The following is a 144,179-nucleotide window of genomic DNA, read 5'->3' as shown; positions in this document are numbered from 1 at the left end:
ACTTGTAATCAATCAACATCGGGTTAATTGTGTTTAGATGACAAGCAGATTAAGCCAAACATAGAGTAAAGATTTTTGATATTCAAGAAATCAACCATTGGAGCGAAAAAATAAAGGCCATATCTAACCAGTACTTATTGTTCGAACATAAACCATTGTAATATTTGGCATCACAGGCTAATAGTGCCCGAAGTGTTATCATTTGACCACAGTGTGGTCCTAAAACATGCATACAACCGATCATAATGCATTATGATTTTGCATTAAGGACGAATTGCTGAAACTCATGTTTTGTTACTGTTGAATGTCTGAAACATGATGGATCATATGTATTTCAAATTCCATTGTCAAGCTTTTTACTTTTCTGCATTCAAATTTTCATGAAACATAGCTTGATGAGATCAAGAGTGTGCCAGACAGACAGGGTTCTTTCTGCATGTGATACCAAGGCAATCAAGGTGACAACAAACAAGAAATTAGGACACAGTTGCACATTTCTTTCGAGCATCAACACCATTAAATGTACTTGAGAGGACTAAGATTCTATTGTGATTTGACAAATAAAACAGTGCTACAGCTAAAGATGGGAGATCATGTATTGAACAATTTCTTGTACTGAATCTAAATTGGATACCTGTCTTTGGCACTATTCTCACTCATTTGGCCTCACAGGAAAAGTGAGTCTATACCTCTGCAACACATTTATGCATTGTCTTGAACTTGATACTTATCACTAAATTGTAGAAATTAGACGTGCAGACAGATTAATCGTGGCCACTATGACCATATGTTGGACTCACTTTTTTAAATAATACCTGGATTGCATTGACCATCAGTTGCAATTATGTAAATATTTTGTATTATCTACTGTTCATCATTGCAGCTCTTTAGAGAAATCACTTTGGAAAAACTTGACAAATGTGCAGTTCATTCACGGATGTACAGTGATATAGGATCAACCGTATTTTTTAAATATAAATATAATTTATTTCTGTAAATTATTTGTGCAATGTGTACTTGAGTATTTCAATGTGTATTTTTGATACTGAGTAGATACTGAGTTGTATTAATCGAGTAAAGAATAATGAAGTTCTCTTGTCAATTATTCAAAAGGACAAATATCAGCGATAAATGTCATGTCACTGCATACATCATTTCTGACTGAACTGATAACATCAAACACTTAACAAAAAGCAGGCTAAGACATCCTCAGTATGTATGGTCTGAAAGAAATGTGAATTATTTGTAAAACCTCGTTGGTTCCTTTTTTCATTACAAAAAGCAATATCTAGCCATGTTCTTCTTTTCTTTTTTGCCATGCTTATGGTAACAGCAAACTGATGGATTAAATGTTTAAGGTGCTGAAATACAGTGACTACAATATGTTTTCATTTAAATTCTACACTCCTTTTTGCACATAACATTTAAAAAATATACATAACCCCCTATTGCCATAAGGGAAAATATTAGCAGGAAAACATACATTATTTTATCATGCACTAACGCACAGTAACAGTAATTCAATAATAATTAACATTAATATATTTACAGATTGTAAAAAAATCTTACCATTGAAGAATGTCTAGTGTTCTTGTGTATGATGTCCTTTCACCATCACCATTACTGTATCTCCAAAGCTTTGGATTTTTTCTTATTGCATCTTTACACGGAATGAACCGTGGTCTGGTCCCACCCTGATACTATATATCTGGCACAGGAAGTAAGGAATGAGCCCAGGAATAAAGTGAAACTGGAGCCAACACTTCCTGCTGATAGAACTGTATCACTCACAGAGCAAAGTAGAGAGCAGTCTCTCCACTATAACACTCATAGTGCTATTAGAGAGTATATTCTGTCCAATGCACAAGCTACAAGCTTTTAGTCGAATTCATCTCTAATCATATTCATTCATGCATATTTTTAGTAGATTCTTAAATTGCATTGTTATATTATAGGCAAATTGATGGTATAGCAGTGGTGTTTATAAACATAAAGATGTAGACTTACATACATATAGTGAAATCCAAAATAAATCAATATGGTGACCATCCTTTGGCTTTCAATTCTTACTTTTGCGCCATTTGTACACTTTCACAAATCAAAGATGTTTTAGGATCAGGGTTAAGTGTATGATTAAGCAATATTACCAAGCAATTGCTAATGATCATCAATCATTTACTGCAATAGACTACAAGACTACACAATCATCTTGTTCAATTTGGGATAATGAGAAATACAGTGTCTGATATTTATTCACTGAATAAGCATGATTTTGATATGGTGGGATTATTGGGATTTAAGCTTCATTTAAACTTTATTTAAACTCCCTTCCACACCATTTGGTTATACAAAATAATGATAAAAAATATGTTCTGACAAATCTAACATGGATGGAAGGCAGGGGTCTCCAACATTTTGTACACCTAGCTGATGGTACTGGTGGGGTGTGTGGAGGGTTATACATAAATACATTTAACATTTGGCACATGCCCTTATCTAGAGCACCTTACAACTGAGCAGTTGAGGGCTAAGGGCCTTGCACAAGAACCCAGCTGGTGGTTCTGGGATTTATACTTGTGACCTTCTAATCCAGAGTCCAAGGTGTCAGGGATCACCCTGCTTCTTCTTCTGTGCGCGCCCCGCCCGCCCGGAGCGCTTCGCCATCATACTGATTCCACACACCTGTTCCTCATCACCCTCACTACTATTTAAACGCCTCACTCACACCACTCCGTTGTCCGTTATTGTTTGTGTTTGGACTCTGAATGTGTTCTGTGTTTCCAGCGTTTGCTTTTGTTTTGTGTGCATTAAAGTCTGTTTGCTGTGCCTCGGCTTCCGCCTCGCTCACTTACGCCTGACAGAATAACGGACCGAAAGAAAGAAAGAGAGAAAAGGAAGGAAAACCTCGAGATCTTTGCCACGCGCTTACCTCGCGATGGAGGACCGAGGCTTCGGCGATACAAGATCTCATCGCCGCGCTCCAAGCCGCCTTCCCGGAGGTGACTCTACAAGTGGGGCTATTCCATCGAGAGGTGATCCGGTTCCTGGTCTTGGAAAGATCCACAGTCAGTGTGATCCTGGGGAGGCCCTGGCTGCAGAAACACTGGCCTAGATGCGCTTGGGACCCCTGTGACATCCTGGAGTGGAGTCCCCGCTGTAAGGCACACTGCCTCTCACATCTCCCCACGCGAACCCCTGGAGCCGTGATCGGAGCCACTCGTGTGGAGGAAGCCACAACCACAACCCCTGTGGAGATCCCGAGAGAGTATAGGTCGTATGGTGATGTGTTCAGCGCGCAGGCCGCCACCCGTCTCCCTCCTCACCGACCCTGGGACTGCTGTATCGACCTGCTGCCCGGGGCAAAGCTACCCAAGGGTCGTGTGTATCCCCTGTCTGTTCCTGAGCGCCAAGCCATGGAGGAGTACATGCAACAGGCGCTTCGTCAGGGGTTCATCACGCACTCTTCCTCCCCTGCTGCGTCGAGCTTTTTCTTCGTGGGTAAGAAGGATGGAGGTCTGCGGCCCTGCATTGACTACCGCCAGCTAAACTCGCAGATCGCACCTCTTCCCTACCCCCTCCCACTCGTGCCCGCAGCTCTGGAGGACTTGAGGGAGACGCGGGTGTTCTCCAAGCTTGACCTCCGGAACGCCTACAACCTGGTGCGCATCAGGAAGGGGGATGAGTGGAAAACAGCCTTCATCACCCCCTCGGGGCCACTATGAGTACCGGGTCATGCCATACGGCCTCTCCATCTCTCCCGCCGTCTTCCAGGGGTTCATGAACGAGGTACTCCGGCCTTTCCTCCAGAGATTCGTCATGGTCTACATCGACGATATACTGATTTATTCCCGGGATCTGGAGGAACACCGGCGGCACGTGCGAGCGGTGCTGAAAGTACTTCGTTCACAGCATCTCTACCTGAACCTCTCGAAGTGCGAGTTCCACCGCCCTACCATCCACTTCTCGGGCTACATCATCAGTGCGGAGGGTATCCAGAGGAGCTCCAGCGCTTTCTAGGGTTCGCCAACTTCTATCGCCGGTTCATCCAGGGCTACAGCAGGATCACTGTCCCACTCACCTCGCTCCTCAGGGGAAAAGCCCGCACCTTGAGGTGGAACCACGAGGCTCAGGAGGCCTTCGACGAGCTTCGCCGCCGTTTCTGTTGCGCCCCGGTCCTGCGTCACCCCGATCCCCGGAAGCCTTTCGTGGTCGAAGTGGATGCCTCCTCGACCGGGGTAGGGGCCACCCTGTCACAAAGATCCGGATCTCCCCCCCAGCTCCACCCGTGCGCTTTCTTTTCGCACAAGCTATCCACCACGGAGCAGAACTATGATATCGGGAACCGCGAGCTCCTGGGCATCAAGTTGGCCCTAGAGGAATGGAGACACTGGCTTGAGGGAGCCGAACACCCGTTCACGGTGGTTACTGACCACAAGAACCTCCAATACCTACTGAAGGCTCGGAGGCTAAACCCCCGACAGGCACGCTGGGCGCTGTTCTTCACACGGTTCCGCTTCCAGATCACCTATCGAGCCGGGACCCTGAACGGCAAGGCCGACGCCCTCTCCCGGATATACAGGCCGGACGAGCCTGGCGAGCCTGAGCCCATCCTCCCCCCCGCACTCATCCTGGGGCCAATCGTCTGGGAGGTCGACCAAGAGATCACCTCCGCTGCTCGCCGGGCGGCTGTTCCGGCCGGGTGCCCAGCTGGGCGCACCTTCGTTCCTGCCTCGTGCCGGCACCGTCTCTTTAGATCTGTCCACGAGGGACCAGGCACCGGCCATCCAGGGGAGAAGCGGACCATCCAGATCCTCCAGACTAAGTACTGGTGGCCCGGCCTGACCCGTGAAGTAAGGCGCCTCGTGGAGGAATGTCCGACCTGCGCAATGTCCACGGTCCCACGCCACCTGCCGGTGGGAAAGCTGATGCCGCTCCCCGTCCCTCAGCGTCCCTGGTCGCACCTGGGGATTGACTTCGTGACAGATCTCCCCCGGTCAGAGGGCCACACCTGCATTCTGGTGGTGGTAGATCGCTTCTCTAAGGCCTGCCGATTCATCCCCATGAAGGGGCTCCCCACTGCACTCGAGACGCGAAGGCTTTGTTCCATCACGTCTTCCGGAACTTCGGTCTCCCGAAAGAAGGTCGTGTCGGACCGGGGCCCACAGTTCGCGTCTCGGGTCTGGAGGGCTTTCTTCCGACTCCTGGGCGTCTCGGTGAACCTCACGTCAGGATACCACCCACAATCCAACGGCCTGGCGAAGCGAAAGATCCAGGAGTTGAGTCGCTACCTGAGAACCTATTGCGGCCAGGATCAAGAGGACTCGAGTAGGTTCCTGCCCTGGGCCGAATACGCCCAGAACTCGCTACGTCAGGACTCCACGGGGCTCACCCCGTTCCAGTGCGTGCTGGGGTTTCAGCAACCCCTGTTCCCTTGGTCGGATGAGCCCAGCAGCGTACCATCCGTCGACTACTGGTTCCGGGAGAGCAGTCGAGTCTGGGAGTCAGCGCACACCCAGCTGCATCGAGCCCTCCGCAACACCCGCCGACACGCTGACGCACGGCGGCTGGACGCCCCCGCTACCATCCTGGGGACCTGGTGTGGCTGTCCACCAAGGACCTGAAACTCAAGCTGCCCTGTCGCAAACTGAGCCCCCGGTTCATAGGGCCCTTTCGGATCACCGACCAGATCAGCGCAGTGTCCTACCGGCTCGCACTGCCGCCGAGGTATCGTATCCATCCCACATTCCACGTGTCTCTGTTGAAACCGTGTGCCTCTTCTGTCTCTCGCCCTCCAGGTGGCCCCGTAGCGCCCGACCAGCCGGGGGTCTACGTGGTCAGAGAGATCCTGGAGTCCAGACGGCGCCGGGGTTGCCTCGAGTATCTGGTGGACTGGGAGGGGTTTGGCCCGGAGGAACGGTCTTGGGTGGCCCGGCAGGACATTCTGGACCCGGCGTTGCTGGCGGAGTTCCACGCGGCTCGCAGGCCGCGCCGCCGGTTCAGGGCGTCTGGTGCCGCCCCTGGGGGAGGAGGTGGTGTCAGGGATCACCCTGCTTCTTCTCCTGTGCGCGCTCCGCCCGCCCGGAGCGCTTCGCCATCATACTGATTCCACACACCTGTTCCTCATCACCCTCACTACTATTTAAACGCCTCACTCACACCACTCCGTTGTCTGTTATTGTTTGTGTTTGGACTCTGAATGTGTTCTGTGTTTCCAGCGTTTGCTTTTGTTTTGTGTGCATTAAAGTCTGTTTGCTGTGCCTCGGCTTCCGCCTCACTCACTTACGCCTGACACAATGCCTTAACCATTAAGCAACCATCTATGTACACTTTCTTGTATTTAGAATGCTTTAGATAGATAGATAGATAGATAGATAGATAGATAGATAGATAGATAGATAGATAGATAGATAGATAGATAGATAGATAGTAATCCCCCGTTTATCGTGGTGGTTACGTTCCAAAACCCCCTGCGATAAACGAATAACCGCAATAAACAGACGCCACCCAAAAATGGTATTTTATGTATACAGTACTGTACTGTATAAACATTTTACTTTATTTTATAATTAATAATTATAGTTTTTATAATACATTTCATTATTTCTACATTAAACTCCTCAAAAGCACTTCCCTATAAGTTTTTTGGTCTATCGTGCTTCTGCGAGATACCAGGAAAATCAGCAAAACAAATTGGCAAGGTGCAATTCCGTGATTCGAACAGTGTTAAAGCGGGGGAATAACTGTATATACACGTGTGTGTTACTGGGTTATTTGGCTAATTTTTGCACACATTGTACACTTGCACAGTGTCAGGAATTTTGTACCATCAGTGTCAGTTGGCTGATTAACCAATTATACCAAGCAGGTGCTGATGATCAATTTCATCACACTGGGTAATGAACAGCCAAACTCTGCTACTAAGTTGAGGTAGTGAAAGACACAAGGTAATTCTATTGCAACAGCAAGGTCTCTTCCAGGCAAAGATTTCAATGCAGACTGGAATTTCATGTTGTGCTGTTCAATCTATTTTGAAGGCGCACAAAGAACTGGGCGATGTTGAGAAGCAGTGGTCGGCCAATGAAACTTAATGCAGCGGATGAAAGAAATGCTTACTTCCGTTCGACATCGGAAGATGTTCTGCAAAACAATCAGCAAAGACGTGGAGGAAACCAGTGGGGTCGCTAAGCGACTCAACTATGCACAAAAACAGAGGAACTGGGGGCAGAAAAATGGCAACAGGTGCTCTGGACTGATGGTTCAAAATTTGAAATATTTGGCTGTAGCAAAAAAACAAGTTGTTTGCACAAGCACTAGTGAGTGTGCTAAAATAATGAGTGTCTGCAGGCAACAGTGAAGCATGGCAAACATTTCCTGCAAGTTGTAGGCTGCATTTCTGCAAATGGATTTGGAGATTTAGTCTCCAAAATTAATGGTGTCCTTAATGCTGAGATCTATTAACACACAAACGTTTCTATATACACACTTACATATATTAACACAGTATTTTTTTTTTCTTGACAATCCATCAGGAAGTGGGCAAAAAGGCTAGTTTTAGGGTAGCTTGTTAGAGATAGAAATGTCATTACTAGAAGATGTAAAAATGTTTTGCTATAAATTTGATATAGAGTAATAAATTACCAATACAAATAAAAACATAAAAGAATCTTATCCTAGAATTCACAACAGCACAAATTTACAACAACCCGTGGCTACTGGATAGGTGAAATATTTCATTAAAAATTTTTTATTTAATTGGCCACATTGACTATACAATGTTTTTTTTTTTTTTTTACTGTCCTTGCCATAAACTGGATAATTATATAATGTTTGAAAGGAAAGGTCTAAACAGTCATATCAGCATATATGCAAAGGTGGAGATGTAGCCCTTTTGAATTTTCCCAAACCTGTCTCCAAATTCCTCAATTTTAAACCAATCCACACTGATTCCAAAACCAGTGTTAGTGTTAGGATAGTGTTACATTTTTATCTAAGAGGTTTTCCATATGATCAACAATGTCTGTGATGTCTTTTCTGATCTGGGAAAATCACACAGCACACAGAATGGCACATATGTTCTTCAGTTTATTGCGGATAAAAAACAATTATATATACACACTGGAAAAACCTGAGCTAAAACTGTTCCTGATTGGGTAAGAAGACATTATAACCAAAGATGTGTGAGCCCACACAAAGACTTTCTGTATACCTGTATACGGCTGTATACATACTCACATCGTAAAGATCCTATAGACACTGAACAGACAACATAGGAATGTCTTTAGAGTACCAGTGTGTGGCCCATCTTAATACTAACCGATAGTAAGGAAGATCTGCCTTTATGGAATCCTCAAAACTCTTGCAAATTGTAAAGGACCTCCCTGACAACCACCTGGCACATCATCAGCCTTTTTTTAAATCACACAGAGTGACAGCAGGTGTTCTAGAGTCTGGTCTAACCAGCAGGTACGTCAGCTGCAACCCTGGTAGTCGTGCCCCACATCATGCTCTCAAAGATATACAATACTGAGCTCTTCTAACATGCTGTAGCCAGATTCACAATGGGTGGCCTACGTGCCACTAACAGGGAAAACAGCAGCTTCCAGTTGCATACATGCTGAAGTACCTGGACATAAAGCAGGCTATTTTACAACAGTTTGGCTCTTGCTCATTAATGCTCAGCAAGCTGATCTGCCCATTCATATTTACTTCAGCAACAAAAATGGCTGCTGGAAGGAGAGTCATAGAAATCACTGTGCTGAAGCATTTAGCTATCAAACTATGGGAGGGGATGGCAGAATGGCTCTAATGCCACCATGCAGAGTTGCTAAAAGAACCAGTCCATCTAGCAGAGGACTATTAGTGGCAAGCCCCTGCCTTCTTCTTCTGCTCTCTCATGCCTAATGAAAACAAGGGCCAATTCCCCCAAAACCAGTTCTCAAAACGACTCCCTCTTTTCTTTGTCTGTTGCTTCTCCACATAAATTTGGTGATTTTGGCATTAGAAGTGTGGCAATAAACCTGGCCCAGTGTGCTGGCATTGATAAGAACCCAGGCACCCAATGCCACTCAAAAGAGCTGGATGCAATAATCCAGCAACGTGTTTGATTGTACACTACATTGTTGGTGTTTGCGGATTACAATAAGCAATTAACGAGTTGCAAGTACAGTACAGATCCTGATATCAATCAAGGCATCAGTGACACCACAATGAGCCATTCTGAGACATTCAATTCATTTACTATCATAAGATGGATGGTCAGGTTAAAACTTTTACCAACAGATACATGGAAAGTAGTACATGAGGACGCTTGAAATTTGGTTGCTCAAACTCCAAGTATATACTGAATGATACTCATCTAGGTGAGTTTTTACAAAAGAGTAATTATTGCTTGCGCATTTATCCACATCAATCTTCAAATTACTCAATTAGCTTCAAGGATTCTTCAAGGTCTCATGCCATGAAAAAAGGAGGTCTCTGTGACTTTAGCAACGGTTGTTCCAGGAAAGGACCATACAATATCCACTCCCTTGTGAAAACCACCTCTCAAAATCCCAAATCACAGAGATTACCAAATTGCAGTTGGAATTTTCAGGGTGTGTTTTTGCCTCTCCCTGTCACACTAAGCTCATAAAACTTCACACTGAGTGGATGTTGCCATGCCAACAAGCTTTTATTTAAGTAAAAGCTGCACACACTGATGGGCCACACTTTTTCCTGACATCTCTCTCCTTTGACACAGGGAACAGAGGACTGGGGAGCTGTGTTGTTCCAGTGAAGAGGGATGCTGTATATCACCTACAAGCTCTCGGGGAGGAAAAGGTAGGCCAGTTGAAGCATCTGTTTGTAAATAAAGGGATGAGCTGCAATGAGCAAGTTTTAAAGATCTACATCTATGAGACCATGATATGCACTTTATGTTTCAGTGAACGGCAGCTTAAATAAGGTAGTGAGAGCCGAGTACGGTGACAGAGAGCGCTGAGCAGCACAGAACCAAATGTGTGTGTGCACGCAGATGGAAGGAAACTGCTGAAACGTGAAATAAGTAGGAATGAAAAATAAAAAGCCTCTTTTGAGTTTCCCAAGCCTGCCTCCCACCTCCTCGTTTCCGTCCCACTCAAAACTGTCAAAATGTCAAGCAGGGACAAAAGGCATCAGCAAAGAGGAAGAGAGCTCACGCCAAAACCAATGATTGACAGATGGAAACTTTTGAGCGTAGTTTCTAAATTTCCCAATTAAATAAATCAATCACCTCTATGACCTAGTCTAAGCTAAAAAAAATTGATCATGGACTTTATCAAGCTGAAATTTGTGACCAGCCTGCAATAGGAAATCTTTTTTTATTGAAGACCAGTGCTCAAACTTTCACAATTTTCTGTAAAGAAAACAAAACCTGACTCCTGAGTGACTGAAAAAAAAAAGCATAGACCACAGTAGATATACAAAAATCAGTTACAGCACATAGGGATTTATTAGGCAACAAGTGAACTGCGAATTCTTGTTTTAAGAGCCAGTTTAATATTTTAATCATTTGTAGATCTATTCTACACTCACACACACACACACACACACACACACACACAAATGTGTGTGTGTGTGTGTGTGTGTGTGTATATATACAGTGAGGAAAAGAAGTATTTGAACACCCTGCTATTTTGCAAGTTCTCCCACTTAGAAATCATGGAGGGGTCTGAAATTGTCATCGTAGGTGCATGTCCACTGTGAGAGACATAATCTAAAAAAAAAAATCCATAAATCACAATGTATGATTTTTAAACTATTTATTTGTATGATACAGCAGCAAATAAGTATTTGAACACCTGAGAAAGTCAATGTTAATATTTGGTACAGTAGCCTTTGTTTGCAATTACAGAGGTCAAACGTTTCCTGTAGTTTTTCACCAGGTTTGCACACACTGCAGGAGGGATTTTGGCCCACTCCTCCACACAGATCTTCTCTAGATCAGTCAGGGTTCTGGCCTGTCGCTGAGAAACACGGAGTTTAAGCTCCCTCCAAAGATTCTCTATTGGGTTTAGGTCTGGAGACTGGCTAGGCCATGCCAGAACCTTGATATGCTTTTTACAGAGCCACACCTTGGTTATCCTGGCTGTGTGCTTCAGGTCATTGTCATGTTGGAAGACCCAGCCTCGACCCATCTTCAATGCTCTAACTGAGGGAAGGAGGTTGTTCCTCTAAATCTCGCAATACATGGCCCCGGTCATCCTCTCCTTAATACAGTGCAGTCGCCCTGTCCCATGTGCAGAAAAACACCCCCAAAGCATGATGCTACCACCCCCATGCTTCACAGTAGGGATGGTGTTCTTGGGATGGTACTCATCATTCTTCTTCCTCCAAACACGTTTAATGGAATTATGACCCAAAAGTTCTATTTTAGTCTCATCTGACCACATGACTTTCTCCCATGACTCCTCTGGATCATCCAAATGGTCATTGGCAAACTTAAGATGTGCCTGGACATGTGCTGGTTTAAGCAGGGGAACCTTCCGTGCCGTGCATGATTTCAAACCATGACGTCTTAGTGTATTACCAACAGTAACCATGGAAATGGTGGTCCCAGCTCTTTTCAGGTCATTGACCAGCTCCTCCCGTGTAGTTCTGAGCTGATTTCTCACCTTCCTTAGGATCATTGAGACCCCACGAGGTGAGATCTTGCATGGAGCCCCAGTCTGAGGGAGATTGACAGTCATGTTAAGCTTCTTCCATTTTCTAATAATTGCTCCAACAGTGGACCTTTTTTTCACCAAGCTGCTTGGCAATTACCCCGTTGCCCTTTCCAGCCTTGTGGAGGTGTACAATTTTGTCTCTAGTGTCTTTGGACAGCTCTTTGGTCTTGGTCATGTTAGTAGTTGGATTCTTACTGATTGTATGGGGTAGACAGGTGTCTTTATGCAGCTAACGACCTCAAACAGGTGCATCTAATTCAGGATAATAAATGTAGTGAAGGTGGACATTTTAAAGGCAGACTAACAGGTCTTTGAGGGTCAGAATTCTAGCTGATAGACAGGTGTTCAAATACTTATTTGCAGCTGTATCATACAAATAAATAGTTAAAAAATCATACATTGTGTTTACTTTATTGTGTTTTTTTAGATTATGTCTCTCACAGTGGACATGCACCTACGATGACAATTTCAGACCCCTCCATGATTTCTAAGTGGGAGAACTTGCAAAATAGCAAGTATATATATATATATATATATATATATATATATATATATATATATATATATATATATATATATATATATATATATATATAAATAATATATATAAAAATAATATATATATAAGTATTATGTATAAAGTAAAGTATAAATATATATAAGGAAATTGAAGGTTTTATTTTGTACTCAATCATGCAGTGTTTTTTTAGTTCATGCATATTTCTCTATTATTCCTTATTGTTATCTGACATTATTGATTCCTGTTCTGTTTCTCTATTAGCCACTACTTATTTGATGATTGGGCCTGTTTTGACGTGTTCAGGCAGGAGAGGGAAAAACGATGTTCTTACTGTCATTAGCCTTTTAAAATAAAACTTCTCTTTAAGACGTTTAAGAAAAAACACAAGAAGAGAGTACATCGGTGTTTGAATATGACATTTGAAAGGATTCTCTGTATTTAGTTTTGCATTTGTGATTGAGGCAGAAATCATTTCACAGATTCAATATTGGCTTTTTGTGACGATGTAAGAACCTATTCTCCTGCATTATAGTTTCAAGGAAAGGTAATCCAGGACCTTGTTTCTATACTTGTTGAAGTAAAAAAAAAGGGAGAAAAAGTAAGAATGTGAGGTCTAAATTGTAATGTCTCTGTGTATGGGTCAGACAATCTCTATAACAGCAGGTCTTGTTGGGTTTCCTTGTATCCAGTAGTATGTACCTATAAAGTGGTCCAGCCACAGTCAAGTTGTAGATAGCTAAGGCTCATTCATGTGCATAAAGAGTGAAGGCCAGCCAGTCTGGTCCATGAAGCTGAATGTGGTCGGGTCTGTTGAATCATGTTTAATTTCATATAATGTGGACGGCCTTGTATGCATTATGAGATGTATAATGCTCTGGGCCATGTTCTGCTAGGAAAGCTGATGGTTCTGGCATTCATGTGGATGTAACTTAGATACATACCACCTACCTGAACAAAGCAAGTTTAATTTAAACCTACAGCAACAGTATTCCTAAGAGGCAATGACCTCTTTCAGCAGGAAGAATCCATTTTTATCTTTTAAGAAAGAAGTCAACGAATGCCTTTAATCCACAATCCCTACAGCTCTCTGTTCAGTAGCAGCAGTCTTGTAGAAATGATCATGATTTCCTTACATAGTTAATAACATCATGAGACAGACCAGATTAACTTTATGGCGCTAACACACTTTTCTGATGAACTCATTCCCAGATGATCTTGCATTAAACACCTTGTTAGAGCGAAGCAATGTTCATGATCTCTCTAATTATCAAATGTAATCATTCTGGGATGTTCTGCATAGACTGTGGAAATATCTACCTCCTTCAGCAATCAATAACATGGTACGATTTATTTCTGTAGAATGGCTCAACACCCTAACACAAACCATTGGATGACACCATTCCAAATGGTTTCATATTGGTCATGTTATCCACCCCTGTGTCTTTTGGTCCTCTCAAAAGCACTTTCAAGTGTTTTGCTCACTTTGCACACTGTTTTTGCTCTTTGGAATTTTTGTGCCTTTATTTTTGCCTCCTTTATATACAGTAAACTGTGAAACCATATGATTCCCTCTCAGAGTTTTCAGCCCAGTGTTTGGAGCATTTCTAAAATAGTAGGCATTAAGTCAGTGATATGGCTTCAAGACTTTGGAGCCTGGTTTCTATTCAAATATCTGTGAATCTGACCCTGCTTTCTTTATGCAGCTATTTTAAAAGTGACCAATTGTGCAATTGTTTACATCAGTTGCTGTGAGATGAGAATAAGTGTTATATGTAAGAATGTGGTCAAAATAAAAAGAGTAGCCTTGTAATACTATTGAAAATATCACAGTTTTCTCGAGTTGACAGACACTGTATTTAAACAAACACAAATGCATTATGTGTTGGAACTTTATATAAATCTTAGGTGCAAAAAGTTTTCTTTCCAGAGCTGGATAAAGAAATGACCCATTGCATTATGAGTTATCTGCACTCGATGGCCAAAAGTATGTGGGCACCCGACCATCACACCCATAATGTAGTTCTTCCCCAAACTCAAATCGCCTGCAATGAATTCTGACTTTGGATTGACTGAAATTCTTGCTGTGTACCAGGCCTCCTCTGCCAACATCATTGCCCTGCACTGACTAATCATCATGTGGCCAAAAGCCTTCACAGAACTGTGGATAAAAGGAATAACGGAAAAAATAAAGAAAGCCCTAATTTTGGAAAGCGATGTTCAAAAAAACATCTGGATGTGATGGACAGATTTTCACATACAATTTGCCAAAAATATCTTTAGTGCACATTAGTTCTTGGTTTGTTCACCAAAATAATTCTCCAGGATGCCTTCAACTTCCTCTTCTTCATAATCTTGTACCTGGAAGACAGATTGGCCAAACTTGCCCTCAGCTCCTCGTATCATAGCAGACAGCACTAAAGAACAATCACAAACAATAAAATGAAGCAGAAAATATACGTTTTCACCCCATAAAATACAACACTGAAGTTGGTGAGATGTTAATAAGCTGTGAATAATGCTGACGTGTTCTGTACAACAGGGGGACAAAAATGGCATTAATGCATCTACTGAGCAAATATTAATGTGGCAAATTGTATCTTAATAAGTAATCAGATTACCTTTTCCTGATGAGGGTCGAAAAAGACAGAGAATCCTTTTTTTCATGGCCATGGCTTGACCAATTTCATAACCCACACCAAAAGATGGTTGAGTTACTTCAGCAACCACAACTGAGAAAGTGAACAAAATTGTTAAGCAGGATCAAAAATTGCAGCCATTCCTTATTGATGTGTGTGAAAATGTGCTTGAATATCTTTACTGACTTAGATGATTTAATGGAATGATTTGTGGAAATGGGTTGTCCTGTTTTCTGTGGATTGTCAGTTGACACTGTGAATGACAGACTTTTGACTGTGCAATTAAAATATGATAAATAGCTCCTGGTTGGGGTATGAGTAAAAAAATATTGTCTTAGTCTTAAATGAGCATTATACAGCAATCAGGCATAACATTATGACCACCTAATATTGTGTTGGCCCCCCTTTTGCTGCCAATACAGTTCTGACCCCTTGAGCATTAACAGCATCAGACCACACGGACCAGCCATCACTCCCCACGTGCATCAACATCACCTTGTTGCCAGTTCACCACTGTTCCTTCCTTGGACCACTTTTGATAGATTCTGACCACTGCAGACCAGCAACATCCCACAAAAGCTGCCGTTTTGGAGATGCTCTGACCCAGTCATCTAGCCATCACTATTTGTCAAACTCGCTCTTATCCTTATGCTTGCCCATTTTTCCTGCTTCTAACACATCAACTTTAAGGACAAAATGTTCACTCGCTGCCTAATAAATCCCACCCTCTAACAGGTGCCATGATGAAGAGATAATCAGAGTCATAATGCTATAATGTCATGATGCTATGCCTGATCGGTGTATTTCTTAACATGTATCCAAACCATCTCACCATCAGACTGAGCCAGCCACGCCATATCACGATCATAGATGGCCTCGTCTCCTCCAGGAACAGCAACCTCACCTGAGTCAGGAGCAAATCAAGTTTCATTCATTAAAGACAAAGTTCAGTCATGTTTTGCAATGGAGCTCAAAGTTACATGCTGTTAAGCATCAATGGGAACCTACAGCTACTATGTGAACATCATGCAGACCACTATTAATGAACAAGCTCTGGTTTACTCCTATATCCAGGGACGCTGTGGATATTATTCGAAAAATCGGAATTCTGCAGTTTTCTAAGGTGATACAGGGAAACCTAGTGTCTTGCAATGCAAAGCAATTGTTCTGGTAGGTTCTGTAGGTTCGCTATTATTATTATTTCCATATAATGCGTAATAATGCATTCTTGAGGTCGGTGTGGAGTGATTTAGGAATGCAGGTTGCACAATACTATGCTGATAAACTCTTTATAACTGCTATGCAAAAGTAATGGCACCTGCATCGCTTGGTTTATCATCTACATGTGGTGTTGGGGGAAATTGTCCAGGTTGCTGCTTTGAATAACGTGAACGAGACTGCTGATGGATTTGTGTCTGCTTCGATGACACATGATTATAAATACTGTATTATGCATTGCATAAAGCTGCAAATGATATGATTAAGCCTGCAGGTCCTTGCACTGTAACAGTTATCCATTAGGAAGCTTTATTTACCTTTCTCAGATATATCATCGTGGCTCACGTGCTCTGTCAAAACCTTTCCATAGTCCTGCAGCTTCTTCACAATCTTTTGATAAATCTTCACATCCTGCCTTCCCCCTCTGATGCTGCCACAAAAGTAAATATACATCGCGTGGGATTGAAACTAAAAATAGCAGGAAATGTGAACAGCTTTAAGGGTAAAGAAGCCACTTTTCCGACTCCAGTCTATCAGGATGGCTAATGAGCGCCCCCTGGCGGCAGCTCAGTTCCATCACACTGCATTACAGAGTATAAACAATTGTTTACTGAAATTCTATTATTACAAAATACGACTAAAAATAACGATATTTATTTATTAAACTGCATGGCTATCATTAAAATCGACAAAAGGAGAGTTTTTTTATTTATTATATTTTAGTTGGCGGGACGAAGAGACGTCACGTGAAGGTAATTTATCCGCGTTTCCGCTTCCGTGCGGAAGAAACTGATGCATTTTATACTTAAATAACTGTTTCTCTCTTCTAGAGGATTTTTAATGTTTATGAGGAATATAATAACAATTCTAACAGGAAAACGAATACTTATGAATAGGTTAAGGACAGACAGTTAGCGAGTAAATTTATACTTTTATATTTACAGTATATGTATGTATGTATGTATGTATGTATGTATGTATGTATGTATATAAGTTAGAATGAACTAGGATATGGGTCTCCAACCGGGGGCCCGCGACCCCTAGGGGATCCGCGGCGGTACTGCAGGAGGTCCGCTAGTTAAAGTTGAATTTTTACATTAAAGTTCTTTCGAACTTATAGCTCATGTTCATGCGATTGTATAATTGTCTACCTGACAGTAAAATTCAATATTAAGTTCTATTAAAGTTAAAGCTGAAGTTCATGTAAATGTATAATAGTCCACCTGATAGTAAAAGGAAAATGTATGAAACTGCAAATCTATTAAAATGAAAGAGAACTGTGAACAACTTACTAATTGTGATTATAATTGCAAAATATGTTTATGATGCATAAATCTTTTTTAAAAGATTTGAAAATATAGACAATATTCAAGTACAACAACATAGTCCTAATAGTCTTAAAATAATAACTAGTATCATATGATTGGTTCCTATTAATATCAGTGGCTATATTTAATACATTTTGCATTAGGGGTCCCTATCCCATGTTTCAATTGCCAGGGGTCCATGACCTGAAAAATGTTGAAGACCCCTGAACTAGTATTAAAAATATTGTGTAGTCTGTTTGAACTTATGACACAAAGATGGCATTATGTACAGAACCTGGCCATCTTGCTTTCACATTGATGTTGAGGCGAAATGCATCACATATCACTAAAGAGAGAGTAGTAATGAATGACCTTTTATTTCTCTCATTCCTGTTACTTACATATTAATGCTATGGAATGAGATAGAAGTTATAAAAAAAATGTGGGTTCCATCAATGCAGTCACTGACATCTGGGAATCCTAAAACTGAACGTTAGATTAGACAGATTTTAGTCATTGTGTCTGTGTACATATGCATGGATAGATAAAATTATTTCTTAAAATGTAATAAAACAGATTAACTCACCACTCTGTGAAATACTTCAAATAGTTTCACAAGTTTATAGCCAAGGAATTGCCTATATGTTTACTATATAAACAGGTATTCACACAGTAGATCTACATACTGTACAGCCTTTCCCGCATGTTCTGCATCACCCACATGAAACAGAAAACTCGCTGGGGCAAAAAGCAAAGGGCAAAGCAACAACGTTTAATCCCTGATCCACGATTTGTCATGTCGGAGATGGAAGGTTTCGAAAGGTTTTAAAATAAATAAAAATAAGTGGGAATGCCCCTAAAAATGTCACATCAGCTGTGCTTCCACATCCACTTGACATGCAGTTCATGAAACTTTATGACATGGTGCATTATAATGGTGCAAGCAGCCATCAAAGCATTTGGAATTTGTCACCATGAAAAGCTGTGGCCATGGCATTCAAGTGATTGATTGATTGATTGATTGATTGGTATTAACAGGCCCACAGATACTTTACACTGTTACATGACCTACACCATGGATTCATGCTGTTGGCACCAAATTCTGACCCCATCATACGTGTGGCTCAACAAGAGTTTTTGTGTGCTTGTGTCCACTGAGGCATTAACTTTCTGTTCTTGGATGACATAATAGAAATCTGACACGGTCTTCTGCTGTTATAGCTTATCTGCTTCATACTTTGACATAATGTGCATACTGAGATGCCTTTCTCTTTACCACAATTGTATAAATGGTTATCTGAGTTGTTTTAGCCTTTGTGTCAGCTTGAAATATTCTGGTCATTCTCCTTTGACGTGTCTGATCAAGAAGCCATTTCTAACTAGATAATTGCATAAATGAATAGGTGCACATGTGTGCCTAATAAAGATCATAGATACTGTAGAGTAGGTTGTGGCAGCAAGATCAAATGCCAGCTGTTGAAAGGAGAGAAAAGGGATGAAAACACAGATAACGTGTGATAATTCTCATCTCATATTCTTATTATTGCCAGTCTATTTAGAGAAACAGAGGGAGAGAGAGAGAGAGAGAGAGAGAGAGAGAGAGAGAGAGAGAGAGAGAGAGAGAGAGAGAGAGAGAGAGAGAGAGAGAGAGCGCTCAGGAAACACACACAGGAACACGTCCATACATGCTGTGGAGCTTGAATTGGAAATCGATGGAGCAAAGACTGCAGAGTTGGGAACGGACCCGGTATCTTTTATTAAAATTATAATAATAAAAATTGTGCTGAAAAGTAAAGTCAGAGTTCAAACATTACCAAGTCCCTTGCCTCCGCTCCTCCAAACCAAACACCAAGTGTGCAATGAGCAGCACTCCAGGAAGATGAACCAGTGGGCACCCCAAAAGTTGCGGTAGTCCAGTACATCTTCAGCTGTGTCCACTGCCACTGTGCCACATGTGATGCTCATTAAGATCTTCTTATCTTCTTCTCCTCTTTATGCCCTTCATCAATAGGGCGACTGCTCTAGGTTCAGGCATTCAGATTCTCCTCTCCTCCTTTCATATCTCTTGGCTTTGTCAACAAGCTCCTTTTTCCTCTCCTGTCTTTCTATCATTTCCCTATATTCTGCCTTTCTTTCTATAGTGGGAGCATCCCATGGCCAGAGATCTGGGGTAATGTGAAGGCAGATATGTTGGAAATATGGGAGATCTCTAAAGCATATCAGTACAGGAGGTCTGTAATCAGACTTCAGTCCTCCAATGCTCGATTCAGAGCAATGCTTTGATGTGTGCACATTTGGTGAAGATGAGTTGTGTACACAGGGATCTTCACAAATCTTTCTGCCTAATGTTGCACTACTCACACAGCTGCCCATACGCAAAACAGTTACCTGAACAAAAGAAATGACTGTAATCTAAATAAGCAGTTGCATGTGCACTGTGCAGACGGAGTATATGTTCATAAAACATTGAAAAAATGCTGGGGCTCCATACAACCCACATTCAAGGATTAAACAAATAAATAAGAAGAGTCAGATTTATATCCAGTTTACCTGGAGCCCAACATCTTTACAAATATCTACGAATCAGACTCTATTCCAGTTTTATTTTACCATCTATGTGCAAATAAATGACTCCTGGTCAGTGTTGTCACACCCCTATAGCTCCTCCCTCTTTCTTCAAGATTACAAATTTTGCTGAAATAATTGATAACAGATGCTGCAAGATTAAAAGAATGAGGGAGAAAAAAAAATTAATGGTAACACTTTAATATGAAATATCACAACATTTATATGCTTTAAATCTTTCAATTTGAGAGACAACCATATTTAAATAAATGGCAAATGCATCATGTTTCAGTCATTTATAGAAAAGTACCTCAGGACTATTTAACAAAAAATATATAAATATAAAACAGTGTTCTATACAGAGCTGCATAAAGAAATTATATATTACATCATGAGTGCACTATATGGTCAAAAATAAATGGACACCTGACCATCACACCCATAATGTGTGTAGTGTTCCTAACCAAACTGGTACCAAAAAGCACACAGTTGTACAGGATCTCTTTGTTTGCTGTAGAAATTCTTATTTAATAAAACTAAGGGGCCAAGCAGATTCCAATGACAATGCCTGTGTACAGAAAGTGAGCTGGAAGAAGACGATTTGCCTGGACCTGCACCAAATCTTCTGACCTGGGATGAACTGAAATGCTGACTGAGTATCAGACCTCATCACCCCACTAGCAGTGCCCGACCTCACTAATGCAACCGTGGCTAAAAGAACAAATCCTTATGGCCACATTCCAAAGAAAGATTTCCCATAAGAGTAATTACCCAGAGAACTTCTGGGTGTGATCGTGTAGTGTGCACATTGATTTGGCCATATATATTAATAAAATGCACATTAGTTCTTGGTGAATTCACCAAAATAATTCTCGAGGACAACTTCAACTTCCTCTTCCTCATAATCCAGTACCTGGAAGATAGAGCTTCCCAACTTCCCCTTAGCGCGCTGTATCATAGCAGACAGCACTAAAGAATGAAGAAAAAACACAAAGACATGACCAGATTTCTTTTATTAATAGAAATAATCTGTGGAAAAAGCTGAATTGATGTGTACAGTTGCATGAGGCATTAATACATCTACTGAGCAAATGTGTTGACATTTAAAGAGTAATCAGTTTACCTTTGCCTGATGAGGGACGGAAAAGGCAGAGAATCCTCTTTTTCAAAGCCATGGCTTGACCGATTTCATAACCCACACCAAAAGATGGTTGGGTTACTTCAGCAACTACGACTGGGAAAGTAAACAATATAGTTATTTAGTTCAATCAAATTTAAATATATATACGTGATGTGATGCAATGTGATACATTGATTTTGAGTGTGCTTCGGATACAAATTGACATTTGTTTTGCAATGCATCGATTTTTTACATATTTGCATTACTTTCATTATTCAGCAAGTGACCAATAATCTGTAAACAATATTTGATATGCAGATTTTTTTCCCTCTCGCAAAACTGTTTCTCATACGCGTTCTCTCAGCACCGCTGCTGCTAAGTGAATATGACGTATCACAACACTACAGGGACCGAGACGTGTCCTGAGAGTCACTTACATTACAGATTAACATGGCAGAGGTAGAGCTGCATCTTCCTGGAGACAGAACAGGAAAAATACATCTGGTTTTATTTCATCTTTTTGTCTGTACTACAAAGGCCTGTTTGTCAAAGGGCCATGTGTTAGAAGTCAGAAGGCACTTAAGTAAATTCAGAAGTAAATATATGTTTGCTGTCTGTATGAACCAAAGAAATAAAAGAACGATTTGTACCATATGGAATTGCAGAGCATCTTGTGGCATGTGTATGCAATCTTGTACCATCAAAAACCTTTTATTTGTACAGTCTGTTTGTATTGCCAATTTTCCAATATTATTGTGAAGAGGCGTGAATTGTTTGCTAAACAAAGAGTCACCATATTCCACACACAGAAACTCTACACACAAAACAACAGTGTACTACACAAATACTCTACACACAAATCAACAGTGTACTACACATATACTCTACACACAAAACAACAGTGTACTATACACACATACTCTACACACAAAACAACAGTGTACTATACACATATACTCTACACACAAAACAACAGTGTACTACACATATACTCTACACACAAAACAACAGTGTACTACACACATACTCTACACACAAAACAACAGTGTACTACACACATACTCTACACATATACTCTACACACAAAACAACAGTGTACTCTACACACATACTCAACACACAAAACAACAGTGTGCTCTATACATACTCTACACACAAAACAACAGTGTACTATACACATACTCTACACACAAAACAACAGTGTACTACACACATACTCAACACACAAAACAACAGTGTACTATACACATACTCTACACACAAAACAACAGTGTACTCTACACACATACTCAACACACAAAACAACAGTGTGCTCTATACATACTCTACACACAAAACAACAGTGTACTATACACATACTCTACACACAAAACAACAGTGTACTACACACATACTCAACACACAAAACAACAGTGTACTATACACATACTCTACACACAAAACAACAGTGTACTACACACATACTCTACACATATACTCTACACATATACTCTACACACAAAACAACAGTGTACTCTACACACATACTCAACACACAAAACAACAGTGTGCTCTATACATACTCTACACACAAAACAACAGTGTACTACACACATACTCTACACACAAAACAACAGTGTGCTCTATACATACTCTACACACAAAACAACAGTGTACTACACACATACTCTACACACAAAACAACAGTGTGCTCTATACATACTCTACACACAAAACAACAGTGTACTATACACACAAACTCTACACACAAAACAACAGTGACTCTACACACAAACTCTACACACAAAACAACAGTGAACTACACACATACTCTACACACAAAACAACAGTGAACTACACAGATACTCTACACACAAAACAACAGTGAACTACACAGATACTCTACACACAAAACAACAGTGTACTACACACATACTCTACACACAAAACAACAGTGTACTACACACATAATCTACACACAAAACAACAGTGTACTCTACACATACTTAACACACAAAACAACAGTGTACTCTACACACATACTTTACACACAAAACAACAGTGTACTCTATACATACTGTACACACAAAACAACAGTGTACTCTATACATACTGTACACACAAAACAACAGTGTACTCTATACATACTGTACACACAAAACAACAGTGTACTCTATACATACTGTACACACAAATCAACAGTGTACTACACACATACTCTACACACAAAACAACAGTGTACTCTATACATACTCTACACACAAAACAACAGTGTACTCTATACATACTGTACACACAAATCAACAGTGTACTACACACATACTCTACACACAAAACAACAGTGTACTCTATACATACTCTACACACAAAACAACAGTGTACTCTATACATACTATAAACACAAAACAACAGTGTACTACACACATACTCTACACACAAAACAACAGTGTACTCTATACATACTGTACACACAAAACAACAGTGTACTACACACATACTCTACACACAAAACAACAGTGTACTCTATACATACTGTACACACAAAACAACAGTGTACTACACACATACTCTACACACAAAACAACAGTGTACTCTATACATACTCTACACACAAAACAACAGTGTACTCTATACATACTATAAACACAAAACAACAGTGTACTCTATACATACTGTACACACAAAACAACAGTGTACTACACACATACTCTACACACAAAACAACAGTGTACTATACACACATACTCTACACACAAAACAACAGTGTACTATACACACATACTCTACACACAAAACAACAGTGTACTATACACACATACTCTACACACAAAACAACAGTGTACTATACACACATACTCTACACACAAAACAACAGTGTACTATACACACACTCTACACACAAAACAACAGTGTACTACACACATACTTAACACACAAAACAACAGTGTACTACACACATACTTAACACACAAAACAACAGTGTACTACACACATACTCTACACACAAAACAACAGTGTACTATACACACATACTCTACACACAAAACAACAGTGTACTATACACACATACTCTACACACAAAACAACAGTGTACTATACACATATACTCTACACACAAAACAACAGTGTACTACACATATACTCTACACACAAAACAACAGTGTACTATACACACATACTCTACACACAAAACAACAGTCTACTACACAAATACTCTACACACAAAACAACAGTGTACTATACACACATACTTAACACACAAAACAACAGTGTACTCTATACATACTGTACATACAAAACAACAGTCTACTACACACATACTCTACACACAAAACAACAGTGTACTCTATACATACTGTACACACAAAACAACAATGTACTACACACACTCTACACACAAAACAACAGTGTACTCTATACATACTCTACACACAAAACAACAGTGTACTTTATACATACTGTACACACAAATCAACAGTGTACTACACACATACTCTACACACAAAACAACAGTGTACTCTATACATACTCTACACACAAAACAACAGTGTACTCTATACATACTATAAACACAAAACAACAGTGTACTCTATACATACTGTACACACAAAACAACAGTGTACTACACACATACTCTACACACAAAACAACAGTGTACTATACACACATACTCTACACACAAAACAACAGTGTACTATACACACATACTCTACACACAAAACAACAGTGTACTATACACACATACTCTACACACAAAACAACAGTGTACTATACACACACTCTACACACAAAACAACAGTGTACTACACACATACTTAACACACAAAACAACAGTGTACTACACACATACTTAACACACAAAACAACAGTGTACTACACACATACTCTACACACAAAACAACAGTGTACTATACACACATACTCTACACACAAAACAACAGTGTACTATACACATATACTCTACACACAAAACAACAGTGTACTACACATATACTCTACACACAAAACAACAGTGTACTATACACACATACTCTACACACAAAACAACAGTCTACTACACAAATACTCTACACACAAAACAACAGTGTACTATACACACATACTTAACACACAAAACAACAGTGTACTCTATACATACTGTACATACAAAACAACAGTCTACTACACACATACTCTACACACAAAACAACAGTGTACTCTATACATACTGTACACACAAAACAACAATGTACTACACACACTCTACACACAAAACAACAGTGTACTCTATACATACTGTACACACAAAACAACAGTGTACTACACACATACTCTACACACAAAACAACAGTGTACTCTATACATACTGTACATACAAAACAACAGTGTACTCTATACATACTATAAACACAAAACAACAGTGTACTCTATACATACTGTACACACAAAACAACAGTGTACTACACACATACTCTACACACAAAACAACAGTGTACTATACACACATACTCTACACACAAAACAACAGTGTACTATACACACATACTCTACACACAAAACAACAGTGTACTATACACACATACTCTACACACAAAACAACAGTGTACTATACACACATACTCTACACACAAAACAACAGTGTACTATACACACACTCTACACACAAAACAACAGTGTACTACACACATACTTAACACACAAAACAACAGTGTACTACACACATACTTAACACACAAAACAACAGTGTACTACACACATACTCTACACACAAAACAACAGTGTACTATACACACATACTCTACACACAAAACAACAGTGTACTATACACATATACTCTACACACAAAACAACAGTGTACTACACATATACTCTACACACAAAACAACAGTGTACTATACACACATACTCTACACACAAAACAACAGTCTACTACACAAATACTCTACACACAAAACAACAGTGTACTATACACACATACTTAACACACAAAACAACAGTGTACTCTATACATACTGTACATACAAAACAACAGTCTACAACACACATACTCTACACACAAAACAACAGTGTACTCTATACATACTGTACACACAAAACAACAATGTACTACACACACTCTACACACAAAACAACAGTGTACTCTATACATACTGTACACACAAAACAACAGTGTACTACACACATACTCTACACACAAAACAACAGTGTACTATACACACATACTCTACACACAAAACAACAGTGTACTACACATACTTAACACACAAAGCAACAGTGTACTCTATACATACTCTACACACAAAACAACAGTGTACTATACACACATACTCTACACACAAAACAACAGTGTACTACACACATACTTAACACACAAAACAACAGTGTACTACACACATACTCTACACACAAAACAACAGTGTACTACACACATACTCTACACACAAAACAACAGTGTACTACACACATACTCTACACACAAAACAACAGTGAACTACACACATACTCTACACACAAAACATGAGCCTCACAGTCCCTTATCCAAACATGTCTCACCATCAGACTGAGCCAGCCACTCCATTTCACGGTCATAAACAGCCTCGTCTCCTGCTGGTACAGCCTCCACACCTGGGTCAGACGCAAATCAAATGTATTCATTAAAACAATCGTTTAGCCAAGTTCTGCACTGGAGCAAGTATTATGTTAGTAAAATGATTAATTGTATATAAAATCCTTCATTCATTTTCATTAATTGCTTTATCCTGGTTGGGATCAGTTTTGATCCATGTCCCAACATGGGACACACACTGCATGTAAAAAGCGTCCGTCAACTCAGGTGATGTGTTTTTGCCCGAAAGCACTCACACACACCAAATTAGACACAAGAACACAATTTATTTCTAGACTGATTTTCTTTTTCTTTTTTATGTTACATTCATACTACAAAGGTTTAGCCTTAGAGGTTATGTTCTGTTTAGCAGGTCTACAGCTTTACCCATCACAACCAACACAGTCTGCCTTATCGTCTTGGTGCATAAACAGGATGTAAAAAAAAACAGAAAACATGCTGGATCAATCCCACAATGCAATGCACAACCACTTATGGGTTTATTCTTTTATTTAATAGAGTGACTCTAGTGATTTAAGCATGCAGTAAGCACAACACTAAACTGATCGACTTTTTATAACCTGTTATTTTTGGGGAGGGGTTTCTCAGTGGTTAAGACTAAAGAATTGGACTTTGAAGCTCTGAAGGTCATAAGTTAAAACCCGAGCACCACCAAGCTACCACTGCTGGGCCCTTGAGCAAGGCCCTTAGCCATTAACTGCTCAATTGTTAGTCACCCTAGATAAGGACGTCTATAAATGCCATAAATGTAATCTGAATTACACATCTTAATTACGTCTTTCAAAAAGTAATGGCACCCACATGGCTTAGGGGGAAACATAAGTAAATTGTCCAGGTTGCTGCTTTGAATGAAGTGAACGAGACTGCTGATGGATTTGTGTCTGCTTTGATGACACATGATTATAAATACTGTATTATGCATCACATAAAGCTGCAAATGATATGATTAAGCCTGCAGGTCCTTGCACTGTAACAGTTATCCATTAGGAAGCTTTATTTACCTTTCTCAGATATATCATCGTGGCTCAAAACCTGCCCATAATTCTGCAGCTTCTTCGCAATCTTTTGATAAACCTCCATATCCTGCCTTCCCCCTCTGATGCTGCCACAAAAGTAAATATTCATCGCGTGGAATTGAAACTGAAAATAGCAGGAAATGTGAAAATCTTTATGGGTAAAGATGCCACTCTTCCGACTACAGACTCTATCAGGGTGGTTAATGAGCGCCCCCTGGTGGCAGGTCAGCTCCATCACACCGCATTACAGAATATAAACAAGTGTATATTGAAAATGTTATGTTTACAAAATATGACTAAAAATAAATATAGTGATTTATTAAACTGCATGTCGATCATTAAAATCGATAAACCGAGCGTTTTTTCTTTTATTATTATTATTACATTTTGTTTGCATGACGAAAAGACATCACGTGATTGTGATCCATACGCATTTCCGCTTCCATGAGGAAGTAAATGATGCATTTGAAGGTTTAGTTGGTTCTTACTGTTTATAGCGTTGAAGCAAAATATCTGCGAAAAGTGAATAGTTCAGGCAAGAGTCGACTGTGGAAAACATTCATTTAGGTATAAAGTCATATAAAACTGTCTTGTGTTTTGATGCAACGGAGGTGTTTTCTTGCTGTTGGCCACAGTGTAAGTGGTTTTTTTTGTGATCTGTTTCTCCATCAAACTGCTCTGTCCGTGTGTTTACCTGATGCAGGAGCAGCAGGAACCCGTGGATGGAAGTGGAGAGGACACGGGTCATGGGTCCAGAAAGAGTGTTGCCGAGCTCGGAGGAGGATTTGGGGCAGGAGCGAGTGTCCGAGCCCGTTGCCGATGAGTGGAGCGGTGAGGACGTTGAGGAGGAGGATGGAGCCCCGGGAGAGGAGGAAGAAGAGGAGGAGGGAGACAGCGCCAGTTATTATTATCAACCCCTGAACCAGGAACCTGATGGAGGTCCTAACACACAGCTGGATCAGAACGACGAGGCGACACACGCCGAACAACTGCAGGAGGTGCAGGAGAGAATAGAGGTAACATACAGCCAAGTGTGTCTCACACGTTTCTCAACTCTCTACTTCTTTATATTTACACGACTCCTGCTGAACGCTGTCTAGATTTGGCCTTTAAAATGGTTTAGAAATACTCTTAATGATGTATCAATATATTTAATCTTGCTTATATGATATTGACATTTCTGTTCACCCAGGCCATGGGTTTGTTCCTGCCTCAGCCACCAGCACCAGACAGTGATGAGGAGGAAGATCCAGAAGGAGCAGCTGCACACAGTAGCGCTTCGATTCCTATGGACCCTGGTAACATCCACACGCATCAACTGAACTAAAAAAAAATAATAATCCAGCGCTGATCAAACAGTGTGTTCTAATATCAGTTTACACACCGTTCACAGATCACGTTGAGCTGGTGAAAAGGACCATGGCAGCAGTCAACTTGCCGTCTCTGGGGATCCCTGCTTGGGCTCAAGAGATTTCAGATGATCAGTGGAAGGACATGGTGCAGAAGACTCTCCAGTCTCGGCAGTGCTCAGCAGGTCTCTTACTGCAACGCAAATGAAATGACCTTTATCACGTTCTCCATGCAGCTCGTGTTTCCATCCCTCATAAAGCATCAAGAGAGCCTCATGTGATTGTGGTTAAAAAGGTGAATTGTTTATATATTATATTTGAAAAATACTCTAAATATTTTGCAGAGTTTGAAGTATTTCAGAATAGTTAAGTGTGGGCTCTAAACATTCCCTCCAGCAAACCTGTTTTAACATTTTGGAGTATTTAACCTACCTAGTACATTTTTTATCATGTCACATTCTGTTTTCTTTATTTTCATACATGTGGGTGTCTCACATGTTGGGTGACAACATTAATATGCTTAAATTGACTTTAAAACTTCTACAGATTCATGATGCATGTGTCTTGCACATTCAGAAAGCTAATGTTGTCTTATTTTTCACTTTATTTTTGTTCTGTACATACATTGACATCTGTACAAAATATGACTTTCATAGTATGTAATGCTCTGCCTAATTAAAGTACAACATATGTACATATGACCCGGAAAGCAGCTCAAGATTAGTGTTAGACTTGGAAAAGGGGGCTGGGGGAAGAAAAAGAGTGGGGGTAAAGGTGGAGAGACCAGTTCTTTTCTTGTTTTCTTCTGTAGCCGGATTTTATGCTGCCAGACAACAACCACGTAGCCAGTTTATAACTAATGCAGCTTGGTTTCAGGATTTTTAATGTAAAATTTAACTGAATACCTATTGTCAATTATATATATATATATATATATTATATATATATATATAGAATGGCTTTTTCCATTAAAGCAGATAACTTTATTTCACGTAAACCTTGTAGCCAGGCATCAACATGTTTTTCATTGTCTGGCAGCCTATTCAAAGAGTGAATTTTCCTTGGAATGATCAGCATGAGCTATAATTCACTCTGGAATACACAAGTTAGTACTGTAGTACTGTTCAACAGGTGAAAACAAATGAAGAGAAAAAAAAACATGATCTCAGTGAGAGGCGGAAGGGGATGTAGGTGACAAAAAGCTGCAAACCGAAGCAATCTACAGTATACAATTATTTGGAGTAATAACTGCAGCTAGTTACCCATACACACACTGATGGGAAAGTTAAACCAGCATCTCTTTTCTGCTTTGTAGCTGTTACAGGACCTGACCAGCATTCAACCTGACCTTTTTTAAGTGCAAAGGAATTTTTTTTTCTTCTTCCCCCCCCCTCCTGTGTTCTTTGCAACAAATATTGCTTAAGCTCTTAAAAGATGTAGAACATACTAATGTAAAGATGTTTATACGCTAATAATGGATTAACTTCCACCACTTGACCAGGCAGTTGAAATATGGGATTATTTTAACATCAAACTACACCAAATAAGGTGTTAAGAAGGTTAGGCTGTAAGATAAAAAAAAAAGAGCTGTTTAAAGGGAATGATTAGGATCTCTTCTTAATTGTTAATATTATTTAAAAAAAAACAAACATTACAAATATATCAGCACACAAAAGATAACCATGTGTAATGATGGGCAACTTGTGGATACATTTTTTGAGGTACAGAGATTGAGATACAGCATCCTTGTGTAGAATGATAAAATATGGAATGGTCTGCTGGTATTTTAAGAGGTCAGCACTTTCATTCAGCACCTTACAGTGTTGTGTTGTCAGTCCACCAGTAAGGCAGGAAACAGACTAAACAATAAATTATGTGATGAGTCAGCAAACATGTGACTAGAGGCATAAATGAAATCTTAGCGATTCTGCCATTTTGCTACTGCACAGCAATGCTATCAGTTTCAACACCTGCCACTCGTATGCAACTGAACCGAGAAACCTGGCTAACTGTTGCTGTCAGTTGTTCATCTGATGACAAAAGCTTCAGATTATGACATCTAAAAAGGAAGCATGATGCCTTGTCTTGAGGTATTTTTTTTTTCCATGTACATTTACTTTAAACTTATTGCATGAGGACACAAAGTATTATCAACAATTAGGCTACCCAGGAAACGAACCACTATCGATCCTGTAGACTTGTGGTATATTTTGATAGCAAGTTTACATTCATATGAATCACACTGTCCCACAAGAGCAAGGCAACATGATCCAGAAATAAAGACCGACTCTTCCTTGTCCCTACACCTGCCTCAACAAATGCACAGTCATCGACACTAATCGGTTGCTTATTGTCTTTTGACAACACAGTCAGTTCATAACTTCATACCTGAATATGGATAGACCGGGCCAGAGAGGGGAAACGAAAAGACAGGCAATTAAAAGGGGAACAATTGCAGAAATTAGAGTTTAAAAAAAAAAAAAAAAAAAAAAATTTATAAAGTTTTGTTTTCTAAAAAACAAACATAGTACAATTCGAATACTGTTTTGCATGATTGTTTTTTTGATTTGGAAATGAGGTGGAAAGAGGGAAAGGAGAGAGAAAGAAAAAGAAAAAGCGGTACTTTAAGGAGAGAAATTGGGAGCTGTTCACAATCGTGTGCTGGCCAGGATTTTGCAGAAAGGCCTCTCCAAGAGGAAGTGTAGAAGGAAAGAGGCAGAGACAAAAGGAGGAAAGGAGGGGGGGGGGGGAGTACACAGCAGGCGACATTTCTGGACAAATACGAGTGGGACAGTCTAGGCGTGGGGCAGGTGACTGGTTGTGGTGCTCCTAAGTCAGAGGGCTTCCTGATTAGCGGTCAGGTACTCTTCTGCCCGCTTGTGGGACTCCAAAGCCTTTATAGTGTACACATCTTGTGGCAGCTCTGACTTCCGTCGCATCAGCACCTTGTCCTTTTTTATATCCTTCATTCCCTAAAAGGAATTAAGACATTTGGTGAAACTTTTGCACAAAATATAGCTTTCACCTCCATGTATGCATTTCTGTCCCACCTCCACTCTGCCTGCACTCACTGTCTGCAACAACTACTCACCCTTGACCACCCCACCTCACCACCTCCACACACTATCTCTGCTCCACATGAACATAATCAGTTTGGCTGATTGTAGATGTGTCTGTATTGTAATAATTCATGGCATGCATGTGCTTTGATAAAAAATTTAACCCGTTCAGCTTGTATGCACATAAACTGCCAGCACATCACTTAAATTTACTGTGCACACAAGTCCTCTAAAGGCTTATTATTTATTTATTTTTATTTATTTAAAGTTTAAAAGCAAGGGCCTCGGAGACCAGCTAGTTAACATGTCTGACATACCGAATAAATGAGGAATAGTATCGGATATGGTTGAGAGAACTTAATCAATACTGGGGTAGCAGCCTTTCATTTCCCTCTTATCATGTGACTCAGAAAATGAAAAACAAAATCCCCTCTCCAAGAGACTCTCCTATGTCGGGAAACTGATTTTTTACAAAGCGCAAAATTCTCCCAAAAAGCCATGCCACATCAAAGATTATACATAGAAAAATGATTAGCATTAGATTATGTGGCACATCTGCCATACAATTCCCTGCATATTAGCTATTACTATGGAAACAAGAACATTAATATATTCATTCTCCAAATGTAATGTTTTTAGCCAGAATTATTGTCAGAAACTACATATGGAAGCCCCAAAAAATTGGTCTCTTTATATTTACCCATTAAGCACTTTACTATAAACATTATACTAATACAAAACGGCTCTAATTCTTCATGGCACTGACTCCAATGCAATCCACTGGTGTAATACATCTGATAGGTGTTCTATTGGATTTAGATGTGGTGACTGAAACTATCATCTCATTGTAATTTGGTAAATTATGGACATGAAAGGGTGTGCATAGTGGCCAACGTTCAAATAGGATGTCGCATTTACCGTATTTTTCGGACTATAAGCTGCTACTTTTTTCCCACCCCGCGGCTTAAACAACGAAGCGGCTTATTTATGAATTTCTTCTGAGTTTTTCCCGGTTTCACAAACTTCAAGCCAAAAAACTGAACCCCATAACATTAGACCAATGAAATTTCCAAACGAAAACGAGAAAAAAAAAAAGTCTGGGTAAAGGGAGAGCGCGCTAACTCCAGTTGCAACAGAAATCATATAAGCACAGACAGGTTTCCAAAACTCGTGCTTTTTTCTTGGCAACAGCGTTACGGGTTAGTCAAAGAAACTTAGAAATGAGCATCAGAACATAATAAGGACATAATCCTCGTCTTGCACACATGCAGAAATAGCGGAAAAATAGCGGCATTCCCAAAATAGCGCTATGCTCCTAAAGGAAGCGCAACATATTTCACCTGTTACACCGTGTAACAGACACTGTCTTTTGTTAAAGCCTGTGTAAAGTTCATTAGTTTCAGTGTAGACACTTATAGACAGGTGCGGCTTATTTATGTTTAAAATAAAAATCTTTGTCAAATTCAGTGGGTGCGGCTTATATTTGGGTGCGCTTTATAGTCCGGAAATTACGGTAAGTAATTCATTGGCTCAAACTGTGCAAAGAAAACATACCCCAATCCATTGAATTACCCCACAAACCTGGACATAAAGCATGGTTAGATCTATGAATTCATGCTTTTAGCACCAAATACTGGCCCTACAATCTATGTGCCTCAGGAGATATCAGGATTCATCAAACCAGCTACATTCTTTATATATTCAACTATTGGGTTTTAGTGAGCCTGAGCCCAGTGTGACCTGAGCTTTCTGTTCTTCGCTAATGGTCATGCAACACAACATGGTCGTCTGCTGTTGTAGCCCATGCATCTTCAAGGTTTGTTGGGTTTGGCTCAAACCATCCTGCCCTTCTCCATTGATCTGTGTTTTTCCATCTGCAGAACTGCCACTCACTGAATTGCACTTTTCTGAGTAAACTCTAGTTTGTGCTGTTGTGCACAAAAATCCCAGGTGATCAGCAGTTTTAGAAACAATCAAACCAGCCTGTCTGGCACTAATAATCATGCCACGGTCAAAATCATATTGTTCTCCATTCTGATCAAAGCTGCTGGCATGTTTCTGCATCATTGTATGCAACTGCACTACTGCCACATGACGGGCTCATTAGATAACCATGAATATGCAAGTGTACAGGTGTTTCTAATAAAGTGCAATAATGTATTTATGATGAATTTCAGTATTTTCAGTTTAACAAATCACTAAAAGAAAATAAAGCTTCTGTTAGACAATAAGATGGCTGATAAAATAAATAATGCAGCCATACCTGTGAGGCCTCAGATTCCACGGTCTTTTTCAGCAGCTGGATGTCCTCAGCAGTGGGAGTCTCGGTCTCCATGGAATAGTGTGGTATCCCTTGGTTTTCATTATATATTATATACTGTTTATGTACAGACAGGGGAGGAAAAAAAAACAAGTATGCCTAACATGAGCTTACTTGCAACAACTGAACTAAAGAAAACAGAGGCCAAAATTCCCTTTTGATTGTGGGCTGTGGGTAAACTGTATCATATTAAAATGAACATTGCCACGGTTCTCATCATTTATAATTTCATTAATTTTTAGAATAAATAAATAGAAAAAATTACTCTGATTTGCTTAAGAAATGCAATTTTACTTTTATTTAAAAGTTTGCCAGTTAAAGTAAACTTAAAATCAGAAATTTTATTCTAAGAAAAAGTTTGATAGTTAGGGTAAACCTATAAATAGTACAATATAAGCCTAGCAACAATTCCATTTATACTACAATAGAGTTCAATACCTAATACAGCGATTTCTTCTCTGCTTTTTTCTTTCATTACATTTCACTACTATTCCTTACTTTTCATTTCAATTTACATTTTTGCTGCTTAAAAATCACATTTCTATTAAATACTATATTATAAATGAAGATCTGTATGAATGTTTTTTCCTCTTCTCATATGGCCTGCGGGCCCTCGTTCAGGCATCACAGAACAGAACAAAACTTTACTGAAAGAAGAAAAGACTAACCGCATCCTGAGGCAGACCAGGTCGGAGACTAGGATGGATCTTCACAATCTGACAAAATAAAAAAGGTTATGGCATTTTCAATTTAAACACACACAAACTAAACTTTAACACACCCTAATTAAACTATATGATCCTTTTTTAAGTCTGTCATCAGAATGAGGCCGAGACACTAGAGAAGCCCTGTAATAATTAGATTTGCCCTGGAAAACTGAGCTGAGCATTAATTCAAGTGGAAAAGCCCCTGATATTCCAAAATAATGCAAAAATAAAAGACAATAAGACCTCTCTCACCCCACTACACACTGGATTTAGTTAATTGTCAAAACGGTTATTGCAGATTTATCTACAGAGCCTGCCTAATGTGTGGAGACCCCTAGACTTTTATAATTTTTTGAGAGACATATTTTGCATGTTCCCATTTTATTTAAATGCCCTGTTCTTCCAGTTGGAGATTTCTTTCTGACTTTGATTTCTTGGAAATCCTGTTAACTTCAGAGCCGTTCAATAGGTTTTAAGTCAGATGACTTGCCAGGCCAATCCATGGTAGAGAACACTCCAGAATACTGTTTGCTCTCTAAATAATGCTCACAGCTTTTAAATGTATGCTTCAGGTTGTTGTCTTGTTATATGTTGAAATTAGTTCCAATTAGCTGCAGTTCAGATGGAATTGCATGGTGTTGAAGTATGGAATGGGAGCCATCTCGGTTCAGTATTCTTTCAACCTAGAAGTCTCCAACCTTCCCTGCTCTAGAACAACCCCAAACCATTAAGCTTTCACACTCCATGTTTGATTGTGGGGGTGAGGCAGGCTAACAACTTCTCTCCCCTGTTCTCAGTCTTACATAAGTTCTGTTAAAGCCAAAAATGTTGAATTTGGACTCATCTGTCCACAGAAAATTCTTCCTAAACTTAAGGAACGTGAATGTGTCTCAAAAGCAATATAAAAGCATAGAATTTAGCAATAGAAACTATTTCAATTTTAGCTAAGCAGAAGCTACACCTGATTCTACCTATTCTAATCAATTTGCCTTTAATTGCCAATTAGGTGTGGCTCTTGACATGAAGCCTGTAGCCACTCTGACCCTTTGCAGAAATTATTAGACCCTGGTGATTTACAGAAATAAAAACCAGAACGAAGATGATAGAGATCCAAAGCCTCATTGAATGCAATAAAATAAACGATTACACAAATCAGTGAAACCACATCTATACATTATTTATTTTATCCGTCATATTCTTTATTATTCTGCATCAGCAAAGCTCACAATCTCTACCTGAGGATTTTGTTTAGCAAGGTGTTCAATCTTGTGCCAGATCTCTTCCCGCTCCTTAACTTTATACTTCTCCCTTCATAAGGGGAAAACAGAACAGTTAACTGTGCCAGAAAGAGATCACAACTGCATAAACATAGGCCTCTTTTGGCTTTGATAAAACACTTAAATTACAAAAAAAAAAAAAAAAAAAAAACAACAGTACATAAACAATGAGCAATGGTTAAAAAAAAAAAAAAAAGAGGAAAAAATATTTTTTGCTTAACATCTGTATAGCCATTACACACAAACTTAATTTTTCTCTTTGCCTCTTTTCATTCTAGTACATGTTTTCCTTTTTTCTAGCTCGCCTCACTCCTTACTTTTGCTTCTCGGCTTTGTACTGCTGAGTGCAATCATCAAACAGCTTCTGGTTCATCTCCATAAAGAGCTTTAGAGCATTGTAAATAAGCCCATGGATTGTCCTGAATCAAAAAGATGACCACTTTTACTATAGAACCATAACAACCAACACTGGCAAATATTGGAAAAGCAATCAATAGAAATCAGCATGCTTTTTTTTTTACTGCACACATAAAGAGATGATGAAGTTCATGAGCAGTAAAAGAGCAAGCCATGTGGGTTCCTTACTTGTTCCAGTGACTTTTGGAGTTCTTATAAAGAGCAGGAAACATGATGGGGAGGATTTTGGCTGCATTGTCACTGATCAGACTCATGATATACTCGTTGTTCCAGTAATACAATGCCCTCTCTGCAACCTGAAATATCAAGGGTCGCATAAGAAGTATAAAAATAACAAAACAAAAAAACCCAGGAAGCAGCACGATCAGAAACATCATGCATGATTCAAGGCTTTCCTTCTATAAATGATGATCTACACCAAAGGCTGGAAATGAAAGAAAAAAAAAAAAAGCTTTTAGACTGGGCAGAAACTAGAATATGGAATTCAACTAGAAAACTGGTATATTCTCATACAATGTGCAAGAAAACAAAAAAAAACAAAAAAACAAAACAAAAAAAAAATTACAGAGTATATACAATTGGCCACCATATTACCCACAAAAATTCACCCTTGCTTGTTGTGTACCTGAAAGTGAGGACTTGAAACACACTTGGCTAGCTGTCTAAACAGAGGCTCCATAACTTTTACAAACTCTGAAGGCTCAATGACATCCAGGATTTCTTCCAACTCGTTCAGGAACATCACCTCTTTAGGACTATGTGTCTTGGGCCAGAACTTCAAGAGACCCATTATAACCTGGAAGAGAAAAAACAGAGTGGGGGAAAAAAAAAAAAAAAAGAGACACATACATTTACATTCAAATTAATGGCCACTGAAATGTATTAAAGCTATAAAGACCATAACACTTACTGGTTCAGTGAGACTGCTGTCTTTTTCTAGAAACTGAACAACACAGTATGCCAGCTGCAAGAAAAGGAATAAGATCTCTTAATCTCATCACACTAAATGAAGCCAACACCAGTGAAGCTAAATTAAGGCCCTGAGCATGTAAAAGTAAATTCAGCATTTCTGTTTCAAAGATTATCTGATAAAAAATAAACTTTATTCAGGTAATCATTCAATAAATCAGGGTTACAGGAAAAATAAAAACAAACTATATACAGAACTCTAGTCTTTAAGATGCTGTGAATTATATTCACTTTGCAGTAGGCCAGTAAATACCTGAGGGTGATAGACACTGAGTGACTTGACCTTGTGTAATGGCAGGAGCACTCGGATCAAGAACATTTTGTGCTCCTCTTTTAATGGCAGAGCAAAACCATTAATTATACTAAGAGAGAAAAAAAAGAACACATGTTGCACATCTGTGACATACCAGGTCCATTCAACACGGTGAAAAACAACCCTTAAGTCTGATTTGGCACTGGAACATGTTTAATGCATGCGCTCACCTTCCTAGAATTTCCAAGAGTTCTGCAATTCCATTGTGATGCTCTGTTTCATATATAAACCTGCAATGAGATCACAACACATTTAAAAAAGGAAAAAAATTTTACACACTACAATCTATGCAACAATTAACATTTATTACAATTAAAACACTTTTATTAAAAACACTTTAAATCACTTAAAATCAACCAAAATACACAAATCCCCACTACAACAAAAGAGTTTGTGATATTTATATATGCATTAAATATGCAGAGAAGTTACCTATAGAAAATGTTGTTGATCTGTCGCCGGATGTACGCTCTGAGTCCCAGAAACTTGCCATAAATTCTGTGTAGAATTGTTTTCAAAAAGTCCCTCTCTCTGGGGTCTTCACTGTCAAACAGCTCCAGGAGCTGCACAAGGCATTTTCATGCTTGTTATGGATCAATTTAAAGCAGTACGACAAAAATGTGAGCATAAAGCAAAATTAAACTATAACTAGTACATGAATCTCCAAAAATGTCAGAATTCGACTTTGATTTATAAAGCTTTTATTCTCATTTTAACCATATATAGCTGACGCAGCACACAGTGAAATAAAACATTTTATTTGATCATCAGATGCACGAATGGATTACTTACAGACAATACAAACTTTTGGTCGATGTATTTTTTGGCAATATTAGGCTGGAAATCAGCAGACTCCAAGAACCGTAAGAAGAATTCATACACCAGCTAAATGAGGAAAGGACCAGGAAAAGACAAAAACTGTGAGATTTATAGCCAAATCTGTTTTTCCTGTTTACATGGGATCACTGTAATACACAGGACTTGCAAGAGAGACCCTCGTTTTATCTTGCTTGTCCCACATCACACTTTACTGGCTAACTGCTTGTTTCATTTCACCTACATGAACAAGTTTTTTCAGCTACTGGGGGAGGAAAAAAATAATAATAAATCATCACCCCAGTGTAGCCGGCACATTTTTTATTTTATTTATTTATTTATATTTTTTTTAAGCGCAACCACAAATACTGTGGTGTGTTATTTACAAAACAATCAAATATTTCAATTATTTACAGTGGATTAGTATTAAGGTGGTACAGAGAGCCACACTTGCCTGCAGGTGAGGCCAAGCTGCCTCCAGTGTAGGTTCATCCTCCTCAGGATCAAATTCTGCTCCAGTAGGATTGGAAGAAGGAGGCAGGGTCCTAAATAGGTTCATCGAAAACTACAGCGGAAAAAAAAGAAAAAGAAAAAAAAAAAAAAAAAAAAAGGCCAAACTGTCTATTATTAAGTTAGGGAGTTATGATTTACAGATATGAGCAAAATTATATATATATTTTTTATTGCACATGGCTAAAAGCACCCCATAGGTTTGGACACTAAAGCGCCAGTCTTATATATATATATATATATATATATATATATATATATTCACCTTAATAGAAGATTGCATGATACTGTTTTCACATCTTTATATATCTGGCTTTTATTGTATAGATTCTATTAAAAGGGTAGTCATTTTGATGGGCAGTTAATTAGTGTACCTCTTTAATATTCCAAAAAACTAAAAATAAATTAATAAATAAAATCACGTCATGCTCTGATACAGAAATTTCAAAAGATACAAGATGGTCGAAGATGATTTCCAAGTCGTTCCTGGTGACTAGTAATGCCTAAAGAGGAATGTTTAGCTATCCACCTTATTTATTATAAAGTTTCAAAGTTTTAAAATGTATGGAAAAGAGGAAATAATGAGGTTGCTCAGGTTATTCAACTGGTTTGTATAATTTTTAATCCTTAAAATGCGTTCATGTAGGGATTTAAATGGTTTAAAGCAAAACAGATTAATGTTCTGAAAACCCTATTTTTAAACTGCTCTTTCAAAACCCTAAAAAGCACATTACCCAAGATGACTCATCTATGCTTCTCAGTGACGTCCTCCCCGTATAAGAATCATATAAGGGATGAGACATTCAACATTACTTGTGAAGCAGGCAATACCTTATAGGACTACAGATCCTAGAAAAGAGATTCATGTTGCCATGGAAACAGAATTTTCAGGCAAAACGTCAATGTGTACACCACATCCTGGTATAATTGCACAACAATCCACATTCCATGTCAGACAAAACAAACAAAGCTCAAGATGTTATTTTACAATATAAAAACGTCTGTCTAAGGATTCCTTTTTGTCTCATAATCCAGTTTGATTGGCCAGTAAGTCAAATGTCTTTGTGTGGACATGTATTTAAATAGAGAGACAAGTGTAGAAATTGTCTTTAGACGTAATATATAGGCAAGATTATTGCACATACAGCAATAGTCATTCTTCCAAGCAAAATTAAACTCCACCACCAAAATGAGGACCTGCACCACTTTTACTGAATCATATCAAATGTTGCTCCGTAATTGCACTTATAGATGTTGTAAATATGATTTTATATAAAGCTAAAGCTATTATGATACAAAATAAACTAATGTCTTGTGATGCTGGAAATCACCCTGTAGTCCTATAACAGCATCTCCCACTGAGATTATCTCCCACACTCATTATTATTTTGCCATATAACACTGTGCATGGAACAAGTTTAAAATAATGTTTAAAATAAAATTGCAAAAACTTTGTAATGTAGATGACAAGACATTAAAAGATTCGAAGAATCTGGAGAAATCTGCATTAAAATGGCAAAGTGGAAAACTGTTCTGTGGTCAGACAAATCAAAATTTGAATTTATTTTTTGGAAACTATTTATGCTGTGACCTCTGGACTGAAGAGGAGATGGACCATCTGGCTTATCAGCATTCAGTTCCAAAGACTGCATCTCTGATGATATGTGGTTCATTAGTGCCTGTGGAATGGGCAGCTTGAACATCTTTATAGGCACCATTAATGCTTAAAGGCCTTTACAGGTTTACACATAACATATGCTTCTATACAGACATATTTTTTTTAGGGAAGGTATTGCATATTTCAGCATGACAATGCAAAACTGCACAGTGCATCCATTACATCAGAATGGCTTTGTAGTCGAAGATTCTGTGTGCTCAACTGGCCTGTGTGCAAAAAGTCTTTCTAATTAAAAGAATATATGGTGCATCATGAAACGAAAAACACAACAAAGAAGTCCAAGGACTGTTGAGAAGTTAGAATACTGTATCATACACAAATGGGACAACATTCATCTCTCAAAACTCTACCAATTTTATTTTTTATTATTACCTTATTTTTTCCTTAAAATTTCCTCTTATTTTATTAGAAATAAAATATATATAAAATGTCTTATTAAATATAAAAAAAAAAAGGGCTCTGGATTTGATATCAAATATCAAACACAACACCCAACAAACTGTATAACAAAGCAGACCATTTATCATAAATGCCACTTATATTAGGTGAGGTGTACAATACTTCCAAAACTTAATTAAGACCATACTCCCTGTCAAAATGTAGCGTCAGAGTCAACAGAAATATAAACACACACACACACACACACACACACACACACACACACACACACACACACACACACACTTCTCCTAAGCCATTATGCAAACAGCATCTATAAAAATAAATAAATAAATAATAATAGTAATAAAAAAAAAGCAGCAACAGCTAGTTAGAATCCCCTCAAGATGTGATGTATGGAAGCACTTTGGTTTACATCCCTGATGAGTTGTGAGCTATTGACTGAAATGTTGATGCTTCCCGAACCCACCTAATGCTGCAGATATCCAAAAACTCCCCTCTGTGTTAGATAAAAAAACAAGACAAAAACACACAGCCATACACATGCATGTATGCAGACACTCTTTTCCTGCATGATTTAGTCCAGGCCAAAGAGTTTGCAGAGACTGGGAAGTTCATAGCTACACATACGAGGCTTCTTGATGTACAGAAGTACATAGGATTTAAAGGCAGGACTAGCATAAGAGTAAGTGGCTTGGCTGTGATAACTGGTAAACTGACAACATGAGAAATAAATAATAAACAAAAAACCCCAAAATATTTCAGACATGATTCCTGGAGTTTCACACCATTTTAGCCATAGATAAGATTTAAGTAACCCTTTTCTCTCTTTTTTTTTTTTTTTTTTTTTTTTTTTTTTTACATTCTAACATGCAGATAATTTTTTTTTATATGCACTGGGGAGACAGTTTGCAAAAACCTCTGAGTGGCACAAAACAACTTTTCTCTGCGGACTTGTGGCACAGAATCTTAATAGTATGGTGTGAAATTTCCAGTGTCCCAAACATGTCAGAATGTGCACATAGGTGTAGGTGTGTGTGTCTGTGTGTGTGTGTGTGTGTGTGTGTGTACTCTCACCATAAGTACAGCCTCAGGATAGATGCATTCAGTAACTACATCACGATTGTGTGTGATGTACTCCACCATCTCATTCAGTCCAGCACGTTTCACCTCCTTGTATTTGAGATCACTGAGAGGATCAGTCACAAAGTCAAAAAGTACACAGCACTGGCGCAGCTTCTGTACAAACAGCTCCTCTCTGTCGATAGTTGGGGCATCTAAAAGACAAAAGGATCATGAGAAAGTTTGAGTTTTTAGCTATTATATAAAAACTGCTTGGTGACACCACGGGATCTGAATTCTGTTTAAATTTTGATGGTATTATTATTATTATTATTTTTTTAAATGCTGTTAATCGTGTGCATTTTTAGTGCATGTGCAACATCAGAAAAATAACCTGTACTGCACCCAAGTACTCATGCTAAAGTTTGTGCCTCATTTGTTACACATAACAAACAAAGGAAACCATTTTATAAATAAAGTCGTACAATAGTGAACTCACTGACTGGCAAAATGCAATCGGCACTGAATCATCACTCATGAGACACTCAAGTCACTGGCGTTTTAAAAACCAACATTATCGAGTTAAAGGTGTTTTTCTTCTGTATTTCACAGCCCTCTTTTGTAGAATTATAGTGAGAAGAGTATCTTTCTTATTTTCTTTATCATTTTCTGGCAACTTTAGGAAGCAACATTACAAATTTATGTTTGTATGATCCAGTATTCTTACAAGTATTTCTTCCAATTCAGTGTGGGCTTTCGATATGTTCCTCCATATTTTGGTTTGTTTGTGTGTTTATTGGCCCTATTAATGCCATGAGAGCATCAACGGCTACTTTCCTGGCAGTATCAAGATAGATAAGATGGGACATTACATCAACAGAGGCGTACAATGTTTTGACTGCAGCAGAAATCAGTAGTTATGAGGTCCTGTAAGAATTCCAGTATATTCCTTAGAGATTTTTTTTTTCTTCTTTTTTTTTTACACATATATGTGAAAATGCTGTCTTGTATTGTTAAGAGTACTGCAATCCATTAATATATATTTGATCGTGTTTGTTTTGCACTGGTCACGTGTTGGGGGATCTTCTCCATTAGCAGGAAAAGTGTGTGAGTCTGGAGTGTTGTTTAGAATAGGTTTGATTTGCAAATTTTTTTTTTAAGCTTATTTTTGGTTTGAGGTCTGTTAGTTGGATTTTACAGTCTGTGAATACCATTTTAAGGGCTTCATTAACAGTCATATGGTCTGTGCCATACAGTCCCAATATGGCTTGGTTTCCAGCAAAATAAAAGAATGTTATTTTTTTGTCTCTGTAAGGAGTACACATTGAATAGGATGCTGGCAATTATGAGATGATTCCACATCATATTCTGACGTACTGCAATGCTCAATTTAAAAGCTATATTACGACTTCAATAAATACTCCTTTACACACTTACAGCACTGTATACCAGGTTTTGTGGAATTGTGGAAAAATAACAACAGTGCCCAGTATTAGTTAAGTAGTTAAATAAAAAAAAATAGTAATAGGCAAAAAAAAAAAAAGGGGGGGGGGAAGAAAAAAAAAGTGACCAGAGCTAAACAAACAATTAGACTGTGATCTTTGGTAGCAAAGTAAAACACACAGCTGTAAAATATGTAAAATACACCTTTAAAATTATTATGCATTGTAGTTGACTAGTGTCCAGCAAATGGTTTCAACAATAAAGCCAACTAAATCACCTCTCATGATTACAGAACTAGCCACCTACAACAAATTAGTTTGATTTAGGCAGTTACATAATATTTGAGTTACACAGAATCTCTCTTTTTAAGAGCTTATTGGACAGCTAATACCCTAATCAATGTAAAATGTGCAATGCAGCTTGGTTCTGATTACTAATGCAGCTTGTGTTAGAATTCCAACTGCATTTTGGATTGTGCAGAAGTAGAGAGTGAAAGTACTGAGGTGTAAAAAGACAAGAAGTTCTAAAGTTAAATTAGTCCAAAAATACATGGGATTTCAAGAACAGATAATAGTTTCACCGAAACTATAAAAAGAGGAAAATAAAAAGAGGAAAAAACAACAACAACAAAAAAAACTAAAGCTGGGACTAAACTCTCAGAAGGCCATCCTGAATAGAAGGTAATTATTTAAAAAGAATTTAAATGAAATTAATATTTATTATTAACAAAATGAATACAATTATTGATAGATGTTCATAATTTGAGTAAAGAATTATTTATTATTAATTTTGTGGTAATTACTGAAGCCCTTGGAGGAAACAGTAAGTCAGCATGACTTAAAAGACAAACGTTAAGCAATGTTACATTAAAACACTGATGAGAATTCGAAGACTTATTTTATTGAAAATGTTTCTTTTTGTAAAACTAAATCACAGTATTTTCTGGCAGAAAAATTAACAGGACATTTTGAAATAAGGACCTCAGTCCTGACCCTGTTTACTGCTGAACATCAGTCAGTTGGTCATGAGAACAAACTTTTAAACCTCAAGGGCCAAATGAACTCCCACAACCCAAAAAGTGACAGCACAGAGTCTCCTCTTTCAATCAGCACCACTAATACTCTGTACAAGCATATAACGCTGACAAAAACAGCTACAAAAAAGTACATTTCTCTTTCACACACACTCACACACACTCTCACACACTCTCACACACTCTCACACACTCTCACACACTCTCACACACTCTCACACACACTCTCACACACTCTCACACACTCTCACACACTCTCACACACTCTCACACACTCTCACACACTCTCACACACTCTCACACACTCTCTCACACTCTCTCACACTCTCTCACACACACACACACACACACACACACACACACACACACACACACACACACACACACACACACACACACACACACACACACACACACACACACACACACACAAAAGCAGGAAAGACAGACCTCAATGCTTTCCTGTGTTTGCCATGTTGACTTCCATAATCAGTGCCAGAATGCTAACGAAATTCATAGGTCAGATTGTTAAGGTACCACAAAACTACTACACAAAACTATTTTAGCTATTGTGTGCACTATATTAGATTAAAATTAGTTTTGCTTCTGTTATTGATCCCTGAAGAAAAACTCAACTTCATCCGTTTTAACTATAAACATATCCTTTATAGCAACATGTTGATGCTGACTGCAAAATGCTATTGCTATTAAGCGTGCGTATCTAGAGCAGACACGTGTGATTAAGGATGATCAAAGATTTGGTTATATGTTAAGTGAATAAACGAAGCAGTATGATAAATAGGTACCGTGCTGATCATGATGAATAATCTCTATTCATAATAGCCAAGCTAATCCAAAAGGAGCTAAAGGTGTTACAGTAGTACTGTTTGTAGTACTCAAGAGTTTAAACTAAATAAATATTTATATCAATAGAAGATTTAATATTTGGTACAGCTAATTTTCACTTCACTACAATTGATATTCAACTAAAATGATTCAATCAATAAAAAGATTGTAACTTTTAACAATCTGCACTAAATTAATTTTTCCTAATCCAGTTTACTAGAATAAAAAAGCTGTTATATATTTTGTTCATTTGACTTGTGGCAAAACTAATGATGCAGACATTATGATTGGGTTGATTTGCTACACATTTTGAATTTTTTTGACCAAATTGACCCGTCATCTGTTTTCATGTGTGGTCAAGAGATTATTATAAATTTAGTGTGTTCATTTAATCAATTATTATTTTATTAACACTCAAGTATACCTAATAGCAAAGCTGGCCAGCTATTTATAATAAAATTAAACACATTTATCTTATCAATAAATGGTGAATAAACTTCCAAAAAAAACCTAAATAAAACAAACAAAATAAAAAAATAAAAGCACACCCACTAACGAGCATCTTTCTGATTTCTGACAGCCCATGCATACGATTATCTTATGTGAGACTGTGCTATTTCATATAGTGCTCACAAGTGCTGATCAATCATGATGGAATGTCTTGCAGTTCCTGCTGCTTTAAATATCTTCATATCTTCATGATGCCACCACAATGATTTCTTATACTGATGAAAATTACCAGGCTGTATTATGAAGGCTGTTATAATAGGCTTTCAGGCAAAAGGGTCTCAGAAACTATTCTCAGTTTTTATTGTCTACAGATGCTGAAGGAGCAATACAACATTAGTACATTTTACACATTTTTTCTAACTGCATTAGAACTCCCCACCAAACATTTTTTTTTTTTTTTTTTTACAAGCTACAACTTCACTATAAATAAGAAGAGGCGCGTAATAATAAAAATACTAATAATTATAATTAAAAAAAAATTTTAAACGGAAAAAAATTCTAAAATATAACGTGTTCACTTAACACATTAATAATTTTTGGTGTAGAGAAACCACAAAAGCACTACTGTACCTTTAAGGGCAGGAAGCTTCTGCAGCTCACGATTCTTGCTGAGGTTAAAGCGTGAAGAGCTCTGTCGACGCTCTTTCTTCACAATCTGTGGACCACCTGAGTACTTGATTTTGTTGAGCTGAGTTGGAGGTGGAGTGCTGTTGCTAGGACGCTTGCTGGCTGTCTGCTGCTGCGCCTTTAACACACAGATACACACACACACACACATCAGTAATTCACGCGAGGTCTGTTAATTTTATAAATTCAACCCATTTGCAATACTGCAGAGAAGGCAACCATCGTAGACACAAGTGCTTATTTCAGTGGGTCCATACATTTTGGTTCCACAGCAAATGCATCAGGTCTGGAACCATGAAAGAGTAGGTTAAAGGATTGAGGATGTTGTTAGTTCATCAAGCAACCTTATAATATTTAGCACTAAAGTTACTATACAGTATATATTAGATAATAAATCTGTCAATACTGTATATCAAAAGGCAAAATAAAAAGTGAAATTATAATATTTAAAAACTTATTAAAAAAAGTGATAAAAGTATTTAATCTTTAATTTATTTGATCCATTTACTTAATTGGTTAGGGCATTGCCTTAGATTTGCTTGAACTCTCTGGTCAGATCAAACTGGTGATATTGATTCCCATATAGAGCACTAATCAATATCACCAGTTGGATCTGACCAGAGAACAGGCTGATCACATACAAACTTCATCTGTTTTTAATGCCAGTGTAGAAGCATCTTCCTTCCATTCTTTCAACACATGGTAATGTGATGCTTTCTTAGGTGAAGGCATTATTTGGTACCTGGTGCTTTCAACTCCATCATTAGTTCCTTTCCTGTTTTTCTTTGTTCAGGTGAACCTTGTTTATCTCTGAAAGTTCACTTGTTCCTCTTTCCTGAACAACACAAGTGTCTAAAGTCACAAGGCACTCACTGTACCTTTAGCTCTTTGAAAATTGCTTTCTATGCTAAATTTATCCATTTTCATTGTGGTCGAATGGCTGAGATTTTCTAATGGTATCAAGGGTAAGAAAGGCACTGGATCTAAATAGAACTACAGAAACCACCCACAATTTCTGGGCCACCCATGGGGAAATTGAGTTTAAATACTTTAGCCTTGGTGTATGTAAACATCCTATTTTACGTTATTGCTACTACTAAGAAAAGTGCTGGCCGGGGCATACCATCAAGTAATAACAAAAGCTCATGCACACTGCAGACTGTCAAGGAGTTGCTGGTGCTCAGGAAACACACAAATACACAACTGTGTGTATTCCTGAAAGTAAATGCAACAGAAACTGTTGCAGTACACAGCTTAGGGAGTTTTACTGAATACACTGTGTAAACTGAATAAACACTGTGACACATGTAGAGATTGGTCTGTAGTTTAACAGACCCAGCAATGGTGCCTGGGTTTTCATGATTGAGTCAGACTCAAAATAGACCTAATCAATAGACTTCACACGGTGCAACATCAACCTCTGTGTTCATTTTCCTGTCAGCAAAGCCACTAAGTCACTGCCTTACAACCATGTGATACTTGGTATATGGCAAAGCAGAAGAGTTAAATAAAAAGATTCTACAAGTTTCTACAAACACAACTCCTTGATTTTCACACACACTACAGCACAAGCATAATCCAACTATGCAAATTTTAGACATGTTGCTTAAATAGGAACCAAAATATTTTGCCTATTTAGAGCGTTTTGGTCTGTGCACTGAAAAATGTATTAGGCCTCCATGTTCTGTAGAATTTCTAAAGTGTTAATTACATTTTTCCCAATTCAATGCAATTTACAAGTCAAATATAACAGATAAATGATAACAGACATATATGACAGTCCCCTCCAAAACTATAGGAATGGCAAAGCCAATTAATAAATATATTTTATAACACACTATATAAAAAAATTAATAAGAGGTGAAATTAAATCCCCAAACGCATTTATTCACAATGTCCTTTCTTTATTCAGATATAAACAAACAAACAAACAATAAAAAAATCCACTGAAAACTTATTTTTAAAATCACTATTTGTTTTACTGATTCACCAAGTCACAAATCTGCCATGATGCACACATCTGGCAATTCGGCTTGGTGTCCTGATGATTCACGCAGTTTAAAACACCATAATTACTTTAAAACATTTACAAGAATTTTTTGTCTTCATGCTCCAGTTTGAATATGGTTTCACTAATAATAAACATACATTTGCATAAAGCATCCATATTTGTTCATGCCCATGTTGATTCGAGTATTAAAAAAACTACTAAAAGTTTTAATTTAAGATACATGTAGAACAGATAAAAATGTGCCATTAAGTTGCTTTTAATCACGAGTTAACTCATGACAATCATGCGATTAATTAAATATTTTAATCAATTGACAGTCCCAATTATTAAACATTATAAAGGTCATACCATATAATTCAAATAAATCAACAACAGTAAAAATCGTTTTAGAATTTGCAAAGAAATACATACAAGCTCATCTATGAAATATAATGGAGAAATCGTCATTGGCGGCTCTGCATCACTGCTATTGGGACAGACTCACTTATTTTTATTGAAGACCTAACACATAATGGTGGCATCAGAATAAACCCGGAAGAACTTCATCATCATCATCATCATCATGCTATATAATCTTAAAACATTAAATGTAAATATCAGCAAATAAGCTGAAATTTTTTTTGTCTCATTTTGCATTCTCCAGAACTTGTCCGGCAATTACAATGTCCAATTTATTAGTAAACTACAGTTTACACATTCTCAGGTTTACAGTCTACAGGTTGCACATTTAATGGTTTCGAGTTGAATTTGACGTTATGGAACACCAGAGAAAAACCTTGCCATTATCACTTACATTATAGTCACAGTAAATACAGCCTCCTTTTTCCTTTTTTTTCTTGCTCGCTATTAGGTACAAATTAAAAACCCACAAAATATTAATATATTAATATATTTTTAAAAAAAATATCCATTTATCGTTAATCTCGGATCCACTTACTATAGAAACAAAAGTATTCAAACAAGATCATTAATGCAAACCATTGATGTTATAGCTGTCTGATTATTATTAGTCAGATCTGTGTGCTTTTAGAATTATGTTTCTGACTAATCTTAAGCATTCAACCAGATGTGGTATAAATATACATATTAGAGATAATATATAAAATAGCATCTTTCATGCAAATGCACTGATGTAAACTTGATTTTTCACCGTTGGAACAGATGGCAGTAAAGACAGTATCTACACTGTTATCTCGGAGGTACTGGATATCCTGGTAACATCTCTCTTTCACAAGCGCAATCTGCTGAATCCTGTGTACATAGTCCTTTAAAAGTCTTACATAAACCCTACCTACCTAAACAATACAATTGTCTATATTGTGTCAAATACATGAACAATAATAATAATAAAAAAAAACCACTGTTGTAAGAACACATACCATACGCCTGAAGAAGAGCTATTCCAAACATTCTTCGAACACAATATAATCGCTTAAAAAAAAAAGAAAGAAAAGGCAGCATTTTTTTTCTGTAATATTAGAAAGCTTTCTTCTAGGTGCAAAGTGAAACAACTCTTTCACAGGATCTCCCACAGGTCTGCTCTCGCTAGCCGCTCCCTTCCTGACAAAACACGTTACAGTCTGGAGTTCAAGATCTCTAATAGTCCTCTGTGTATAGTTAAAGATTCAAACAACGCAGCTGGTTGAACAACTAGTAGTCGTATTTCTGCTTTTACTTTCATTCATTTTTATTAGTATAGCGCTTTTAACAATGGACGTTGTCTCAAAGCAGCTTTACACAGATAAGGTGGTAAGAAAGAATAAATAAGACTGTTCTTTAGAAGTGCAAGTTTGCCCCTAATGACCACTGAAAGCATGTTAACACTCCTAGTGTGTTGAAAGACCAAAATTTTAACTGGTTTTCAAACCCACATCCAGAGAAACTACAGAATTTCGGATGGCATTAGGATGGCATTGTCAGAGACAAGCTAAACAAATTCATCATTATTTCCAAGTGAGAATAGACCTTTACCTCATCCGAGTTTTCAGTCCCAGGATCTTTTCCAGCATTGACGTTACTATTTTTGCTGCTGGCTTTCACAGATTTCGGCGATTCCTAGAAAAGCCAAAACAAATGGAGGCTAATGAATATATTTAGTCCTGATTAAAAAATAAATAAAAACAAAACATGAAACACACACACACACACACACAGATCTGATCAGGGCCGGGTTGAACAGCAAATCCAGTCGTGCTAAAAATCTAGAGACTGCACACAGATCGTTTGGCACCACACCTCTGGAGTACTGCAATCTTCACGGACAGGTGTGCACCTTTGCATCCAATCTTGACAGCTTAGAAAATACACACGCTGGCGTTGTATGCATTACTCTATGCCTAGTCAGACACACTGTATAAGCAGGGACCAGCTCCTATCATACATAGTTAACAACAATAATCAGCCTAACAAACTCGGGATATCACTTCTGCATCAGGTGTTTCTTGCAATAGCTAAAGAGGACAAGCTCATGAGAGCCGAGAATGATAGTGACAATGTCAAGAGCACAGAAAATCCTTTAAGAACGCTGTTAGAGGGGAAATAATCTAATAATCACAAATTATAATTAGCAGCCAAAGCCTCTGCCTTTTGCCACGTAGTGACATAACGCCAGCTAATTATCCTACAGAATATGTACATTACACGATCATCCTCCAGCTGCCTGAAAACCAACACCAAGTACAGCCTGGGCGGATCGCCCAGTCTCCCTATTTATGGAGGGAAACTTTATTTTACATTCTATTTTCTCAAAAGTGTAACGAAAATATAACTAAAATGACGGGAGCAGTCAATGGGAATATCCGGACTCCTGCACGCTAACAGTTGTAGCTCGCTGGTGTTAGCATCGTTAGCATCGTTAGCTACTTAGGCCTCGGTAGGAAAACTGCGAGCTCGCGAAAAGGTTAGGAGGAAACGAGGTTACCGTCATGTTTAACGCACATCGAGAAAATAATATAAATCTACAAGTTTTCATGTTTACAACCAGGGTAAGTGGGTTACCTTTTCCTTTTTCGTTTTATTCGGCATTTTGCGGACGCGCTGTTCGGCGGTGCCTCAGTGACAGAATAATTTTTTCCCCGCACGCTCGAGCGCTCAGGCGGTCAGGGCTCGCGCTGCGCTCTCAGGCCCGCTGCGTGCTGATTGGTCGGTCGGAGGCGCCACGGCCCGGAGACAAGCCGACCCCACTTCCCTATTGGACTCGTTTATTTTCTGAATTAAAAAGGGAGGAACGGCGCAATTGATGTCGGCCAAAAGTGCTCCATCCCAGCTGTTTAAAACAGAACAAAATTGCACTGCTTCCCAAATCGCTCTGGGTGCGCGTGTGGGTTGTGATTTCTAACGCACACCTCTGAATGCCAGAGTAGATCCTGGTTGAGGTTCTTCTTCATTCCCACGATTCATCATCTTATGACATTTACCTGCAGGGGCGTGGCCAAAGAGCCGGCAGCTAAAATCTCATTACATCTGCGTCTGATTCCGCACTCAATTTTCTGCTGCTCTCACCTAAGCATTGCAGGGGTCTCTGATCAAAATATCAATCAGATCACAATGATCATTTTCACAGATGTGTTGCGCCAGAGATATATTCTATATACATCATTGCAATGCAAAACTCAGTATTATAGCCTTTCCTCCATCCAACCCAGTGTCTACGTTCTATTATTCATGAGTTTGAGAACCATAAACACAACTTTTATATATATAAATTCTGTAAATTGACGCCCTGAATTCATATGACCCAAATCTCCTGCAAGAGTAACAATATCCAATAAAACTAATGATAATAAGAAAATCTCCATCATTCAAATGTTTGGCTTTTTTTGCTAAATTATAATGTTAGTTTGAATGTAATGTTAAAGTACTGGGATTAACAGATACGCACATATAATTCTGTTACACTATATCGCCAAATATCTCTGCTTCCCTAATATAAATATAAATTTATATATATTTTATATACATATACATACATACATACATACACACACACACACGCACATAAACAATAAGTATTTAAATTGCGCCCTCTAGGGGCTAAACGTGCAGACAATCGTCCCCTCATATATAATAATAAAGACAAAATGGCATGTTAGAATAAATCCATTTTATTTTACTCTAAAACCAGCAGCTTTCTCAATTTAGGAAGTTATTCAATATGTTTACAAGCATCAGGGGTTTTCAAACATTTTGCAGCCCTCATTATTCAAAGATTTATAATAAAATTTTGGCTATTCTGATGATTCCCAATCTTTCCAGTAACAGTCCCAATTTGCATTGCTTTCGAAGCTGCCTTGTTTTTTTGAGTCTTGTGGGTATGGATTAAAACCCATTCAAGATTTAATTTCAATTATAAAATAAACAAACCAATAACCTAAAAAAAAAAATCAAAGACCACCGAAAGCTCCTGGCCCATACGTGAAGATAGTGATACACACACACACACACACACACACACACACACACACACACACACTTACCTTATGTTCACAACGTATTCCGGTTCTCTGGTGCAAAAGGATTAGATTGCAAAAATGAAAGCAACTGAATTGTATTCCAGCCTCTGAGAAACATCTATAAGTGTGGAATGCAACGATGAATTTCAATCAGTTTATCTATAAATCAAAGTTCTATAAGTAAAGTTTTTTTGTCTTGCCAAAAGGTATAATGTGCTGAGTAAAATTACAAATACTGTTTATAATATTCTTAGCTCACTTCTGCCTGGAAGAATTCTTTTAGCTTTTAAAAAATAAATCTATACAAGACAAATTTCTAAGACTTGTAATAAATGACAACAATTAATATGTACAGAGAGACTATAGAAAAAACACTGCACATAAGCAAAGCTTTCATGAAGAGTTAAACAAAAAAAAAAAAAAACTTTTCAGGTACAGGCATCTTAAATATTTCACAGATATACATCTACATGTGATTAATACACAAAAAGGAAGCCAATTAAATTTATTTCAACTACACCTTATACACCAAAAACTACAGAACAACCAATAGTACTACAGAAACAGTATACAGTAACAGGGTACAGGACCGATTTGCATCAGTTCTCACAAAAGCTGTGAAGAGAAAACAGCTGGACTCAAAAGTACAAATACATTTCAAGACATTTTTTGTCCCCGTAGCATGAGCTCCTCACCAACTCTTTTTCTCTTCTGACCTTGGATCTCTGTGGCTCCTGTATTAAAATATCTTTGATTTACTTAAGTGGAAGGATAAATGGATTTTACACTTGAACTTTAATCACTCTCAAATGATATAAAATGATGGTCTACATTACCTTTCTTTTTTTTCCTTTTTTTTTTTTTTTTAAAGGAACTGTTTCAGCTGCAAACAAAGCAAGAAAAAAAGCAGGGAGTTCAAAACCCTGTACTTTAAACAAAAACTGTGCAACATTTTACATGTGCTAATGGTTCATTACTTGATTCTGAGACAGTGCTCATTCTTTCAGTGGAACCTCCTTTTCTTCAGAATGAGTGCTTGTCAGTCCATCATTTCACTGGCATTACCTGCCAAAGAGTTTGAGAAAATACATGAAACATCTCAACCAAAATCGTACAAATGAAAAGTTTTCAGATCAAATGATACTGAAACATTCGCAGGTTTCATGCATAGCCCCTAAACCTACTGGATGGAGGTTTCTTTACAAAGAATCAAAGCTGAACTCAAATGTGTCCAAGTTCAGTTGCTCGGTGAAAGAACCTGGTGGTGGGGAAAACGAGAGCGTCATCGCCTCTTCAGAGTCAAGGGGATTTTGGTTATCATTGGTTTCGATCATCTCGATGTTCTCCAACATTTCTGAACTGGCTAAACAATCAAGAGGATCGGATCCATTCTTGCAATCAGCTGTTGCCATTTCCAGGCTTTCACTTTGCTTTTCAGTTCTTAAGTTCACAAGTGGCTCCACTTCAAGCTCAAAAATTGGTGGCTCAGACTGTGCTCCTTTGTCCTCAGATGGCTGCTCACACTTCAAACTGGAGACCTCAGTTACGTGTTTAGAGTCTGGATCCTGCTCCTGTGTTGATTCTTTATTTCCAGTGGTCACCAAAAGTCCTGAAACAGGTTTAGGGGCCACTTTACAGCCAACCTTACTGCCAGCTCTAGAAGCACTGCTGCTAGTCATCGCGCTGCTGCTGGTCATCGCGCTGCAGCCATAGAAAATGTTAAACAAGTCTTTTGCTTTTGCTGCAGCTAGATTTGATTTTGGCTTGACTGTTTTTGCAGAAAAGGAACTTTTGAGGGTCTGAAGTTGAGGAGGAGGACGGACCATGACTGTTAGCTTGTGTTCCTCCTCAGGTACTCCAGGAGCAGCTACATCAGACTCAAGAGTAATCATACGTTCAACAGGAGCTTTTACCTTGACAGGCTCCAGCTTCTGTACTGTGCATGATGGAGTTGTTACAGTTGAAGGAGTTGGTACAGAGTCAGAAGCAAATGCAAGACTGGGTGAGCTATCACATGGAATGTCCAATTTCACCTCCTCACAACCAAAAGCCTTGGAGATTAGATCAGCTGACATAACGTCTTCATTCTCTGCTTGTTTTTTGGTCTTAGTTTCAGATGATGTGCTGCTTGAGTCCATGGTTGGAACAGCCGAGGAGGATGTGTCGGCAGAAACCGGTTTGTTTTGGAGCCCAACATTGGATTTCCTTAAAGGATTAGAAGGGAAGGGTAAAGTAGGACGAGTTTTATTCTGGTTAAAGGCTACCCATTCTTGGGAAGGTTCGATAGCCGTTTTACCCGAAAGTTTGATAGCAATACTCTTGGCAACAGCCACAGACTTGGCAAAAGCATCCTGGTCCTCAGAGTTTTTACTTGCTCCTGCAGCTACAACGCTCTCCTCATCTTCCTTTATAAACTGCTCAGCAATTTTCTCGGCCTCCTTCTCCAGAGATGTCTTTTCAGCCTTTTTCCAAGTGAATTTTCCAAGGGCAGGACGTGAAGTGAAGTCTTCATTCTTTTTGCGAAGTTTTGCAAGCATCGCTGGACTCGGCCCGCAAAGAACCTTTGGAAGCTCACTCGACTTCTCGGGGTCAACCTTAGCATCTTTTAAAGAAAACTTCTCTCTCTCATCTTTGCGCCCTCCTCTCTGGTGTTGCTTTTTATCCTCCCTTTTGCTGTACTTGGGCCTCTCCTCTTCCTCCTCACCCTCCTCTTCGTCGTCTTCCTCCCATTTGGATTTCAGCAACTTTTGCGCCTCCTCCTCCCTGTATTTTGGCCTCCTCTCTTCCTCAGACTCATGGCCGTATTTGTATTTCTTGTCATCCTCTTTCCGATACTTGGACTTTTCATCCTCCCTTCCGTATTTATACTTCTCATTATCCTCTCTGTACTTGTACCGATTTTCTTCCTTGTATCTGTATTTGTCTAGATCAGACTTGTACCTCTCCTCATCCCCTTTCTTGTGTCTGTACCTCTCTTCCTCCTCCTTTGCATACCTATTCCTCTCTTCCTCTTCTTTTCTACATTTGCTCCTCTCAACCTCCTCTTTCTTCGATTTAGGTTTATTCGCCTCCTCTTTGATAGATTTCGATTTCCGATCCTCTTCCTTGACATATTTCAGGCGATCGTCTTCTTCATTCCTGCATTTGGGCTTTTTTGCTTGCTCTTTGCTGGAATTTTTCTGCTCATCCTGGGAGTCGTCGTCTTCACGCTTTCGTTTGTGCTCAGTCTGCTTTCTTTCGCTCTCCATGCCAGCTTGGCGATCCAGGTTTCTCCGCTGTTCATAAAGTGGGTTCTCGTACATTTGTTTCTATTAAGGAAATAAGAAATTGGATACAAATTACCCGCTTTATAGTGTAGAGCGAGCAAAATGTACTTGATCTTATATTTCTAGCATACAGTAAAAAAGATTTAGAAAGTGTGCACTAAGCATTCTGAATTATTATTCAGAGAGAAAATAATTTATTCTTAATCCCAAAATACCATACAAAATACATTAGTAACATGAATAAAATTTATTAGCATCAATTCTGAATTTACTGAGGATGAATTAATGCAATAAGCGCCACGTGGTGGCTTAGTGGGTAAGGCATTAGACTTTGGATCCGAAAGTCATAAGTTCAAATCCTAGCCGCCCCAAGATGCCACTCATGGGCCCCTAAACAAGGCCCTTAACCGCTTAGTTGAATGAATGACATAAATGTAAGTCACTGTGATATCTTTCCGTATAGTGTTCGATTCCCCTCACAATTACAGTAAAATTTTAATATTCCAGAAAGCAATTTTATTTATTACAATATATTATATATTTTTATATATACAGTGAGGAAAATAAGTATTTGAACACCCTGCTATTTTGCAAGTTCTCCCACTTAGAAATCATGGAGGGATCTGAAATTGTCATCGTAGGTGCATGTCCACTGTGAGAGACATAATCTAAAAAAAAAAAAAACTAGAAATCACAATATATGATTTTTTAACTATTTATTTGTATGATACAGCTGCAAATAAGTATTTGAACACCTGTCTATCAGCTAGAATTCTGACCCTCAAAGATCTGTTAGTCTGCCTTTAAAATGTTCACCTCCACTACATTTATTATCCTAAATTAGATGCACCTGTTTGAGGTCGTTAGCTGCATAAAGACACCTGTCCACCCCATACAATCAGTAAGAATCCAACTACTAACATGGCCAAGACCAAAGAGCTGTCCAAAGACACTAGAGACAAAATTGTACACCTTCACAAGGCTGGAAAGGGCTATGGGGAAATTGCCAAGCAGCTTGGTGAAAAAAGGTCCACTGTTGGAGCAATCATTAGAAAATGGAAGAAGCTAAACATGACTCAATCTCCCTCGGACTGGGGCTCCATGCAAGATCTCACCTCATGGGGTCTCAATGGTCCTAAGGAAGGTGAGAAATCAGCCCAGAACTACACGGGGGGAGCTGGTCAATGACCTGAAAAGAGCTGGGACCACCGTTTCCAAGGTTACTGTTGGTAATACACTAAGACGTCATGGTTTGAAATCATGCATGGCACGGAAGGTTCCCCTGCTAAAACCAGCACATGTCCAGGCACGTCTTAAGTTTGCCAATGACCATTTGGATGATCCAGAGGAGTCATGGGAGAAAGTCATGTGGTCAGATGAGACCAAAATAGAACTTTTGGGTCATAATTCCACTAAACGTGTTTGGAGGAAGAAGAATGATGAGTACCATCCCAAGAACACCATCCCTACTGTGAAGCATGGGGGTGGTAGCATCATGCTTTGGGGGTGTTTTTCTGCACATGGGACAGGGCGACTGCACTGTATTAAGGAGAGGATGACCAGGGCCATGTATTGCGTGATTTTGGGGAACAACCTCCTTCCCTCAGTTAGAGCATTGAAGATGGGTCGAGGCTGGGTCTTCCAACATGACAATGACCTGAAGCACACAGCCAGGATAACCAAGAAGTGGCCCTGTAAGAAGCATATCAAGGTTCTGGCATGGCCTAGCCAGTCTCCAGACCTAAACCCAATGGAGAATCTTTGGAGGGAGCTCAAACTCTGTGTTTCCCAGCGACAGGCCAGAAACCTGACTGATCTAGAGAAGATCTGTGTGGAGGAGTGGGCCAAAATCCCTCCTGCAGTGTGTGCAAACCTGGTGAAAAACTACAGGAAACGTTTAACCTCTGTAATTGCAAACAAAGGCTCCTGTACCAAATATTAACATTGACTTTCTCAGGTGTTCAAATACTTATTTGCAGCTGTATCATACAAATAAATAGTTTAAAAAAATCATACATTGTGATTTCTGGATATTTTTTTTTTAGATTATGTCTCTCACAGTGGACATGCACCTACGATGACAATTTCAGACCCCTCCATGATTTCTAAGTGGGAGAACTTGCAAAATAGCAGGGTGTTCAAATACTTATTTTCCTCACTATATATATATATATATATATATATATATATATATATATATATATATAAAAGAAAGAAAGAAAGAAAGAAAGAAAGAAAGAAAGAAAGAAAGAAAGAAAGAAAGAAAGAAAGAAATACCTTATACTGTTCATTGTGCTCATGACATAAAACATGGGCCTCTGCACAAATAGGGTCACCAAAAATCTCTTTACACAACTGGCAAAAAAATCCCCTCACAGGTAACACAAATTCCGAGCCTACAGAAGAGAAACATGGTGAGGGTTATGGCACATTCTCAGTAACAGAAATATTAATAAACATTACCCCTGCAGTGTTTTTGTGTGAGAAAACACAATAAAAATAAACAAATAAATAAATAAAATCACACCAGGTTTTCTTTCATATCTACAATCCTGGATTTAAATCCAAGCCACTTTATTACTTATCTCACACAAACTAAAGTGAAGAATAGTACAGTGCAACTTCTACCTTTTGCAGGTTTAGAAATGAGTTCTCCTGTAAGATGCTTCTTTTCTCGTTCCAAATTCGATGCCCATGGTCTGATGTAGGGATCTATAGTCTTCAAACAAAACGGACCATTTACACAGCAAATTAACAGGTACAGCGGCGCAACATTAAACAACCAGGTACAGTTTGATCCACATATATTTGGACGCCGACAATCTTCATAATTATGGCTCTGTACGCAAGTCACTAATTCAAGAAATAAAAATGTGCGAAACATTTAGGAATTGCAAACATTTTTATACACAAGGGCTCAAATTTATTTGGACAAATAATTTAGAATCAAAATTAATAATGTACATAGTAAAATATGGTTGAGAATGTTTGATTGCTGTGAACGACTGGCAGAATTCTAGAACCCATTACCATCACCAAAGACTGGGTGTTCCTCCATTGTGATGCTCTACCAGTCCATCACTGCAGCTGTCTTTAGTTGTGGTTCTTTTAGGAGTTTTTCTGACTTTCTGTCAGGTGACAGACTTGCCATTGCAAAACATTCCACTTCTTTACTTACTTACTTACTTACACACACACACACAAAAAAGAGCTGCTTTTGCAGCATGTTTAGGGTCTTTGTCCATTTATATTTTGAAGATCCGTTCAATCCACTTTTCTGAATTTGGTTGAATCGGGCCAGACAGTAGATCCTTGTACAGGTCATCCGGGAGTTTCTGTCTTCCGTTACATCATTAATATACACCAGTGACCAAGTGCCTCAATGCAAGCCAATGTCATCCTCCACCATGATTTAAAGATGATTTTGTACGCTTTGGATCCTGAGCTGTTCAATGGAGTCTTAGGAGGTGTTAACTTAGTGGTCAATGTGTGGAACTTTGGATCTGAAGGTCATGAGTTCAAATCCCAGCCACAACAAGCTGCCACTCCTGGGACCGTGAGCAAGGCCTTTTATCCTATAGCTGCTCAGTTGAATGAATGAGATAAATATAAGTTGCTCCGGATAAAGCATCTGCTAAATGCTGTAAATATAATGCAAGTTGTCTGCAGGATTTTTTTCTTTCCGTCATTCTTAAACAGGTTAATCTTAGTCTCATCTGTCTAAAGAATTGGTTTCCAAACCTGATCTGGCCTTTATTTTTTTCTTAAGGCTTATAAATGGTTTGCACTTTTGTGGTGAATCCTCTGTATATGCTCTCGTGAAGTTTCTTGATTGCAGACTTTGACAATTTTATGCCCATTTCCTGGAGAGTGCACTATATTAAGCCCATATTCATTACATAACTGGAACCTGAAAACATTTTGTTAAACGGCTAAAATAAACAATTGTGCCTGCATCCAAACATATACGGACCGAACTATGATTAAAACTGACAAACAGGAGTTCAATAACATTGATCTGTAATAAAAATACATAAATAAAAAATGGCTATTTACCTTTCTGTGCGTTTTGCTGTGCAAGTGTGTGAAAAAATCAAACATGGAACCACTAGTAGCGTTGCAGTTTTTGCACCAGTGGTTTCCTGCATCATAGTACTCAAATATCTCGCTTACTGAATCCGATCTGGTGCTGGGTCCTGGAGCTGAGGACCTGGTATCCTAGTTTAGGAGGGACAAATTACACATTAGCAAGAAGACCAGAAATCCACCTGAAAAAAGAGAAGCAGCAACAGGTTTGAAGAAAAAAAAAAATTTCAATATACAAACAAACCCTGATTCCCCTATTATTGAAGTGTGACAAAGTAATCTTACCTTTGTAATTTAGGCCATCTGTGCTCCGGCTGAGAGGAACCCATTGCACTAGTTTTAAGCTCCTAACAACTATGTATGTGTGTAGGTGGTCAATAATCCAGGTCCCAGACAAATAGCAAACCTTTAAAGTAATGCGGAAAAAAATCCCGGACTAAATGGTTCTAGTGTATGAAAGTAAGCACTTCCCTTTATAGAATTCAGTGATATTAGGATCTTGATGTAATGAGAGTGATTACTATTTGCAGAAATCAGCTGAATGTTGCAATTTGTAGAAGAGATACTTTATATGGACAAAAGAACAGGGACATCTGAGTCTTCCAGCCATGTGTGTTTCTATGATGCAGTTATGAAGATATGCTTTACATGGGTTTGGAGTGGAAGATCTCCTGCTATAAAACTCCAACCCTATTGAACAGCATAGGGATGGATGTGAATACTGACTGCACCCCAGGCCTCCTCACCTCACAAAATCAGTACCTGACTTTACTAACACCCCTGTATCTGAAGGAGCACAAATCTGCATGAACACACTCCACAATCCAGTGGAACATCTTCTCAGAAAAGTGGAGGTTATTATAACAGGAAGTTGGGACTAAATGTGGAATAGGATGGAATGAAAAGCACATACTGGTCAGATGTTCACAAACTTTTGTCCGTATAGTGTAGATCCGAGAACCTATGAGTAAAGCTAAGAGTAGTTTTCTTTTTTCTGATGATCAGTAGTTAAAATTATATAGATATAAAAGGTGTATGCAGCAGTTTATCTCTAGTGACTCCGAAATCACTTTACCTCCTGATTGTCCTTGGAAGTAAATTAAGAAACCGTCAATGACTATTATTTTCTTAGCAAATAAGCCACTGCTGTATCGCTCGCATAAGCAGGGCATGATCAGTGAGTGCGCGAGTTTGCATGTGTAAAGGCATAAGCAAATTTCAGCGCAAGCACAAGGAATGAACCTCCTTTGGTGTTTGGTTAAAACCTCGCAATTTACCATCCCGGAAAAACATGATCAAGGCTCGATACAGCTGAAAGTGGTGGTGAGCATTGGGTTTAATTTAGCACACTGGTCTCCTGAGAACAGGAGAACTGAAGTGAGTGTTTACAGGACACTGACACATTACAATGTTTATCCATCCATCCATCCATCAACCTAGGGCTGATAATGTTTGAATCAATAATTTTTTTGAAAACAAAATAACCCTTCAACGTATCTTGGAAAAGTACGAGCAAAAACTGGGTGTAAGATTATAAAAAATAAAAATAAATAAAGTTTGAAAGTAGCATCATAACATTGAGAAGCGCAACACAGTGGACATTTTTTTACCGTTATTTCACATTATGGCCAAAAAAAAAAAAAAAAAAAAAAAGTGCATCCTGAATAATTAACATTAATTGGTACTACATGTATAATTACACTCCAAAGCAAAATAATAAGGAAAAAACAAATACCCTCTTAAAAAAATTTAACTAATGCCCTCTTAAGACTTCCTGTGCCACCATTTGCAAAAGAAAGTTTGTTGAATTCTTGATCATTTCTTAATCATTGACTCGTTGTAAACCCCATTTAAAGGTTAATATTTTGCCGCGTGTATGAAGTTCATTTTCAATTTAGTTGTCTACTTTTTTTTCAGAAATAATGTCATTCAACCTTAAATACATTAAAACTTAAAAATTAAGATCCAATACTAATAAATGAGGGGATGATAAAAGAGCAGAAACCTCAACTCCCCTGTGAAAATTTCCAATTACTAGTAACAGACACAAATCTTGTCAACTGATCTATAAAAGTTTGGAAACACCCTAGTCTCATTTTTGATACACATGCATGTTCCTTTTATTTATATGCAAAAAACATAAATGCAGAAAGTGCACAGTGATCAAATAGAATAAAATTCTTCAGACAGAGGAGTTCAAATTCAACAGTTTTGTCTCTAAAAGAAGAACATGCGATCAGACTGCCTCACCCCTGTGGTGCAAGCTCAATAGTTTGGGGTTGTTTTGGAGCAGGGAAGGTTGAAGACTTATTCCAATAGGGCGAAAGGAATCCTGAACCAACATTGCTCCCACTCCACAATTTAACACCATGCAATTCCATTCATGCTGAGGAAGAGCTGTACAAATGCAATATTTGCTTTGAGAATGTTGATGGAGAAGTATAAAGAAGATCAGAAGAAGCTGCATTGTGTGTTTGTGGATTTAGAGAAAGCGTACTACAGGGTGCCGAGAGAGGAGTTGTGGTATTGTATGAGGAAGTCAGGTGTGGTAGAGAAGTATGTGAGGGTGGTGCAGGACATGTATGAGGACAGGAATGAAATTCAGTAGGAGTAAGACAGAGTACATGTGTGTGAATGAGAGGGAGGGCAGTGGAGTGGTGCAGTTGCAGGGAGAAGAGGTGGAGAAGGTGGAGGAGTTCAGGTACCTGGGGTCAACAGTGCAAAGTAATGGAGAGTGTGTTAGAGAGGTGAAGAAGAGTGCAGGCAGGGTGGAGTGGGTGGAGAAGAGTGGTAGGAGTGATTCGTGATGGAAGGGTATCTGCGAGAGTGAAAGGGAAAGTTTATAGGACTGTGGTGAGACCTGCGATGTTGTATGGTTTAGAGACAGTGGCATTGAGTAAAAGACAGGAGGTGGAGCTGGAGGTAGCAGAGCTGAAGATGTTGAGGTTTTTGAGTGACGAGGATGGACAGGATTAGAAATGAGTTTATTAGAGGGACAGCACATGTAGGACGTTTTGGAGACAAGGTGAGGGAGGCGAGATTGAGATGGTTGGGACATGTGTAGAAAAGGGACATGGGGTATATCAGTAGGAGAATGCTGAGGATGGAGCTACCAGGAAGGAGGAAAAGAGGAAGACCAAGGAGGTGGTTTATGGATGTGGTGATGGAAGACAGGGAAGGCAGATGTAGAGGACGGGGGGTATGGAGATGAATGATCCGCTGTGGCGACCCCTAACAGGAACAGCCGAAAGAACACCACCATGCAATTCCGTCTGGACTGCGGCTCATTGGAAACGACTTCACCATTTAACACAACGCGATGAGCTGAAGCATATGTCCAAGCTCCGTAAATGGTATTTAGAGAGCAAAAGGCCTGCCCAGTCATTGCACCTAAATCCTACTGAAATGTTCTGGGATGAACTGGATCACAAGGTCAAAAAGAAATCTCCAGTTTAGTGAAGAACAGCTTTGGTAAGTTTTCTAAGAGGCATGGCAAAAATATTTTAGCTGAATGTTCAAGAAAAATTAAAAATACCGTCTGGATGCAGAGTGTGTAAAGTTGTTATTCATGCTAAGAGAGGATTTTTGACTGAAAATAAAAGTTTAACTGTTCATTACATTGTGGAATATTAATTACAACATGCATGCATCTCAAAAACTATGAAAAACTAGGTGTTTCCAATCTTGATAGGCACTGTATATTTTTTCATCCTGTAAAGCCTACAGACAGATTTGAAAAAAACAAAACAAAAAATAAATAAATAAACTAATAATTATAATAATAAAATATACTCTTCCTGTCTTGCTGACTACAATTTGATTTTGTAAAAAGAAAATGGCTTGTCAGATGATCTTGGCATTTTTAATACCTATATAATAAGTATTATTAAATAAATTGATGCTATCTTCTAAGCCATAGTCTATTTAAGTTCATAAATAATTGACTCTCTAAAGTGCAGTTTGTTATAATCCTACTTTGAGTGCAGAAATGTTTAGTCCATGCATGGATATTACCTGTTGCTTGTACATTCTCAGTACAAAGCTGGTAAATAACTTTGGTAAATACTTCAACTAAGATCGTAAACTAAATACTGAATATGAATTATAAAACCAACTCAAGAGATCAAAGAACTGTTCTACAGTGAACATAAAATTTTAATTCTGGCACCTGAGATGAGCAGAGTGTGTCCAGGGCACTGGCTTTTTATATCCAGTTGCCCAATAACACAAGCAGGTTCAGAAACCAAGGAAAAAAACTCTTATTTATTATTATAAATAAACCATTATAAAGAGAGGTTAGGATTCACCAGGTCCCTTGCTCTCTGAGCTTACCCACTAGCAGCATAAAGTATTCTACCTGTGGGCAGGATGTGATGGAGGCGAATTTAGATTTCTCTGGGCTTCTGGACTCTTTCGACTTGCTATGAGATGGTGTCTGTTCTGCCGAGCTCCTAAGGTTTCTGTGGTCCAGCCCCAGGATGGTTGCCACCTTCACTAGTTCTTCATACTTTTTTTCTGCTGCCCCATGTTCAGTACGCAGAACAGAGATCTGGGCCATCACATCCTCTTGTAGACGACCAAGCTCCATAAGGATGGGGTCTTTGTGGCCATCTTTCTCCCTTCGCTTTTTCCTTAGGAGCTCCCCTATGGTACAGAACAAGAAAATGCCAATGAATGTACAAAGATCATAAAAAAAAATCATGATGATAGATCAAATAAATGAACAGAAATACCTTGCTGTTTTCGTAGTGTCTCCAATTCTTTTATCAAACTCTCTTTTTTCTTCAATCGGGAATCTCTGTCCTTCTTAAGCTTTTCAAGCTCTTCAGTTACCTAGCCATGATACAATAGTATTTACAATATTATTTACCCACAGGAAGTGTTTTTAGTGGCCAACAACTAATTTAAAGCACTTTTAATAGTTGTGAAGAACAGGATCTACATTAAATGACCAAAGAACTAAGCAAAAGAGAAACATGGGTGGTTGAAGTGTGAAATAATAAATGACATGACTAGTTGACATGGTTAGACCTTCCCTCATATTCTTTTTTTTTTTAATATATTCTGTATGATAGACTGGAACCATGCAGTGCAACAAACACTTCAAGAGAGGGTCAAATGCCCTTTAAAGTGTTTCATTTCATGCTTCTCCAACCCTAACACTAATTTTAAGCCCAAATCATGGTTAAAAATGCCTTTATGCAGTCTTTTTTTCCCCCTTAGACTGTACAGTACAGTATTTTTGATATTACTGTATTGTTGTCTGCATGCATTTTATGTTTCTAAATACACTATATGGACAAAAGATTGTGGACACCTGAACTTAAAGACATTTTGAACATTCTTTTCCACGTTAACTTCCACATTCCAATTGGTCAAGAATGATCTGCTTATAAAACAGAGTATATAGAAGGAGGTGGAAAGTTTGGCCTTGAACATGTTTGGTTATTCTATCCTCTAAGGCCATGAGCTACCATGTGATATTTTGGACTGGGGCTACAACAACTAATCGATTATTAAATTCGTTGTCAACAAATGCCGTTATCGAGTAGTTGGGTTTGGTCAAGTTTCAGGTTAGCATGACTAAGTGTGGAAGTGTGGTAAAAAAATGTGCGTCCTGAGTCATCCAAGGCATAGAAGCATTTTATTAAAACTATTATTAAACACAACAAAGAAATCTGTACCAGGTAGATATGCAAAGCGGAGCTTGTGTGGGATGAAAGAAACACACTTTTCATGTGCACGAGCACATGAAAAGAAAACACACAGGTGTCACGGATGAAGGCGAAACAGCAACACGGTGAGCAAAAACTTTGTGACAGTCGCACTGGATCTGTTCTGTCGTGACTCGCAAGCATCAGGTTGCGCAATCAGGTCACTCTCGAAATCGTGATGGATTAAATGAAAACAGTGAGAACAAACGCTAAATCTAAAATCAGCAAATAACAGCAGCGGTAAACAATGACATTTTAGTCACTGTTGTGGTTTTCAGATATTGATTATGCATTTGTACACCAATGCATACAGGTGCATCTCAATAAATTAGAATATCATTAAAAAGTTGATCTGATATATTTCAAGTGTTAATTTATTTAAATTTTGATGATTTTGGCTCACATTTAACAAAAACCCACCAATTTACAAGCTATTTACAAGCAACTTTTTGTTCGCGTTTCTCATTTTCCTCTTGACAATACCACATAGATTCTCTATGGGGTTCAGTTCTGGTGAGTTTGCTGGCCAGTCAAGCACACCAACACTATGGGCGTTGAACCAACTTTTGGTGCTTTTGGCAGTTTGGGCAGGTGCCAAATCCTGATGGAAAATGAAATCAGCATCTCCATAAAGCTGTTAGCAGAGGGAAGCATGAAGTGCTCTAAAACCTCCTGGTAGACGGCTGTGCTGACCTTGGACTTAATAAAACACAGTGGATTAACACCAGCAGATGACATGACTCCCCAAACCAACACTGATTGTACAAACTTTACACTGGACCTCAAGCAACTTGGATTCTGTTCCTCGCCCCTCTCTTCCTCCAGACTCTGGGATCTTGATTTCCAAATGAAATGCAAATTTTCTTTCCTTTCATCTGAAAAGACGACTTTGAACCACTGAGCAACAGTCCAGTCCTTTTTGTCCTTCGCCCAGGTAAAACACCTCTGACGTTGTCTCTGGTTCAGGAGTTGACACAGGGAATGCGTCAGTTGTAGCCCATGGATACGTCTGTGCGTGGAGGCTCTCAAGGCACTGACTCCAGCTGCAGTCCACTCTTTGTGAATCTCCCACAAATTCTTGAATGGGCTTCTTTTCAATTAATGTGCTTGGATACAGCACTCTGTGAACAGCAGCTTCTTTAGCAATGACCTTTCCTCCATGTGCAGGTTGTCAATGATCGTCTTCTGCACAACTGTCAAGTGAGCAGTCTTCCCCCATGATTGTGTAGCCTGAACCAGACTGAGACACTATTTAAAGGTTCAGAAAACCTTTGCAGGTGTTTGGATTTATTAAGCTGATTAGAGTGAGACGCCACGAGTCTCCAATATTGAACTTGGATGGCTTCCAAGTATTGAAATTGGATGGCTTCTTAATGAGTTTAGTGATACAGTGGTACCCCGCTTAAGTGGAGCTGAAACGTCATTAAGCCTTTGGGAACTCTATAACGATCCGTCATTTGCTTCAGCTGTGATGCATATATAAACCCTGACCATGAAGGTGTTCAAGGTGAGTTGCAATCATGAGAAAGACAAAGGAGCTTCCACAAAAGCTGATAGGGGAGATTATGTCATCACATCTGAAGGGCCTTGAGTATAAGAAGATTTCCAAAAGATTTAACATTCCAAGAGACACCATTGGGAGCATTATAAGGAAGTTTAAAGAAGAACAGCTGCAAACCTGCCTGGCCGTGGAAGAAAGCTCACAATTTTATCAAGGGCCCTTAGCAACTTAGTCAGGACAGCTAAGAAAAACCCCCGTGTGACTGCAAGACAGCTACAGGATGACATGATGAAGGCTGGTACAAGTGCTTCAGTGGAAACTATAAGACGTGCACTGAATAATCAAGGACTTCATGGCCAGACCCCAAGACGCACTCCACTCTTGACCTCAAGGAACATCAGGAGTCGACTAGAATATGCCAGGAGGAATTTGGATAAAACTTCTGGGAGCCAGTTCTATGGACTGATGAAACCAAACTGGAACTTTTTGGACATATGGACCAGCGTGCAAAAGGTCAGGCTTATGACCAGAAGAATACCATCCCCACGGTCAAGCACGGAGGTGGGTCAATAATGATGTGGGGCTGTTTTTCTGTGGCAGGAACTGGCAATCTTGATTGTGTACCTGGCATCATGGATTCCCAAAAATACCAAGTCATTTTGAAGAAGAACGTGATGCCTTCTGTTGACAAATAAAAACTTCGGTGATTATTGGATCTTTCAGCAAGACAATGATCCCAAGCACACCTCCAAATCAACCAAAGCTTGGTTGGGGAAAAGATGCTGAAGTGTCCTGGAATGGCCTTCTCAGTCACCAGATTTTAATACAATTGAAAATCTTTGGTGGGATTTAAAGAAGACAGTTGCAGCACGGAAGCCATCAAACATCACTGAGTTAGAGGCTTTTGCACGTGAAGAATGGGCAAAGATTCCAATCGAGAGGTGTAAGAAGCTTGTCAGCACTTATCGAAAACGCTTGTTAGAAGTTATAAAAACTAAAGGGCGCTCCACAAGGTACTGAAGCTGGGGGGTTGAATAATACTGCACATGCTCATGTGTTACAAGACTTACAATTTTCATTTGAACATCAAAGTTAAGTCAACTTCTGTTGTCAAAATAACTCATATGTATCAATAAATATTGTTTGTTATTTAGTGAGGTTTTTTTTCCCATTTATTTTCATTATCTTTCATCAACATCTAATAAATAATCGTTAGTTGGAGCCCTATTTGGTACAACGCTTCCTAATAAGTCAGTCCTATCGTTACCTTTTGCTTCTGATTGGCATTATTCTTTTCTTCAATTACCCTCCTCTGGTTTCCACTGCATGCAATTGTAATGCTCTGTAATGGGTCCACCTTTAAACCTATGGATAAGGGGGGGGGAAAGGTCCATGATTTAAAAACAAAAAACAGCAGGTTTACTTATTTTTAATACAAATTATAACGATCACAAAGCTGTTCACCTTTTTTATCCATCCCTTCAGCTTCGTTTGCTACAGTATTGATTACTTTCAGGAAGGGTCGCTCTATGGCAGGGGAGCTGTAGTCTTTAATAGATGGCGGCGTTGGAGCGGGCATTGGCATTCCAGGAGGAGGGTACAGGGGCCAGCCTTGAGGCATATATGGCATGTAGTTCCCATAAGGATCATAGCCAGGTGGAGGATAATTAGGAGGTATATGTGACTGTGCTTGGTGATAAGGAGGCATCGGATGGGCAGAATGAGTTGGGAAATGATTTGTTCCGGGAGTCCCAATTTCAGGAGGAGGTGGTCCTGTGCGAGTCCACGTGTTCTCTTCGGCTTTAGTGGCAGGCCGAACCTCTCTCTTACTCTGACTATCTGATCGCAACGAACGTCTTTCAAGAGGAACAGACTTCTTCTTGCTACAACTCGAGGTGCGCTCATAGCTTCTGCTCTGACTGCTTCTACTGCTGCAGCTGCTTCTCCTGCTTGAACTCCGACTTCTGCTCTTTCTCCCGCTGGAGCTACTGGAACTCCTGCTGTGGCTCTGGCGTTTCCGGTCAGACTGTTGCCTTTTGACAGAAGACTTTGCAGGATTCTTACCCTGGAGGCGCTCTTGAGTCCTCGCAGCCATCTTGCTGATCTCAGCTACGCCCAGGTCAAGGCCAATAGTCTTAAGGAGGTCTTGGATCTTCTCATATTCCTCAACCTCTGCCCTAACCTGAGCATCATGAGTGCTAGTTACTGGTGTTTTACTCTGAGGTTCCTCATCAAGATGCTGCCCAGGCAAAACTTTAGAATAGTTCTTATCCCGATATTTGCTCTGTTTCTTTATTTGACTTTCATCCTCTTCAGAATGCTGACTGAAAGAACGTCCATATTCTTTTCTATGGAGATCATGTCCTATACCAGTCCTTGGTTCATGATACAGCAAATTAGCTCCAGGTTTCTCATAAACATTCAATAAGCTACACTGTCCAGATTTTGGCATTTCTTTTGCCTTGGACGTGCCTTCCTCTTCCTCGTCCCCATACAGGAACTTCTCCTCGTCTTCAATATCTTCAAAGTTTTTCTTTTTGTCCATTGGTGGGGCTACTGCCTCTGCCATCACACTGAGAAGCTGAGTGAGGTCTGAATTCTCCTGGCCGCTACTTTCATGAGGAAGAGAGAACCCATGCCCGCTCTCTTTGGTTGGTTGTAATTTGCTTAAGAGCTCTTCAAAGGCACTGGCATTAGAATTTCTAGACAACACTGAAGCCAGTATGTCTGGGTCCATGGTTTTAGTCACTGCACATAGCAACTGTTCCGCATCCTTTGAAAGACCACTGCCTGGATTCTCTTGTGGGGAGTCAGTACTCTAAAACCAATGAAGAACACACACACACACACAAAAAATAAATAATCTGAAACTGACCTGTTACAAATTTAGTAAAATCTTCCCCTTTAGAAATCATACCCACCTGTCCGATCATGGGAGAATCAGTCTCGGAGGAGTCAACTCTCTTTTTCAAGATGGACTTAGTGGGCATCGTGAGCATGTCCTCCAGCTCTTTTCGTCGACGGGCCCTCTCAAGCTCTCGAAAATCTTCCTTATCTCTGTTGCTGTTTCTGCTGCTGCAGCTGCTGCTGCTGGTGCCACTTCGACTCCGGCTCCTTGGCCTGTTCCTTGTTTTGCTTCTTGCTCTGCTCTGACTCCTTCCCCTGCTTTTTCCCCTGCTCTGACTCCGACTCCTTGCCCTGCTTTTCCCCCTGCTCTGACTCCGACTCCTTCCCCTGCTACAGCTTCTGCTGCATGGTCTACTCTTGCTCCTTGCCCTGCTCCTCGCTCTACTCCTTCCCCTGCTCTGGCTTCTACTCCTACTCCTGCTGCGTGGTCTGCTACGTCCTCGGCTCACCGCCCTGCTGCGACTCACCGCGCGGCTACGGCTCCTGCTGCGAGGACGACTTCGGCTGTGAATTCTGTTTGGACTGCGGCTCCAGCCTCTGTTCCCACAACGGCTATCACTGTGCCTTCTTAACCGATGCTCATCATGGGCCTCATAGCTTGACCGTTGTGGAGAATAATCTCTGTGAGGGAGAAAAATTAACACGCACACAGTTTTGTTTAAGGTTTATAACTTCCAAGATAAAAAATAATATATAGTAAAAGCTTTTTAATTAAGCTATTAATTTTAAAAAGTTTGCATTTGTATCGTGATGCATACTTGTTTTTTTGTTTTTTTTAACACGTATCTGCATCGGTAAAAAAACCGATTTATTTATATATAATTATTAGTAGATACGCTAGACTTTTATTATTTAAAAGTGTTTTAAACTAAACTCTAAACTTTTTTTTTTAAGAGTTAAAAAATATTCTATATCAAATTTCAGCCGCAAATGGCATTCAGTTGTTGGCCGAAATAAAAAAAAGGCTGAAAATACGATTACACTTCAGGGCTCCAGACCAAAAAAAAAAAGATCTGTAAAAATGACCGTAGTTTTCCTACGGTCACTTTTTAAAAATGATCTGTTCCGGTAATTAAATTATTTCCCCCCAATTTCTCTGCCCACTTTAGAGCAGAAGTCGCAAAACGTTTTCTGCGTCTCGTGATCGTACCTCAGTCGTGAAAGCTCTTGAATCCAAGAAGTTTTAAAAATGTCTTTTGCTTTTTTTATTTATGTTTTCAGTGACCGACATAGAAAGATGGTCCTCAGTGTGTCTGTCGTTCTCCCTCTCTCTGACGCGGAGACAACTGCAGCCTGCTGTTTTACTAACAGGCGTGTCATCAGCAGAAGTGTTGGACAGAGATGAAGATTGTTTGAAAAAATCTGCTATTTTTCGTTTCGACATATTTTTTGGTGATGCGGAAAGGTGAGTTTTGCTTTAACTGCCCGGTTATTTGGTTTATTGCGTCAACAAATTACGTGATGGGCCATTGCTCACAGAACACGCACATTAAAAAAAAAAAAAAAAACACGCACAAAACCATATTGAACTGCAAAGCATCATATGTTTTCTATTGCAGAGATTTGCACTGTTGAAATCGGATCGCACCGCACCGCACCGTCATGGGGGAATTGTATTGCAGTGCATCAGTAGCTGCGTCATATGAACATGCACATCCTTACTGTGTATGAATTCATGTATGTAGATGAGGGCAGATCTCCCTTTCATGCGATACCTTTCATCTTCCCCAGTCTGATATCACTCCAAGCTCCTGTCTAATCCTGATTATCCCCATCACTGACTAACCCTTCAGCCAGGTGTACCACAAAACTCAATTATACCCAGTTTCTGAACAAAAAAGTTTACCTGGCATAGGGCATGTCCACTCCTGTGCTCTGAGATAAACTGGTCAACTCGTTGCCCACAGTTATAACAAGACTATGGTCAGTGGGGAGACCACCATGAGGAGGTGAAGGGGTATATCTCTGAAAAAAAAAAAGTAAGCATACAAATTAATAGTGTTTCAGAATAATGATATAACTTCACTTTAATTGATACTTGACAAGAAAATCCAGCTTTACATGATTTCCCTGACATGCCTGAACACTCAATAACGGAGAAGAAAAATAACCTTCGTCCTACACATTTCATTGTCCATCTCAGCAAAGGGTGAAGAGCAGAATCGTGTGTATTAGAAAGAAAAATACTAAAACGTGGAGAACCAGTATCACGGATGTACAAATATCCACACAGAGATGCGCACACACTACGTCACTTATGTACAGTTTGGGATGCAGCTCATGATGAACAGGTCTACATATGGCGTCATCACGCAGGTAACCTCCAAAAAGCAGTGTGTGTGTGTGTGTGTTTATTCAGGCTGCCTTACATGGCCGTAGTCTCTAGGGGGAGGCCCGTCGCCTCGGAAGTCTTCCCCCGACCCTCTTCCCGGGGATGAATAGCGCCTTCGCGGAAACTCCGAGTGTCGGCGGTAGGCATGCGGATAGCCGTTGGTGCCCCGCGCGTGCTCGGCGCGGTACGGAGCGCCGGGGTATGCGCTCGCGGGAGGCGGGCCGCGCGGAGCAAAGCCGCGGGACCCTGCGGGAGGAGGATACGCGCCTCGGTGCGGCCTCGGCCCTCGGTACATGGCGCCAGCTGCCCGTCTCAGCTATATTCGGATCCGGTGGCCTCCGTTCACCTCTCTAAGGCCCGTTATAATTTCTTTCGCGCACGCGTTTAAACATTCCACAGTAATATTATTACTCCAAATTCAACACATACACACAACAACACGCGCCATCAAACCGTGCAATAACTACTTCCTGCACCACCACTCGGCTAGCCAAACAGGAAATGACGCCACATGTGGCGGTCAACCAATCACGTTCCTCCTGTATTATTTATTATTGCATACTAGGCTGCATGCAGTGCAGACGATTCATTAATGAGGGTTTTTTTTTAATATCGATATAAATTATTCATTAGTACATACATACATATACACACACACACACGCATAAATACGCAGTTTTGTTACAATATACAATATATTGCCAACATAGTTTATTTTTGCCATTTCTGACTTATCTTGACATCTGTACATTCCAGTGGAAATTATTTATATATTTTATTATAGGCATTGAGCAATTCAGGTTTAAAAAACAATTCATTCAACAGCCTAATATTTAAAGACATTTTCATATATACACAATAAATAAACCAACTATTGATAGAACACAATTTATTTCCTCTTTATAGTACATCACATACTGCTTGCACATAAGGAACCCTGATTAGTCCCTACAGACAGAGAGAGAATAGTGCCTTTCCATTAACTGCAAAAAATATATTTTGTATTAATGCAATAAGACATATGCTACTTTATAAACTCATAATAAAAGTTTTTTTGTGAAAGCCCTCAAACTTACTGTATCCACATACACAAAAAAGGTTTCAAAAGTTCATTTCAGAGAGTCAAAACCAGGTCCAGGTGTGCATGTAGTCCATCAGAAGCTCCAAGTATATGACTTCCAAGTCTATTCCAATAAGCTAAACCTGCCCTATTCAACCTGGAGAACAAAATGGCAACAACTACATAGACATTAAACTGTTGTCTGCATCATGGAATTAAGACATATAACATTTAGGATCATTCAATAATTTTATTATAATGCCAACTGTAAAAGACAAAGCAAACAACATATTCAGGGGTCAGGGTTACATTAATACATTGTTAGGAAGTTCCACACAAAGATGTGTACAAAAAATAGAATCTTGCATTTAGCATAAACAAACAAGCCATACTGATTAGAACATACTACTTACATACTACATAAAAATTGTACCAAAAGTGTTCTGTCTACCGAAGGCACAACAGTTTATTGTTTTAGCAAGAAAGGAAGGAAGAAAGAATAAAAGTCTGTACACTCAAAACACAGTGTTAAGTATGTTTTTTTTTTATTTTTTCCGATTCACACAATCAGTAAATCTACATAAAAATACAGAAATGATGCAACGTTAACATTATAACCAATTTACTAAAACATGCAGTTGCATTCAAACTATGATAAGCATGAGTTGGTATAAAAGGGATACAAGAATGAATACAGTTTCACAGTACAAAAGAACAACTGATAGAAAAATGTTCAGCTTTCAGAAGCCTCTGTTTCACATATCTCACTTTCCCACCTCTCAAGTAAGTCTTGCATGTTTAAATTGAACGTGTCAATCCCTTTACCGGAGAGGTGAACCCCATCTGGTCTGTAGAGGCCAGGGTCCTGCGTCGACATTATATTGTCATGAGTCAGTGAAACCCCTCCGAGCTCTAGCATAATGCCGTGTATCGTTTTGTTGATCGCCTGTCTCATGTTGTTCACATTCGTGCTGTCATCCGAGTGCCTCCAGGACTTCCGTGGTAAAATGTCCGACCAAACCAGGCGGCATTGAGGAAAAATGCTCTTCAGTGAAATCATGTCTTTCTTTACTGCCAACACGAAGGTCTCTGGGGTCATCTTGCCAATATCGTTTCCCCCCAGATGAATGAGAATCATGTCAGGGTTGGGCCAGTTGTCTTTCAGTTGGAGCAGCTGGGGCAGAAGCTGTTGCCACGTCATGCCTTGCACACCTTTCCACCATATGCGAACGCTATTAGGGTCCATACCAAGTTGCATACCTATTTCAGGAGATGTGGCCCTCTTCTCAGCCCAGAACACGAGGGAGTGGCCACATATCCACACATTCTTTACTTCTGTTCGCATAACCGTTCCTGTAAAAATGCAAAAGATATAGATGGAGCGTTAACATCGGTGTATTTGGATGAGCGAGGTTCTCTCTTTCTTTATTCACAGAAATGTACAAGAGATATGCAATCCCCATGCGTTATCAACATGTCATGTTTACGGTTAACACAGCAAGCTTTCTGCAAGGGAGCACCGATGCAGCTGAATAAACACAGTACTTTTTATGTAGTTTTGTTTAAACATCAATAACAGTCAGAGAACTTAGCAGGAATTCTAATTCCAACAAGCTGACATGAAATGTTCAAAAATACTGTAATAAGTTTTAATCTGGAAATTCACATGACATGATCCTGGTCACTTTGCACTAAAGACAGCAAAACCCAGTCCAGTCAGAATCTCACACAGGGTTTAATAATACCTGCAGTATTTTTGACCAATGATAACATTTCTAGGCTAGCTTCCTCAATCTTTGCTCAAATACACTATATAAACAAAATTACTAGGACGCCCTCACTTGAATTAGGAGACCAAAACCGGTTCCAGCATGACAATGCCACTGTGCACAAAGCCAGCTCCATGAAGATATGCTTTACATGGGTTGGAGTGGAAGATCTCCTGCTGTAGAGCTCTGACCTCAACCCTACTGAACACGTTTGGGATGAAGTGAACGCTGACTGCACCCCAGGCCTCCCCACCTCACCTACATCAGTAGCTGACTTTACTAACACCCGTGTGGCTGAATAAGTGCAAATCTCGACGAACACACTCCAAAATCCAGTGGAACGTCTTCCCAGATAAGATGCTCCAGAAGCACATAAGGTTGATTGCCAGGTGTCCCCCAAAATTGGTCCATAAAGTGTATTTGTGTTTAAGTCTGAGCTGATGCCCTGCCTTACTATTAATATAGATGCAATACTGTTCAGGTGGGCACATTGGGCACAGGGCACCTGGCTCAATCCCAAGACACCCTGCAAGCTTGCCCGACACCAGCACACACTTACCCACTCAGAGTCAAAAAGCTCAAAATGACAAATATTGCCATACAGGGTTTTACTCTCACCCTATCTGAGCCTTTTGCCTCCTTTAGTGAAGACGTGCCTGGTGCCGTCTGGTAGTCTGTCAGAGCAACGTGTATGGACAGATTAATACAGCGCTCGACCAGAATTCGGAAATTGGAAATTTCAACCTCTCGCTGGAAAGAACCAAAGGACTTCTTAGGACTTCCGCTGTTTATCACAGAATTGACTTTAATCAATATGTGGAACTATGTGCTTTTGAGGAGATAAATATACATCATTCATCAAAATCTTTGCTGACAAAAAGACAAACATGGGAGGTGTCCAAGTTTATTTCCCCACAAATGAAGCTTTTTATGTCAGCAAATACCCTTCCTGTCAAATGTTTGGTCTTTTATTGTTTTTGAGACACATACATGTTCCTTGTTTCTATGCAAACACAATAAAAGGCAAAATCGCAGTGAATGATGAACAGGTTCTGTGTACAGATGAGATCAAATGAGACATTTTTGGCTCTAACAGAAGAACTTATATAAGATGGAGAACAGGACAGATGTGATCAGACTGCCTCACACCCATGGAGGTGGAAGCTTAATGGTTTAGGGTTGTTCTGGAGCAGGGTACGTTGGAGACTTATTCCAAAAAGTGAAAAGAATCCTGAACCAACATGGCAACCATTCCATACTTCAACACCATGCAATTCTGTCTGGACTGTGGCTCATCAGAACCGACTTCGCAATACAACAAGACGATGAACCGAAGCGTTCGTCCAAGCTCCGTAAGCAAACGGTTGTTATCTATCATGGAATGGTCTGCCCAGTCACTGCCCCTAAATCCTACTGAACTGCCCTGGGATGAACTGGATCACTTTAGTAAGTTTTACAAGAGGCATGCAAAATATTTGGAGAAACAAATTGTCCAGATGTTAAGATTGAGAAAACAAATATATAAATGTCGAGATGTTCAGCTTTACAAAGTAAATCTCCATGCTGTTAAATTAACTAATTTGTTGCATATAGACAAAAGGACTATGTTACATTATGATCTCAAAAGCGATAAACGACTAGGGGTTTCCAAAAGGGGTTTTGACAGGCAAATGTTACTTTCTTCTGTACATTTTACTAAATTTAAGACAGGTCCACAGTTATTCACAGGGAATGTTGTCTATATAGTTATTTTCCTCTTCCCCTTGGATACCTGGAGCTGTCACTATCAAAAGGTGTTGGGTTATTGTTTAAAACAGCAAAGCTCAGGGTGGGTTTTCAGCTTCCCTGGTTTGTTCAATGAATCTTCAGCTATCTCCCTATCTATCTAATCTATTACATATCTATGGAGGAGAACAGGCAGTTATAAGTGTGAAAGTGTGAGAGTGTGAGGGGGTGACACAGAGAGACGGTCAAACAGAAAAGGAGATAAATAGACAGACAGACAAAGATTTCAGAAAGTATTAAGACCACTTCAGTTTTAGTACATTTAATTCAGTCATAGATTTCATTTAAAACTAATTCAATTGACATTTTGGCCAACAATCTACACACAATAACTCATCGTTTTAATCACACACTAGACTTAATAATATCCTACGGCGCAGACGTCACTGATATGGACTACCTCATACTGTACGCACTACCGGTAGAGCAGATTAGCCTCGTCTCCCCATGTTATTGACTTGGTAGGATTTTGTTCCAACCACTAAGGACAGATTCATAAGTATCCTGCCTGATCTGTCTCAACTTTTCACTAAACCCCTGAATGCTAGCGATCTTGATGGAATGGCTCACATAGACACATAGACACATAGACTCTATCCATACTAGCACATTAGACACCACTGCCCCCATGTTCTTAACTGTTAAGTTTCAAATTCGGCTACAAACTATTGCGATTTACCTACAAAGCCCTAAATGGTTTGGCTCCCATGTATCTATGCAGTCTTCTAACACGCTACAATCCATCATGCCCCTTGAGATCTCAGAACTCTGGACTTCTAGTAGTTCCTAGAATAGCAAAGTCCACTAAAGGTGGTAAAGCATTCTCACATTTAGCTCCTAAACTTTGGAATAGTCTTCCTGACAGTGTTCGGGACTCAGACACACACTCCCAGTTTAAATGCAGATCTTTTTTGCAAGGCCTACCTTAACACATATCATAACCTTGTGCTCCAGCAGCTACGCTAAATCCTTTCCACTGCTTCTCTTTCTCTACCCATCCCGAGGCATCCTGAGGTTACTCCAGCCCCAGTCGCGTCCCACCTCATGAAGATTATGGACCTTCAAAGAAGTAGATGCCAACCTGGCAAACATCCCGAACCATCTAGAGATGTACCAGCATCATTTGGATCCCACTTCAGTTTGGACATTGGATCTCTTCGAATGTATTAAGGCTCCAGCATGGAGAAGCTGGTGTTGGATCTATGATGATCTGAAATGTTGAGCTATTTTATGAGGTGCTCAGTAGCTCCTGGTTCCACAATGTGTTGTAAGATTCATAATCACACTCTTGATGTCACCCAAATGAGGATGGGTTCCCCTTTTGAGTAGTTCCTCTCAATTTTTCTTCCTCATAACACAGAGGGAGTTTTGTCCTTGCTACAGTCGCCAGTTTGCTCATCAGGGATCAACACACATCGTTCACTTTAATTGTTAAGTTCTGTAAAGCTGCTTTGAGACACTGTCCATTGTGGAAAGCCCTTGAACTTGAACAATAATCTATAGTGACAAAGCATACAAAAAAAAATGCTTTTCGAAAATCAAAAACTGATGAGTATTTAGAGCATAGATTAAAAACTGTATATGGAGCTCAGCCACATCCTATTTGCTAGGATTATCTCAAGCTGTCTCTAGAAATCACAGTGCATGCCAGACAAAAAGTTATAAAGTCCAAAGCGGGTGTGCAAAATTCATAGAGACTTACTCAAGAAGAATCAAAAGTGTCAGTGCTGCCAAAGGTGGGGCAACAAAGTACTGAATAATGGGTATGAATACTCATCTAAATATTAGGGGTGTAGCGATACACGTATTCATACAGAACCATTTCAGTACAGCGATATCGGTTCGGTGCACTCGTTTGGTGCAAAAATTGCAGGGGTAAATTACTAAAATTTGTAGTGTGTGGTAAAACTCAGATTTGGTTTTGTGCATGCACAAAATCGCTACCACTTCCGGCCAGCTCTAGCGCTATGGATTCTTTAGCGTTTTATGTCCAGCTTCAAAAAATTCCACATATCGAGGGAATAAATGAATGAAGGATGGAAGGAATAAAGACATTTGTTAGAGTATGCTAAAACTATTTGCTGTACTTAACTACTAAAAGTTAAGTAGAACATACCTTTGGAAAATTAAAAATATAAAATACGCACACACCTGTATTACCCAACTGCGGTCTAACAAATTAGTTTACCTTTATTTAATTTTATTAAATACATTTTGTCAATTTAATCAATATATTTAAAAAAAAGTATTGTATAAATTTGATTTATTATATTTGATTTATTATAATTTTAGATATTATTTTACCAAGCAGGCATTTTATTTCAATTTTAGGTTTTATATTTTTTCCCCCCAACTGTACCGAAATTTCACCGAACCGTGACTTAAAAACCGAGGTACGTACCGAACCGTGAATTTCGTGTACAGTTACACCCCTGCTTTTATAAGCACGCTTTATATTATGAATAATTGTGTTTAGACTGATGGGCAAAATATATATTGAATCCCTTTTAAATTAGAGCTCTAGCAAAAACTGAAGAGGCAGAATTCCAGTTAACCAAAGCAGACGCAACATTAAACAGTGCATTGTATGTACACAAGTATCAATTTAACGTTTTTAACAGTTTAATATATAGAGAGAAACGTATCTAATGCTGGTTGAGAAGTAATAGCGAAAGCCCTAGTAGTCAAGATCATTCTCCAAATGTATTACCTCAAACCTAAAACATCATCTACATCATTTACTCTTAGCAGTTTGTTAAGCTCCATTAGCCGAGTGGAGGCCAAATGCTACTGATATTCAGGCCATGTTTTAACAGTGGTGTTTGAGAATGCCTCATAGCTATAAACTTCAGAAATACTCCTCCGATACCTGGTGACGATTTTTGGTTTAGTCCTCGTGTTCGTTGGGCTTCCATTTGCTGTTTCTTCTTCAATCGCATTCTCTGATTAAACTGCTCCAGCTGCTCCAGACAAAAGTGTTAAAAAGGGTCTCAAGAGTCCAACACTGAGCATTACATAAAATAAAACACAACTCTCCCTAACGGAATGCTCCCAGATCTTCTCAATGATACAAGAATCCAAATAATATTAATTTATATATATATATATATATATATATATATATATATATATATATATATATATATATATATATATATATATATATATATATATATATATATATATAATAAAGAATATATATTTCTTCCATATGGGTGTGAAAAGAAATCTAACATACCCTTTTCTTTTGTTTAGCTTTGATGTCATCTTCCTTCATGGTTGCCATTTCAGGTTCGTCTTCAGTATCTTTAGGCTCGTTTTCGGTCTGTATGCTAATGACAGTGCGCACTTCTTTCGATGCTGAAAGTTTGACACTAACGGACCTCTCGGTTTTTACCGTTTCTATTGTTTTGAGACACCTGCTTTGTGACGTGGGCTTTGTTTTAACCTGCTGCGGGGCATAACTGGAGCTGCCCGGCTGCATGGACATGCCATTCAGATTTAAAGAGGGGGGGTAATAAGAAGGACCAAAAGGTCCTGGTGTGCTAAATGATGAGAAGGATGGATAGAATTGAACCGGGTTCGGTGGCATCATGGGCAAAGGCATAACAGATGCTCCATAACCCTGATAGCCAGGTGGTGGTGTTGAGTAAGCAGCAGGATAAAACACAGGCCCATAGGGGTTTTCCTGTCTACCTACAGCATAACTACACTGCTGTGAATCTTGGTGTGCAGCTGAGGAGAATTCACTGGCCATTTGAGAATACGGCAAACCAGCTGAGAACGTTTCTGGGATTGGTTTATAAGGATCATGTGTGACTCCTGCTGGTGCAATTTTTTGTGGATCTGATGTCTGTTGTTCTGCTTCTGGACTGTTCCTAATAGTCCTTTTAAGGCTCAACAGGTTCAGCTCCTCTGCCTCATCCTTTCGATACTTAATGGAATCCATATAGCTCATGTAAACCTCACGTTTAGAGCTTTTAGCTGGAGATACAGAATCAGAATCAGTGGACTGACTTCTATCTCGTTTATCAAACCTACTTACTGACTGCCCCTCTTTACGATCAGACGAGCGAGAACTCTGGGATTTCACTTTCTTGCCATACAGGCGCTCTTTCGTCCGATCATCTAACTTGCTGACTTCAGATGTGTCTAAATTAAGACCGACGGTCTGCAGTAGATCCTGAATTGCTTTATAATGGCTTGCTTTTTGGGCCGCATCTTCATTGGCATCTACTGATTTCGGCCGCGCTGGGCTACGGCTGCCTTCTATTCTGTACCTTCCGGATGTTTTTTTCCTTTTGTCCTCTGCGTACGATTCCTCGAAATAGGTCTCGTCGCTAAAACGACCTTGTGACGATTTAAATTGGTCACACTCTTTCAAAAATTTCTCATGCTCTTCCAAAAGGCGGCTTTGGCTAATAGAAGGTATCGGCTCTCCGTAGAGATAGCGGTTCTCGGGCATTGCTTCACTGCCATATTTCATTCCAACAATTTTGGAAAAGCCACTGCCATCTTCCACAACTCTTTCGTGTGGCAATAAGTCATCGTGGGTGTTCGGACTTGTATAGCTGTTTTCATTGCAGTCCGTTTCTTTGAAGGGATCATACAATTCGTCGCAAGCAGCTTTTCTCACCGCCTGCTCGTGTGAGATCCTATGATTCTCCAGCAGATCAGAATCTTTTTTAGCATCTCTCAACAACGAGGACAATAAATTTGAATCTGCTTTATTTAAAGCACCAAGGAACCGTTCCATCTGTGTTGCAAGATTACTCTTTCGGTTCGAAGCGGAAGACTGGGTTGAAGAGCCCTCGCTTGTAGATGCCTCTTCATAATCTTGGTGAGAAAATTGCGAAAGTGATGCAGGGTAACTTTGTTCTTTGGTCTCTCTGGTACTTTTTTGGCTATAAAATAATCCCAAACTTGGCTGAAGTGGCTGCTGACCTATTGCTTTGTTACTGCTTGTACATGAACTAATAGAGGCTCCAGTCAACAGCTTCTTGAAAAGATCACCAGGAGAAAGCACTGATGGTGTTTTTTTAAATGCAGTATCTAAAGGCCCAGAGGGATTGAGAAAAGCTGAGGAATCATCTTCAGGTTGTTTAAACAGAGGAAAATGACCATACTGACCAGCTGAAGTCAAATCCTTCTGGAAAACAAAAAAAAACTACATCAGAATTTGTCACCTTTTAGCGACAACATTCCACAGTAAACATTTAAAAATACAACAATGATTTACATCTGGTTCAAGTGAGAATTCCTTTTTTTATCATCAATGAGACAATGTTCATTGTTAAAAGCGCTATACAAATAAAAATGAATTGAATTGTCACTGTGGTTTACTGGTTGTATAGCATGCATTTCTACGCTATATGAAAAACTTAGTAGCACATTCACAGATCAGTTAAAACATTAAAACTAGTGGTCGACCTTGTGGTTTTTCTCGATTGCGTTATACAATACGAGAGCCTCTAGAGGCGAATCACGCCACGTGCTGTTTACTCTATTGATCTCTATGCATGTCTTTTATTTATCAATATTTATATAATACAATAATATAATATATTCAGATTTATTCAAAAAGCTCAGTATTTTTTGTGTCACTATTTTGTGTTAGGTTTGTTTTTTAATCCAGTATCCATTTTTCCATCGGTTGATTATTTGGTTATTGATCGATATGGAGCGAGGCGGTGGCTTAGTGGTTAAGGCAACGGACTTTGGAGCCAAAAGGTCATGAGTTCAAATCCCAGCCACACCTGGGCACATGAGAAGGGCCTTTAACGCTAAAGCTCAGTTGTATGAATGAGATAAATGTAAGTTGCTCTGGAATGCCATAGATCTGAATCAGTATCAGTCTGGTTCAATCGCACAGAAAAATAGCTAAAAAGTATCCTTTTCAAGCAGCGTGATGTGATTTCAGGAGATGACTTGGCCTCCAAAATCCCAAGATTACAATCCAAATAAATCATTGATGGGATGTGCTGGACAAACAAAGCCTGATCAACGGAGGCCGCACTTCACATCTTACAGTCTTTAAACAATCTGCTGCTAATGTCTTTGTGTCAGATACCACAGCATACCTTCAGAGGTTTTGTGGTGTCCATACATTGATGGTTTAAAACTGTTGTGCACAAGAGGGGCTTTAATGTTATGGCTCATATATCAACATCATATGTTTTGCACTGTAAGTAAAAGTAAATACTACTTAAAGCTTAACTTTAACGCAAAAGAACTATTCGACAATCGTACCGTATCATTTACATTCTTGACAAGTCTATAAACATGTACAATAGTTATAAATGTCTAATACCTTGTGATCTTCCAAACCCTAATCTACACGAATCACCATGAATGTATTGAGACAAACCTGTGGCTGGTCCGGAACCGTTTCTGTCCGCTTCTTCAGAATGGACTTCTTTGGCTGAAGATCAGGTTTGATATCAAGTTGCCAGGTGTTCTTGTTCGCCATTGTTATGTTGAGGTCGTCTGAGCACGAACCAAAATCGTATTTCTTTTTGATTTCAGACCCATCGGAAAGAGCTTTAGCCTTTTGTTCCATGGCTATGATTGCTCTTTTACGTGCAATACTTTCACTTAGTTCCTCCAACTGTCTCTTTTTTCTTGCTAGTTCTAGATCCTCAATCTCAGCTGTAGAACTCTGTTTACTCCATACAGGGACTGAACCAGCAGATGTGTACATACTGGAAGTGTTGGTTTGTGCGCATTCCTCTGGCTCTTCTATACTCTCACTTCTTTCAATTTCCTTTAGAGAAAATAATTATAACAACAACAACAACAACAACAACAACAACAACAATAAACAACCAATAAGATAGTTAAAGAAATTACACAGAAAAAAAACAAACCTGATTTTGGGAATTGGAGAGAGATTCAGAATGCTTCTTTAAAATAGACCTAACTGGCTTCATGTCAGGGGTCCACGAGTTCTCTTGGTAGGTTTTGTGCTGATAATCAAATGTCGCGATCCCGTGTTGAGTATCAATTTCAGTATCAGTATAGAGTGTATCTTTAAACTGACTTGGTGTCTTGCTGTTTTGTTCCATGGCAATTATTGCTTTTTTACGTGCTATTAACTCATTGAGTTCCAATAATTCGTTCCTCTTCATTGCCAGTTCATTATTTACCGACTCCATAGACGGTGTGCTGGCTGTATATTTTGATGTCTTGATTTTGTCATCAGAGCTTTTGCTTTGTTTGCTGCTGCTGCATTCCTGGCTTTGTCCTTTGTGATGCTCATGCGTGTTTTCTGGGCTGGCAGTTCTTTTTCTTCCGCTCCGATTGCTCCTTTCCCTGCTTCTACTGCGGCTATGGCTATGGCTGTAACTCCGTCTGTATCTTCGCGAGCGATCTCTGCTCCGGCTGCGGCTCCGCCTGTAACTTCGGTGACTCCTGTCACGACTGGAGCTCCTACGCTTGCCATGGTAACTACCACTCTTGTCCCGGCTACGGCTGCGACTACGCCGGCTGCTTTCACGGCTTCTGCTGCGCTCGCCATTCCCTCTGTTAGAGTTTTCATCTTTGCCTTTATTGTCCTCTTTAATAGATTTTGGCTTCCTGAAACAGAACAAAAGAAACTATGGAAGGCCCCAAAGTTTTACTAGAAGCACCTTTTTGACACTCCCACGTATAGTATGAAAAAAGTAAATGTACAGTTTAGTCCAAACGTTTTTACATACACTTACGCTAAAGCCTTGCAAACTTCACATTTTATGTGAAAGTATATTTCATCTGTCTAGTAAATGAGCTGCCTTATTTCCATAAAAAGAGATTTCATAATAATAACAAAAGAGACAAATGTATTAATTTATTAAATATAAAGTTAAAAAAAATTTCTATACCAATCCAAGTTACTGGACATGTTTGTGGACCTTCTCACTCAATGAAGGTTTTCAGTTCAGGTCAGGACTTTGATGGCTGCTCCAGTACTTAGCTGATTTTGAGCCATACAATTGTTGAGGAATGCTTACTCTGTCCCTCTAGAAGACCCAGATGCAACCAAGTATTAATTTGCGGTCTTAAAGTGTATTTTCAGTATCATGATACTGACTTCAGTATAATAGTCTATTTCTCCTGCAAAGCACCACTAAACAGCAGGACTTTTACCACATATGCCCAGAAATCACTGGTCTGAAGGCAATTACATTTTTTTATACCAATATAAGAGTCGGGGCTTTTACGTCTAGATCATGGTGACTCTTAATGAAGGCTTTACATATTTTGGTACCTAATGTCTCTTTTGTTCAATCCTGGGATTGGTTCCTCTATTGAATAGATGCTCATGGTACCTTCATAAGTTTGAAAATTGCTCTCAAGGAGAGATCACTTGTGGAGTTGGATTTTCCACATGTACACTGTCAAAAACACACTACTAGCTGACTCCTATTTACAATGAGACTATAAACTTGCTAAATTAATGTAAATTCGATTTTCGATTTCCTGATATAGTGAATGAAAACTGCAAACAACTCTAATCAATAGTTCAAAATGTCCTTCGGTGTAAAGAAAGTAGAGGAAAACTTTCCAAAAGAAATGTATGGTAACATGAAATATGTGGATAAATGAGAATGAATATCTTTAGCCTAAATATATAGCATTAATGTATGACATTAATGCTATACGTTGTATTAAAGGATGCTGGAGCCCTATTATACGCTCACCATCCACTTTTATAGGGAGACCTTTAATCCAGCTCCTTTATGCAGTAATTCATGCACAGATCATGTGGATAGAGGGAAACATGGTCTCAGTGAATTTGACCTTGGCATAGTTTTTGGTTTGGTTTGAGTTCTTCCAAAACCTCTGGTGGCTAACAAGAGTTTAACCCAATGTTGTCTTCAGCCCATCCACGTTTTGTAATGATTGTTTATTTTAGCTACCTAAGCTTTAAGTCACTGGATCTTTGAAGGCACTACAACTTGAGTACTGACATTTGTTGCTTAAGAGTTTTTGTTTTTTACTGTCATGTAGCTAGTTTATACTGCTACTACTAACACATTGAAGCCTGTTGAAGCCTGAAATTTTTCTAAACCTGCATTTTAAAAGAAGCTTCTTAAAAAAACAGAGTGTGAAAAGGAATGTGTTGGCCAGCATCAAGAAGATAGTTTTATCAGTGTGGTGACCTTGGGTTAGCAGCCTGGGTAAGATAGTTAAAGAACAGCCTTGGAGTCTTGAAGGAATCACTATATTTTTGCACATCTCTTTACAGTTAAACAACGCTTGCACACCATGTACTCACTCTGCATCCAGTAAATCAGAATCTTCGCCCTCTGTTTTGATATGGGTCTTGATGCTCTCCTTCAGGTCTTTCAGCAATTTAATTGTCATTTTCTTCTGAAAAAATATCAAAGGTTCCATTACTCGTTTTCACAAAGAGGCCAACACACAAACAGTTCTTGTAAAAGAAAAAAAGTATTAATCACCTTCTCTTTCTTTTCTTCTACTTTTGGCACAGATGTAAAGACACTCTCAGTCAGCCTTCTGATTCGAATCGCTCGTTTACTGTCAGCAGCCTCGTCAGCCCCCTGTACGGAAAGAGAAAAACTGCGCTGAATAAAGATGTTCCTATTAATTATACTTAAGAATAAGTGTCAAAAGACCTTGTTACATTCGTGGAGCATAGAAATGGCAAAAAGCATATTATAGAATCCAAAAAGGGCTCTTACCGCAGCTAACGTAAACTCAACTTTCTCTAACAAGGAGAGTTTGACATCATCCATGACCTCAGACAGGTTAAAACGCACCTGTGGGTTCTGTGGAGCCTTAATGAACCCAGAATTAGCATCCAATTTCACAACAATGCCCTGTTGGAAAAAGACAAGAAAAGAAGCCAAATTTCACTTCATTTCCACTCCATTATGTACTGTAGGTCTGAACCCCGATCGCACAAGTTACTGAAGTGTAAGGGTTACAGCATGCTTTTCTTCATAACATGTTAAGACAGTCACCGCATCGCAAATCAGCATAATACTTCTCCTCTGGATTGAATTGAAAAGCCTGTTTCTGTAATGCAACAACTTTAAAAGACTACATTCTGCACATGCATTAAGATTTCATGACTTTCATGTAATATCTCATGGCTCCTTTAAGTTAAGCAGAATAAACTGTCAGCATAATGGAAAAAAAACCTGACTACAAAAAAAGAAATAAATGTGCTGGATCAGGTGCTATTTTCTAGCTGTCATATAATGTCAAAATAATATAAAGCTAAATTTAAAGAGAATTAAATGTGTACAGTAGTTGTTGGTGTGAACTACAACAATGATTAACACTGGTGTAAACAGTGACTCCCAGGAATAGTTTGGTGACACTGGAAAGATAGATGACAGCCGAAAAGCCGGCCAGGAAAAGGGAAGGGCCTGCAACCCAACCTAAATCTTCTGCAAGGGAGAAACCAATATTGCTCCGAAGATATACCCCCAGGGAAGCCCAAAAGCTAATAATAATGAGATCCCCAGTAGGACGGCCTCAATGGTATCGACCCACGCTAATAGAAATTCGATAATGAGATCAAGATGCATCTGTGGAAAAGAACATAAGAATCAGCATGGCCTAAAGGTACATCAGGCAAGGATAAAATGCACATAGTGGGCGAGCGTACAGGCAGAGCACAGGTCGTGGTTCTGGTGAGATGCAGGAGGAGCCCGGGCAGGTTTACCCCATAGAGCCCAGTCACTCCAATTCCTGCAGAATAGTCCTAAAGAAGCGGATCAAGTGGCCTTCAGCTGATAGCCAAAACTTGTGGTTGCAGTTTGACACATCCAGATCCTTAAAGCTACAGATAAGGGGGGAGTGGACAGCCGGCTCAAGGCCATGACAGCAGTCATTGTTGCCAAGCAGCCAAAAGATTTGGCTATTTCCACTGTGGAAACATCAAGCCCATCTACACTAGAAACCGTAGAGCCATAGACAACTCATTTGCCTCAGGAGCTTCAAAGTCTTAAACATCAGTACAATGGAGCAAGCAAGAAAGAAAAGCAACCACGTGCTGAGCTTTGCAACCTCTTAAGGAAAAAGCTCATGTCTATGCGTAGGCCGGAGGGGCACCAGAGCCAGGATAAGCTGCTTTTATTTCCAACCCAGTTTCCTTTGCTAAGAACTTTTGGGTGATAAGTACAGTGGTAAACTTGTGTGTTCAATCGAGGAAGTGAACACTTTTTTCCGCAACACTGAGTGATTCAGGTTCAGAAGGTGGTGAAACAAGCCAGATAAGCCTCTACTCCAGGCCCTAGTGGTTAGAGAAACGGATTAATTGGACAAAGGATGAGGTTTGAGCCAGCAAAATAATGGTGGACAATTCCGTTTTTTTGCTGAACGGAGCATCCCATCGAACAAACCATCCCATCCATTACCGAGCAGCCGGTCGTGAGCCTTGGTAAGCTCAGGGATACTGCTTCTATCAAGAAAGCCAGTAAGGAGCTTGAGTTTTGGCTCAGTAAAGTGGACAAATCAGGTCTTCCAGGAAAGTTTAAGTCCTGGATTTACCAGCATAAGTATCCTGTGGCTATTGCTAGTGTATGAAGTGCCTATAACAACAATCAAGGCCTTAGAGAGAAAGATAAGCAGCTATCTGCGAAGGTGGTTTGGTTTACCACAAAGCCTGAGCAGTGCTGCTTTATATGGCATCGGTAATATTTTGCAACTCCCGGATAGCAAGGGAAGGAAAGAATGGCAGTATAGAGTCTAACGATCCCAAGGTAGCAGCAACTGGCATACAGGTGTGAACAGGCAGGGAATAGATTGCTACCGACAACATAAGACCAGTTGGGCTTATATCTGGAAGAATTTTCCATGATATCAGGTTCTTAGTCCAAACCGTCTATTATGTCTTACCAAGTCCTGCAGAACTTGACATCTGGGGAAAAAGTGAGACACCTTCCTGTCCCCTTTGTTCAGGAAAAGGATCCCTAAAACATCTCCTTAGCAGCTGCCCAAAAGTACTTGGAGATGGGTGCTATCGTTGGTGCCACAACCAAGTGCTTAAGGCAGTTGCTAAGAGCCTTTAATGATAAGGGCCACAAGACAAATACTATCAAGTTTCTTAAAGCCGGAGAGAAGGCTCACCAACCCAGAGTAAAGTCTGGTCTCCTCACTACTGCTGCTACAGACTGGCAATTAGAGGTGGATCTTGATAAATGGCTGAAGATCCCTACCACAATAACATCTACACAGACATGTTGAACTGGAAATAAACTAGACTACTACTAGATTTTTATTTTTTCATTCAGAGATCACTAGCTAGCTTTCATTTTGACTCCTTGGTGTTCTCGTTCTCTCTCTCTCTCTCTCTCTCCCTCTCCCTCTCCCTCTCTCTCTCTCTCACACACACACACACACACACACACACACACACACACACACACACACACACACACACACACACACACACACACACACACAGTATCTCAGTGATTACACCCCTCAAAATTCAGCAACTATTTTAGTAGATCTTCTAAAGAGACAATACTATAGAAATAAACTTTTTTAAACTTTTAGAGTAGTTATTGTGGAGCTTTATAGCAGTACAGATTTACTGTCCTCTGAAAATAACTCAGGTCCAATTCATTGAAACAAATGAAAGAATATAATCGTATTGGCAAGCAAATTATATTCCGGTTTGAAACATCTGATGAGCCCTAATATCTAATTCCCCCCCTAAAAACAAGAAGAAAGATGACTCACTATCTTGCGTTGCTCCTTGGATTCTCTTTGAAAGGTTTCTAGCCGAATCTCAATGTTGATGGCATGCTGCCCCTTGGTCTGCTGTTTGGTGGCAATGTTAAACTGGACTTTGTCACCGACCATCATGGTGGCTTGTGTGATCACATCACCTGGACCAAATGGTAACCTTTTTTGTTTTCCATTTACAACTGTGTCCACAATCCCCCGTGGCAGCTCTTGCTCCATCTGTCCAAAACAAAATTATGTTTAAAATGTATAAACCATAGCAATAGATAGTAAGGCTAATGTGTTTTTGAACTGTAAATTACAAATAGTAATTTATTAGTCAAATCATATACACTGAGTTGGATACTATCCACATTTACATTAACTGTACATTGTGGTCTGTGGTGTGAAAGGAAGGCCATCGTCACTAGCATTAGCTAAAGTTCATCTAAGAATTGAATCAGGCAAACAACTCCGATCTCAAATATCATCAGCAAAACTCATCTAGAAGGTGTTGTTCAAAAGCAAATTTCATTCATTAAAATTCATTAAAGTCAGCACATTAACAATACATCACCTCCTTTTCAGAAGATTTAGGAATGATTTGAGAAATTGTTCCATCGTATTTCTCATTGCTTATGTCTTCGTCAACAGCTGCTACCACGGAGTTCACTGGTTTCCACTAAAAAGGTATTGCAGATTATTCAACTTAACACTTTTTATACGTTAAAACTATTGAAAAAAAATGTGAGCAATATGCCTGATAAAAACAAATAGTGGGTGGTCTATGCACTTAAAAATCAAGTGAGTAGGTAATAATCACATCATTATTGTTTAAAAAATAAAAAAATAAATAAATAAAAATTAAAAACTTGCCAATGATTTGCCTGCAGAGGAGTCGGTAAGATTTTTGGCTTGTGAATTTAACTCCACCGACTGCTCCGGAAGTTTCATTAATCTAATTGCCTTCATTTTGTCTTTTGCCTAGGTAAGACAAGCAAGAAAAATCCAACGCATTAAAGAAATATAACATAAGAAGACAAGGCCAAAGCGCATTTACTGTATAGACACGTTCCTCGAACTTACAGTTACAAGGGTGAACTCGACCTCATCCATGACCTTCAGCTGATCATGAGAGAAATTCTCATTGAGGGAGGCAGTAAGGTTTTCATGTGTCTTTGACTTGATAGTGAAGGTATCAGGCGTAATGCTCATTATAACACCCTGGTGATGAATTTAATCAAAACGCAAGAGAGAATAAGATCAAAGGGTATACTGATCAAATACTGAACAAATGATTGATCGGTTTAATAGAAATGTTACTGGTTCTAAGGTTAATGCCTTTAAGGTTTACTAAATCACATTCATCACCTTTTCCCTGGTTTCCTTGGTAAGCTGAACAGTTTCTGGCATTTGTGGCATGATGTTTGTTGCTCTGCGGACCTTTGAAATAATATCCTTGACTAGCTGAAATTTCACCCGGTCAAACAATAGAAGGGTGGCTTTGGAGTCCATCTTTCCGAAGGGCAGTTTTACAGGTTCGGTAGTGAGAATGCTTCTGATGCGGCCCGGATGTGGTTCCAACACGTAAGTCTGGAAAACAGCAGAACTTTTTAGCACTTTGATGGAATTCTTGGGTTCGGTCAGAATCTAGGGATTGTAGTGTGATCCGTCGCTGATGCCGCTGCACTTCACCAGGTATAAGGTAAACCATGTGTTTCTAAAGACTGAGAGGAGCAGCTTCCTCCCTGTCTGCTTATCACTGCTGTATAAGGTAAACCCATGCATTGCTTAAATTCCTCGTTAGTCAGCTATAATCAACATATGTAAGGGGCCACGCGCAGGATAATCGCGGATGTTAGCGGTCCTGCACCGCGAGATACGCGATCTAGCTGGTGTGTAAGGTAATTAACTCTGCAAGAACAATGACAGAACCTTCTAAGATTGATACGTTTTAAATTGAATGATATTTTGTTCTAGTCCAAACAAACCTATTAAGGATGCTGCTCTTGGTGCCCATACTGAAAATAAAATATGAAAAATTCTGCAGTCTCTTAAAATCAGCTAAACTATAACACGCATTACTCGCTATAAACATTGTACTTCCGATTGGTACATCATAAGGAAACTGGGTGAGCTAGAAATATAAACCAAAAGACAACAAATTGCAGCTAAAAAGCAAAGAAATATTAATTAAACACCCAGATATAAGGAATGTTTGGTTTCACATTTGTTTTTAATTTACTATTCATTCTCTAACGGTATATAAATATGAAGTTTTCCCACTTACCTCGGGCAGCACTGCAATCACCACTCCCTCATAGACCGTGTCTCCAATCTCCTCTGTCCCTCTCGGTGCAACCTTCACGTCAGTAGCAAATTCCTTTCCCTGCAAACATGACGAAGCTTACAATGTTGCCTAAAATAAAAGTCTTAAAGAGCTCACGTTTGAAATCGCTCACCAGTTCTTGGACTGCTGTAAAATGCACTTTAACCCCAGCTACCAAATGGATTCGTTTTCCGAAGAAAGCATCGAATGAGAAAGAATATTTTTTAAGGTCGTCGCGTTCGATGAACCCGTAGCTGTTCTAAATATTGAAAGAAAAGAAAAACAAAAGAAAAAAAAAATTATACACTGAGCACAAACATACATGCTTTAATAATATACCACAAACTCCAAAATGACTAAGAGCCTTTAAAAAAATAAACAATTATTTTATAACCAACAGTTTCACACAGCTGTTCAGTCCAATATTATGGAAAAAAAACATGCAAAAAAAAAAAGCCATTACTTTTTCTACTATTTTTATATATATATATATATATATATATATATATAAAAAACATTTTTATTATTTTACTATACTATTATAAGTTATCACTCTGCGCTTTGTCATCATACCATAGGTGTTATTCCTACAAATCTATGTGCTTACTAACTCAGACCATCCTCTGCTCTAAATGCAAGTGGGCGTGGTCAAAGGCTTGCCACTGATGATCACGATGCACGGCTGCCAGTCCCAGTAGAAGTACACTCTTCAATTACTGAATGAAAACACAGCGAGGTTCGGAGCCAGGAATTACGAGATTGAATCACATGTAGCACAGGGAATACATTAGCCATTTTGTGTGCGGTCAGGGACCAGAATCCAGCAGATTGATACATTAATTAAATATTAAGATAAATACAGTATTTGGAGAATACAGGTAGTCCCCGAGTTAAGATGGTTCGACCTACGATTTTTCGATTCTACGATAGCGATAAAATTATTATTTTTTTTAATATTGACATTTTCGCGCAGCATTTTAATTTCCGTGCGCTACGTTGGGGTGCTGCCGGGATGTACGCATCTCAAATCTCTCTTTTTTTTTTAGTTTACTGGGTTTTTAGTGTTTCAAAGTCCAATTTCTAGCTCTCTTTCTCCTTTTTGAAAGCACGTCCTGCTCCGTCCCAACCAGAGGGCTTTCGGACCGAATTGAACAGTAGGCTAAAATAAATGTTCCGTGCACAAGAATTGTACTCTCTCACCCACTACCACATACAAAGTTTAGACAAAAGTTCATAACAGTACAAAGTTTATAATTGTGCTCCATTTTGCTAAATTACGTACTCTGATTTCAATTATTAACAAATGACAATATATTACCCCATACTGATCAACATTCTTTAAGACCCCTGGGTAGACTAGGACATGTCTCAACTTATGATGGGGGTCATCGGAACGATTTAACAAAAAAAAGGAAAAAAAAAAACTTTTATACTTCCTTTTTTATTTATTTTGCTTTTTTATTTGCAACTAGAAGCCAACTTTATCTACCTATATCTTAAAAAAAAATACCCTTTCAAACATATTTACATAGCTGCCCCCCCCCTACACACACACACACACAAAAAATAAATAAATAAATAAAAATTAAAAAAAACGCTTGTGTATGTGTACTTACAGAAATAAAGGTGATGACTCCCAGAGATCTTCCAGGTGGAGGTCTAAATAAAATAAAATTTAAAATCATTTAAAATAATGACCACCAATGTTGTAGACAATTTCGATAAACCGGAGTAAACATTTCCTTACTTGACTGATCCCAGCATTTTCTTGACAACAGATTCTTTGTTTGATGTGGATGCTGATGTAGTAGTGTTGGTGGTTGAATTTGTACTGTTTTCATTACTGACAGAAGCACTGGGTTGTTCAGTTGCCGGCTCAGATGGCTGCTGAGGTGGGCAGGGAGCATTGCTCTTAAAAATATAATGCACATATAAAAGTATGTCAAAATACATGCAAGCATACATCACAATCAAGTACAATAGATCATAACTGGTTTTACAGTAGTGATCCTATTTATATTTAAATTCAGAAGAACATGAAAGGAAATAGGAAGGAAAGCGGGATCTCAGGTACAGTACATGAAATGAGAAGTAAGATTTGCAATATGTTGTACAGATAATATGTATCACAGATCATTTAATTATAATTGAACATTTTGCAATTAGGTAAAAAACAAACCAAAAAAAAAAAAACACAATACCATACCATACCATACCAAAAAAAAAAATAATAATAAAAATCATCACCTACACTTTGGTTTATTCTAGCTGACTGAAAAATACATACAGAGGCATTCTGGGGGTGCATACAATTCGGATCCACTGCATGGCAACCTGGTCCATCCTCAAACTGCCGAATTCCTGCTGGTGGACCAAAGCCTTGTGACCCATACCCAAACGCAGGTGGGACGAAGTCTGAGGTTCCATCCCTAAATTCAGTTGGTGGAAAGTCTCGTGGTCTATCTCTAAACTCAGGTGGGGCAAAACCTTGAGGTAGTTCCCTAAACTCAGGCGGGACAAAGTGGGGTGGTCTATCCCTAAATTCAGGTGGGACAAAATCAGAATGTCTATCCCTAAATTCTTGTGGTCCATCCCGAAACTCAGGTGGGACAAAATCAGGGGGTCTATCCCGAAACTCATGTGGGACAAAATCAGGGGGTCTATCCCGAAACTCATGTGGGACAAAATCAGGGGGTCTATCCCGAAACTCATGTGGGACAAAATCAGGGGGTCCATCCCGAAACTCATGTGGGACAAAATCAGGGGGTCCATCCCGAAACTCATGTGGGACAAAATCAGGGGGTCCATCCCGAAACTCATGTGAGACAAAATCAGGGGGTCTATCCCGAAACTCAGGTGGCACAAACCCTGGTGGTCCATCCCTAAATTCTGAAGGAACAAAACCCAATGGTCTGCCTTCAAGTTGTTCTGGGTGAAAGCCTCGTGGTCCGTCCTCCATATCTGGATGAACGAAGCGTGGGTGCATGTCAAACCCTGGTCTGTGCACATGTTGATCTCTCATCCCAAAGTCAGAGGGCTCATTCATAAATGGTCCACCGTCCATCATTGGCGGTCTAAAGTCAGGAGGGCCCATAGGAAAGCGATTTCCAGGCATCATTGGTCGCGCGAGCGGCGGACCACCACCACAAAATCCACCAGGAAACAGCGGCCTTGGTCCGGGAGCCATTTCGAATCCAGCTGCCTTAGCTGCCGCTTTTGCTGCCTTTGCTGCTGATTTAGCTTTCGAGCGTTTTCGGCCTTTGGACATTGCGTTAGGAGAAATCCCCCTCTGTGGACAACAAATTAACTGGTTTATGACTTTGACACTCCGCTGCGCTACTAAGATATAAACAGGCTCTTAGCTAAAGCTAATATCCGTTTACAACAAAGTGGTAAAAAAAAAAAAAAAAAAAAAAAACTATATTCGCCTCAACACACAAACTGTCATTCCTGTAAAGAAATGTAACTTTCTTAAACCTAACATTACCATTATATATTTATACCCCAGCTAGCAAAAACCTCCTCCCCCTGCGCCATCAGTGTAAAAACAACCCCAGTAACTGCACCGACTTCCGGCTGGCAATCGATTATTTACAAAATAAAAGTATACAAATATACTAAATGATGTTTCGGGAAAAAGTCACACTTACCGCTATGAATTATGAGAAACTATTTCAAAACCCCAATCCATGTTCGTGTTTAATATTCGGTTGCAAATCTGTCGCTGTGTATAACTAGCGGAAATGTGGAACTGGAGCTTCACTGCAGCTTTCTTCACTTCCGACTTGTGCTCGGGGTGGTTTGTGTTCAGCAAGTCAAATACCTGATGTTTTCTGCATCCAAAACACATCCTTCATTACTCCATTATATTGAATGATTTTGTACAAAACGTGTGTTACATTTTCAATGTGCATGGTTGCAATATAGTAGTCAGTACTGGGTGGATGGATGGATGGATAGATAGATCCATATAGATAAATGTTATTTATTGTTGTATTTAATGTATTTTAATAATTTTATTTGGTGTATCTGTATTTTACTGAAGTGTTTAGATAGATAGATAGATAGATAGATAGATAGATAGATAGATAGATAGATAGATAGATAGATAGATAGATAGATAGATAGATAGATAGATAGATAGATAGATAGATGTGGTGGACGAAGTACACTAACCATGCAGTTGGGTTAAACCAGAGATACTGTACACTAGACAATAAATTACTTCAGGAAAAGCGCTCCCTTTAAAATCTCACTTGAGTAAAAGTACAAAAGTATTTGTCTTAAGATGTATATAAGTATCCAATATGATTTATTATGGCTTTAATGTTCCTATTATAATAATGTCACTCTTAAGACTCTTGCTTAATCAACAGCCTGTTACTCTTAACACACCAGTCTATTAATAGAATAATATTAATGAGCCAAACACTGATTAATATCTATTACAATTATCATGAGCCCACAACCTTATTTTTTTTTTTAACTACTAAAAAAAATTATCCACAGCCACAGGTATTGTTGCAAGTAAGAGTCAGGAGTTTCATCCATCATTTATTTCTCTCAAAATGTTCTGCCTGCTGTTGAACTGATGCTGAACTGTATGTCGGTGAATCAAACGCCAATCAAAAGTTTAAAACAGAGCGCGCGCTCGACCCTGATTGGTTGCTTGCTGTGTGATTGACCAGTTTAGTTTTTAATCCGTTTAGGAATAAAAAGGAACGACTAATTTCACAAAATGTAGTAAAAAGTAAGATATTTTACATTGAAATGTAGTGAAGTGAAAGTAAAAGTCTCCTCAAATGGAAACACTTCAGTACAGATACAAGAAAAAGCTACTTAAGTACAGTAATTAATTACATTTACAGACATTTACAGTATGTAGGTATGGTAATTGTAGAAGTTAGAACGAATACATAAATCAGTATTGATACTTGTTTTAAGAATGGGATTTGGACATATAGTATGATATATTAGATATGTAGGCAAAGTGTCAGAGATAATGATCAGTAGTGGCTTAAGATCATGTTTGGTACAGGCTGGTATCAGAGTAACCCCATAATAGGCATGTGGGAAACAAGCAACTTCAGTGTATTTAGACATACAGTACCTTCCCTCGTTTAACTGTGTTCAAGGTAAGATCATTAACCAGGTTTTACAGATTTTAGAACCATTTCTAGCCCAACTACACCTTGTAAACCATACAACATACCTGAAACTAGCTTTCCAAAAAGGTGATTATTAAAAAAAAAAAAAAAAAAGAAAAGAAAAACATTGTCATCTTTGGCACGTCGAAATGTGGTCTACACGTGTAGTAATTTTTCATCCTATAATCCCGCTTTCTTTTTTTTTTAAAGATTCTTCAGTTATGTTCCCACTTGCAAGAGAACAATATCTTTGAGGAGTTTCAGTCAGGTTTTAGGCCCCATAATAGTACAGAAACTGGTCCCCTGGTGGTCTAGTGGTTAAGATGCAGCGCTCCCACCGCTGCGACCCGGGTTCGATTCCCGGTCAGGGAACCATCCCCAGCCACTCTTAGTGCCGGTCCCAAGCCCGGATAAATTGGGGAGGGTTGCGTTAGGAAGGGCATCCAGCGTAAAACATGTGCCAAATCAAACGTGCGGAGGATCCGCTGTGGCGACCCCTAACGGGAGAAGCCGAAAAGAAATCCATAGTACAGAAACTGCCCTAGTTAAAATCACTAATGACCTGTTTTTAGCTTCAGACCAAGGTTTTATCTCGCTGTTAGTTTTACTAGATCTTAGTGCTGCGTTCGACACTATAGATCATGCTCTTTTCCTAGATCGCTTACAGAATTACATTGGCATTCAGGGACAGGCATTAAGCTGGTTTAAATCCTACCTGTCTGATCGTTACCATTTCGTAGATTTAAATGAAAAGCTATCCAGGCTAATGCTAGTGAACTATGGCGTGCCACAAGGTTCAGTTTTAGGACCCCTGCTCTTCACAATATACATGCTTCCCTTAGGAAATATTATTAGAAGGCATGGAATTAGCTTCCATTGTTATGCTGATGATACTCAACTATATATCTCATCTAAACCAGGCGGTATAGCTCAATTAACCCGGATAACTGAGTGTGTTAAGGAAATAAGAGATTGGATGACCCATAACTTTCTACTTTTAAATTCTGATAAGACGGAGATTTTGCTTATCGGCCCAAAAACTAGTATACAGAAACACCAGCATCTCAACCTGCATTTAGACGGATGCTCTGTAACCACTAATTCAACAGTAAAAGACCTGGGAGTTATTTTAGACAGCAACTTATCTTTTAAAAATCATATCAACCAAGTTACAAAAACAGCCTTAGAAATATTTCTAAGCTAAGAAATATGTTGTCTATATCCAATGCAGAGAAGCTCGTCCATGCGTTTATGACCTCCAGAATAGACTACTGTAATGTGTTACTAGGTGGATGTCCTGCGTCATTAATAAACAAGCTTCAGTTAGTTCAGAATGCAGCAGCCAGAGTTCTCACAAGGTCAAGAAAATATAATCACATATGACCTACATTGGCTTCCGGTTAAGTTTCGAATAGACTACAAACTACTGCTACTCACTTATAAAGCACTAAATGGATTGGCTCCCATGTATCTATCCAGTCTTTTAACACGCTACAATCCGTCACGCTCCCTGAGATCTCAAAACTCTGGGCTTCTAGTAGTTCCTAGAATAGCAAAGTCCACTAAAGGCGGTAGAGCATTTTCACATTAAGCTCCTAAACTCTGGAAACTGTCTTCCTGACAGTGTTCGGGGCTCAGACACACTCACCCAGTTTAAGTGCAAATTAAAAACCATATCTTTTTAGCAAAGCCTACACATAACAGACATCACATCATAACCTTGTGCTCCAGAACATCTGATCACATGCACATTATCAACTTGTGCTGTTAATATCATGAACAGCAGCTACGCTAATTCCTCTCCACTGATTCTCTTTCTCTCCCCATCCCGAGGCTTCCTGAGGTTTGGCCAGCTCCAGTCACGTCCCACCTCATGAAGATTATGGACTTTAAAGAAGTAGATGCCAAAATTCGCAAACATCCTGAACCATCTAGAGACGTACCAGTGCCAATTGGATCCCACTGCATGTGTGGAGTTTGACATTGGACTTCCTGAAGTGTTTAAAGGCTCTGGCATGGAGAAGCTGATGCTGGATCTGTGATGATCACAAATGTTGAGCTCAGTAGCGCCTACTTTTATACCAAAGACTGTTGAAAGAACATTTACGTATAATCTTATACTCTAGTGCTCATGTTAGTTCTCACTCTCCAATGTTCTGTATTGTTGAAAGATTTATAATCAAACTCTTGATGTCACCCAAATGAGGATGGGTTTCCATTTTGAGTCTGGTTCCTCTCAAGGTTTCTTCCTCATAACATCTAAGGGAGTTTTTCCTTGCCACAGTCGCCATGGCTGCTCATCAGGGATAAATGCACACCATTCACCTTAACTGTTGATTTCTGTAAAGCTGCTTTGAAACAATGTCTGTTGTGAAAAGCGCTATACAAATAAACTTGACTTGATTCCAGTTCTAATCTTGCAATGGTTATGGTTCTGTAAGTCTCTGTAAGACTCACTGTCTGCACTTAATCACATTTAATTCTGGCAATTTGTATTTAGGTCACTCAAGACAATTTACATTCTGCTCAACTGTCCAATCACTGCTCCTCCTGCAAGCATGTGGCAGCGTGATTACTGCCCCAGTAGGTTGATCTTTATTTATTTATAACATAACATTAATATATAAAGTCATTAACTTTGATTCATTTTAATTGATGAAAATAAAAACCAACCGGTATTTCTCTAAAACTTATGCTGTGTGAATGTGGTTGTGTGTGTGTGTGTGTGTGTGTGTGTGTGTGCATGCGCGCGTGTGTGCGTGCGTGCATGCATGCATAGAAACTAACCCTAATGAAAAGGCTTAACGATCCCATAATGCACCTCACTGTGATGGCCCTCTAAAGGTTTCCTCCCCATGGATGGATCCCAGGGAGTTTTTCCTTTCCATTGTCACCACTGGCTCACTCATTATAGGTAAACTTATATAAACATACTTTCAGCATCATTGATTAGTGACATTTGTAATTTATTACTGTAAAGCTGCTTTGGGACAATATACACAGTTAAATGTGTTATACAAATGAAACTGAATGGAAATAGCGAGGAAAAAAGAGCATGATGGTGAAAATGTGCATCTCAGCATCTGGCAACATCCAGATTAAAAGATAAAAAGAACTCGACAAAGAATTAGGACAAGCATTCGAAGAAAAGTATTTTATTTACTCAGCCATGGTTGCACAAGTCTAAGAGAGAACAGTAAATGAGCAGAACAATATACTATAAAGAAAGCAGCCTACAACAGATTGTGTGTGTGACCCTGCAATATATTTATCATCCCTGTAATTTTAATGCAACATAAACCTTTTATTCCTTTTTTTTAGATCTGTTTTCTTATTTTGGGAAAAAAAAAAAAAAGGGGGGGGGAAAGCAAAATATAGTGTTCTCAGCAAATAATATGATCCTTTGTAATGATACGTTTAGTTATTTATTGCCATAACAGTTTCTTGAACCAGGCGAATTAATGTATGTACTGACAGAAATAAGCTCTCTGATTGCGGACCATTTCAAGATTCAAATACACAGATTCTCCTGAACAAAACTTGCTTTAAATAATACTGGACTAAAAAGATTAGGATTTTTTTTTTTACACGTCACTGAAAAGGTGAACTGAGAACATGTTTAGAAATCGTCTATAAGAGCATTCAAAAGAATTCAAAAAATAAATCAAGGCAAACCTTTTGTATTTAAAGATATTAAATACATACTGCTTTCGAAACTTGGCTATATATATATATATATATATATATATATATATATATATATATATATATATATATATATATATCCCTTTCTTACCGCTTTGAGTAAATCATCATCATCATCATTAAAAAAAAAAAAGCTCAGAGAGGGCTTCTGTCCAGCAATATGTTGTAATTGCCTAAGCTTTTGCATTTCCTTCGTTATGTCAATGATAACGCTAACTGTTTTCAAGATGTAAGGCAAAAAAAAGAAAAAATGATTAGCATTAGCATAAATGCATTTAATTTTTTCCTACATGTTTATGAACAATTTTATGAGTGCAACAAAGTCGTTCAATACAGAAGCTAAGCTAGCTATAAAGACAAAGAAAAACGATTAAATAAAAATAAAAAAAAAGTACTTTTTTTTTTTTTTTTTAAGTGCTTTTTCATCCACCACCATGTTATGATGTTACAAGTGATTGCTTACTATTTGTAGACAAGTGTTTTCAGTTACAAGGTTCCTGCTGCACTGCAAACTTTCCTCCATGTTCTTTTCCACTGTTACCCATCCCTGTAGAATTACTGAATATGTATGTTACAATGATGGAAATGCACTGATCCCCAGATCAGACCAGAGAGAGACCTCCAGAGCTGACGGTGATAAATCAATCCATTTTTCACTTCCTTCCTTCCTAGGCACAGTGACTGGTCATTTGTTTTGAATTCAGTCGAAAGGAACAAAGTCCCTCTCTAGGTTCTCGGATTCGTCGTCATCAGAAAAAAAGTCATCCTCTTCGATTTCCTCCTCATCGTAGTCTTCGTGCCATTCCGGTACGTACTCGTCATCATACTCATCGTCCTCCTCGGCCTCGTCGCCACCGTCTTCAGTGCAGTTATTGTTGTTGTCCGAGTCTCCGGTCTCAGAGCCTTTATCTGATTTGGTCCTGAAAATAAGTCAACTGTTTGACTCTTAAATTCTTTACAGATTTAATAAGTACAGAAAGAGGTATAGAATTCTAAGGTTATGACGTTCTTTTTCCTCTACCACTAGGACCAAATATTAGTATACACTGTGGCCCTGATTTACCTGATGTACAAAATTATTAGAGCCGGTTAAAAAAAAAAATCTTTTTTTGAGCAATGGCATGTGTCCATTTTGTGCATTTGGCTTAATTATCTACTCACAACTCCTTCTTTAACCCAGTTAAGTATTTGACAATGTATACGCAGTTTGGGGTATTTCTACTTAATTGCACAATTACTGTAGGGAGACCAAACACCGATTAGCCATTCCATTAAAACCACTATTATTTGTAGAGAATAACGATAATTACAGCTGTCAAGAAGTGGAAGATTTTGAACAGCAAGTGAACAGTCCATTCTCGAGTTTTGAAGCGACTTGGACAAGGTGCAAGACGACTCGGTCAGAAAATCTTCAAAAAGAGCAGGTCTTGTAGGGTGTTCCTGTTATGCAGCGGTTAAAACCTACCATCAGTGATCCGAAGAAGGACAACTCATGAACCAGTGGCAGGGTCATGAACTCCTAAGGCTCATTGGTGCACAAGAGGATTGAAGGCTCACAGAAGAGCTCCTGTAGCACAAATTGCTAAAAAAGTTAATACTAGCTATAATAGAAAGGTTTCGGAATACACAGTGCATCACAGCGTAGCGACAGACCAGTCTGTATCCACGTGCTGACTCGTGTCCAATACTAAAAGTGCACCAAAATTTAAGAAAAAAGCCAAGGTTTTTTTTGACGTCATGCAGACAGCTGGGGATCAGATGCCACCAGGGGGCACTATGGGAAGTAGGCAAGCTAATAGAGGCAGTATAATACTCTGGACATTTATTTACTTTAACCTACCCAAACATTGTTGCTGCCCAAACACACCCCTTAATAGCCAAACATGACAAAGGTTGTGCTGGACAAACAAGTGTGATCTATGGAGGCTGCACGTCTAAACTCAGAAAAATTAAATGGACCTGCTGCTAACATCTATAGGGAAAAAAGATAGCACAGAACAGCTTCTGAGATTCTGCAGGTCCTGGTGAGTCAGAAGTGAGAGACCTACGCGATGGTTTTAATGTTACGGCTGATCGGTGTATATTTACATACAGTACATGTGATATGTATGTGAATTTGCATCATGTTTCCACTTTTAGTTTGAAGACCATATTACACAATAATACGAAAGTTTATGTCTCTAAATTACAGAAAAATAATCAGAGACAAAGATCAGTAAATGTCTGTTCATATATGATATTCATCACAAATTTGCATCTCTGGTGCCATCGGAATTGTTGCTAACAAAAATGCTTTTGTTTAACACCACCATATTTATGATCATCCTTAGATCATGGAGAGAATCAGGCTCACTATTCCATGTGTATGAGCAGCTATTACAAATGACAGTGTTTTATACACACATACATATATACATACAATGAGGAAAATAAGTATTTGAACACCCTGCTATTTTGCAAGTTCTCCCACTTAGAAATCATGGAGGGGTCTGAAATTGTCATCGTAGGTGCATGTCCACTGTGAGAGACATAATCTAAAAAAAAAATCCAGAAATCACAATGTATGATTTTTTAACTATTTATTTGTATGATACAGCTGCAAATAAGTATTTGAACACCTGAGAAAGTCAATGTTAATATTTGGTACAGTAGCCTTTGTTTGCAATGACAGAGGTCAAATGTTTCCTGTAGTTTTTCACCAGGTTTGCACACACTGCAGGAGGGATTTTGGCCCACTCCTCCACACAGATCTTCTCTAGATCAGTCAGGTTTCTGGCCTGTCGCTGAGAAACACGGAGTTTGAGCTCCCTCCAAAGATTCTCTATTGGGTTTAGGTCTGGAGACTGGCTAGGCCACGCCAGAACCTTGATATGCTTCTTACAGAGCCACTCCTTAGTTATCCTGGCTGTGTGCTTCGGGTCATTGTCATGTTGGAAGACCCAGCCTCGACCCATCTTCAATGCTCTAACTGAGGGAAGTAGGTTGTTCCCCAAAATCTCGCAATACATGGCCCCGGTCATCCTCTCCTTAATACAGTGCAGTCGCCCTGTCCCATGTGCAGAAAAACACCGCCAAAGCATGATGCTACCACCCCCAAGCTTCACAGTAGGGATGGTGTTCTTGGGATGGTACTCATCATTCTTCTTCCTCCAAACACGTTTAGTGGAATTATGACCCAAAAGTTCTATTTTGGTCTCATCTGACCACATGACTTTCTCCCATGACTCCTCTGGATCATCCAAATGGTCATTGGCAAACTTAAGACGTGCCTGGACATGTGCTGGTTTAAGCAGGGGAACCTTCCGTGCCATGCATGATTTCAAACCATGACGTCTTAGTGTATTACCAACAGTAACCTTGGAAACGGTGGTCCCAGCTCTTTTCAGGTCATTGACCAGCTCCTCCCGTGTAGTTCTGGGCTGATTTCTCACCTTCCTTAGGATCATTGAGACCCCCACGAGGTGAGATCTTGCATGGAGCGCCAGTCCGAGGGAGATCGACAGTCATGTTTAGCTTCTTCCATTTTCTAATGATTGCTCCAACAGTGGACCTTTTTTCACCAAGCTGCTTGGCAATTTCCCCGTAGCCCTTTCCAGCCTTGTGGAGGTGTACAATTTTGTCTCTAGTGTCTTTGGACAGCTCTTTGGTCTTGGCCATGTTAGTAGTTGGATTCTTACTGATTGTATGGGGTGGACAGGTGTCTTTATGCAGCTAACGACCTCAAACAGGTGCATCTAATTTAGGATAATAAATGTAGTGGAGGTGGACATTTTAAAGGCAGACTAACAGGTCTTTGAGGGTCAAAATTCTAGCTGATAGACAGGTGTTCAAATACTTATTTGCAGCTGTATCATACAAATAAATAGTTTAAAAATTATAAATTGTGATTTCTGGATTTTTTTTTTTTAGATTATGTCTCTCACAGTGGACATGCACCTACGATGACAATTTCAGACCCCTCATTGATTTCTAAGTGGGAGAACTTGCAAAATAGCAGGGTGTTCAAATACTTATTTTCCTCACTGTGTATGTATATATATATATATATATATATATATATATATATATATATATATATATATATATATATATATATATATATATATATATATATATATATAATAATGAATCAATATCATTTGATCAGCATATTCAAAAAAACTAATTTAAACATGGCCCATGGAGAGTTTGGTATTTTAAATCTCAGTAAATCAGAGTCTGCAAGTTTGTGAGAATTGATATTTACTCTGTTTCTGCAACTCACTCTTTGCTCTTTTCTGTGTTGTTAGCAACATTTAAGGCTTGTGCGGCCTCGTGATCTGGCCCAGTCTTGGACTGATATCCTACACGGAAGTCCTACAAAAAAATAAAAAGTTAAATAAAAGAAATAAAACAAAATAAGTTGGTCATCAACATAAATTTGTATATACCTACAGCTGTAATATAAACTAAAACAAAAGAGGAAAATAAAAAGCTGTAAATTCTAGCCCATTGTTCATTGCAATTCATATCAGCTTCATTAAACTACACTGCGTCTGGTTTTGGGGTTTATTTTGTTTCTGGTTGTTTAGAATGTATTTTGTTTATGGTGCACTTGTCTGCTTTGAATGAGAGTGTACCTGGGTAGAGTGCTGCAGGATTGCCACTAGGCGCTCCTGGATGCGTCGAATAAGCTCGAGGCCGGTGTTAATGTGCTCTGCCTTCAGCAATCGCACACATGATGCCAAGTCTGTGCACTGCAACAGAGTCTCCTCTGTGGGGGGAAGAAAAAACACCAGTTTAAAATGCATGGACAATCAAAGTTTTGCACTGTTTTTTTTTTGTTTGTTTGTTTTTTTACTCTAACCAAGTAAGATCTGCAGGGCATTAGTGTGAAGGTCCAGGGCTTCAGTCTGTTGCTCCATGACATCCATTTTCTCAGTGTCCTGATTGTAATAGCTGTACACACACGAGTAAGCCAAAACCTGAGCAGAAAAAAAAAAAAAAAAAAGAAATCACTAAACAGAGAATAAAAAAATTACTTTTAAAGCTTGAGATTGAACTAGATGACCAATTCTTGTATACAGAATTGAGCTTTTAGACACATTTAGAGTTCAGCCCTGGTCTTAGGATTCATATCAGAGTCCTGGATCATGTGTAGACTTCAGTTTAGGTTTAATTATATAGTGCTTTTAACAACAGCTTCACAGAGATAAATGTGTTATAAGCACTAACATATAAATTTGAATTTTATAAGTTTACCCCTAATGAGAGAGCCACTGGCAACCATGGAAGTGAAAAACTCCCCGAGATGGTATGAAGAAAAAACCCTTGAGTGAAGCCAGACACAAACGCGAACTGAATGTCCATTCATTACATGTCCATCATTGTTGAGGTATACTGTTTAGTGATGGACGCTTAAACGCAGAACTGTTCATATTAATTACAGTCAGAATCCATCCTCATAGTGATATGAGACATAAGTCACAATATGTGATCACATCACCGGGACCAAATGTCTCGCTAGCAAATGTAGTGTGACCACATTGAATTGCCCGTATTGACAGCGTCAAAAAAATGGTTCGAAGTTTTCCCTCCGAGTTAAGATACAACATATGGACAAACCTTTGTGGAAACCTGGCCATATGGTTAATCCCCAATTGCTGTTCTAATAAACTCCACTCTTCTGGAAAGATTTTGCACTAAATTTTGGAATATGCTTGTGGAGATTAATTTAGAGAGACCTGGTGTGCAGTCAGCGTTTACATTCATCCCAAAGATGTTTAAAAGGGTTGAGGTCAGAGCTCTACAGCAGGCCATTCAAGTATTGTCATGCTGGAACGCTTTTAGGTTTCCTTGCTTAAGCAAAGGAAAGATTTTATGCTACCGCATCCAAATGCATCCAATACAATTGTGTGCCTTCAAATAGTTTGGGGAAGAACCATATATGGCTAAATAAATTATGATAAAGATAGTTTTCTAAAAAAAATCAATCCTCAAACCGACAGCACACTCCTGTGCTCTCACTACTAACTTTGTATCTGTAGCTCATGTTTTACTGTGGTTTTTACTTTTTACTTTTTTTTTTTTTTTTTTTTTTTTTTTTTAAAGTTAACAGCTTCTTAAAAAGCCCTGAGATATGCTATTTGTGTTTCACAAGAACCAAGTCTTGCGCAATGGGAGAACTAATATAATATATGTACTTGTGGAACAACCAACATTGCATTAAATGATTACAGTAAAATTTAAGGGTTCACCTTTCGACCTTGGGCAAGAATCTTGCAAGCATCGATAACAAATGTCAAAGACTTCATCTGCAGGGCTTCATTGATGGAAGACACTTTGCTTTCCAGATTGATGGCAAACTCCTAAACAGGGTAATTGAACAGAGTAAAGTTCAGGCACTAAAAGCATTTAAAGCAGCATGGCAGAACAAATCATTATTAGTAGCAAGAGATCCCAACCTTAGCCTGGTTATGAAAGGTACACCTCTCATTATAATCCTGGAACTTCTTCTCCTGCCTTGCAGCTTTGCTGACCTGTCATAATATATGCATTATTATAAATTAATAATATAACTAACATAAGCATACAAACCAACAATGATTAAACATAGTCAAGTGTAGAGTTCATCATGAGTGTAATGTAAAAAAATAAAAACTTGACACCAGGTATAACACTTACCATGGCTGAACAGTTGTAATAATCTTTATGAGTAGGTTTCCAGGGCTTCAGGCACCTCCAGCAAAATCCATGGTTACATTTGGCACAGGTCATACTACCAAAACAAACACATGCTGCATGTCCTATCTTACACAGACAGACTACTGACAGTTATAAAATTTTAATAGGAGTATCTTTACCATTGTTTGTAAATATAATTATTTATCCAGTGGCACATCAATAATGTGGCAGCAGCACAATGCATTAAAATCATGTAGATGAAGTTGAAGTATACAGTTCAAATAAAACAGCTGAATTCACATTGAATAAACAATAAACACACTGCTGATGTAAGAGATCAGTCATGAAATAGTCATTAGGGTTTGAGTTGACAGGAAGACTAGAGTGACTCAAATAACTACTCTTGTCAACCATGCAAAGCAGAAAATTGAACTTTAAGGTAGATGCACAATGGACATAGTTTCAGTAAAACTCAGCAGTTAAAAAACAAAACAAAAAAATATTGCTTAAACCCCCCCAAAAAGTTTAGCTGTTTTGCATAAAATAGATGTGGAGGATATAGTTCAATCCTACTTTAGGTTAGGATTAAACTACTTTAACTCCATCAGCCAGAGTTATAATTAGTAAACAGACACTGCAGTGGTTATGTGAGGAAAGTTAAAGTATTTTTCAGAAAAAGGAAGAAAAAAGAAAAAGAAAAACAGACACGCATTAAGGAAATTGCCTCTTGTATGCAGTCTGAAGGATAACGATGGTTACATCTATGTGCTATTCGAAGAGGAGACGATGTTTCTCCATGAGAATGATAATGAAAGAAATTGACCCTGAAGGAGTTAAACAACGGCATGTTCAACGCTTTATTCTCGTTGTGCTTTGACTTTATTCGCGCAATCTTAGATTCGAGTTTTTTAAGGTGGCACTAAAACGCCGTCGTTAGTGAGCCTGTGTATGCCTAAATTTAAATGACTGGCTGACAAGAGTGGAAGCTGATGCTGCGTCCTGTTGTAGCCTCCCCACCTCAGTATGCGGTATTCTGAAATGCTTTTCTGTGTAGCCTTTCAGTTTAAGTTTAGTTCAAACAATTCTGCTCTGTAACCTTATATCAACAAACCTCTAAATCACAGGGTTTTTTTTCCCAATAACTAATATTTAAAACCAATCTATTAAGAATCAACAACCATGCCACAGAGAAAATCAGATCATGGAATCTTCTCATCTTAATCTGCTAGATTTGATTCACTCTGCTGCTGCAACACTATTACTTGATTACAGAAAGTACAACATCTGAGGCAGCCATATACTGGTTGTGTCTCATTTATTTGCAAAACTTGATTGCTTTATTTGTTTATGACTAATGATATATGATTAATCTGTATGGCATGAATTTGTATAATTAGCAACAAATAATTTAATTGTTGCTTAAACTAAATCCTCTCTCCATTAGTTTATATGACATTCAGATATACAACACATTCTTGCAATGATTATAGTGCTGAGCTGTTCGGCTCAACTATAGTCCACTTCAGCCAATAGTGCACTCAAACGACTTTTGTGTAATTACTGAGTTACTCTGCCTAACTGCATAAGCTACATTTAAAGTATTATCAATGTAAGTACAGAAGCATTAAGAAGTGAAGTAAATGTTACATTTCTTTTACATTGTGGTCATACACTTAATATATATTTATGTATGTATATACTCACTGAAGACATCCTTCATTTTTCTCAATTTGTGCCTGGCAGCTTGGGCAACGCTTCGAGATGAGTTTGGCCAAATGCTTACTTTGAGCCTCCATGCTCATGCCCTCATAGTAGCCACCATCATCCATCCACTGGGACATGTGACTGCAGCTGGCTGGATAGTGAGCCTGGTGATTGTACAAATGTATATAAATATACTGTAAATAGTGCACGAATGAATCCTTGGAATATCCTGTATGTCAATTGGTGACATAACTTAAGTAGAGGGTTCCGTTATCCGCATACTTTTTATTTTCTTCAATGTTTATTAATATAATTAACATTTATATTTATTTTATGTAACACATTTTCATACTGTACTGTTTTTTGTAATAAAGTTCAGTATTATTTTACATGGAGTGTTTTTTTTTTTTTTTTTTTTTAAATCAAATATCCATTTTAAAAATCGGATAATCGGTTATCAGCAAGTAAGACCTAGCTAGCAGTAAATCCAACCTAGCTATCGATAAAATCCACTTTCAGTCGACCTCTAAACTTCAGCTTACACAAAGAACTATTGTGAAATTGCACACATTCTTACCTCAGGGAAATTGCAGCTGAAGCAGGAAGACCAGCAGCACTTGGAGCAGGTGCCCATGCTGCCGATGTTCTCCTTGCACAGGATCTGATCACAGCCCTGAGGGTTGGTGCACCAGGTCAGGTTGGAGCAGCACTCCACATAACCCCGCAAGAGTGCATTCTCATACTGCAAGAAGCAAATGCAACATCCCATTAAGATTTCTTAACAAAACTGTAAACTAAAAGTAATACATGAAAATCTGGTTTAAGACTGACCATATTCGAAAAATGCTCTGGTTTGAGTATCAAATCAAGTGAAGTTTATTTCTATAGCGCTTTTCACAACAGACATTGTCTCAAAGCAGCTTTACAAAATTGTAAGAGTTAAGGTTACTGGTGTGCATTTATCCCTGATGAGCAGCCATGGCGACTGTGGCAAGGTAAAACTCCCTTAGATGTTATGAGGAAGAAACCTTGAGAGAAACCAGACTCAAAAGGGGGAACCCATCCTCATTTGGGTGACAAAGAATGTGATAAATGTTTTTTTGTATAAATCTTTAAATGATACAGAACACTGAAGAAAAAGAACTAACATGAGCACTGGAATGTAAGATTATGAGTAATGTTCTTTCTACAGTCATTTGTGGTTATAAAACTAGGAGCTACTGAGCAAATAACTGTAAAATGCAGATGAAATTGAGACCTTTGCAATGGTATCCTTGTCGGTCAGAATGCTGTAGAAGAACTTAGAAGTGGGTTGAGCAGGACAGTCTGTGATGGGACAGTCGCAGTTCATCACCAGGTTCTGTTCAATCCGGGCAGTCAGGTACTCCTGCCAGCAAGACTGGGTGAGATACGGAAATCAGTCAGAACTTAAATACATATTACTTCAACTAAAAATCAGATTAAAATATATCAAGTCACACATGCCCTATGGTGAATTCAAGCCATGCCACATTTGGTACCTTGTCTGTCCTCCTTCCTTTTTAAATGCAATATACTAAAGTAGACATTTTCATATTCTGGTGCTTATTAGACCCACATCTATAATCTGGACTTCATCATTTAAAGCAAAGATCAGCTCACACCTGCAGGCATGATAATTACCCTGCAGCAGTAGTGCCTGCAGCTGAGCATCATGGGTTCAGAGTCACTGTCCCCAAACTGAGACACAAAGCAGACAGGGCAGAAACTCATAGGCGTAGGGGGAGGCTGAGGGTTGCGGATCTTGAGGCCGGCAGCCAGCACCAGTGTCTCCGGATCGTCTGTATAGCGCTGGATCAACATGTCGATGTTCCACTTGCAGTGCATGAGCAGATGCTCAGCCGGTTCCTCTTCCAAGGTGAGCGTGTCAGCCAACTGCTGGATTGTGCGTTGCATCAGATGCCTCACCTCCTCCTGGGTCATGGTGCGACCCATGGAGAAGAGCACGGTCTCCAATGCCCCATCCTCCACCCGCTGAGGGGCCATAACAGGGCCTCCCAGGCTGCAGGAGAAGACATACACAAAGCAAGTCACAACATGTATTAAGGGGTACAGATCTCCCCATAAAAGTCTACAGCATACCCATCTTAATACATTTATACTAGTCTCAACAGTAATGATTTCAAAAGAGAATTATTTTGATCAATTATAATTAAATAAAAAAGAATAAAAAAGCAACAAACATGGACATTGAGTATTAGGTTTTATTTTTAAGAATTTGATAAAAAAACATTATATGAGATGCCGGCTTCTAAACACCTCCATGTATAAATCTGGTGGTTGGTTTATGCACCAGAAACAAAAGATTTATTGCATAGTTTTACCTACAGAAGTCCAGAAAGCCCATGTGCTCTTTATTTATTTATTCTTTTTGTGATCTCAGAATAACAGAAGCTCTTTTCTTGAGATTATATCTCGTCAAAATGCTGCAACTGACTTAAAAAAAAAAAACATACATCAGGGAACACCAGACAAAACACAGACAACCACAAACAAAACAGAACCTATGGCCTTGGGGTTATAAGGCCATAATTCTAGAACGGTCACCTTGTTTCTGCCAAGATATGGTTATAAGAAAAGTATGTATAACCAATAATGCATTTCAACATGGGGTGTGGCAAGTACTTCTGGTTGTCTTTTTAGTTGCAGTTTAGTAAACTCTCAATTAAGCATTAAAAAAAATATTTAGATTGACAACCACAAAACAACAAATAAATAATCTGACAGTAAGCATGTCCGCACATTTTTCAACTAGTTCCTCTATTTATAACAGATCTTATCAAATAAATGCAAGGCACTTTTGGCTTTATTCTGGTTATAAAAAAAAAAGAAAAGAAAAAAAAAAAAGTCTGTGTTTGGTGACTTCAACAAAACCATTTTATCAAATTTTAAAACAAACATTCCCCATCTAGCAAAAGAGGAGCGGATTTCATTTCAGTGGCACTGAGCAGAAAATGGAGCTTTCCTTAATCAAGGAAAGCCACTAATACATGAAGATAATAAAGAGTACAACGCCAATTCCAAAAATAGTGAAGAAGCTGTATAAAATGTATATAAAACCAGAATGCATTTGCAAATCTCACAGTATTTATTTTATTCACAGTAGAAAACAGAAAACATATCAAATGTTTAAACTGAGGAAATGTATCGTTTTAAGGACAAAATAAGGTAATTTATAATTTAATGGAAGCTACATGTTCAAGAGTTATGACAGCCATGTTTGCCATGGTGTAGCTTTTAAGAATCGTCCGTATATATGTCTGGGACCTCACAAGACCGGCCGCTGGAGTTTTATAAGAGGAACGTTGTCCCATTTGTGATTAATACAGGATTCTAACCGATCATATTTTCCTTTTCATGATGTACCAAATGTTTTCAAAAGGTAAAAGGTGTGAACTGCAAGCAGGCCACTTTACTCTACTATTCTACTATGAATCCATGCTGATGCAATAAATCCAGTATGAGCTGAAATATGCAAGGCCTTCCCTGAATAAAGAAGTCATCTGAATAGAAGCATATGTTGCCCTAAAACCTGCATATACATTTTAGCACTGATGGTGCTTTTCAACAAGTTAACCATTCCATAGGCACTAATGAACCCATTAGCATACGCTTTTGAACTGAGCGCTGATAAGCCAGACAGTCCCTCTCCTCTTTAGTCTGTATGAAGTTGTGTCTATGGTTTCTAAAAAAAATTTTAAAATTCTAATCAACTAACCACCGAACCAGGGATCTATGTTCATATACAGTCATTTCTTGAGGTGTTAACCCATGCAGTGATTATTATATTAGGGCTTGAAGACTACAGGCATCCATCCAATTGTTGATTTTTGCCCTTGTCCCTTTCATTCAGAGGTTTCTTCAGATTCTCAGAAGTTTTCATGATATAATGTACTATATGTAAAAGTATTCCCAATCCTATGTTTCAGAACAGTTTCTGAAATTCTAACAATTAATCTAAAGGTTTTTTTTTTGCATTGGTAAACCTCTGCCCATCTTTATTTCTGAGAGCCACTCTAAGATAGTCTTTTTAATCCACAATCATGTTACTGATCTGATGTTTTTATTATTGCAAAATGTTTCTTCAGTTGTTACATTTCCAGGTTCCTGTTCCCCTCGTCCCAAATTTTTTTTAGATGTTTTATGGCATCAAATTTATCCTATTTAGGTTTTTTTTAAATGGTACATTTCCTCAGCTAAAACATATGATGTGATCTCTATGTTCAATTCGAAGTAAAATGTGTTTATGAGATTTGCAAATCATTGCATGCTGTTTATATTTGCATTTTAAACAGTGTCCCAACTTTTTTTTAATTTGTGTTGTACGCAATAAATATTCATCAAGAAGCAAATTATGCCCTCTTTCATGGAAACACACAGAAGAAACAGGGAAGCGAAAGGTATGACCTGGAAAGACTGCCCATTGAGAAGAACCTTTCCTCTCTTAAGACTGAAAAATGACAAACCAGCCCTAAAACAAAAAGAATATGCTCTCATTGGGCAGAGCAGGTATCACCCCAGTCATTGCTTGTCTTCACCCTCCCCATGCTCAAGTGGGTCATCAGCACACCTTGTGTCAGCTTTGGTGCTGCTCGTGCTCTTGTTCAGATCCAGCTTGCTGAAGAAGTGAGCCTGGCTCTTCTGGGGAGTGGACGGATCTTCGACCAGAAATTCCACGATGTGGGGGTTATCTTCATTACGGCGGATGTAGCCCTTGTTGATGATGTGCATGATGCAGGAAAGTACATCCGTGGTGCTGCAGCTAAAGCGCACAGTGGTGGAAGGACGAACAACTTCCTGCTTTTGACAAGTGTCCAACACCTGTAGCATAAAAAAACACAATCAGAACACCTTGATAAGTACAAGCTGTTCTCTTAGCAATTAGTTCTGCAACACTGCATTCAAAGTAAGAGATTAGCATGTACACTGTTTAGTTATGAATTAGAGAACCTCAAAGCTAATAGTTCTAGTGAATCAGACTTGACCTTAAACACCAAGTTGTCTATATGCATCTCCTTCTCGTTCTTCATGATCTGAACAATGAGGCAGTACATATGATTCCGTTTCCTCTCCAGAGTGAGGGCTGCATCTTCATCCACATTCAGGTAGGTCTGTTTTGGCAGTAGGTATTGATACCTTTGCTTCTCTGAACTCTGTGTCAAGGATGTTATATTCAACCTGAGAACCCCTAAAGAATTACAGGAAAATTAGTTTAAAATATATATAAGTAATTTCCAATTTGAAAGAAATCCTAAGGCTAAAGGATCAGAACACATTTTATGTTTTAATAAGAATATATTTGATAAGATTATATATGAGCAAGCCATACTGCCGCATGCTCACCCTTCTGAGGATCTTGAAGACCTTCATGAATCAGGATGCCCTTCTCTGATGTCAAAGGTGTGAGAGCATGGACCAGTACAGTTGGGGAAAGACCAGTGGTCTGCTGCAGGGCCTCCACGCTTACTTCCTGAGGAAGAGAAAATCACCAAGAGGGTAGAAAACAAGAGAGTGAGACAGAAAGCATATTAAGAGACAGTTAAGACAGTTAATTGTCTTTAAATAAAAAAATATATAAATCAGACCAGTTACTCTGAATTATTACCTCTTGGTAATTGAACTGAAGCAGGATGTACATCTGCAATGTGGAGACGTATAGTGTGCAGGAGCCATAAGACAGTTCTGCATGGCCAAGCCAGGTCCACTGCAACCGTCGTGGCTTACTGTTGCTAAGCTGATACATGCACTGACCTATAGATAAATACACAGTTATAGCTGACCAACAGACTGTCAATGAATGAGGATTTTGGCTTTATTCTAAATTTGTTTTGATGAAATTAAATTAAATTCATAAAATTTTTTTTTTATCACTTTATAGTGTTCTCATGCAATCACAGGTTATCCAATCAATGTCAGACTTTTTTTTTTTTTTTATCTGGCCTAGTTCTGCAATAGTAATTTAATAGCAGTTTTCTTTTTTTTTTTTACATTTGTTTTTAATATAATAATCTAATGACAAACTTCTAAATGAATTAATATATATAAATAAATAAATACATAAATAAGAATAATTGCCTTTAAAACAATTGTGCCTAAGCAAAATTACTAAACGAAAACTATTGTGGTGAACATATCATGTACGTGGAAACTAACTGTTGGAATAGAAGTCAGTAAACTCGTCCAGGTAGTTGCAGAGCTTCTTAGGGAAATATTTCCTGGGATTCTCCATGTAGCAGGGAGCAGAGACAGCCCAACAACGTGGAGATAAAACCAGCACCTTCACCTCACACTCTTCTTCCGGCTCAGACATCTGATCCTCCATCATCTGATCAACACATAGTCCAAAAAATCTCAAACACGCATGTAGTCACTGATAAAATCCCACTATTGACTCCTTTTTAATACAAGGAAAAGCCAAGCGCTTACACATCCTCCAGAACATCTCATGAATTTACAAACCTGATTCTTACTGTACTTTTATCAGAATAGGAAATTTTCCTCTCACCTCCTCCTCCATATCTTGCAGACTCTTGTCCAGTTGCTGCAGTCGGTAGAGGTGAAATTCCTGCTGCAGTTCATCGGACTCACTCAGGTTGCTCAACATCTGCTGAGGGAAACGCTCAGGAAAACAAGTTCCAATCTGCTCAATCACTGCACTCTCCAGCCACACCTTCCCCTGGCTCAGCAGACGATCACCCAGGTAGTACCTACAAAAACATTTATTCAAGTCTTTTTACTATTATTAATAATTTAAAAAAGATTTGACTTTCAAAAGGTTCTCACAATTTTAACAATTTTAACTCAATCCTCCGGACAGAACTGGTGAAACTGTCACACATGTAGGCCTCGTTTTTCTTTAGGATTTGTGATGTCTGCTCAAATACTTAAAACCTTAGATGGAACTCTGCAGGTAAATACAACAAGATCAGTGTCCTGCTGGAAGACACTCCTTGCCAAGGCCTGGTTTTCATCCTACTCAACTAGATTTAGGTCAATTGAATGATTTGGAGAACAGTGCTGAAAATTGAGGCCCACACAGAAGTTACACCAGTTCTGTGTGTCTGAGACTTGCACCCATTGTGTGTTACCCCTCTCTAATGTAACCCCATAAAGCGTCCCTGTTAAGCCAAAAACAAACAGTACTTCTGTTAGACATGCATCCAAGTACAACCCCTTTAGAACGCTAGAACCATTATTTAAAAAAATAATAATAAAAAATAAAAAATTCGCATATAGTGTAAATTCATAAACACATTACAAAAATCCTCTCACACCTGTAGAAGTGCTCGAATGTGTTGGCCAACTCTAATCCTGAGAGGAAGAGCATGGGCTCCAGGAACTGTTGCAGCTTGTTTAGAGTCTCCACATTCCCAGTATCCACACCACTCTCCTGGATCATGTGGTCTATGTACTGAGCAAACCGTTCACTCACCTGGTGAGTACAAAAAGAAAATCATGGCTTTGATTAGCTTTTAACACAAAAAAAATTATGGATGTGCATCTTCATAACTGAGGCCGTTGCGATTGGCATTCCAATGCATAGCCAATGATATAATACATTAAAGATACATGTGAAGCAGCTACAATACGATTCCACCCTGTTGCGATGCAGTGCGATCAGATTTAAATTCGATTTAAAGCAAAAAAAATATGATGCTCTGCAATTCAATATGGCACAGATAGTTCACTTTTCTTTCTTTAGTTCAGAAAGACAGCAAATCATCAATGTACTTAAGTGCCTTCTGACTTCTAACTCATGGCAATTTCACAAACAGGCCTTTGTAGTGCAAAAAAACAGATGAATTAAAACCAGAGGTTCTTTTTCTGTTCTGTCTCCAGGAAAATGCAGCTCTACCTCTGCCATGTTAATCTGTATTCTAAGTGACTCTCAGGACACGCATCGGTCTCTGTAGTGTTGTGATGTGCCATATTCATGTGGCAGCAGTAGTGCTGAGAGAACACTCTTGAGTAACAGCGGGGGGAAAAAATCAATCTACATATAAAATATTAGTCACCAATTATTGGTCACCTTCGAAATAATAAAAGTATAGCGCTAAAGCTAATAATATAGAAATAGATTTTTACTGATGCAAATCTGTTAAAATTGACGCATCGTAAAACAAATGTCCACCACGATAAAGAGCTTTAAGGCAAACATTTCTTATGAACTTTTACTCACACCCAACGGGACTTTCTGGCAAAAGCACAAAAGGTTTGCGGAGAGGTGAGACTCACATGCATAGCAGTAAGGATGGAGAGCTGCAACAATGCTGCAGAAAACCCATGGCGCAGTGCCAACACAAAGGCTGTTTGCTGGCCAAAGAGCTCCTCCATGGCATTCTTCAGGCGCAAGTACATATTCTTGTAGCGCTCCACAAAGTCGGGGAGATTGTACGTTGAATCCAGAAATTTCTTCACCTGTAAAAGCACATACAGGAAATTGAATAAAATATGCATCTTTGTCATGTTAAAGTAAATGCAGCAATTAGTACTTTTAGAAACTTGATCATATAAAATAAGTCAAATGACCTGTCGTTGTACGACACTCTGCCAGCAAAGTGCAATTCCAGCAATGCTGCTCGTATTCTTCACTTTGGGCTTAGCAGCAGATGAAGAGGAGGAAGAGGATGCTCCAGATGCTTCCTTGTTCTTTCCTTCTTTACCATCTGAATTGCAGAAAAAGAAACATTTCGAGCTTTGCATCAGAATTTAGCACAAGTGACCACAATGACTGATATGGAAGCAAGAAAGCGCAACTGACAATAATAAAGTCTTGCAGAACTGTAAAATGTGTGCAATTTTTTGAACAAAAAATAAAAAAAAAAATGCATAAATGCTGACATGAAATTTTCCGTGCTTTATCACAGAATCGATGGGTAAATGGGATACACTGATAGAAAAACCCAATTACAAACAAAAATGTGCAAAATAAAATGCTGATTATTTTCTAAACTGTTACTTACTCTTTACATCTTTGCTTCTGTTGATACCTTCTGAAAACAAAAAACAAGTTTGAAATTCAGAAGCCTAAGTGCTCTGAAAATATTTCTGATTAACCCAAACAAAAAATGAAAAAATAAACTAAATTAAATGTAAGATCCTACACAACACACTACGGGACACACTATATGGACAAGTGTTTGTGGACACCTGACCATACGATATTACGTGCTTTCTGAGCATTCCATTTTACATTTAGTGCCCAATTTCTATTATAATAACCTCTACTCCTCTGTGGATGAAGATGTTCCACTAGATTTTGGAGTGTGTTTGTGGAGATATGTGCTCATTCAGACACAAGGGTATTAGTAAAGTCAGGTACTGATGTAGGTGAGGTGAGGCGGTCTGGGGTGCAGTCAGTGTTCACATTCATCCCAAAGGTGTTCAATAAGGTTGAGGTCAGAGTTCTACAGCAGGAGATTTTCTTCTCTAACCCATATAAACCATATCTTTATGGATTCTAGCTTTGTGGACTGGGGCATTGTCATGCTGGAACAGTTTTGGGTCTTCTAGTTTGTCAAGGGAAAAAGGTCATGCTACTACATACAAAGACATCTATAAAATTGTGTCTCTCTAACTTTGGTAACATTTAACATATGTGGAATAACAACATATAGCTGTTTTGTCCATATAGTGTTGAATACACAGTGATGTATTAGTATTTATTAAACAGTACTATGCAATCCTGTGCAATTTTGCTTCCAGCACATAAGAAAATAATTTTTTTTTGTCTCTTGTCCGGTCACAATTGCCCGTCTAACAGCTTAAAGGAGCACACTAACACAGGAGAAACACAGCTTCCTCGTTCTTCATAACGTGTTCTTGTGTGAACGCACGACTAGAAGACACTTCCATTTAAAAAATTCATTAAAAGTTCTTGAGATTTTTCAAATTGCTCCACTCACTGGATTTGACAGGTGGTTTAAGTTCTTCTATATCCACTCGGCTTGTGTCCACATGAACCAGTAAGTGGCTGAGGCGACGTACGCGTGAGTTGAAGATGGCAGCTCGGCTCTTATAGCATTTTGAAGATTCTGAATTCTCCAAGTATTCAGTGAGCAACCAGGCCAAAGGGCTCAGAACATGGCTCTCTGTAAAAAAAAAAAAAAAAAAACAACAATTTCAGTACCTACAAATGATACCACAGAATAAAACGACTCAAACCAACACTTTAGAAAGTAATTAGCAGACAGAACTTGACACCAGACACTGTGTCTGAATTATAGCAGCTCACAAAACTGAGTACACCCCTCACATACCATCCAGAAACCATTATAGTGCATTTTCTTAAGGGACAATACTATAGAAATTAAACTTGGATATATTTTACAGTAGTCAATGTACAGTTTAAAAAGCAGTACATATTTACAGTCTGCTAAAATCAACTTAATGCATAAAAAGTTACCCAAGACTAAAATGCTGTTTGAGCTGAATGTGTCACATGATCAAAAATATACTACATTTATAAATATAATATTTCTATTTCTTAAATCTCCATTTTCTTGGTCCACACTACAATGTGAAAACAGCATTTTTTTATTTTTTTTTATATATCCACTTTGGAAACTCATTTTAATTTTAAAAAGTGTCAGGTTTGTGCCTGCTTGCACCTTTCCTGAAAAAAATTAAGTCTAAAGTAAAAATGCACAAGCGTTTCATGCGTTTGGATACTGGATAGTTCAAATAATCTCAGAATAAAATTACATGAAAAATGTAAACCATTGATTATTCTTCACAATATAATTGTACCATCCATAACATATGTCTGAGAATTTTTAGATTAGATTATACACAAGGGCTGTTTACCAGAGACAGTGATGCTCTGTACAATAGGAGTGATTAAAGCCTCCCAGCATGTACGACCAAGAGCCTCTGCAGCCTCAGCATCAGGCAGGAAACGGTCAGCAAACATTTGTTCATGGCGCAGAGCACTGTTCAACCTTACAAGAGAGAGGGGGGAAAGTGTTAATCAGTACCATTCATGTGTTTACATCAACAGCATTGCCTCATCATTTGATAAAATGTGATGTTAAGCCTTACTGTATATGCTTGCACACATTTACTGTCTTCTGATATTACAAATCCCACAAACTGCTTTAAACAATCTAACACTGAATCTTTAAGGCCGCAAATGTTTTTAAAATAACCTGTCCAAAAGATTAATAAAGGAGTCATATCACTTCACTGAGTCACATGGGACTGTAAGAGATGGAGTGATACAGAACAGACACATGCATGTTCCTGTTGTTAATATAAACAGTTATTGGACAATGAATGACTGGAAGAAATGTGTGTGGATAGGTAAGAGCAAATTGGAAATGTTTTGACTCAAACAGAAGAACTTTTTTAAGATGGACAACAGGAGATCAGATGTCAGCAGACTGCCTCACCCCCACAGTCAAACATGGAGGTGGAAGCCTAATGGTTTGGGGATGTTCTAAGCATGAAAAATTGGAAACTTATTTCAATTTAAAGGAATAGTGAACCAACATTTTCTACAACATTTCAACATACAATTCCGTCTGGACTATGGCTAACTGTAAACAACTTTTCCATATAACAAGACCACTCAACACCACTTTTTCTTTCACTCAACACCAGCTACATCACCAAGAAATCCCAGCAGCGTCTCTATTTTCTGAGAAGGCTGAGGAAAGCCCATCTCCCTCCCCCCATCCTGACCACGTTCTACAGAGGGACTTTTGGGAGCATCCTGAGCAGCTGTATCACTGCCTGGTTTGGGATCTGCACCAGTTCGGATCGCAAGACCTTACAGAGGATATTGAGGACAGCTGAGAAGATGATTGGAATCTCTCTCCCCTCTATCACGGACATTTACACCACACGTTGCATCCGCAAAGCCAACAGCATTGTGGACGACCCCACACACCCTTCACACACACTCTTCACTGTCCTACAAATCAGGTAAGAAGTTCGGAAGCATTCGGGCCTCACATTCAGACTGTGCAACAGTTTTTTCCCCTCAAGCCATCAGGATCCTCAACAGAGAACTGAACTGAAACTCACTCCCACACTCTCACTCAATTGTGTATGCTGAACTGCTACAAATCTGAACTCAAACACACACTCATTTCACACATCCATGTCTTTAGCACCACCCATATTATATTTTACTATTACATAACTGTTTTTTTACACATCTATTTCACTGCAGCTATTGCGATTTTGCACAACCTTTTGTGTTTATTTACAAGTACACTCCTGTATCCAGCTCTCTCTTGCACACTGTACTGTATAATACACAGTAGGTTTACTAGTGGCACTACTTGGTATTTTGTGTACTGTATGCACCAGGTTGCACACGATGCACTTTAAATGGCAAAAACAACTTACTTTAGTCCTTAGCTCTGTGTTTTTCTGTTATGTTGTTTTATATTGTTTTATGTTTTTTTTATGTGGCACCAGGGTTTTGGAGAAACGTTGTCTCATTTCACTGTGTACTGTGTCGGCTTATAAGTGGTTGAAATGACAAAAAAAAAAAAAGTTCCTTGACTTTTGATTTTTGAGAAAGCTCTGTAAAGGTTATTTAGAGAGCAAGCTGTCATCTGGCGTGTTTCTATATTTGTTTGGTGAAAGTCAATTGAAATAAAATGCAATGACTTGGTTTGTTGCATATAAAGAACAGAAACGTGACGTGTGTCTCAAGAATATTATAAACGCACTAGGTGTTTCCAAACTTGGCAAGCTCTGACAAGAAATGTTCCCACTTTTCTATTAAAATCTATCAAAACATGTTCTCCCTTTATTCAGCAAGTTACTCGAATGACAAATTTCACATAAATGGAGGGTCTACCAGTTATTTAAAATTTTCCAATTGTCAGCTGTACAATCAGACATAACTTTTTAAAAATGATCTGCTATATTGTTATTCATCCTTCTCAGAATTAAGCAGGGAAATGCTCACTCGTGCTTTTAAAACGTTAATTTACAAAGTTTTAAAAAGGTGGGTTAATATCACATGTGTCTGTTTTATGTTGCTATCTTGGTTAGTGCTCCATTTTGCAAAAGGGATTTTTATTCTTAGTGGAACTCACCTGTATACATAAAAGGATAAATAGAACAAAAACGATCTCTTATAAACAGATTATACTCACTTATTGAAAAGCTGAAGCAGTTGACTGCTGTCCCCTAGGATCTCCTGGCACCATGTGTGAGCCTTGGTTGTGTAGAACAGGTAGGTACGACAGCACAGCTGCTCCTTAAACACCGGCCAGAATGTTGGCTTTGGCCCCAGAATTTCAAAGCCATGTACTCGAGTATCAATTCCACCCTGATGGTAAAATTAACACATACATTCATTCAGCATTATCAACCTATTATTTGGCTATTGCTGGCCTTAATCAAGATAGTGTTTTTAAAATGCTCACAAAGTATGAGGATCAATCTCTGTCCTTAAAGAAAACAAAATACAAGAAACCACAATAAAAAACACAATGTTTCTGCCTGACCTGTTGACACCTCTTGATCCTGATCTGAATTATGGACCAGAAGCGGGTTATGTTCTCCAGCAGAACGACACGGCTAGCAGACGGCGGCACATTTACCTGTTAAACACCAAATTAAGTCGTCATTCAACAAGAATGGGACACTAACACTGTTAATGCAGCATGGACAGTATCCATTCTTACAGTATTGAGCTCAGTGTTGATGTTTGTGGGATCATCTCCTCCCAGTACTACAATACGTGCTGGCATGTAACTTGAATCTTCACTGGCCACCAGGACTGCCAGTTGCCTTCAGGAGAAAAAGCAAAACAAACAAAAAAAATAAACATTATTAACAATTTTATTTTTATATTCCATTTATATTTTTATGTTTAAATGTCATTAAAAGGATTTTACTACATCATACTCTGTTCATATATATATATATATATATATATATATATATATATATATATATATATATATATATATATATATATATATATCTGCTCATACACACACCTACCTAATAATGACCCCCTTGTGCATGTAAACATTGATAAAATGAGAGCCTGTGCATCCATTGGATTCCCAGAATGTCTTGGGATTCTTGTCAGTCAACTTGTTTGCTCGGTGATGGTTAGAGGAGACTTCCACTTTTTCCCAGCATTTATCCTCTTTCAGCTCCACACTGGAACCTTAGAAACACATTTAATTTAATTCTAAATGAACTTTAAAACGGTGTGTTGCAGATATACACACAATATGTCTATGTTGTTGTTGTCGTTTCAGGTCTCTGAGTGCAGCAAAGTCTCTATTAAGTTCCACATACTATATGAAATAGCATATCAGACCTCAACAGTTACTTAAGCAGTCAAAACATTACTTTTACTGTTAAGAAATTCAAAACAAACAAATATAGAAAAAAAAATATTGTTTTCATTATGTTTAGTTAGCATGGTATGTACAGTTGTCGTTTTCAAACCTTGGCACAAGTTGCGCAAGAACACATCAAAAAAGGGGATGTTAATTGGCTGGTGGTTGCGTCGATGTTCCTCAATATGGCCCAAGACCATCTAATAGAAAACAAGAATCATATGTTATTTACATTTATGGGCAACTGTTTCTAATCATTATGATTGTGTCTTACTCATTTTAATTCAGTAAATATCTGGGCTGTCGAGATTCATCTGAAAATGCATTCAATTCATTTTTAAAGCATGGGCTATTGTTACTGTACTCAAGTTGCTTTGGGCTTTTAACAAATAAGTAACTGCAAAATGTAAAACTTAACTTTTACATAGGTTTTATTAAACCTTGTATGTCACTGCCTCTTATCTACCTTTTACTTAAACCAAACAAACCAGAGGGAAAAAATATGATTTTGTGAATCAGGTGAGAATACAGTAATGAGCAACTACTGGACCCAAAACTATTTTGGTTTTACACTGACAATTGACAATGTTATCACTTTCTTTGAACATTATTAAACAGTTTATTTTAACCAATAAAAACAAATTGTGGAATTATTTAAATTACAAGCTGACATTTAGTCTGAACTCAGCTAGATCTTTAAACGCCTTCACAAAGTACTGACCATAAATCTATAGCAGATGTGTAATTAATTATTGTCACTCAGGTGCCAAAACAGTGGTAGGTATAGATTATGTTCTACCAGTAAGTGTGTACAGAACTTATGTTATCGCATTGAAAATGTAGAGTAGGAAAATGTATTGTATCTTTACAATAATTAAGCAAATTATTTGAGTCCCAGTGTATATTAAATATATTTCACTACCCTGTTAGCAATGACAGACCCTGGTAAGCTTCCGACAAAAAACAATTCCAACAGGTAATCACCTGGATGCATCCAGCCAACACGCTGGTGGTCATCTTCTTGTAAAGGCTGGCATACTTTTCACAATCGTTAATGAGGTCACGTAGTTCTGTGACCAGTAACAGGTTGGTGCTGTGCTTGTCCAAAGCTTTGACGAGTGCTTCCCTAGTGCCCAGACGACACATAACTACAGCATAATCTTTGTTCAGAGAAGCCAGTCGATATAGGAAACGAATGAACTGCTGCACAGCCTAGGTATTGAGGGGAAGATGTAGGGATGGTTGAAACAGTAACTGTCTTGAGAGATCTTTAGCACACAAGTATGTATACGAAGAAGAAGAAAAAGAAATCTACCTCTCTGTCATTAATACAAGCTGTCATAGAAGAGAGGGCAGGTTCAATGCTCTCATGCCAAGGAAGCAAATCCTCCTGGTAATTGTCCAAGAACTTGTTCAGGATTCTGTCACAAACAATAAGTTTGTAAGTTAGTGAGCTAGTTCTATTATATATATAAAACCTTTTCTCAAACATAAAACAATCTTGGTGTTAGCACAGTCATGCATAAAGACTTCTTGTGAGGAATAGTAATCATCTGGACCCTCAACTCCTTGCCTGAGAATGGAGAGCTGTACTGTGCGCTCCACTCTGTGCTGGTCCATGAGGCGTACCAGATCCTGGAAGGTGTCTCTGCTATGCATCACCTCGTTCCTCTCGTCCTCCAACTGAGATATTTCATCACACAGCAGCTGTTCTAGGGTCTGGATCACCTCTTTGGTGGTGGTCATCTCCTTTAGACCTACAACTAACATCTTCAGCTCAGTGTCCTTGAAGTCAAGCTCCTCGTTAGACTCTGCAGGGAACCGACCAAAAAAAAAAAAAAACCCTGAATCAGAACAGGTTTAAATGCAAACATAAAGCAGCAAATTAACTAAGCAAACAAGTCCTTCTCTTTTTACACTACCTTTCTTTTCTATTTTGTGCACATTGGAGATGTGGGTGAGGGCAATTAAAGCCAGCATGCTTTCAGAGCTGTGACCAGAAAGGCACTTTCTGAGGACAGTGGTGATGTCACATGCCACCAGTTGCTCTGCTAGGCTCTTGTGATTCAGGATCAGAGTGATGATCACCAACAGGCCATTTCGTACGGACAGGCCACCACTGAAACAGCAGAGAGAAAACACAGTATTAGAAAATCGACAGTGATATGTACTCAATGAGCTAAAGCTAAACTTATTCCAGTTGAAAATAAAGACTATTTTTTAGTGCAGTACAATAATGGCAAAATAAGCATTGCTATTATTCTCCTATTGATTTTGGAACCTTATGGACTACTTGGAAAACACTTTGCAGTTTTACACCAATCATCTGTAGTAGACAGCTACAATAACAAGCAATAACTTTGTCGATGTCCAAATATTTATGCACCTTACGAGGGCTTTTTCTGAAGAAATGGCACATTTGAGATTAAAATTATGCATTGCATCATGAACTATAATATATTTTAAAGGTTTGTAGCACAAGAGGAGAAGCAGTGGTCGTTTCAAGGCAATCATATTATCGGGCAGTGTGGAGACCTCTGGAGAGGATATAGCATTATATAATTGAAAAGTTAGCGTTTAAGTCAGGTGGATACAATTCTAGAAAGAAAGAAAAGAAAACTTGTTTTCAAGTGTGCTTTTATGACAGGGAATCAAGTATACTAATAATGGTCAGTCTCCTACCCAGAAGTGTTGAGCATAAGATCAATAGCAGATGGAATTGCTCCAAGAAGCCCCTTAGACCCTTCAGGTGTTGCTGAACCAATGCTTGCGAAGATTTCCAGCATCATCTGACTACCAGAATCAGAGAGGGGCAGGCAGCTTCCCATACTGCGTAGGTCATGCTTACTGGCACCAGTGATGACCTTTAAGGTCTGGAGGGAGAAAATATACATCCTTATGTATCGTTTATGTCTCTCACTGATAGAAATTCTGGATGAAAAAACTTTAAATATGTTATATTGCTTTATTCTTGGCAAAATCGTTTGACTCAATGTGTCACCAAGGAAAACCACAGAATTACTGATTGGCAAAGTGCAGAAGAGAGAAGACGAGTGTACGAGTGTATGTGGAACTTACTGCTAGTGCAATCTGCTGTACTCGAGTGCAGGTGGAATGCTCCTGCATGCAGGACAAAATGGCTTTCACTCCCCCCTCTGTAGCGAAGGAAACCCGCCACTCGTATTTGAGCATTAGACTGCGAGTCAGAAGCAAGGCCATGATGGCGTTTTGTTTTGGTTGGCTCCCAATCATCTCAACCAGGATCTTTAAGACTTTGTCCCTAAAGGAAACAAAACATTGTGTCAGTGTTTAGCAAGAAGTTCAGCACACACTTAAGCATTATACAGTGACTTCAGTTGACATATACAGGATTCTTCTTTTTCTTTCAGCTTCTCCCGTTAGGGGTCGCCACAGCGGATCATCCTTCTCCATACCCCCTGGTCCTGTACATCTGCCTCTTTTACCCCAACCACCTGCATGTCTTCCCTCACCACATCCAAAAACCTCCCCTATGGTCTTCTTCTTCCTGGTGGCTCCATCCTCAGCATTCTCCTACCGATATACCTCATGTCCCTCCTCTGTACATGTCCAAACCATCTCAATCGAGCCTCCCTCACCTGGTCTCCAAAACGTCCTGCATGCGCCGTCCCTCTAATAAACTCGTTTCTAATCCTGTCCATTCCAACAAAAACCTTAACACCTCCTGTCTTTTACTCAATGCCACTGTCTCTAATCCATACAACATAGAGTATCTGCAAGAGTGAAAGGGAAAGTTTATTGGACTGTTGTGAGACCTGCTATCACAAATCACTCCTGCACCTATTCTCCACCCACTCCACCCTGCCTGTACTCTATTCTTTACTTCCCTAACACACTCTCCATTACTTTGCAATGTTGATCCCAGGTTCCTAAACTACTCCACCTTCTCCACCTCTTCTCCCTGCAACTTCTTCCCCTCTTACTTCTACTGACTTTCACTCCCTTTCTCTCCAGCACATACCTCCACCTCTCCAGGATCTTCTCAACCTGCTCCCTACTTCCACCACAAATTACAATATGATCCGAAACATCATAGTCCACAGAGACTCATGTCTGACCTCGTCCATCATCCTGTCCATCACCACTGTAAACAGCAAAGGGCTCAGAGCCAATCCTTGATGCAGTCCAACCTCCACCTTGAACCAGTCTGTTGTTGCTACTGCACACTTCACTGCTGTTACACTGTCCTCATACACCACCTGCACCACCCTCACATACTTCTCTGACACACCAGACTTTCTCATACAAAAACACAACTCCTCTCTCTGCACACTGTCATACGCTTTCTCTAAATCCACAACACACACAATGCAACTCCTTTTGACCTTCTCTATACTTCTCTATCAACATTCTCAAAGCAAATAATGCATCTGTGGTGCTCTTCCTCAGCATGAAACCATACTATTGCTCACAGATGGTCAACCAGGCTTCCACTACTCTTTCTTCATGGCATAGTTGACAAATACAGGATATAAAACTAAATCATTGCTATACAACAACAATTCAGAACAAAAGAAACTTGGTGTTTGTGACGTTTGAGAAAAGAAATCCTAATGGATTTAGTCACATTCTGGCTGCTTTTTTTAATCATTTCAGGCATTTTGCATCTATGTTTTAACACATTTTAGAAGCATTGTGGTCAAATGTATCCTAGTTGGCCAAACTGAACTTCATATTTTAATTACTTCATGGATATTTCCTGCATCAAAGATTTTAATGTGTCATGTTTTAATCCTTCTTTTAAAATCGTTTTTAAAATACGTAAAATTGTTTTTAAGCCATGTGGATCAATGATTGGGAGGGATATGCAGCTAAAATACATAAGATATCCAGAAGTAGATTTGAGAAATTTTAGGTTGTTGTGGAAAAGCTCTATCTAGATATAACCCTAAAACACTTCAAATAAATAATTGTACACTTGGTTAATGAGCCTCACCGGATACTCTGTGCAGAGTCTGATCTGAGAGTGCTGCGCTCCTGAGGGCCTTCTTCATCCAAGATCTTACAGATGAACTTCATGCCAGCCAGTAGATGTCCAGAGTCGGAGCTGCTCTTTTTCATAATGTCCACAACTTCGCTGATTTTCTCCAAGGCAGTCTTTTTACCTTGCACTTTTGGGTTGTTAAATACTATAGCACAGAAAACAAATGTACAAAAAAAAAATTTATGTTCTCACAAGATTCAATGGAAAGCATTTCCATAACCACAATATATTACTCTAAAATAAATTATCAAAAGGAATGGGGTTTTTTTTCTTCTTCTTGCAAATACACTCCATGGCCAAAGGTTTGTGGACACATCGAAATGTAACCTATGTTTCCTGTAAGTTTTTTGATACAGTTTCTTCATGCAATGATTAAACAGGATGTGATTGTGTTATAATTAATGATCAGGAGGTTTGAACTATGCACAATGGTGTTATTGAAGGAAAACAAATGCATAAAAACCATTGTGTGCCTCCAATATATTGGCAACAATTTGGGGGAAGAATCATATATAGGTGTCATGGTCAGGTACAGAGGTGGCGAATGTACACACATTTTTCACACAAGTAGTAGAAGTACAGATTTTTCCAAAAGATTGGAAATTGTTTTTAATACTGACTACACTTTTTCACTCAGGTTAAAGTAAAGACGTTTGGGCTCTGACGTGTACTTAAGAAAAAAGTAACACTTGCTACTAGCTGTTTTAGTGTCAAGCTGGTAACTGGACCTCACATCATATTAATATAATAATACAAAATAACTGAAAATGTAGTTATCTAATGAATGTATCCAGGCTGAACAACCACCATATAGAACACAAGCAGAGTGCGCAGTGAGAAGAGAAATATCGATTAAAACTAAAGTAACGAGGCTGGTTTGAAATTGTAAGAAGTGGAAAGTACAGATATGTGTGTTAAATCTACTTAAGTACACTAACAAAGTATATGGGCTTCATTACTTCCCACCTCTGGTCAGATGTCCACACACTTATAGCCATATAGTGTAGCTTCAATGTAAAAATCGAAAATGATTTAGAAAACCAGCAGCCACAACCCAGAAAAATGAAATAAAATAAAAAAATCAATCACCTTTCATCTTTTCCTCCAAATCTTCAGGATACTTCGTCTCATCTACTGTTGGTAGCTCACACTCTGTATCACTATTACAGCTGACATTATCTACAGGAACATCTTTTTTGGGTTTCTTAGAAACACAGCCATTCATGGAGAAGGAAGCAGAAGAGGTAGAAGCTTTAGGTGTCACTGATGAGCTCCCCTCTCCACTAAGTACAGAGGAGCTGAGACCACTGTCAACGAACATTTCCTCATCCTCCAGACTGGCGCCACCACGGCGCAAGTAGTGCTTAGCAAAGGCGTGCGAACAGAGCAGGTCACCCAGACAGGAGGCTTGCAAGGCCTGCTTCAGGTAGTGTAGGATCTTACGAGCAACGTCGCTAGACACTGACAACTGAATTAAAGTGGTTTCATCCAGTTCCACAATCTGACAAAAAACAAGGAGCAGAAAATGTAAGACCTAAATTAAAAACACTAATTGGACATTGAGTAAAACATTTTGTACTTTATTCTCTATTCTGATTTTGCACACAGGAATTAGAAAACAGTAAATTGCCTGCTCATCAAGGTTCTGTCGCAGGATGTTGTTGATCTCTTGTTGCTGCTTTGGCTCCAGCTTTTTAATGAAGAAAAGCACTTCCCACCACTCAGCACGGGTAAGGGTGTCTGGATCATCCTGCAGGCTGTCCGTTAGATATGGTAAGGAGTACAACCCACCAGGTGGCTTCAAAAAGAACATCTGACTCACTGTCACACACGAAGAGAAAAAGAGGTTATATGTTTTAATTCATAGTCATTCATAGTTAAATTCATTTAATTATTTAGTTAAACCAGTCTTACCTGCTGTAAGTTTAAGTGTCTCGGTTAGAGAAAGAGCCTTTTCCTGAGTTTCTTTCTCAGTTTGTCCACTGCTCCCATTACCCATTATCTCAATCATGTGCCAATGTACCCAGTAGGTTCTGGAGATTGAGTTCCAGTATACCTACCGCATAATGGCACAGTCTGTCAAACATCTTACAGGGTTTATAAGGAAGAGATTTTTTTTTGGGGGGGGGGGGGGACGACACGACACAAACAACACACTGTATGTACCTGGACAGGTGGCGAACCGTCGTTACTGTAGCGAAATTCTCCCTCGTCACCGGCATTCACTTCCTCATAGTCCTCCAGCATGCGCACCTGCATGCCGCTCTTCAGCGTGTCCTGCACGTACTCCACATAGGCTGATCGTGTGGAGAAGTCTGTACGGGTCCTGAATCCATTTGCTTTCTTCTTGGGTGGAGTAGGTGCAGGTGCAGGTGCAGGTGCAGCTGTGGCTGTGGCTGTTATAACGGGAGAAGCAGAAAAGCGGGGCTGGAAGATGGAACGGAGGGTTCGCCTATTCGCCTCTGCGTCGGACTCTTCCATTTCCCCGTCGGTTGTGTGGGTGGCGATGAGAGGCTGCCGGTTACGGTCCCAGCCCATCACTCGCACCAGCTCAGAGATAAGGTTTGCCATAGCCATGGTGAACTCAAACTCCCGTTGTAGCCGAGAGTGCTCCGACTGATGAGCTGCCGTGGAAGAGGAGGGGCCAGGCTCCTGCCGCTCCGAGCTCAACTCCCCCCCTGTGGTGTTCAGCTTGTCCATTAGCGAGGTCACGCACAGGTAGCGCTTCACCAGTGAAAAGAGCAGCTTGCCTGGGATCTACATAGAACCGAGCCAGTGTCAAAGGTGCATGTTAAACATTAAAACTTCCATGCTCATGCTTTCTGTAACCAAAACATCCTTTGCCTCACCAAGCCTCTAAAAATATGCAAATGGTAAATTTGTTATCGCTTAACATTATTTTGTCTATATTCCCTATTAAAAGAAATACAATTAACTGTGCTACAGAAAAGTCAAGGTCTCCAAGAGCAAATTAACAGGAATACATATTACATTGTAATAAGAAAAAAAAAATTGTATATCAAGTAGAACAGAACGTTTGCAATGTTACTAATTATCACATTACAATGTCTGGACATTTCAGATGGTTTTGCACTTCTCTTCTAGGTAGCTGCCATCACAGCTAATTTTTTATATAAATTCAAATGCCTTTAAATTGCCTTAACTTAACATTTCCACCTGCCGCAATCATTGCTAACAGACTCGTGTAGCTTTTTTAAATCATGTCTGCTAAGTTGCAAAGACAAGAGCAAGAATGACAACAAGCGTGTTCAGTTTTCGTGCGCTTATTCGCTAAGCTAATTAACCAATCGGGAGTTCTCTTTCTCACAGACGAGTAACCAAAAACCTTAGCCAACAGTACGAAACAAAGCTTAAGCCGACCGACACTCAACCATTTACCCAGTGTCCCCACTGTTTTGGAATTGGGATTGTGCTAAACAACCAAGAATAGCAAAGCAGGCACTAAGTGGTATGTGAGATTCTTACTTGTGGGAGGTGGATGCCCTCAAAAGAGATGCCATGTTCCTCTGAAGATGTGGTCTCTGCAAACAGCTCGAGTAGAGTGTAGCGGTTGTCAAAGTCCATGTGCTGCTCGATACCATCTTGCTGACTTAGGGACAGCAGTACGTAGGCGCGACTTCCTGTAAGGCGAGAGAAGGAACACAAGTTAAAAACACACATGAAACAAACCTAACGCCTTCGATTTTATAATAAACAAATTCCTACAGTCAGTCAGAACAACAGGTTACCAGGCTGCTAGTTCTCTTCACATTCACCATCATGCTGACAATCTCACTCAAAATAAAATGTGAATAAGTGAGAGCTCTACATTAACAAACCTTTTCGCTAGCATGTATTAGTGGGTAAGCCTGCTGTTATTGATCGTGTTTTGTTGTGATCCATTGTTAAGTGCTGTATTTGTAAATAGTAGTTTTCTGTGTAATGATTGTAACTGAACAAGATCTAAGGTCTTTTGAATGTCTATGGGAAAATTAAGCTATAAAGCTTGAGGCTGTGTGTTAAGCCATACTGGAAATTGATGGACAGATGCTGGCTGAACTTTTAGGTGTCATATATGCCTTATTAGTGCTGTTTGAAGCTTCCTGCCCCAAAAAACAACGAATCTTAGTCTGTGAGCGAGTGTATTGACATCCTTGGTGTCAGACATAATGGGAACTTGAATAAGATTAGAACCACACCTGTCAAAAATGTATCCTCTCTACAAAAATAATTATAATAATAATAAAAATAAAGAGAGACAAAAGTGTAAAAAATCCAGTATCAACACAATGTTAAACTTTGCTTTTCAAAACCAAATTAACTCTAGAATGCATTTGTTTGACAATCAATTGTGGAGACAATATGAACGCAATTATAAAAAAATGTATTTAATTTGTATTTAATCATGCATGCACATTCCTAGTAGAAAGCCTTGTAGAATTGGGCTGACAGCATTATACTAGAGACCTGCACGGGGTGGATTTTTCAGTCCTGCTCCCGCCCACCCATGCAAAGTTCTGTCCCGCTCTAGCAAAACTGTTATTTCCTCTGCCGGCAATATTTATGTGTTGTCCCGCTCCCACCCGCAGATAAAATGTATAAATAGTTTTATTTTCAATGCTCTGACTGCTTCTTCCCACTAGTCTACTACACTACTAGTTTCACTTGCTTCTCTTTTGAATATCAATAAAAAAGAAACGGAAAATAAACAAACGTTTCGTTTTATTTGACCTTTTGTGTAAATGATGAACGTGGACATGAACAAGGAACTTTTCAGAACAGAGAACTTCAACTGAAACAATATCTTATATATATATATATATATATATATATATATATATATATATATATATATATATATATAAATATAAAAGGGCCATGGCTTTGTTGTGTTGTTTCTTTCTTTCTTCAATAATGAAGTAATTTCTGTAGCATCTAGTGATTCACCTCAGTCTTGTGCTTCAGACATCATTGTTTTTGTGCAGTAGATACTTACAGTATACAGATGCAGTAGATAGTTTATTTGTTTTTAGCAATTGTTTTTTTTATAAGACCATTTTGCGGGAGTCCCAAAAATGATTTTTCACCCGCAGTGCGCATACGAGCATTTTACCGCCCGCACCCTCATTCACCCATCAAATCTTTTCCCAAAAGTGGCTTTAAAACAGCAGCTAAAAGCTAAAAGAAAAACGAATGTAAATATAAGTGGGGAAAAGTGATGGCAAATATATATATATATATATATATATATATATATAGTTATAATAATACTTAAATTTGAAATTTTTATTCATTCTACATTTTATTCTTCTTTTTCCACCATTTCCATCGTGTAGGCACACAAACACACACAAAAATGAGAGGTTAGTGAAAGTAGTTAGCCCTTCAAGATAATCTTGCTCTGGCTAAATGTGAGTATACAAATTACAACCCAGGCCCATGCACCAACCATTTGAGAAACAAACTGGACTAGGGGTGTTAATGTTTCGGTACAGAGCTTTTGCTTCGGTTTACACGTGTACCGAATAAAATTATTTTTGCATGCACAATTCTTAATTCTTAGACCTCTTAACATTGCACTCAATACTTTGCACCCTACTTGCACACTACGTATCTTGCGTATTTTTGCACACCTTCTCTAATATATACAGTCTACTTTTTATCCTCCGTATTAATATTTTATAAAAAAAAAATAAAAAATACCTCATGCTAATATATCATATCTGTAAATATCTACATAATTCATTTAATATATACAGACAGACACTTTGGCACCTACATGTAAATAATTATAACTTTCTTATGCCTTATTATTACTTTTCTCTGTTTTATAATTGTTTAATGTTTAATATTTAATATTGCTGTAGTTTGCGTGGAGCCTCATTTAAGAATTTCCTTGTACAAACTGTCACATCACAAATAAAACTTGAAACAATTTTTATTTAATGGGTTTATGGGTATAAATAGGTTTAGTTTTCACAGAAATCCTTGTATGCCATTTCAGCAATTAAATGTAAATTACTTGTTTATTTTAAGAGACCAGCCTTTTTTTTCTCTTGTATATTTAGTAGCGCTCTTTAATAAAAAAATTTTAAAAAGGCCTTTTTAACCAATTAATCCATGGAATAATCGGTAGAATACTTGATTACTAAAATAATCACAAGCTACACTCATAGATGCGTAAAAAAAATACAAATAAAAATGTATAAATAAATAAATAAAAATAATAATAAATAATAATAATAACAAATAAATAAATAAAATAATAAAATCCCAGTTGTTCTTTATAAATATTTCCACAGATACTGAAAACAGGTCCTGCGTAAATTTGCTGATACTGCAAGTTATTTCAGGAGATCTAATTTAGAAAAGTATGTAAACTGGAAACCCAGAAACCCTCATTTTCTTAGTTGAAAAATCTAAACATTCTCAGAGCAGATTATGGGACACAACACAGACCTTAGCAAAGGATATTGCTGTCACTGATCTCATAAAACATGTTTAAGAAAATGTTAAAACAATGAAGCTCTGCTATCGTCAGATTTTAAAAGTCCTGCCCTGTGTGTCAGAGTTATATAAAAAACTCCCTGCATGGAAGTTAAATATTCCATTGGGGTTTTTTTTTTTTATCTGTATACCACATACTCAAACACAGCACTGAAAGCACACATAACCTGTGTTATGGACTTGGAGCCTAAGAAAAACAGACTTACAAACTGTAGTAGGAATTCCTTTTAATTAAAAGTAAAGCCTTCTGTGAAACAAGTTACCAAAAGCCTTAAATAGTTTATATGCAGTGCATTGGAATGCTTGTTCTCCATTACTCCTGATCCACATCAAATCTTACACTGTTTCTGCTCATTGTGGCTAAACTGTTGCTTGATGACGTCTGAGTAAACACAATATTGTTTAATCAGCGCCACAGAGCACCGGGTTTTTACTCGACCTCATGAACAAACATGCAGATTAGATTCTAATGAAGCTGCACTTCCTGTTTCCGCTGAACGAGGCTGCTTTGTGAATGAATCTTTGTGAATAAGATGTGCAGCGAGAGCAGTTCGTTTCTACAAAACGGTACCAGGCCACGACTGAGCTGAGAAACACTCAGAGCAAAAACACAAGCGTTACTTCGAGCTATCAGTTTGGTCCAAACTGAAAATGGAAAAACTGTTACAAGACGTGAACCTTTGAAAGCTGGCAACATTTACAACTGACCTTGTGCCTTGATGCATCATCACTGTTACTGCTCTCCAAATTCTCGGTAAAAGGAAATGAAGCAAATTCAACTAAAGCCATTCCCAGCAAATGGTCTTGCTCCAAACTCGAAACATTTTGTAGCATTTTTAGTGCTTGAATATGTTGAATTCCTGATAACAATGACTACTGACTACACTGACTATAACTACTGAAATCAAACATTAGTGTGACTTACTCTGAATTTGTGCAAAACACATCAAAACAATTACAAACAAACACCTAAACAGGACACTGCATTTCCTCACTGATTCAACCTGGGCTTAAGGCAGCAGTGGCATTAACAGAACAAAACACACTGTGCTTCAGATACACCCCTTCTTCAATCCGGAAATAAATAAATAAAAACAGGAACAAGGCCAATGAAAATGAGACTATGAATTTCAGCCAATTACCTAATTGAATATTAGAATTGGTTAAAGGAGGAGAACAGTTGTATAATCTCTCTCTCTCTCTCTCTCTCTCTCTCTCTCTCTCTCTCTCTCTCTCTGACACATTTCACATTCCACACATGCATGCTTACATAGAAAAAAAAATGGACAGTTTGAACTGAGCAGAAGTGTTAATGGGGAAAAAAAAAAAAACTTTTTTACAGATTTATGTGCATAAATCTACTGACACTCTTTCAGACACAATTTACCTACGATTTTTAAGCGTCTCTGAACTTGGACGCTGTGGAGCCACAGAGGCTTCATACTATGCAAGTCAAAATATGCAAGTCTTCCTAATCACCAAAGTGGGAATCAAACAATAGTAGAGAATGTCTATGCATGCCAAAACATTTTAAATTTCCCTTCACTGGAACTGATGCGGCTGTGCACAAACAGTGGTCCATGAATTTGCCAAGGTTGAAGGAACTGGGCACAGACCCTGGACCTTCACCCTTTCAAACACCTTTATGAAAATTGGAAATGCTGATCATGTCACAGAGCCACGCTCCATTCTAAGAGTATGAAGGTTATGAAAACAGCACAACTATGTTCATGGCGAAAGCCAGGTTTAGTTATACAAATATTTAACTAAATAATATGGATGTTTAAGATTATTTCTTTCTAAAAATCTTAGGACTACATGTGGATTAACTTAAAGTAAGTATCAGCAGAATAAAGGGTTTTTCTACGGGATAGAAATATTACAGTCCAGCAAAATATGTTTAATAAACATTGGATTCTGACAGGATGAACATTTTGGGGGATTTTCTCCTGATAATAAAAATCTGTGTGTTACTTCTGAGTGTCCTTTTTGGCATTGTGTGTAAATAACTTGATCCCAGCATTTTTTTTATTTATGAAAATGTTATATTTTTTTTCCACCCACAACCTCAAGATTTATTGAATGTAATTTGTTGTTTCAGCACTAATCCCAGTCCCCGTTGTGTAGAAACAGTTGAGTTGTGACATACCTGCATCGTGAGAGGCCAGAGCGCGCAGCATCTTGCCAGCACTGCGGCGGGTCTGTCGCTCTTTGTTTCCCAGCAGCTCCATGAGCAGGTCCAATGCCCCAGTCTCCTTAAAGACTCCCACCAGCGAGCCAATGCTTGCATACGCACTCAGCACGTGAATGGTGTGCGTGAGGCTAATGGCAAAATCGTTGTTTTTAGCCATCTGCTTCCGAGCTCGCTCGACAAGGTTTTTCACGTCCTCCTTCATATCGCAAAGGTCCACTTCGTCAAAGGTGACGTCAGAGGAGAACTGGCCACTGGGTCTCGCCTTCTCCTCCTGCAGCGGACGCTTTCCCAGCAGTGTAGGGCAGTTGGCGTACACGTCCTCAGTAGACATCCACATCAGGATGTTCTCAGTTTTGCTCTCTCCCGAAGCGCAGCCACCTGAGCCTCCCACGCCAGAGTTACCGCTACTGCTGCTGCCTCCTTCATTTCCACTACCGCCCGAGCTCGAGCCATCGTCCACGGCCTGCAGGCTCCAGCGGATCAGGTACTCCGTCTGGCCATCGTGTGTGCGCCTCTGACGGATCAGCTCCTCTGGGTATGCCTGCTGTTTAGGACCAAGTTGAACCAGCAGGTTCCCATTGCGCCGCTCGCCCACCATGACAGCTGTCAAATAAAAAAGAAAAAAAACACACACACACACACACACACACACAGACCGGATGTGGTTATAGCACACGTGTGAATCAGATTACTCACAACATGCCAGGGTGTACTGATCTGGCAAAGTGTTTACGAATAAGACGAGTAAAAGGGTTAGAGCAAAACAACTGATTCAACAATTTAAACGGATAAAGAACTAAAGGAAAAAAATAGACAGAGAGATGATCATATCCCAGAGATGTTAGGAAGCTGGGGTCAGAGTACAGGATCAGAGGACAGAGAGTTAATGGCCTTGATCAAGAGCCCAACAGTGGCAGTTAGACCATACTGTGGCTTGAACCCCAAACTTTTAATTCGTAACCTACTGAGCTTCCACTTCACATTGTTTCTATCTTAAGGAGGCTTCCAGGATCCATCTAATTCGACTTAAAGAGTAATTTCCCGATCAAACGACGCCTTTAGACGTGCTACCAATAATGTCACGTGACTCATCCTATCCAGGTCCGGTGGGCGTTATCCTTGATACAGTAAAGCTAATGAAACAGCACATTCTTTTCCTCTTAGTTCATGTAAAACACACACACACACACACACACACACACACACACACACACACACACACACACACACGTGAGTATCCCGGGGCCTTGTTTCAAACGCTGCTCTACCCACCTCGTCCAAGTGTCACTCGGTGCCAAGTTTCACTCTCACACTAGCTGAAACAAGCAGGAGGCCACTTGGTTTCGCCTCCCATATACACTCGGACACCCCACCAGAAGTACTTTTTTTAAATGTTTGAAATGAAACACGAGTCGTTTCCACCGGCTTTAACTTATATCTAACCCGATGCTGACTCACTTCTTACCGATTCCTCCCTGAGCCACTCCCCCTCCTCCATGCTAACACGCCACCGCCTTCAGGGGCTGTCAGAGCTCCATACATAACCCATACATACACGTTCCCCCGGTAAGGAGGTATGAAGGCAGGGATAACGTATTAAAACAGCAAAATAAATTATTTGGATTTGCTGTTGTGAACGCACAGGCTACCTGTTAGCTAGCACGCTAAACCGCTGAGCTAAGCTAACCACGGGACCAACAGCGCGGCCCGTCCCGTAGCTTAGCCTTCATGAAAAGAAAAAAATATATATAATATTTTACCTCCAGCGTTACACGACGTTCGCGGCTTAACCACTTTCTGTTTCACTCGCTGATATTTTCTTTTTGTATCGTTGCCCAGCCTGAACACGTTTTCGGAACTTAGAGATGTGTTGAACCAACAGAAACCTTATTCACCATTTCTCCTGCTACGGCTCGAAGTGAACACTTATGGGTTTGTCTTCCGCTATATTACCGGAAGTGGATTTTTTTTCTTGGAGCGGCGACGTCACGATGTCTACGGCAGTCATAAGAGGCCATGCATTAGAATACCATATATATTTCTTTCTTGTTTTCTCATGATCTCGATATAACTAAAGTTGTTTATTCGTGATGAATACTTAATTTTCTCGTGGTCCTAACATAACAAACATTGTTTTCTCGTGATCAGTACTTTTCTGTGTATTCGGCACAAGATCATGTTGTAGACTGCATGGGGGTCTTCAACCGGGGTTCTGCGGTGGTACCGCAGGGGGTTTGCTAATTAATGTTGAATCACAAATATTCTTTTGTTAAAAAAATTAACATAAAACATTAAAGATAAAATATTACATTAAAGTTCATGTAAATGTATAATTTTTCGCCTGATAGTAAAAGGAAAATGCATGAAACTGCAAATCTAGTAAAATAAAAGACAACTGTGTTTGTTATTATGCATAAATCTTTAAAAAATATATGAATGAAATGAAAATATACAGACTATGATGCATGTACAACAACATAGTTCTAATTGTCTCCACATAATATAACTAGCGTAATATGATTGGTTTCTACTAATATCAGTGGCTATGTTTGACGCATTTTGTATCAGGGGTCCTTGCTGCATGTCTCTATCACCTAAGGGGTCCTTAACCTGATAAACATCGAAGACCTCTGTTCTAGAGGCATCATCATGCATAATAACCATACCCATTTGTACCTGTTTGTTAAGTCGTGATTACGAGAAAACAACTTTTTTGTCGAGATCACAAGAAAATGAAGTCTTGATAACGAGAATTCTTTTTTTTTTGTTAAGTCGAGATTACGAGAAAGCAAGAAAGAACAATATATTATAATGCATGGCTTTTTAGGACTTCTGTAATAAGAGCATTTACTAGAGGCAGCATCATCGCAGCATAATGGATAATTACCATAACAATTTGTCATCGCTATTATCCATGATGCTGCCTGTAGAGCATACTCTTTAGATAGATAGATAGATAGATAGATAGATAGATAGATAGATAGATAGATAGATAGATAGATAGATAGATAGATAGATAGATAGATACTTTAATCATCCCAATGGGAAATTTGGAGCTTGCTCTGGTTAGTGCCCTTCTCTCTGCCACTGATGTCAAGCTGTCCAGCTCCGAACCTACAACCGAGCCCGGCTTCCTCACCAGCTTGTCCAAAAGTGAGGCATCCTTCTTCTTGATGCTGCCTCCCTAGCACACCACCACATAGAAGAGGGCATTTGCCACGACAGTTTGATAGAAAATCTGCAGCCGCTTTTTGCAGATGTTGAAGGACGCCAGCCTTCTGAGGAAGTACAGCCGGCTTTGTCCTCTCCTACACAGAGCATCCGTGTTGGCAGTCCAGTCCATTCTATGATCCAGCTGCACTCCTAGGTATTTGTAGGTCTTTACAATCTTCACACAGTCACCGTTGATAGTCACAGGTTTCGGTTGAGGCCTGGGACTCCTGAAGTCCACCACCATCTCCCTAGTCTTTGTGGTGTTGAGGTGCAGGTGGTTAAATTCAACAATGCAACAAAGTCCTGGATCAGTTTCCTGTACTCCCCAGTTGCACGTACTGAGGATTGCCCGTCAGATAGTCTGTGATCCATGCTGCCAGGTGAAAGCCCACTCCCATCTTTGTCAGTTAGCAGCGGCTGGATGGTGTTGAAAGCACTCGAGAAGTCCAGAAATTTAATTCTCACAGCCCTGCTGGCACTGTCCAGGTGAGAGAGGGATCGGTGTGACATTTAAATAATAGCATCCTCCACTCCCACCTTCTTCTTGTACGCAACTTATGCATCTTATACTGAAAAATTAAGTACTGAACACGAGGGAAACAACATTTGTTATGTCAAGATCACAAGAAAATTAAGTCGTGATCACGAGAAAAAAACCTTTGTTATGTTAAGATCACGAGAAATTTAAGTAGAGGTCACAAGAATACAAGTAACAAAAAATATTCTAATGCATGGCCTTAGGACTTCTACTATACAGTTGAGACACAGCAAGTCTTTAACTGAGGGGAGGATACTTTGGAACTTGGAGAAATAATACACAAGAAGATAAATGATATCCTATTCATTGAGCTGTAAAATGATACTCCTCTCACTTAACTTATAAAGCTACTCATGATTTAAGCAACTAAGCTACAGCTAAACTATCCTCCTGCTGAAGTAGCTATACAACAAGCTACTCCACTACAAATTCCAGCACTGCCAAGCTGCCATTGCTTGACCCTTGAGCAAGGCCCTAGCTACTCTGTCAAACTGAGTAGCAGCTGAGACCTTTCCATTTTATTGTGCACCTACTTTATTCAAATTAAATTGTATTGAAATCATACTGGTAGTGTATGTATTCTACTGGTAGGGCTCAATGCAGTTTTTGTCTATAAAATTTGCTGCAATCAAGCCCTCAAAGACCTCTCTGCCCTAATTATTCCTCATAACCCATCTAGATCACTTACATCAAGAGATCAAAATCACTTGTCCGTACCATGATCTCGCCTTCAACAGAGGGGTGATTGAGATTTCATAGTCGCTGTAGAACAACCTACCACTATGTATTAAACCTGCTTCTACACTAGCTGAATCAATATTTTATTTCATCCATCCATCCATCCATCTTCTCCCGCTTATCCGATGCCGGGTCGCGGGGGCAGCAGTCTAAGCAAAGATGCCCAGACTTCCCTCTCCCTAGACACTTCTTCCAGCTCTTCCGGGGGGACACCAAGGCGTTCCCTGGCCAGCCGGGAGACATAGTCTCTCCAGCGTGTCCTAGGTCTTCCCCGGGGTCTCCTCCCAGTGGGACGCGCCCGGAACACCTTCCCAGGAAGGCGTCCAGGAGGCATCCGGAACAGATGCCCGAGCCACCTCAGCTGACCCCTCTCGATGTGGAGGAGCAGCGGATCTACTCTGAGCTCCTCCCGAGTGACTAAGCTTCTCACCCTATCTCTAAGGGATCGCCCAGCCACCCTGCGGAGGAAGCACATTTCGGCCGCCTGTATCCGGGATCTTGTCCTTTCGGTCATGACCCAGAGCTCATGACCATAGGTGAGAGTAGGAACGTAGATTGACCGGTAAATCGGTATTTTATTTCAATCTTTTATAATTCCATTTGTGTTATTTGTTTTATTTCTTTCATTTCTTTCCTTAAATGTGCTTTATAAATAAAATTTGATTTTATTTGATATAGAGTAACCAGAACTCAGGATCCCACTATCTGCTGCACTACTGTTAAAAAAAAAAAAAAAAAAAAAAAAAAAAGGACAAAAATGCAAATGGATCCAAAATAATCTAAAAACACAAAATACAAAATAAAATTAAAAAGTTATTCTGCATGTCCATAGAGGATTTGAGACAAGTATCATCTGTTTTGCAAACAAAAATTAAGCTTATACAAGTTAACTGTGTTTATGACTAATTACATGTGCATGGGACCAGGATAAATAATAAAAAAAACATAATTCGGTAATAGCAGGATAATGCTCCCAACCACACTGCAAATCGTTCTGGAATAGTATGATGAACATAACAAAGAGCTGAGCATTAACTTTTTTTCCAAATTCCTTAGATCTCAATTTGATTGAGCATCTGTGGGTTATGCTGGACAAACAAGTCCAATCCATGGAGGCTTCACATCACAGCTCACAGAAATGTACCTAAAAACCCAGCCATTAGGGTTGCACTAGCTAGTGCACTCTTAGTGCTGGTCCCAAGCCTGGATAAATGGGGAGGGTTGCGTTAGGAAGGCATCCAGCGTAAAACATGTGGCAAATAAAATATATGGATCATGAACCAGAATTTCATACCAGATCGGTCGAGGCCCGGGTTGCCAACAACCGCCACAGGTATTGTTAGCCAACAGGGTACTGGTGGAAATTGGGCTACTGTTGGCCGAAGGAGGAGAAGGAGAGGAGGAAGACGGCAAAAGAGACAGCAGGAAAAGGAAAAGTGAAGGAAAGTGAAGTTTTGGGTTGGTACTTTATATGTTGGTACTATGACTGGTAAAGTGAAAGAGATAGCTG

At 39.0% G+C, this 144,179-nt stretch overlaps 8 protein-coding genes and 1 long non-coding RNA gene across 21 annotated transcripts in view; 3 read left to right on the top strand and 6 right to left on the bottom strand.

The window, feature by feature from the left end:
• The window catches only part of dlk2 (delta-like 2 homolog), a 21,663-nt gene extending 20,294 nt beyond the window's left edge, over nucleotides 1-1,369 (top strand). For all 5 annotated transcript variants that reach the window (XM_083540036.1, XM_083540034.1, XM_083540037.1 and 2 more), the window contains exon 6: nucleotides 1-1,369. This exon is cut by the window's left edge and continues 2,048 nt beyond it. The gene's annotated coding sequence lies outside the window, so the exon portion shown is untranslated.
• The window catches only part of LOC310725328, a 130,134-nt gene extending 95,196 nt beyond the window's left edge, over nucleotides 1-34,938 (top strand). Inside the window, exons 2-3 of the long non-coding RNA XR_014533324.1 lie at nucleotides 29,433-32,974; nucleotides 33,574-34,938. This is a non-coding gene — a long non-coding RNA (uncharacterized lncRNA). The remainder of the gene's footprint in view (nucleotides 1-29,432; nucleotides 32,975-33,573) is intronic.
• On the bottom strand, nucleotides 14,012-16,622 carry LOC310724739 (5-hydroxymethyl-dUMP N-hydrolase-like). Of its 2 annotated transcripts, XR_014533163.1 has the most exons (5): nucleotides 16,373-16,622; nucleotides 15,670-15,741; nucleotides 14,820-14,930; nucleotides 14,361-14,615; nucleotides 14,012-14,255 (listed from the first exon to the last, which is right to left on the bottom strand). XR_014533163.1 is itself a non-coding variant. In XM_083539020.1 (4 exons), exons 1-4 carry the CDS (start codon nucleotides 16,506-16,508, stop codon nucleotides 14,488-14,490), a joined length of 447 nt encoding a protein of 148 aa, XP_083395146.1. In that variant the 5' UTR covers nucleotides 16,509-16,622; the 3' UTR covers nucleotides 14,012-14,487. The 2 variants fall into 2 exon arrangements, 1 of the variants encoding a protein (XP_083395146.1); XM_083539020.1 differs by having other exon boundaries at nucleotides 14,012-14,615.
• Nucleotides 20,104-27,865, bottom strand: LOC310725297 (5-hydroxymethyl-dUMP N-hydrolase-like). The gene is made up of 4 exons (XM_083540159.1): nucleotides 27,633-27,865; nucleotides 26,559-26,630; nucleotides 21,051-21,161; nucleotides 20,104-20,896 (listed from the first exon to the last, which is right to left on the bottom strand). The coding sequence occupies exons 1-4, from the start codon at nucleotides 27,754-27,756 to the stop codon at nucleotides 20,769-20,771; spliced, it is 435 nt and encodes a 144-aa protein (XP_083396285.1). The 5' UTR covers nucleotides 27,757-27,865; the 3' UTR covers nucleotides 20,104-20,768.
• mea1 (male-enhanced antigen 1) lies at nucleotides 28,058-31,457 on the top strand. Its single transcript, XM_083540138.1, has 4 exons — nucleotides 28,058-28,214; nucleotides 28,351-28,663; nucleotides 28,840-28,945; nucleotides 29,041-31,457. The coding sequence occupies exons 2-4, from the start codon at nucleotides 28,370-28,372 to the stop codon at nucleotides 29,202-29,204; spliced, it is 564 nt and encodes a 187-aa protein (XP_083396264.1). The 5' UTR covers nucleotides 28,058-28,214; nucleotides 28,351-28,369; the 3' UTR covers nucleotides 29,205-31,457.
• On the bottom strand, nucleotides 29,583-52,381 carry ppp2r5d (protein phosphatase 2, regulatory subunit B', delta). The gene is made up of 17 exons (XM_083540001.1): nucleotides 51,991-52,381; nucleotides 50,965-51,048; nucleotides 46,926-47,100; nucleotides 42,539-42,738; nucleotides 39,329-39,439; nucleotides 38,851-38,943; nucleotides 38,491-38,621; nucleotides 38,229-38,288; nucleotides 37,999-38,107; nucleotides 37,687-37,740; nucleotides 37,402-37,572; nucleotides 36,945-37,072; nucleotides 36,677-36,778; nucleotides 36,318-36,390; nucleotides 35,044-35,091; nucleotides 34,319-34,432; nucleotides 29,583-31,968 (listed from the first exon to the last, which is right to left on the bottom strand). Exons 1-17 carry the CDS (start codon nucleotides 52,015-52,017, stop codon nucleotides 31,831-31,833), a joined length of 1,818 nt encoding a protein of 605 aa, XP_083396127.1. The 5' UTR covers nucleotides 52,018-52,381; the 3' UTR covers nucleotides 29,583-31,830.
• A 1,554-nt stretch (nucleotides 52,382-53,935) lies between these two features.
• On the bottom strand, nucleotides 53,936-73,771 carry znf318 (zinc finger protein 318). Of its 4 annotated transcripts, XR_014533264.1 has the most exons (13): nucleotides 73,288-73,771; nucleotides 72,765-72,883; nucleotides 70,933-71,539; nucleotides 69,476-70,829; nucleotides 69,279-69,376; nucleotides 65,530-65,629; nucleotides 65,154-65,440; nucleotides 60,767-60,928; nucleotides 59,339-59,429; nucleotides 58,988-59,106; nucleotides 54,629-56,752; nucleotides 54,422-54,509; nucleotides 53,936-54,327 (listed from the first exon to the last, which is right to left on the bottom strand). XR_014533264.1 is itself a non-coding variant. In XM_083539844.1 (12 exons), the coding sequence occupies exons 1-11, from the start codon at nucleotides 73,543-73,545 to the stop codon at nucleotides 54,644-54,646; spliced, it is 5,304 nt and encodes a 1,767-aa protein (XP_083395970.1). In that variant the 5' UTR covers nucleotides 73,546-73,771; the 3' UTR covers nucleotides 53,936-54,509; nucleotides 54,629-54,643. The 4 variants fall into 4 exon arrangements, 2 of the variants coding, with proteins under 2 accessions (XP_083395970.1, XP_083395969.1); XR_014533263.1 differs by having other exon boundaries at nucleotides 54,422-56,752; XM_083539844.1 differs by having other exon boundaries at nucleotides 53,936-54,509.
• Nucleotides 73,772-74,540: 769 nt separating this feature from the next.
• Nucleotides 74,541-96,462, bottom strand: LOC310725115 (uncharacterized protein). Of its 3 annotated transcripts, XM_083539749.1 has the most exons (19): nucleotides 95,730-96,462; nucleotides 95,165-95,656; nucleotides 94,625-94,788; nucleotides 94,494-94,536; nucleotides 93,011-93,136; nucleotides 92,839-92,937; nucleotides 91,920-92,141; nucleotides 91,635-91,772; nucleotides 91,425-91,532; nucleotides 91,126-91,230; nucleotides 90,564-90,788; nucleotides 87,548-87,685; nucleotides 87,305-87,406; nucleotides 87,121-87,215; nucleotides 84,731-85,439; nucleotides 84,232-84,627; nucleotides 81,103-83,010; nucleotides 80,734-80,824; nucleotides 74,541-75,663 (listed from the first exon to the last, which is right to left on the bottom strand). In XM_083539749.1, exons 2-19 carry the CDS (start codon nucleotides 95,183-95,185, stop codon nucleotides 75,044-75,046), a joined length of 5,310 nt encoding a protein of 1,769 aa, XP_083395875.1. In that variant the 5' UTR covers nucleotides 95,186-95,656; nucleotides 95,730-96,462; the 3' UTR covers nucleotides 74,541-75,043. The 3 variants fall into 3 exon arrangements, with proteins under 3 accessions (XP_083395875.1, XP_083395873.1, XP_083395874.1); XM_083539747.1 differs by having other exon boundaries at nucleotides 81,103-83,013; nucleotides 95,165-96,435; XM_083539748.1 differs by having other exon boundaries at nucleotides 95,165-96,435.
• A 4,701-nt stretch (nucleotides 96,463-101,163) lies between these two features.
• On the bottom strand, nucleotides 101,164-140,139 carry cul9 (cullin 9). 3 transcript variants are annotated; one of them, XM_083539832.1, is made up of 42 exons: nucleotides 139,941-140,139; nucleotides 138,136-138,783; nucleotides 132,966-133,120; nucleotides 131,646-132,236; nucleotides 131,394-131,535; nucleotides 131,110-131,300; nucleotides 130,569-130,980; nucleotides 129,432-129,624; nucleotides 127,535-127,736; nucleotides 127,139-127,329; nucleotides 126,379-126,575; nucleotides 126,030-126,267; nucleotides 125,772-125,877; nucleotides 125,441-125,668; nucleotides 124,566-124,656; nucleotides 124,107-124,278; nucleotides 123,785-123,890; nucleotides 123,605-123,700; nucleotides 123,251-123,426; nucleotides 120,942-121,075; nucleotides 120,041-120,226; nucleotides 119,099-119,128; nucleotides 118,665-118,801; nucleotides 118,371-118,553; nucleotides 117,410-117,567; nucleotides 116,641-116,842; nucleotides 116,289-116,460; nucleotides 115,741-115,886; nucleotides 115,479-115,605; nucleotides 115,121-115,323; nucleotides 114,706-114,956; nucleotides 111,759-112,137; nucleotides 111,355-111,495; nucleotides 110,674-110,838; nucleotides 110,097-110,260; nucleotides 108,393-108,486; nucleotides 108,173-108,247; nucleotides 107,966-108,076; nucleotides 106,576-106,693; nucleotides 106,349-106,482; nucleotides 105,994-106,085; nucleotides 101,164-102,649 (listed from the first exon to the last, which is right to left on the bottom strand). In XM_083539832.1, the coding sequence occupies exons 2-42, from the start codon at nucleotides 138,776-138,778 to the stop codon at nucleotides 102,430-102,432; spliced, it is 7,752 nt and encodes a 2,583-aa protein (XP_083395958.1). In that variant the 5' UTR covers nucleotides 138,779-138,783; nucleotides 139,941-140,139; the 3' UTR covers nucleotides 101,164-102,429. The 3 variants fall into 3 exon arrangements, with proteins under 3 accessions (XP_083395958.1, XP_083395959.1, XP_083395960.1); XM_083539833.1 differs by having other exon boundaries at nucleotides 119,099-119,125; XM_083539834.1 differs by lacking the exon at nucleotides 105,994-106,085.
• Between the last annotated feature and the right edge of the window lie 4,040 nt (nucleotides 140,140-144,179).

The sequence above is a fragment of the Silurus aristotelis genome (assembly GCF_946808225.1).
Source record: "Silurus aristotelis genome assembly, chromosome: 4".
Classification (NCBI taxonomy): Eukaryota; Metazoa; Chordata; class Actinopteri; order Siluriformes; family Siluridae; genus Silurus; species Silurus aristotelis.
Note: the sequence above shows the minus strand (reverse complement) of the source record. Positions and strands in the feature narration are given on the sequence as shown.

Bases quoted from the DNA above. Each gene is read 5' to 3' on its own strand.
- LOC310725297 (XM_083540159.1), bottom strand. From the start codon at position 27,756: ATGAATATTTACTTTTGTGGCAGCATCAGAGGGGGAAGGCAGGATATG. The intron at 26,631-27,632 runs GTAAATAAAGCT...CGTCTGACCCAG, and splicing joins CGATGATATATCTGAGAAAG to GTGTGGAGGCTGTACCAGCA. The intron at 20,897-21,050 runs GTAAACTGATTA...TTCATTCTTTAG, and splicing joins CCGTCCCTCATCAGGCAAAG to TGCTGTCTGCTATGATACAG.
- LOC310725115 (XM_083539747.1), bottom strand. From the start codon at position 96,145: ATGTCCAAAGGCCGAAAACGCTCGAAAGCTAAATCAGCAGCAAAGGCA. The intron at 85,440-87,120 runs GTGAGTACATGG...GTTCTGTTTCAG, and splicing joins TCTGATTTACTGGATGCAGA to GAAGCCAAAATCTATTAAAG. The intron at 83,014-84,231 runs GTTTGTCTCAAT...TTTGTTTTCCAG, and splicing joins CGGTTCCGGACCAGCCACAG to AAGGATTTGACTTCAGCTGG.
- ppp2r5d (XM_083540001.1), bottom strand. From the start codon at position 52,017: ATGCCGAATAAAACGAAAAAGGAAAAG. The intron at 51,049-51,990 runs GTAACCCACTTA...TGGCTTTTCTAG, and splicing joins ATAAAACGAAAAAGGAAAAG to GAATCGCCGAAATCTGTGAA. The intron at 38,944-39,328 runs GCAAGTGTGGCT...TTCCTCATTTAG, and splicing joins CAGCTTGGCCTCACCTGCAG to CTGGTGTATGAATTCTTCTT.
- mea1 (XM_083540138.1), top strand. From the start codon at position 28,370: ATGGAAGTGGAGAGGACACGGGTCATGGGTCCAGAAAGAGTGTTGCCG. The intron at 28,664-28,839 runs GTAACATACAGC...CTGTTCACCCAG, and splicing joins AGGTGCAGGAGAGAATAGAG to GCCATGGGTTTGTTCCTGCC. The intron at 28,946-29,040 runs GTAACATCCACA...CACCGTTCACAG, and splicing joins TTCGATTCCTATGGACCCTG to ATCACGTTGAGCTGGTGAAA.
- znf318 (XM_083539843.1), bottom strand. From the start codon at position 73,545: ATGTACCGAGGGCCGAGGCCGCACCGAGGCGCGTATCCTCCTCCCGCA. The intron at 71,540-72,764 runs GTAAACTTTTTT...TCTCCCTCACAG, and splicing joins GTGGACATGCCCTATGCCAG to AGATTATTCTCCACAACGGT. The intron at 59,107-59,338 runs GTAGAAGTTGCA...TCTCTTCTGTAG, and splicing joins CATTTCTAAACCTGCAAAAG to GCTCGGAATTTGTGTTACCT.
- LOC310724739 (XM_083539020.1), bottom strand. From the start codon at position 16,508: ATGTATATTTACTTTTGTGGCAGCATCAGAGGGGGAAGGCAGGATGTG. The intron at 15,742-16,372 runs GTAAATAAAGCT...CTCCTGACTCAG, and splicing joins CGATGATATATCTGAGAAAG to GTGAGGTTGCTGTTCCTGGA. The intron at 14,931-15,669 runs GTGAGATGGTTT...TCACTTTCTCAG, and splicing joins GTGGCTGGCTCAGTCTGATG to TTGTGGTTGCTGAAGTAACT.
- cul9 (XM_083539832.1), bottom strand. From the start codon at position 138,778: ATGGTGGGCGAGCGGCGCAATGGGAACCTGCTGGTTCAACTTGGTCCT. The intron at 121,076-123,250 runs GTGAGTATAATC...CTCTCTTGTAAG, and splicing joins CTGCTTCAGCTTTTCAATAA to GTTGAACAGTGCTCTGCGCC. The intron at 108,248-108,392 runs GTAAGTGTTATA...ATATTATGACAG, and splicing joins ATTACAACTGTTCAGCCATG to GTCAGCAAAGCTGCAAGGCA.